Source organism: Malania oleifera, chromosome 8 (assembly GCF_029873635.1).
Source record: "Malania oleifera isolate guangnan ecotype guangnan chromosome 8, ASM2987363v1, whole genome shotgun sequence".
Taxonomy (NCBI): Eukaryota; Viridiplantae; Streptophyta; class Magnoliopsida; order Santalales; family Ximeniaceae; genus Malania; species Malania oleifera.
In genome coordinates this window covers 7,601,283-7,741,387 of record NC_080424.1, presented here as the reverse complement: position 1 = coordinate 7,741,387, position 140,105 = coordinate 7,601,283, and the positions used below count along the sequence as shown (strand labels likewise).

At 35.1% G+C, this 140,105-nt stretch overlaps 3 protein-coding genes across 9 annotated transcripts; 1 reads left to right on the top strand and 2 right to left on the bottom strand.

Moving 5' to 3' along the window:
• The first annotated feature begins 58,594 nt into the window (after window positions 1–58,594).
• Window positions 58,595–60,504, top strand: LOC131161988 (1-aminocyclopropane-1-carboxylate oxidase 5). Its single transcript, XM_058118069.1, has 3 exons — window positions 58,595–58,715; window positions 59,108–59,334; window positions 59,559–60,504. The coding sequence occupies exons 1-3, from the start codon at window positions 58,614–58,616 to the stop codon at window positions 60,178–60,180; spliced, it is 951 nt and encodes a 316-aa protein (XP_057974052.1). The 5' UTR covers window positions 58,595–58,613; the 3' UTR covers window positions 60,181–60,504.
• A 1,478-nt stretch (window positions 60,505–61,982) lies between these two features.
• LOC131161874 (NAD kinase 2, chloroplastic) lies at window positions 61,983–94,406 on the bottom strand. Of its 3 annotated transcripts, XM_058117877.1 has the most exons (8): window positions 93,897–94,406; window positions 88,684–90,648; window positions 85,263–85,384; window positions 85,017–85,158; window positions 84,706–84,930; window positions 84,385–84,459; window positions 64,190–64,291; window positions 61,983–62,453 (listed from the first exon to the last, which is right to left on the bottom strand). In XM_058117877.1, exons 1-8 carry the CDS (start codon window positions 94,089–94,091, stop codon window positions 62,250–62,252), a joined length of 3,030 nt encoding a protein of 1,009 aa, XP_057973860.1. In that variant the 5' UTR covers window positions 94,092–94,406; the 3' UTR covers window positions 61,983–62,249. The 3 variants fall into 3 exon arrangements, 2 of the variants coding, with proteins under 2 accessions (XP_057973860.1, XP_057973861.1); XM_058117878.1 differs by lacking the exon at window positions 64,190–64,291; XR_009138634.1 differs by lacking the exon at window positions 61,983–62,453 and having other exon boundaries at window positions 84,701–84,930; window positions 93,897–94,354.
• A 9,849-nt stretch (window positions 94,407–104,255) lies between these two features.
• On the bottom strand, window positions 104,256–138,419 carry LOC131162454 (uncharacterized). 5 transcript variants are annotated; one of them, XM_058118942.1, is made up of 17 exons: window positions 138,001–138,419; window positions 137,876–137,918; window positions 130,969–131,090; window positions 130,624–130,731; window positions 128,776–128,920; window positions 128,569–128,660; window positions 128,299–128,392; window positions 127,674–128,166; window positions 126,384–126,526; window positions 125,825–126,183; window positions 122,718–122,879; window positions 119,829–120,119; window positions 119,220–119,639; window positions 119,062–119,106; window positions 118,879–118,964; window positions 105,000–105,090; window positions 104,256–104,762 (listed from the first exon to the last, which is right to left on the bottom strand). In XM_058118942.1, the coding sequence occupies exons 1-17, from the start codon at window positions 138,175–138,177 to the stop codon at window positions 104,685–104,687; spliced, it is 2,949 nt and encodes a 982-aa protein (XP_057974925.1). In that variant the 5' UTR covers window positions 138,178–138,419; the 3' UTR covers window positions 104,256–104,684. The 5 variants fall into 5 exon arrangements, with proteins under 5 accessions (XP_057974925.1, XP_057974927.1, XP_057974926.1 ...); XM_058118944.1 differs by having other exon boundaries at window positions 119,829–120,017; window positions 138,001–138,401; XM_058118943.1 differs by having other exon boundaries at window positions 137,891–137,918; window positions 138,001–138,401.
• Between the last annotated feature and the right edge of the window lie 1,686 nt (window positions 138,420–140,105).

The following is a 140,105-nucleotide window of genomic DNA, read 5'->3' as shown; positions in this document are numbered from 1 at the left end:
GTTTAAACATTAATTTATCCAAATATATTTTGTATACTTTTAGCTTATTTTGGTCACATTTACTTTCTTTTAGAAATATTATATTTTTTTAAAAAAATATAAGGATTTTTTTCCATAAAAATCATTTATGCTACTGTTAGTTTATTTTATTTTTTAACTAAATGAAAATTTTTGTTTTATTTTTAAACAATAATTTCTACACATTCTAAATATAATTTTATCTAATTTGAGTTGAATTAGTTTATACTCTCAAAAATATTTAGTCTTGCTTGTAAAAGATAAGGCTTTTTTATTTACAAAATGATTTACACTTTTTCACTTATATATATATAGTACGAAAATTTATTATTTTTTCATCTATTGGACCACTAGAGGCTTATAGTGTATACTATATAGTGAGAGGTAGGTCATCTTTTATCTCACGATCCTTTTAATCCTTCTAGGGCAAATATGAAACTTTCAATATGAAAGTCAAAAATTTTAACCATTAGGATTGAAGACTAATTTTTTTTTTTTTATCATTAATGAATCTCTCTTGTTCGACTACTAACTCTTTTAGAGCATCTTTATTTTGTAGACAAGTTTTTGATGATTGGACCGGTTATGATAATATGTTGAATCGTGTTTGGCTCGTATGCATAAGAGACACAATAATGTTATTCTATACTCTATTTTCTGGTTAAATTATTAGGATTCGAATTTTGGGGGATTTTAACTTTTATTTGAGATAATATTTCAATATTTAATTTGAGAAGGGTAGAGGAATAGATCCATTAACCTAATGAATATGTCGAGCTTGTGAAGGATTTTGGATACCATCATTTTCCCAAGAAAAAAAAAAAACCTCAAAACTTCTTCAATTATGAAATGGTGTAACTAAAGATAGGTTTGAGAATTTTATTTTTACCTTTCATTTTGTTGGTGTGAACGGCAATCACTAACCCTTCGTGCACCATAGATGAATTTTGTTAACACTATTATTATTGTAGCGGGCACCCTGCTTATGTCAAATACCATGAAAGCCACTACTTGAGATAATTTGAGCACAAGTAGTTCAGAATGTGAATCAAGTGACCAAGATGTTGCTTATACTTGCTTCATGGCATGAGATGATGATAAAGAACAATGTTCCTCATCCAAATCAGATAATGAATATGATAGTGATTCATCTAATGAATTCGATAATGAGAGCATGCCATCTTATGAAGAATTTCAAAATGATTTATGTGCATAAGATGTTAATTAATGTGACTAAACGATATATTTCATTGAAGAATAAGAATGAATGTATAATGAAAGAGTTAGAATCCCTTAAAACTGTTGAAAGAAAAAAAGGATTCAAGAATTAAGAAAATAGAAAGTAAGAATGAAGTTATGACAAAAGAGTTAGAATGTAAAAATATTGTTGAAAATGAAAGAGAATTGAAAATCAAGAAAGCAAGAATGAAAAGATGATGAATGAAATAAAAGACCTTCAATCCCTATCCTCTATGGAATATGAGAAAGACATAGATATTTCAGAAAATTATCTCAAAAATTAAAGAAATCACAAAAGAAGGTTGATGACAAGAAAGATATTGAAATAAATGATTTCATAAATAAAATTGAAGATAAAGAAAAGATCATTTACAACTTTAGAAAAGGAAAGAAAAACTTTGATAAAATGATAGGCTCACAAAGGATGACCTTAAATAAAGAAGACATTGGATTTAATGGGATTGAAAATAAAAAGAAAAAGAATCTTTACATGAGTTATTTTTCAAAAGCATCCAAAGATTATGCTAGCATATCTTCTAATGCCTACACTAACATCATATGCTATCAATGTAAGAAAAATGGACATATAAAGTTTGAATGTCCATTTAAAAGAAAGGGTGTGAAGGCTAAACGAATATGTAGAGTAAAAGAAACATCTCTTGTGAAACCTACCGGACCCAAAAAGGTATGGGTACCTAGATAAAAAGCCTTGAAAATCTCAAAGTATTTATTGAAACACATAAAAACACAAATAACATTGTTGGCCAAAATCAAAGGATGAGTCATACAAGCTTAAATAAGAAAGTTTTAAAATCAAAAGAAAATTTGAGCTTACTGCATAAGTTTTTTCTAAGAAAAGATATTTGAGAATAAGAAACAAAATTGTAGTACAAAGCAAATGATAATGATATGCTCCCTACTTATGTGATGTGCTGATATGATATATGCTACATGTGTATGACTTGACTTGTCTTGACTTATATTGATAATTTATAACTCACTATGTTGAAGATTTGAGCAAGAGATTATTGAGCATAAGTATGAATTTTGATATGAGATTAATTTTTGACCATGCATGCTATTGATGAATCACATGGATAAACTTACTGCTCTTTATATTGACATCTATGAGTTATAAAAGATATAATAGTTATATTGGTATCCATGAGCTATGCATGATGTGATAATGACTTTGGTATCTATAAAATACTTTGGTATCCATAAATATTTTAATTGATATCAAAATTTAAAAGCTCACTTGGTATCACAATCTAAAAGTTCAATTTGTTTTTTGAGCATTACAAGTATGATTATATCTATGAGCATGATATGACATTGATGATATTAGCATGATATTGATATTTGATACATGATGTGAATCAATGTTTTGAAACATGAGATGATAAAAGCATAATTGGTAACAAAACTAAATTCATTGAATTCAGGGGAAGTGTTATGACTTATTACTTATATTATGATCGTTTCCCTATTAATCGATTGGTATCATGAATTAACAAAATTTTAAATTGATATTATGAATTAAAATTTAAATGGGTATCATGAAATCAACAATTGGTATCTTGAATAATGTCAAAGGGGAAAAAGCTATTAGTAAAGATGTTACAACTCATATGCATGACTATTAAAATACACTACACATGCTATATTGAAAAATAATAAATTGAGTGTGTACATATGTTTGATATGCATGCTTGATGATATGCTCAAAATGTGATTTTATTTGAACTTAATTATTTTTTTTTCTCTTTTTGATTGATGTCGAAAGTGAAAGAAGTTTTAAGCAAAAATCGAGCATGATATTGTAAAAACTGAGCATGAACATAATATATATCAAAAGGAGGAGAAATACTTGATATTGATTGATAAACTTGAACTTGAATGAAGTGATAAGTATGATTGTAAAAGAGTTTTGAAATTAATATTGATTTTGCGAATATTGTTAAGATGATGCTTATTGAAAAGGGGAGTCTTTTTAAGGCTCACTCCAATTTTTGCTTAATGTTTGTCATTATAAAAAATGAGGAGATTGTTGGCCTTACAAGATTTAACATCTTGTTTTGATATTAACAAACAAATGGAACTTAACATATTTGGTTAAGTGATGTCATTTTAGGATTCAATGATAAATGCAAGGTCAAGTGTTCACAAGGATTCATGAAAGCTTATATTTCAAAGAAGGATGATCAATATGAAGCTTAAAGTATAGATTCAAAAATGGATTCAGAGATAAAGCTTAAATATCATGAGAGCATAAGGATTAAAGAGAACTTGATGAAAGCTCAAAGAAAGATGAAGCAAGTATAAAGACCTCAAGGAATTCAAGAATTGAAAATTTGAAAGAGTTTATAGGAAATTTCATGTAAGTACTTCAAATAATTTCAATATGGATGCATGAAATTCTTAGGTTAATTTTTTGGACCTAGATACCTTTTAACATACTTGGAAAATATTTTTATAAGGTCAAAAATTATTTCAAAAATGTTAGAATCATTTTTAGAACAAAAAGCACCAAAAAGAGGATTTTCCTAATGTTGTTAATTTTTCTACATCCGCATTGAGGTGCATTTTTCTCTATAAAAAACTACTTATTTTAAAATGTATTCAACATGAAAGTTGTGGAATTTTCTCTTAAATTTAATTTGATGCCAATAACGTCAAAATTTGAGTTATGTGGAAAAAGTTATAACAAAAAAATTGAAAGGTGCTCGAAATTGACAACTTGACAGCAGCTTATCCATGTTCTTTTAGAAGCCTATCTTTGCACTTTGAGGCACCTGTCCATGTTCCACCAGGTGACTGATACCCTACTGCTCCTTTAAAATAACTAGACAGGTGATTGACCAAAAGTGACAGTCAACTATCACGCGGCAGATTTTAAATTTTTATAATGGACAAATTTTTTAAATGCGGTTGCTTGGGGCTCAAACTTTGTGAAAACTTGGGGAATACTCCAAGTCACATGGGGATCAAGTTACATACTTTTTCAAGTCTATAAATAAGCCTCAAGATCATTGAATTAATTACCAAGAATCAAATTCAACTATCAAACTCTCTCAACTGCTCTCATCATTGAAAAACTCTCTTGCTCATATCTTGTGCGCGAATTCAACTGAGTATTGCTGACATTCAATCATCAATCTTGTCCTACAAATTCTAAATCTTTTAGTTATTGAAAGAATTAATTGGTGATATACTCCCTAGAGCTTCAAGTAAAATTCCATATTGTTATTTACTTTGAAGTATATTATAGTGCTAAATTGTTGTACTAATTAGCTCTATTTGAGAGCATTCTTTGTACATCTATTTGATTTGTATCTTGTAGATATTGACGGTTCAAGGTTATTTGGATCGTTGGCTAAGTGTGGGGATGTCGCTTAGAGAGGCGGGCTCTAGCCTAATTGAATGAGTGACCGAATGAGAGTATATCGTTTGGAGAGGCGGGCTCTAGCCTAATCAAAGGAGTGTGTAAATGGTGTTGTTAGGCCCGACAAAGGAACTGATTTTAGTGAATCCTTTGGTGGTTTGCCAAAGGCGAGGACGTAGACTGGGTATAAGCTGAACCTCGTAAAAGTTGTTGTCTCACTCTCTCTTTCCCTTACTCTTTTAATTTTTAGCACATATAAAACTGCGTGGATGTTTTAAATATCTAAATCATATACAATACGTAGATTAGATATTAAATAAACTTAAGCTTAATTTGTTTTTGGGATTACGGAAACTGAAAGGGAGTACGTTAGTTGATTAATCTTTTGCGAAAACTGTATAGTAGTACGTTGATTAATTTAACACCCCGAGACTCTTTAACTTAAAGTTTATTTAAGGTCTAAGTATTTGGAAAGAGTGATTGGATGTTATATTGGATATCAAATTGAGAGACAAATTTCATATATATAGGGTTTAATTCAAATTTATATAAACAAGACAGCACACAAGTTGAAAAAAAACTGAGAATCCATTAAATTGCAAAGTATATCTTGATTGAATGTTTTATGATTAAGTGGCTTGGTTAATTTGTTTGATTGAATATTTGTGTGGTTGTGGATTGAATAAAAAGAATTAAGTTGTTGTACATTATCAACAAAAGGTTAAGTTTTCATTATAGGAATTAAAAGAAAATTTTAAAACCTAATTCACCCCCCTCTTGGAACTACACCTTTGTTCTCAATTTTCAATATTCATGCTTAAGTATACAATGTCATGCTCAATTTTTGCTAAAAAATTCTTCCCCTTTTGACAACAATCAAAAAGAGCAAAAAAATATAAATATCAAGCAATGAGCAACCATAAGCAAAAGTGTATATCCAGTGAAGGGACAAAATAGAAACTTTGCATTTGTATATCAAATTTTTCAATAATTTCTAGTAATGAACAAAAATAATGATATTATTACTTAACAAGTATAACTCCCCTTGAATGAAATATATTTCATATTCAATAAATTCATAATATCATTCTTGAAGGACAAACTATGTATCCATGTATAGTATGAGTGTAAATATCAGGTGAAGTTATCATCATTATCAGTTATGCTTTTAAGTTTATTATGCCATGCTCATGCTCAATTTGCTAAATTTTCTCCCCCTCCCCTTTTTTATATCAACAAAAGGATAAATCAAAAGAAAAATTATGCAAAGGTACTAAGGACCAAAAAAAAAAAAATTCGCATTTAGATTGCAATAACAAAGTCCATAATCCAGCATATATTTCAACCATAAAACTGTAATAGAAAACATGGCATACTATAAACACGGTATATTCTGTTCTGAATAAAACTGTAATATACTAATCTGAGTAAGACTGTAACATATTATTCTAGATAAATATCTGTGATATACTGATCTGTATAAAACTATAACATACTAATCTGAGTAAAACTGTAATATACTGCTCTAGATAAATATCTGTAATATACTATCTATATCTGTGTAATCAGTATAGTATGATATACTATAGAAACTATATAAGTTCTTCATCACATAAATATCTACTCAGGCCACACAAGCATTTAGAACTCATATTCTATAAAACTAGGTAATAAGTTGGTATATACATAGGTATAAAATCTCTGATAATATTATAAAAATTCCTGGCATAGCATATTTCCCTTACCTTATCTCTGAAAAATCCCTACTGTACTCTAGCCTTATACCCGCAGGGTTCTCCACTAAACACTCTAAAAATCAAATCCCCCAGAACAAAACATCAGTATTTCTTCGTGTATTGTATTTCTTATAACTGATGGAAAGACAAATACCGAATAAAATGTCTTACCCTGAGATTGGGATGAAATCCAAACCAACTCCACCAATGATCAGCTCCGAAAGACTTGCATAGAACTTCGCCAAGAGCGTCGTGGTGGCTTCAGATCATCGATTCGATGTGAAACGAACCCAAAATCGAAGAGAAAAGGAGGGAGGGACGTAGAGAGAGAGAGAGGAGAGGGTTTCTTGCGCCAATTTTTCATCAAAAATCTAGGTTTTCACTATTTATAGAACCGGATTCATCGACGAGACACATCACCTCATCGACGAGTCCTTTAATAATTTCATCAACAAACTTCCTCCCTCGTCGACAAATTTCAAACTGTCCCAAAAATCCTTTTCGGTAACTTCTCATCGACGAGAGTGGCTTCGTCGATGAGGTCCCTTTATGAGTTCGTCGACGAACTCCTTGTGTTCGTCGATGTGGCCCTGTGGAAAAATCTTTTGGGTCATTATCTTCAAAGTGTAATGTCATCAACGAAGCCTACTGCCTCCTTCTGTTTCTGTTTCCATTTCCCTCTCTCTTTATTATTTAAATACCATTATTTTTTGGGTCGTTATAGTATATATAAGCACATTTACAACTGATTTCCTAATATTCAAATTCAAATTCAAACTTAAATTCAAATTCAAATTCAAGTTTAAAGTCCTTAGAATCATATCTTCTCATCCCTAAACTTCAGCAAGTATTTCGGTTACAGCAGGATCAATTCTCCTGATTTTCAGCAGTGATTTTAGTTGAAATCACTTGATCTTCTACACGCCCCCTCAATCTAAAGAGGTGATCATGAACATTCAAATTGGATTGAACATCTCAAATCTTCTTTGGTGGTAATGGTTTTGTTAGTGCATCTGCTAGCTAATCACTACTAAAGATTAACTGAACTATTAATTGTTTGCAGTGAACTTGATCTCGAACAAAATGAAAGTTGATCTCCATGTGTTTCGTTCTTGCATGAAACACAGGATTGGATGTGAGATAAGTGGCACTAATGTTGTCGCACCAAAGAACAGGTGGTTGTCAAATAGAAATTTCAAGTTTAGTTAGAATTGACTTCATCCACATTTGATCAGCTGTTGTGTTTGCCAGCGCCTTGTATTCAGCCTCAGTGCTGCTACAGGCGACTGTTAGCTACTATTTACAGTTCTAGGAGATCAAGTTAAGGCCCTAATAAATACAATAAGTACCCACAGATCTTCTATCATCCATATCTGCTGCCCAATCCGAGTCTGATAATACATGAAGTTTGAAGTGTCCAACTTTAGAGATTAGCAAGCCTGTTGAAAACAAATGTTTAAGATAGCGAAGTATTTGCCTTATGACTTTCCAGTATGATTCAAGAGGATTATGCATAAACTTGCTGACTTTGTGGATTGCAAAAGCCAAATCAAGTAGTGTAAATGCAAGATATTGCATGCTGCTAACAATACTTCTGTATAGGCTTGCATCAGCACACAGTTTGCCATCTGTAAAAGTGAGATCGCAAGTGGAAGCCATCAGGCTACTGTATGGTTTTTCCTGATCCATGTTGTTCTTTTTTAGCAAATTCACTATATATTTGCGCAGAGTAAAATAAAGACATTCACTGCGTCTAAGTGCTTCTACACTAAGGAAAAAATAAAGAGTGCTCAAGTTTTTGATAGCAGCTACTTCTTTTAAGCAATGAATTACTTGGTTGATGGTAGCCAAACTTGATCTAGTGATTAATATGTCATCCACATATATTAAAACATAAAGAATTGTTGTTTTTGTTTTAAGAACAAATAGTGAAGTATTGGCTTTGCTTTCATGGAAGTGTAATGACTTTAGCTTGTCTGAAAGTTTAGAAAACCAAGCTCGGGGAGCTTGTCACAGACCATATAGTAATTTATATAATTTACAGACATGACTTGAAAATTAAGGATGAATGTAACCTTGTGGTTGAGTCATAAAAACTTCTTCTTGAAGATAACCATGCAAAAATGCATTTTGCACATCAATTTGGTGAATGGGCCAATCATGAGAATCTGCAATTGAAAGAACCAATCTAATTATGGCATGCTTAATAACTGGGCTAAATATTTTGAAAAATCAATTTCTTCTTGTTGATGGAAGCCATTGGCAACTAGTCAAGCTTTATGATGCTCAATAGTTCCATTAGCTTTTCTTTTGATTCTGTAAACCCAATGAAATCCCATAATACTTGTACCTGGTGAGTTTGGAACTAAGGACTAATTACCATTTTGCAGCAATGCATTAAATTCTTTGTTCATTGTTTCTCGCCAAAGAATTGATTTTGATGCTTTAGTATAAGAGCTCGGTTATACAATTGTGATGGATCTTTCGACTAGCAATGCTCGAGGTAGTGGATACCTAACATAGTCATATGATTGCTTGCAAGGTTTGAGAATATTTTGCTTCAATCTTGTTGTCATGGGATGACTGTTTATCACAAGACTTGAAACACTGCTATAAGATGGCAAAATAGAGGGGAGCTCTATGGTTTGAAGCTTATCTATAGTAGCTTGTGGATTGATATCCTCATTTGGACTTGGAGAAAGGGACAAGCAAGGTGCAACTGCTGTTCTAATTGGAATATGGTTAGATTGCAAATCTTTGGAGCTAAGGGGAAGTGAGACATTGATATTGGGAGGAAGGGGAACAGATTGTAGCTGAGAGGGGTTGGGAGTATTTTCTTTGGTGTATAGAAACAGTGTCTCATCCAAAACCACATGTCATGAGACATAAATCTTGGTAGAAGAAAGATCAAGACACTTTTACCCTTGATGACAAAGACTATAGCCAATGAATATGCATGTTTTTTTAGTGGAAATTGGGTTTGTTTGTATTGTAAGATCTTAGGTTAGGCCAACATGCACAGCCAAAAACATGCATATAGGCATGTGGCTATATAGAATTTCATTTAGAGATTTTTGCTTCAAAATAGGTGTTGGTAGTCTATTAATAACAAATGTAGTTGCTTGAAAAACATCTTCCCAATAAAGCAATGGTAAGTTTGAGTGTGCTACAATGCTTAATCCAACTTCGAAAATGTGTCAATATTTACGCTCAATAGAACCATTTTGTTGATGAGTATATGGGCATCATAGTTGATGATTAATTCCAGTTTGTGCAAGATAAGTGTTCAAGCATCGTAATTCTCCACCCCAGTTAGACTGGACGGATTTTATTTTTCATGTCGAAGTGTTTTTCAACGTAGGCTTGAAAATGAAGAAAGATTGATTCAACTTCAAATATGAATTTCATTAGAAATAACCAAACAAACTTTGAATAATCATAAATAAATAAAAAAGTAACATAATATTTGGCACCAGTAGTAGAAGCCACAGATGCTGATCCTTATACATCACTAAAAATTAAATCTAGAGGATATAAAGAAACATTAGTAGAGTACTTAAATGGCAAGTCATGGCTTTTGGCCATCTAACATTTAGGGCACACAAAGTGCTTTTTATTACTTTCTACTGGAAATTTGATGCATGAAAGAACTTTGTTGACAATGGGTGTGGATGCATGTCCAATCGAAGATTCCATTCTCAAAGAGAGACACGTACAATTGAGAGAGTTTGTGGATAGTGTGATTTCGATGTAAATTGATCGAGTCCATCACTGAGATGTCCTTGTTGATGGACCTTCCACGAGTAATCCTTCACAAGAAAGAATTGTCATGAAATTCGAAATAAACATGGTTGTAAACACAAAAGTTTTGTACAAATAACAAATTCGTTTGAATTTCTGGGTCAAGAAGAACTTGATGAAGAACAAAGGTAGAGTTGGCAGTGGAAACTTTAGTGGAACCACTTTTAGAAATTTGTAGACCTTGGCCATTTTTGACTTGAACATAATATGTACTATGATAGTCATCTTTTCTGAGGTTCAGATTGTTGAGATCATTGGTCACATGGTGCGTTGCACTGGTATCTGCATGCCATTTAGTTTACTAATTTACAACAAAAGTAGCGACCATGGCTTGTTTATTTTTTGGTTTTGAGTCATGATGAGAAAACCAAAACGATGACAGCATTTGCATGCCAAGTAGCCTGGTTTATTATAAAATTTACATATTAAGTAGTTCTAATCAGTGTTACAAGACGTATTATTGAAACCACCACGATTTCCACGCCCCCTCCCTTGAGGACCACCTCTTCCTCGATTTGTAGAGTGTTGATATTGTCTTTGTGCAACATTGACAAACGTTGGTAGAACTAGAGATGAAAGCTGATATCGAGAAATACGAGCTTTTGTTGTTAGCAAAAGAGAATAAATTCAAGTTTGAAGTCTCATAATCATATCTCCTCATCCCTAAACTTCAGCAAGTATTTTAGTTACAGTAGGATTAATTCTCCTAATCTTCAGTAGTTATTTCAATTGAAATCGCTTAATCTTCTACACCTTTAATTTATCAAAATAACAAATTCGTCATTCTATTTTTCTCCACTTAGATAAAAAAATATTATGTCAGTTGAAAAGTCATAAACATACAATTTTAAAGACTCAGACTATAACAAATAATTAGAAAAGTCATAAATTTAACAAATAAATAACTCACACTAATCCACACGTATACAAAATATTTTTTTGTATATATATATTCATTCCAATTCTTTATTAATTTTCAAACAAAAGTTTGGAACTGGACAGAACACATCCGGATCATCAATGACTTTGATAACATTTAGTGGTAGCATACTTTTAAATTAAAGACATTATATATAATAATTGGAAGACATTGAGAGTGAAGGACAGAGACCATAAACCGAATCTACATATAGGTACAGCCACCCTAGACCATTTCCTTGTCACCCTAGTGAATGCCTTGTGAGGGACACCACTCCTCAGCTTCATGTGCAGAGAGAGAGAGAGAGAGAGAGAGAGAGAGAGAGAGAGAGGGAGAGAGCTTCAAAGGGAAGAAATTAAAGGGCCGGAATAAATGGAATCTACCTTCTTATACATACATGCATGAATATTTCTCAAGCTCGCCTTCCCAAGACAAGTCCATTAATCTAGATAGCTGAGCGCAGTGTCTTGGGGGAATGAACTGCAGTAGCCCTTAATGTAAGGCTGGCATGGCTTCTGCATGTGTGGTATATGTACCTAATGAGTGTGGGCCTTTATTGGAAAATGAACTAAGGGTACTTGCAGGGATGATTAATGTCGTTAGTTAGGGAAGGTGCCCTCTTTGACAGTTGAAAGGGTGTCGACAATAGGGATATTCCATCATTTAATAATTTTAACATGGGAAGCTACCAAAGCCTTGACCTTGTGGTGGCATGGATATATTTTAGAGTTGAGACTTTGAGTTTCATACTTTTTAGGGTAAGTTTGGGAACAAGGAAAGTGGACAGAAGAGAAGAAAATAGAAATGGGTTTCTCTTTAGGTTTTTTATTTGGTTCACAAAAAATTGGAGAGAGCGAGCAGAGAAGAGTAGACCTAATAAAACATATAAAATTTGTTTATTTGAATTGAATTTAGCCCTATTAAATTGACTCGATTTATATATTAAATGAGTCGGATATGATTTAAATTTTTCTATTCATCAGCAAACAAGTCAATTGGCAGATTTTGGGTTTTATGTTGCTGTAATATGTGGCTCATATATTGAGTGGAATGCATGTATAAATAAAATATGGTGGAAAATAGATAAGTTGGCGTACAAGAAATAGTCGACGGTTTTAGAGAGTTGCATCAACGATTTACTCTCAAGATTAAAATATCAACGGTTTGTCTGAAACTATTGACGATTTTGCTGGATGGTTTCAGGTTCTGAAGAAAACAATTGACTGTTTTATCAACTGTTTCATCTCGGCATTAAATCGTCAACGGTTTGGCTCAATTACATAGCGCTGGTTTTTGAATTTTGAATTGAGAAGTTATTTACGTTGGGTTTCAGTGGTAAAACCTCCGAGAGGGTTATATATACATGTTGTATGTTGTAACTCCTTGTCTTTTGAAAAAAGATAGTGAAAAATCCACTGTCATTTGCTCCTGTGGATGTAGGCATCGCCAAACCACATTGTAGACACCCGATTTTAACTAGACCCCTTCTCAGTGTAGGCCCTCTATTGTTTATTCCTTCATATTGTGAAAAGCCTGTGGGGCCCCTTTGTAACAACTTGGTAGTTTTACTCAAAAAAAAGAAGGGGGTCAATTTTATATTCAGAAAATTTAAAGGTCCCGTTGGCCTAATAAGGCTTACGACTCTTATTTTGATGATAACAAATCAAGGTAATTTGATATGTTTTCAAGTTGAAATGTTTTAGGAATCAAACAGTAGAAAGCTAAAGTTCAAGAAAATGAAATAAACAAGTGGTTCAAAGCTAAGCTCAAAGGATGTTAAAGTTAAAAGATTGACATATTCTATGAAAACTTAAAGTTTGAAAAAATATTATTGTTGACTTTATGAGTCCAATCCTGTTTTAATAATGACAAATCACTTGGTATTTGACTTGTATAATTGAATTTGTGAACAAGATTATGATTTAGAATGCACGAACGGTAATCTTGATGTGGAAGCCACAATGAACCTAAAGTACATATCACTTGACTCAATCTATGGAACTAGAAGAATAAAAGGATGAAGAAGCAAACTTCATGTTCAAGATCTTCAATGGGAATGGGTATTTAGAATTAAATGTATTTACATGTCATATGATATAATTCGAAACTCAAATATATCTTAGACAGACCTTAGGACTTATGCATTCATGAAAAATTCATTTACATTAGTCCAAGTTGAATAAATTTTTCGAGGCAAATTTTAGAGGCCTCGTCGACGAACCCAATGGCCTCGTCAACGAACGTATGAAGGTCACTCGGTGATGAATAGTGTTGTCTCATTGACAAACAAATACCGAGAGCCCAAAAAGTTCAGACAGTGCTCTTGTCAACGAACTCATGGCCTCGTCAACAAACGAGTGTATAACTCATTGAAGAACTTACCCACTTGTCGACGAAAATTGGGACGCTGAAACGCGATCCAGCGTAGACACGAACAAAAATAATTATATTTATTTGATCCAACGGTCAGGATTAAATCTAGGACCGAGAACACTTATAAAAGTAACCTAAAAACCCTAGTTCCTCACTTTTTCCATATTATTGGGAGCCTTGAACGTATACACATCTCTGAAAATCATTGAACACATTGCTAAGTTCTTGCCTGCGATTTCAAAGCATTCATGTCAAATCTAGGCTTGGGTTACGTTGATTCTCAAAAGGCATTCCTGCGAATATTGTGTAATCAACTTGGGTATTGAGGTTTGGTGATCAAACTATTTTGTTGGCTTATTCTCAAAGTTTTTTTTTTTTTTTTCTTCTCACAAACGTATTCTTGAATATTTTATTTGAGTGATTGATCTTAAGTTATTAATTATATATACATTTTGTGAAAGATCATTATTTGAGAAAAGTTTTTATTAAGACTTCAAATCTTTGAAAAACTATCAAGCTTATTATTTATTCAAAGATTTCATCTTAGCATATATATTCAAATATCTGATTTAATATTCTAGAGAAAACTTGTTGACTAAATATTTTGATAAAAACTATAGTTTTGATCTGTACTAAAAATCAATTGTTCGAGTAATTTTTGTGAAGATCATAAATCTGATTTAGATTTCTAAACTATACCGACTATTCAAATAATTTTATCAAAATCGTATAGTTGATTAGATCGTTGGAGCATTTTTGTCCTACATATTTAATATAACAATCATTCATTACTTATTTCAAGAAAGATCATTGAATATCATACTCACATATTGAACTTCAACTTTTATCATATGAGTATTATTAGGTTTTTATCTTGTACTCACTATCTTGGTTAGAAGCAATTTTGAGTTATTGTAGAAATTGTAATCTTCATTTTGTATACACAGTTCGGGTTCTAAACCGAGATTGAGGAGGAAGCTACGCCTCTTGTAAGCAACAGGTTGTAAGGGAAGCTCCATCCCAGTTAAAGGAGCAGATTGTTTAGTGGAATCCTTGAGTGGGTTACTCAAGACAAGGACGTAGGCTAGGGTAGGGCAAACCTCGTAAAATCGAGTTTGCATCTCTCTTACCCTTATCTCTATTTAAATTCCACGTAATCATATTGTGTATGTGTTGATCAATTGGTGTATGTTTGAATAACTACGTAACATTGTATGCTCGATAAAGACACTCAAAATTATTCATTGGAGTGATTAAAAAAAATTTATTGAGGTAGTAATTGGTAGCTTGCAAGTTTGATATTATCATTTTCAAAATTAGAACCTAAAGGAAATATTTTTTAAAATACCCAATTCACCCCCCCCCCCTTGGGTTAACATCGTAATTCACAATTATGAAACTCAAAGTATGTTTAAAGCTCAAAGAAAAGACTCAAAGTAAGGACATGCATGAAGACTCCAAGAGTTGAAGAATATAGAGTCTTAAGGAAGTTTTCATGCAAGTACTTCAAGTAAAACTCAATAAAAAAAAGTATTGAAGCTCTTTTAAGGACAAATTAAAATCTTAAGAAATCATTTTTAAAGATCATGAAATATGATTTCCAAAGTTATGAATAATGAAGGTCTCAAATGAAAAGAGTTTTCAAAATCAAATCTTAAAAAACAAATGTTTTTGAAAGCTCAGGCGCCTGCCCAAAACTCCCAGGCGACTGACCATAATTTTTTTTTTTGGTTTTTTAAGAACTGGTAAACAGAAAGTTGCCAGGCGCATGCCTGTGTTTTGACAGGCGACGCTAGTATTCTGACTTTCAAAAATAACTGAGATAGGCGCCTGACTAGTCGTGCCAAGCGACTCCCACTCGAGGGAATTTTAAAAATTTTCAACAGGAAAATTTTTAAAATTGGTTTCTTGAGCTCCAATCATTTTGTAAACTTGAACAACACTCCAAGTAAACTTGGGGAGCAAGTAATTAAGTTTTAAAACTCTATAAATAACCCCCAAGACAAGTATTTTAATGACCAAGAAATATTTTCAGCAATCTAATACTCCCAAGTGCTCTCAATTCTCAAAAGCTTTCTTGCTCACATCTTGCTGGTATCTCAACTAAGTTCTTGCTTATCATCTCACATGAAATTATGCTTTAAAGTCTGAATCTTTCAATCAAAGAAAGATTAATCCGGTGATAGAATTTCATTGAGCTGCAATTTCTTTATATTGAATTTACATTGAAGTATATTATGCTGATTGTTGTACTAACTTACTCTATCTAAGAGTGTATCTTGTACACAAGTTCATTTGTTTCTTGTTTCTTGTTTCTTGTTTCTTTATGGTTCAAGGTTATTGGATCGTTATAACCAAGCGTGGGGCATCGCTTGAAGAGAGATCTCTACCTGGAAAAGAGGGAACTGTAAAAGGTTTGCTCCGCCCGGAAAGGAGTGTCTAGTAGAATCCTTTGGTGTTATTAGCTAAAGGCGAGGACGTAGGCTGGGGATAAGCCGAACCTCATAAAAATCTCGATGTTCTTCTTTCCCTACTCTTTATTTTCAGTACTTTTATATATTGTATTGTGTTGTATGCTAAGAGCAGGCTATAGAGAACAAGTCAGAGGTATTTGTCAGGTTTAACTTGTGGCTAAGGTGGAAAACCAGACCAGGAGAGAGATCCTCAAGTTAAATATTGGCATTGAATACATTGGTTCAGTTCAAGGAGTTTTGTGAGCATGGCACATTGTATGCAAGGCTTGCAAGGAACTTCTTGGTGAAGTCAATGAGTATGGCGTGTTTCTTTTTTAACCGTTCGCTAAGGGTATCACTAGATGGGAAATTTGTAGGAGAGGTGTGGACAGGTTATGTGGTAGACGAACAAATTGGATGATCGAATGACAAATAAGGTGGTGATCAATAGAGACATGGTTTTTAGTGAGATAGTCATAGTGCAGTATACTCAAGTAAATGAAGAGAAATAGGTGCTAGAAAACTTTAGCATCAATGAACATGTAATGCATGTGGAGTTACAAACTTAGTGTAGAGACGACATGGTTCATATTGTAGGGAGTTTTAACTCGAGAGACCAACAAAAAAATAACGGGTCCAAATGCACTATCTGCCCACCACTCAAGTATAAACTTGGTATTCTGGTATATTATGCATTCGTCACTACCATAAGGTTCCTACTATTTTTCAAGATGTGGTACACAACAAAGGGAAAAATAGATGGATGAGTGCTATGGTGGAGGAGATGGAGTTACTGTATAAGAATTAGATGTGGGAGTTGGTGGAGCTTCTAGCAAGGAAGAGGGTGATAGGATGCAAGAGGGTGATGTTTCCATTATTTTTGGATGGCATATTATTTTCTGGGAAGGCTTTGACTGAGGCTAATCAGTTGGGAACACTGTTGAAAGGTTTTGACATGAAGGTTTTGGGTACAGCCAAGAAGATTCTTGGTTTGGAGATTCACAAGGACAGAACTGTAGGGAGATTAGAATTATCTCAGGTTGGCTTTGTGGACAAAGCTTCAAGGAGATTGGGGTTATCTCAAGGTGGCTTTGTGGATAAAACAGCAGGGGAGATTTTGTTTCTCATCTTAGGGTGGTTCTATGGAGAATTAATGTAATTTTTCTACTGCTCGATACCCAAAGACAGACAGTGATGTACGAAATATGTCAAAGGTCCCCTATGCTAGTGCAATGGGGTGTTTCAATAGGCAACAGAGTGGTTCATCAGTTGTGAGATTTGTTGATACAGACTATATACGCAGGGTACTTTGAGACAGGAAGTCTACAATGGGGTATGTATTAACTGTTATAGGAAGGCCTTATTGGAAGTCCAGGCGCAGTCTTTGGTTCTAACATCTACAACTGAGTCGGGGTTCATGGCAGAAGCCAAAGCTGCCACGGACAAGTTCAATGACTACTTGGACTTGGTTTTGGTCTCCAGTTACTATAAGGGAGACAATCCCAACCTAATGTCCCAAGGTCAAAACGGAGTAGTGGGTTCATGTTTTCAATTTCTCCTAAGAGGCATATATTCGCTAAGATGGAAATTGTTGTGATATGTGACTCATATTGTGAGTGGAAGGTATGCACAAAGAGAAAACATAGTAGAAATCAAAATGATGGTGTCAGTAGGGGAAACCGTCAATGGTGGCCCTAGAACTGTCAATGGTTTGGCCTAGTTTCAAAGAGATTTTTCTCTCTGTCTGAAATCGTCGATGGTATGTCTGCAAACCATCGACCGTTTGGCTCGAGAACCCAAATAGATTTTCAAATTTGAAATAGGGATGTTAAGTTGGGTGGAGTTTGGAGGGAAAGCCTCTAGGAACTTTATATATACGTTGTTTATGATGTATTTGTAATAGAGTTGGTGTCTTTGACACAAGATAGTAAGAAAATACTGTCGATTGCTCCTGTGGATGTAGGCATTACTAAACCACATAATCCTTGATGTCTTTTTTTTATTGCTTTCATATAATTTGCGTGATTGTATTGTTCTGTATTTTCACCGTTGAGTGCTGCAATTGTACGACTGTGTTTATTCCGCTGTGCAATTGATTTTGCACAACAATCTTCCAACTAGCCATTGAAAGCCAACAGTTGGTTTTCTAAGGAGAGACACATCATCATACAAAGCCCAAAAGGAAGATAAATAGCAAGGAAAATAGGAAGAGTTGCATAGTTACATTAGGAGGCTTCACAACTTTTTTGAAACTCTAATTAATCATTTTGATTATTCTACACTTCTATACTATTACTTTTAAAAATTTTCTAATTCTTATGAATATCTTGCAATTTTTAAATAAATTTCCCTATTTTCCCATTATTACGAGTTTATTTTATATTTCTTATGTATTTTTCTTTCATAATTTTTCTCATTTTTAAGGCACTCAAAATTTTTTTAAAAAAATTTTAAAAGATTTGTATGATTTCAAAACATTTTTCCCTTGTAAAAACAATACATATAGGATACCAAGTTTGTTTAGTTTAAAATAGCCAACAAGATTAGACCAAGTCAACCAACCTAAGTGGTAGAGAAGAATAAAAGGATTTCAAATGACCTAGTGTGTAACGCCCCGAAATTATCTGTTTTGATATAATAATAACGTCGTCATGACATCTCTGATACCATACTATCACACCCCCATTTTTTTTTTTTTCATTTTAATCATAAAGCATATATTCATGATATTTCAAATATTACATCTGCCCATTCACTGCCCGCGGAAGCAAAAATAGACCTATCCAAAACTATACATACCAGAGTACTACCTCTCAACCATTACTATATCATTCCCTCAGACAGAACTATAATCCAAAAACTCAAAACATTTATATATATATAGATCCAGACTTGCACTTACCCTATCTGTAATATCTACACCCCGTCACTGAGCTCCTAGGCTTAGTTACTTGGTGATCCTAAAATGTTAAAATATTATCGGGGTGAGACACCTCTCAATAAGACAAAATAAATTAGTGTCAATGTGTGGCAAATGAGTTTAAATATACACATGATTCATCCCTTAATTAACTTAAATGAAATAAAAATTTTAAACTATACTTATACCTATACAATTTCATAGCATATATTTATTTTCAGTTCATAACTCGGCTCAAAAGCCCCATACATGAAATCTACAAGTAACATGATCTGCACACATATTAAACATTTGCTGAGATTGAAGCGTTTCGTACTGCCGTCCCCCAATCAGTCATTCATAGCAAACACTTACCAAGATTGAGGCGTTTCGTACCACCGTCCCCCAATCAGCCATTCATACTAAGCACTCACTGAGTTTGAGGCGTTTCGTACCGCCGTCCCCCTAATCAGCAAGCCCTCGAGATAAAATCTCGAGAATCAGGGCGTTTCGCATCGTCATCCCCCTTTGCCCTTCTCCACCATTACTTTAACAAACATTAGTATGTTTCGGTAAGCGTTTTCATCGTGTAGTTTTATTTGCAAATTTTGGTTGTCCTAAGTGTAATTTGTGTGTTATCATTATTATTAAATACATATTTTATGGTTCATGATTATATATTTCATGTTTTATAATTTGTGTGGGTGGTTATCATTATGAATACCCATCATATGTTTGTATGTTTTATGATTTTATGATTCATGTTATATAATTTATGTGTAAGGTAAGGGTTTCTAAATGTATTCATAAGTGGTAGATGTACAGTTTCCAATCATTCATGTGAACATAACCAACTATCATACTATTACTCTGTATAAATCACTGTGATACTGTAAATCTGAATTAAACCATATCTTTGTCTATATAATACCATAAAAACTGACAAATTTAATTATGCATAATAGTCAATCCCATGCCACATAATTTGAGTGATAATTCATAATTTCATAAAGTACTCGAGAAATTTTTACAAACATATATTCAGTAAATTTGAATAAAAATGCGAGTACGATCAATTTCACCTATTTAATTAAATTCCATTAAATCCCAAAAACCCGATATAATCAAATCTCTGGAGTTTGATTTAATTCTAAAATATTCCCAAAAATATGATTTAATCAAATCCCTGCAGTTTAATTTAACTCGGCCATATTTTTAAAATAAAATATGAATATTGATATAATTAATTTCACGTACTCAATTTAAATTGGGCATATTTTACTTAACATAAATATAATTAAATTCACGTACTCAAAATTTAATCGGGGATATTTTAAAATAAAAACCTGACATTATCTACTCCCCTTATCTTATCCCCGAGAGTGGTGCCTACGATGCCCAAACCTCGAAATCTCCCCTATTAAAACGTTGGTGGCCGAAAATGGAACCCATGGATATTTTCTGTTCTTCAATCGGCACACATTTGCTAAGAAAATTGAGGAGAGAGAGAGAGAGAGAGAGAGAGAGAGAGAGAGGCGAGAAAGGGGGTTCTTTGGATTCAACTTAACTTTCCTGATTCTTCAAGAAAGTTAACCTTATACATACATACATACATACATATATATATAATAATATTATATAAATATATTATTAAATTATATTATATTATTTATTTATTTAATTATTAATTAAATTTTTTTTAAGATCACTACATAGTGACTGACCAAGTCAACACAACCCAATCCAAGTCATTATTAGGCGAACTACCTGATGAAAGGGATTTTTCCCTCCCTTTCCTCTTCTTCTTCTTCCATGTTCATATGCAAAGGGTAGTTTCGCACCCCCAGCCTCCATGGTTGCCATAGTCAAACTAAATTGTTGTAACCCTTATGCTAATCATAATGCTAGCTACCACTAGAGCTTGTGAAGGCTCCGGCCAAGCTCCAAAAGTACTATCCCATTCTTTTAGTCATTATTAGGGGAACCATGTGATAAAAGGTAGTTTTCCCTCCCTATCTACTTTCGTATTCCTATGCAATGGTAGTCACACCACCCTAGCCTCCACGAATGCCATAGTCAAACTCAATAATCATAGCCCTTATGCCAGTTGTGGAACTAGCCACTACTAAAGCTCTGAGCAAGCTCCAAAAGCACTATCCCATTCTTTTGACTCTCTCTCTCTCTCTCTCACATCCAATGCTTTCTCATGGTTTGCTCTTGCTACTTTTCTCTCTCTACTGTCTCTCTCTCTAAATCTCAATGAACCCTTCTCTATCTCTAAACCTCCCATTATGAACGCATCTGCTTGTTTTTGCCTCTCTCTATTTCTTCTCTTGTTTCTCACTTTGATTTTCAACCTCACTCCTATAATCTAATCCCCTTCTCACTTTGACAAAAGGTTTTTTTTTTTTTTGTCTAGTTTTTCAAATTCTATTGTTAAATTGGCATTTATTATTAATTTTTAAATTTCTACCCTTGTTTGGACATATTTTTGAAAAAAGGAGAAATCAACCAAAGATAAGAAAATCCATTACTTTGGCCATTCAAGCAAAATGACAAACCCAACAAAAAAGATGGTCATCAACAATCTTGATTACAAGAATTTGGGTTCAAGAACTCTTAACAAAGAAAGGACAAAAATCTTTAAAGACTGAAGACAAACTAATCTACAAATGGTATTATTTATGCCTAACATTCTCCACATAGCACATTGTCATAAGTAGCGCCATGTATGTTGCTTGACCGCCTTCTTACACACTTTTGCTATTGAATTGTCACTTTAGATGAGTTATTTGCTCCTTTTGTAATCAGCTAAGTCTTCTTTAGTTAGACAAACCCTACTAAATCACTATTTTGTTGGCATCTCTCTCTCTCTCTCTCTCTCTCTCTTTCCTTCTTGCTTGATTTTAACAAAAAAAGGGAGTTGCCACTTCAATAATTTCCCTTTATAAATGCATTTGTATGTGTTTGACCATAGAAAGAAAATAAAGTTTTTTTTCCTATAGATATACATAACAACAAAAAATCCAAGCCTTAAGTCTCACTAGGTGGGATTGGTTATATGAATCCTTTTCTGCTAATTTATGCGATCATGTACCATTTCTTTTAACAAATTCAGGGATATTAAATTCTTACTCGCTATCTCCTCTCAAGTTATTTTAGGTTTATCTCTACCCCTTCTACTGTCTTTCACAGTAACTAACACACTCTTCCTCACTAGTACACTATGTGGCCTACATTGCAAGTGTCCATACTATCTGAGTCGTCCCCCCTTATCTTATATTCTATAGAAGTTATACCTAACTTACCACAAATATGTTCATTTCATAATTTATCTTTCAATGTTATACCACTCATCTATTTAAGTATTCTCATCTCGACAACTTTTATTTTTTGGATATTATGTTTCTTCGTCGCCCTTAACATTCCAATGCATATAGCATAGTTAGTCCTATAGCTGTCCTATAAAACTCTCCTTTTAATTTTAAGGGTATTTTACGATCACAGAGCACACGCACACAAGCACTTCTCCATTTTACCCAATCTACTTTAATTCTATGAATTACATCATCTTCAATTTCTCTTTTAGTGTGCATAATAGATATACATGACTAATTAAAATTCCACACAAAAAATGCATGTTTTATAGGGATTTCAACTTTCCCCTCTAACCACAATTCAAGATAGGTGAGAAGTTTTTTAGTAGCAAAATTTGAATTTCCATCTCAATTAAAACTTTGGTGGCAAATTTACAAAATTATGACGAAAAAGGGTAAATGTGAGTTTGCATCAATTAGTATAATAATAGGCTTGTTTTTTGTTGTGATCTTGCATTCCTTTCAAACACAAAAATCAAAAGTAAAATAACATATACAAGCCTCCATATTCGATAAATTGCAGAACTCCATTTCGATCCCCCTATTTAACTCTTCTCCCCTCTCTTATACTTTCGCTGGTAGCTATCTCCATTGTCATCACTTGGCCATTGAAGGTGTCTCTCCACCATACAAGGTGGTGCTTTACCTATATATATCTATGTGTTGTTGGCTCGAAAAGAAGATTCTCTTCACATGTTTTTCTTTTTCCTTCTTTTTTTTAATGGAATTTCATGTTAAAAGCAATCTCCCTATCGTGCAAGCTAGTTCATGTGCGTATCTATTACACTATCTAGTAACTCCTTAAATTTTTTCAATTTTCATGTCGTGACCTCATTTTATGTTCTTTATAAGTGCTCTTTCTTGGGGGTAAGTTCAAATTTTTTCTTTGATTATGTTAATAATGATAATTTTGTGCCAAAAATAACTTTATTTCTTCTATTACAAAACTTTCTCTTTGTGTGTGTGTGTGTTCAAACCCATTTGTATGGAATTTAGTAACAATTAAAAAAAAAAAAGAAACAAAAGAAGAAAAAAAAATTAATTTCAAGTTTCTATTTAGGTCTAAAATGTAACTCCTTATCTCCTCATTGAACTCAAGCCTAACCTAACTGATTTCAATGGAGAGAGAGAGAGAGAGAGAGAGAGAGAAAAGAATATACAAGCACAAGAGGAGCATAGGGCAATGCCCAAAGAAGAACAAAATTACAAGAGCAAAAAAAAAAAGCCATAACATCTGTCATAAGTATTAAATATATAGGATTTTCAAAGAATGCTAGCTGCTAGCTTTCCAACTATAATACATAATGAAATTCAATCTAATTTTGTTTTTGTTAGGTGGAATAAATGGCCATTGAATTTTATTTCCAAAAGTAATGAGATTATGGAAGTGGGTTGAGTCAGATGCGGTTGGTCTATAGTCATGGTCCCCTTGTGGGCTTCTTTATTAAAACCACCCTTGCCAGTTTGAAGAGTTGACTCTTGACCATTCTACCCATGCGCCCCTTCCATGTTCTCCATTTTCAACAAATTAAATTAAACTCCTTATTATTATTATTATATGACCCGAGAACTCCATACCAACACCAAGTCACATTGGACCTCATGGTACGGCACCAAATTTGAGAAATGTTTAACAGATCCCGCCACCTATATCCCGATAAATTATTGAGTCCGATCTCAAGGGCAGCGAGCTCGAACCCTCATCCATGTGGTAGGCTAGACTCTTACCTTACAATCTGAGCAACCCCAAGGGATTATTATTATTATTATTATTTTCACATATATAGCTCCTTTCTCTCTCTTCTTTTTTTTTTTTATCCTTCTTTGAGCCCACCAAATATTATTAATATTTTAATTTATCTATATCATACATATTCAAAAATGTTATAATTAATATTCAATCCCGATTCATATAAGTAAACGATCCCACTCAATGTTCAGGACTTAAGACTTAATTACTATCGTTGTCATTTTTTATTCAATATTCAATTTGAAATCAAAACAATTCATGTGCACATATATTACTAGAGCTTTATTTTATTTTGTTGCAATTAAACACAATGAAACTCCAAGGATTTTAAAATACTATTGAATAATAACACAAAAGAATAAACCGTAATAGCAAATTGCAGGCTGACGCCTATCATCTCAGTATGTTGTCCTAAAATTGAATTCCCCGTCTCCAATTACGTAAAGGTACTCTATCAACGTCCGTTCTCCAAAGTTCGATAGCCTTTGTAATTGGTAAATAAGCTATACATTAAATTAACAACAAATTAACTGAGTCATATATAGAGATGGTGTGAAATATTACATCCTAATTTAAGATTTGAAATCAATGCGAAGTAATTATATTTTGATATCAAAAATATGTGGACAAGTGCAAAACTCCTCTGGATTACAACAACTGGAATTAACTAGAGCTCCTAAGATATGGTATATTTATTATGGGAAATAATCACATCCACAAAGATAAAATCAGACCGTCTGATCAATGCCACGTGGGAGAAATTGTCTTGAAGTACAACAATCAAGTACAGCAGTGATTTTTATATAAATATATGTATGTAGATATGATTCAGTTGTCATAATTAATGAGTATAAGTTTAAATTGATCCTACTGCATTATCTGTTCTCTTCAGAAATGTATCCCATCATTCGGACATTTAGAATCAGCCAACCCTATGCCCATATGTGCATCCCAACATAGGGATACCCTAGCTAGCTCTAGCTGGTTCTCTCTCTCTCTCTCTCTCTCAAACTGTATTTGTAAATTGTTAAACTCACATCTTAATGTTAAGAGTTAGAGAAAAATAATATAGATGTGTGTCATTTTTAAAATTTTAGGATAATTCAATTGAATTTTTAAAAACTTAAAGAAGGTTTGTATTTATTTTTTTATCAAATCTCGAAAGAGATCAATATTTTTTACCCTAAAATCAAACCCTAAATGTTATTTCAGTGGATTATTCAAGTATTGAAATGACCTCAAATACCGTATTATATCAAAGATATTATTTTGTATGTTTGAACATACGACTTCACCCCTGATCAGGGAGAAAGTTGCGAGGGGTGCTATACAACAAACCATCAAAAATTCACGTGGTAGTTCGATTTCTTGAGTAATCAAACCTTTACTTATAGTCAAATTTCACTGTTATTTAACATACACTTATATTCATACTATAGAAATACACCATATATGTACATTTGTGCTCCATGACCTTAACAATGTTGCCACATCAGCACTGCCATGTCAGCTTGCCACGTTAGCATAGTGGACCAGTTTGACCAGATCAGCGAATCGAGATGTCAAACGAAAAGAGCTCAAAAATCGAAATGTTCAATGATAAAAATTTCGGTTTCTAGAAGATGCAGATAGAAGATTATTTATTTATGAAGGAATTGCATTTACCATTGAAGGGTAAGCCAGCATCTATGAACGAGGACCAGTGGGAGTTGCTTGATCGAAAAGCTCTCGGAGCAATCAGAATGACATTGTCAAAGTCTGTGGCATTCATTATCAAGCATATATCATCCACCAAGTCTCTGATGGATGCGCTCTCTAATATGTACGAGCAGCCTTCAGCCGCAAACAAGGTACATCTCATGAAAAGACTATTTACTATAAGCATGTCTGCAGGTGAAAGTTTTAGCAGGCATTTGAATAATTCAACAAGTTTTCGAATCAACTCACCTCAGTCGGGATAATGTTTGATAATGAGATTCGTGCCCTACTGATTCTCAGTCAGTTGCCCGAAAGTTGGAATGGTGTTGTTACTGCCATTAGTAGCTCCGTAGGAAATTCAAAGCTTGTTTACGATGAGGTCATCAGCATGATTTTGACGGAGGAAATTAGAATGCAGTCAAACCATGGCTCCACTTCGAGTTCAGCCTTGAACATGGAAAGTCGAGGCAGAGGAAACAGACATGGACGATCAAACAACCGCAGCAAATCTAGGCCCAGGCGATCTAAATCCAGAAATCCCAAAGGTTCTCAGGACACAAGTTCCTAAAGTACAAAAGCTATTGAGTGCTGGAACTGTGGAAAAACTGGTCATTACAAGAACCAGTGCAGAAGTCAGAAGAAAGAATATGAGACGAGGGCAAAGACAGAAGCAAATGTTGCTTTAGAAAATGATGATTTGTTGATCTGCTCTTTGGAGAGCAAAAGGGAGTCTTGGGTGTTAGACTCTGGAGCTTCATTCCATGCCACTTGCAGTAGAGATTGACTAAAGGAGTATACATCAGATAATTTCGATCAAGTATATCTGGGCAATGATCAACCTTGCGACATTACCGGTAAGGGGACAGTGAAGATCAAAATGAATGGGTCAGTATGGAAACTAAGAGATGTCAGGTATATTCCAGACCTAAGGAAGAATTTGATCTCAGTCGGTCAATTGGAAGATGAAGGATATAACACATCTTTCATTGGTGATCAATGGAAGATTTCGAAGGGTGCATTGACAATTGCTCAAGGTAAGAAAAGTGGTACTCTTTATGTAACTCCTTATGCATGTATGTTTATTACAGTTGCTAGAGGAAATGATGATAGCAACTTATGGCATCAACGACTCGGACACCTGAGTGAGAAGGGACTCAGGGTAATGCACTCAAAGGGTAAGTTGAGTGATTTACAGTCGGTGAAGATTGACACATGTGAGGATTGTATATTTGGGAAACAAAAGAGAGTCAATTTCCAGACAAACATCAGTACCCCAAAGAAGGAGAGACTTGAGCTAGTCCATTCAGATGTATGGGGACCAACAACCGTTTCGTCTACATGTGGAAAGCATTACTTCGTCACATTTATCGATGATCATTCATGGAAGGTATGGGTTTACTTCCTGAAGTATAAATCTAATGTTTTTTATGCTTTTAAAATTTGGAAAGCGATGGTAGAAAATGAAACTGGTTTGAAAATCAAGAAGCTGAGAACAGATAACGGTGGTGAGTATGTTGACACCGAGTTTAAGAAATTCTGCTATGAGCATGGTATCAGAATGAAAAGAACTATGTTAAGTACGCCTTAACACAACGGCATAGCTAAGCGGATGAAAAAAACGTTGATAGAAAAAGCTAGAAGCATGCGTATGCAATCAGGCTTGCCAAAGATGTTTTGGGCAGAAGTAGTCAACACAGTAGTTTATTTGATTAACAGAAGTCCATCAGTACCATTGGACTATAGTCTACTAGAAGAAGTTTGGAGTAACAAAGAGGTAAGACTTTCACATTTGAAAGTTTTTGCTTGTGTTGCATATGTACATATCAATGATCATGTCAAGAATAAGCTGGATCCAAAATCCCAAAAATGCACTTTCATCAGTTATAGTGGCGATGAATATGGATATCGCATTTGGAATAATGAAAACAAAAAGATGATCAGAAGTAGAGATGTGATTTTTGATGAAAATGTGATGTACAGAGATAGACACACAAAAAAATCTACAGAGTCTGAAATGACCTTTGTAGAGGTGGATGATGTTTTAGAAGGTGTAAGGACACGTCTGCAGAACATCGAGAATCCTCAGCAGAATACCGAGATTCCTTAGGTAGAGGAACATGTGGAGCAGATTGTTGCACCACCACCTCCTACTCCAACACCAGAGCTTAGGAGATCTTCTCGGCAGCACGTACCAAACAGGAGGTATGTGAACCATTTACTTATTACAGATGAAGGAGAACCTGAATGCTATGTTGAAGCATGTCAGGTAGGAGATGCGAGCAAGAGCGAGCTTGCAATGAAAGACGAGATGAAGTCTCTTAACTCCAACAAAACATGGGAACTAGCTAAGTTGCCCAATGGTAAGAAGGCTCTTCACAACAAATGGGTTTACAGGATCAAAGAAGAGCATGATGGATCCAGGAGGTACAAGGCTCGGTTGGTAGTTAAATGCTTCGAGCAGAAGGAAGGAATTAACTACACCGACATCTTTGCACCAATTGTGAAGCTGACAACCATAAGATCTATTCTGAGTATTGTTGCCTCAGAGGGTTTACATCTTGAGCAGTTGGACATGAAGATGCCATTTCTTCACGGTGATCTTGATGAGGAAATTTATATGCAACAGCCAGAAGGTTTCTCAGAAAAAGGTAAAGAGAATCTTGTATGCAAATTGAAAAAGAGTTTGTATGGTCTCAAACAAGCTCCTAGACAGTGGTACAAGAAATTCAACAGTTGTATGCAGAGGAACAATTTTCAGAAATTCAATGCGACCATTGTTACTACTTCAAAAGGTATCGTGCTAGCTATATTATTCTACTATTATATGTTGACGATATGCTAGTCACAGGATCAGATGTAGAAGAGATCAAAAAATTGAAGCAGCAATTGTCAAAGGAATTTGATATGAAAGACTTAGGTCCTGCAAAGCATATTCTTGGGATGCGGATCTCTAAAGATAAGCAATAAGGAACGTTACAGTTATCTCAGTCAGAGTACATCAGTCGTGTTTTACAGAGGTTCAACATGAGCAGCGCCAAGGCTGTAAATACACCATTAGCAGGTCATTTTCGTCTCTAAAAGGATCAGTCTCCCCAGATAGATGAAGAGAAAGACTTCATGGCTAAGGTTCCATACGCTTCAGCCGTTGGAAGTCTAATGTATGCTATGGTTGGTACCAGACCGGATATTGGCCAAGTAGTGGGAGCTGTCAGCAAGTATATGTCAAATCTAGGGACGACACACTGGGATGCAGTGAAGTAGATTTTGAGATATTTACATGACACTATTGATAAGTGCCTATGTTTTAGCAAAAGCAATCTGAAAAATCCGAGGATTTGTAAATGCTGATTTTGCAGGTAAAATTGATCATCGCAGAAGCACCATCGGGTACATATTCACTGTTGGCATAACAGCTGTTAGTTGGATGTCACAGATAAAGAAGATTGTTGTTTTATCCACTACAAAAGCTGAATATGTAGCAGTGACAGAAGCCAGTAAAGAGATGATTTGGCTTCAAGGTTTGTTAACGAAGTTTGGATTAAAGCAGGAGAGGAATGTTTTGTATAATGACAGTCAGAGTACTATACATCTGGAAAAGAACTCAGCATTTCATTCCAAAACTAAGCATATTGGATTACGTTACCACTTCGTCAGATCTCTGATAGAGGACGGCGTGTTGATACTTGAAAAAATCCAAGGTAGCAGAAATCCGGCAGATATGTTAACTAAGGTGGTGACTATAGAGAAGCTGAAGTTGTGTTCAATTTCAGCTAGTCTTCATGCCTAAAGACATATTTTGAATACATCATTTATTCATGATACTAGTTGAAGAGGTGTCTCTGTCTCCAAGTGGGAGATTGTTGTAATTGGAGACAGGAGATATAGCTGGAGCCTGGAGGTGGAGATGCGTGAAGAGTTGGAAACGCGTTACAAGCTGGACATTTATCTACCATTTAATTTAAATATATAAAACTTCTCCTTTTGATTTAATGTATTTAATTGTAAATTGATTCCAAGCCCTATAAATAGAGAGTTGTGGAAGTTGTAATATGTACAAGAGAAGCTCAGAGAGTTGAGAGAAGAAAGAGAGGAGGAAGAGAGTAAGAGGAAGAGAGAGTTGTATTTTTCCGGCGAATGGTGAATTTGTGGTGTGCTCCGTAGAGATATGTTGATCTTGACCGAACCACGTTAAATTTTTTGTTTCATATTTTTCTGATTGCTCATAGGGTCCTAACAAACAATGGAATTACGTATGATCAACGCGTAATGGGATTGGAGTAATTTTTTAGAATATATATAATAATTTAATTATTTATGTACTAATTAAGAATTTTATTTTAATCGTAAATTTGTAAAAAAAGAACGTTAGCTTAGAAAAACTAGCTCATAGTCTTTTTTAATATATACAAGTCACGCAACATGTATACATGTACTGTAATGTAATTAGCACAAAGTTAATAAAGGTTGTCCTGTAATTTTCTGCCACCGTGAGTAATTATTATATAAGTAAACTACGAGGGTAATATTTTTATATATTTACTAAATTATCTATTAAATAAAATGTTAATTTTTAGTTGATATATATATATATATATATATATATATATATATATATAGTTAATTAAATAGAATACAAGGGAGCTAGGGCTTGCTTAACCCTAAAACCAGGCATGCATGCATGCCTGCACAATGACCCAAAAGGGGTTCCGATAATAATATTAAATTAATTAATATCATAAATGATCCCTTGACATACAAAAGCATGGATTGCCTAAAAGTCAAAGGAATTCTAAGAATAAGGAGATGGTCAATGGGGCGGTACCCAGTCAACATGATGAACGGTGGCAGTCGGCAGAGATTTAAATCACAAGTAAATATATTTAACTATATTTATAAATTAAAAGTACATGCAAAAGGAGTACTACACTGCAACGAGCGAAACTAGGGGAATATATATATATATTGCATGTGACTCAGACGGTTTCCTGCTTCTTCCTATGGGCTTCCATTTAATTATTCTGCAATTTAAGTAATTTGTGGCTTTTTTTAAAAAAATGTAAAACAAAAAAGAGAAAAAAGCTTAGCCGCTCAAGTGGTAAAGGCAACTTGAGACTTTGGTAATCTCAAGGCCACGGGTTCGATTCTTTTTTTTAAATTTTTCCTGGTAAATTATTAGGGGTGCGTCAATGGACGGACAGTTTTCATTCTCTGAGTTTAGTATCACACCATAGTATCCAAAGTGGCACGATGGTGGCTGGAGTCATCAGATTATAAAAAAAAAAATACAATAAAAATAAGATGTAACACAAGTAAAAGAATAGTATGGTAATACTCGATCCATCGTCTCTAACTAATTTAGGCATTAGGTTGTCATTCAAACATTGTAAACTAGTTTTGCTTTGAAAGTTCTTACCTCGAGCTTCTTGCAGCTATCCTTTCACTTTCCAAGTGATTCAAGGTAGCTCGGAATTGATGCAATCAACTCGCATGACCAAAATAATTAAGAGGGCAATATTCAAAGACATGCCTAGCTAGGAAGACGGGCTTCTCAACATAAGGGGATCCTCAACTTGAACCTTCAAAAGAAATAGCATATTTAGGAAACATAAGATGAAAAAAGAAAATGAAAATTAAAAGTCTAGTCAGACTAGAAAGTTCAACCAACAATGACAGCTTAATTTTACGTAGGACATGATAGGATGGGCATTGCCTAAAAACTTTATGTGGCCTTAGATCCAAAGTTATAATAGGATTAGACATCCAATGGACCATGTAGAAAATTTTATGTGTGACCAGTATGATGTTACATATATATATATGGATAGATGTTATAATGTCTCATGCCTTCATCATGACTCTCAAAATAAAGGCAGTCATGTATTGCCTTGTTTGTATTCAAGCTAAGTTTTCTACTGGGATCACCTTTTCAATCTCTTCGATACTCATTTCATCAACAATAAAAATAAAAGAAACAATGGTAGATTTTATGGTCATGAGACGAAGGATGCACAAGTTGCATGACTATGCACCAAGATTCAACATTATTGAGTACTTGCAAATTCTTGAATCCTTCTGGGACATAAGACTCAAAATTTGTGGTCTAGATGAGAGAAGAAATTCTACTTTTCCTTGTCAAAAACACCCTCAAAATTTTTGTGACTTGCTCATCAAAGTAAATAAGTACGTCTAAGCCCTGAAAAGATAAAAGACTCAAAAGGAAAGAAAGAGGAAAAAAATTGAGAAGAGGAAAGAAATTGGGACGGTCATTTCTCTGCCTCATGTAAACATTACTAGCCAAGGAAATGGAAGAAGAACCCTAAGCCATGCTACTATAAGTTGATGCCTTCGACACTCCAGTTACGAAATGACAGTTGGATTTGTTGGCCTAAGGGGTTAAAAGGCTAGTGCCACGTAAGATGATATGTAAGAAGGTGCTTCCGATTCCACTAAGTCCATGGACATGAAACTAATTCCTGTTGATATATTGAGAATGAGAACAAAACGTCATTAAAATGTGGTGGTATAAATAGGAAAATATTTCACAAGTTATAAGTCGTTAGGATGACAAACAAAGGTCAAGATGGAAATACAACAAATAATCGAGTACCCATAAATGGGGTTAATTCTATGACGATGGATCGTTAATAATTGATAAAGTATCATTCATGTTGGCCTAACATGACTTTCAAATCTTGTTTTGATGATAATAAATGAAGAATGATTTTACATATGTTGTTAAAGTGATGATGTTTCAGGAATACTTAAAGACAAAGTTCAAAAGAAAGAATAGCAATGAAAGTTCAAGATCACTAAGGACTCAAAAGCCACATTCATATCTAAAGTGATCCAAAGGAAGCTCAAGCGACACCAAAATGAGTAAAGTATGAGTGAAATCTAAAGCTGACTCAAAGCTCAAGTCAAAGGGGATTCAAAGAAAAAATACCATGGAAGACTTCAAGTGTTTTAAGGCTTTAAAACAAATGATGTAAGTACTTCATATTGAAATATCACATGAAAATATGTTTAAGCTTTTTAGGGGTCATTGTGGACTTTTAGACTTTATTCTACAAAACCTCGGATAAAGCTTTTATAAATCAAAGCAAGAGAGCAAAGAGTTTTTGAAAACTGAAACTGAAAAACTAGAAGTTTAACTGCCTAGACAACTGAAGTTTATCCTCAGAAGACTAAAGAATTTCTTCAGAAAACTGAAGATGAAGTTCAGTCTCAAAAGAATTTCCTAATGAAATCTTGAAAACGCAATATAGCCTCAAAAGAGTGAACCATGTCAATCCAATCGACTGACCCTGTTTCTAGTTAATTTTTCAGTGTTTTAAAGAACTTTAGAAGATTGAACCTAATACTTCAGTCTACTGAACATTGTTAATGGCTAAAATTTTTAAATGTTTTAAAATTCAAACATAAGTTTCTTGTGCCCCAAATTTCATAAAAATTTTGGAAATACTCTAAGTAATCTTGGGTGACACGAAAATACCTTTATGAGCCTATAAATACATGTTTTAGTAAATTAAACTATACCAAGAAATTGAAAATCTGTTCAAAAGTTGAAAGCTCTCTTACTCTCTCAAAGATCTATCTTGCTTACTCTTGCAACTTTGAATTGCTAAAGAATTCTGAAGTGCTGAAACATCCCTCTCTGAGTTCTAAACAACTGAATTGCTGATTCTCATCTAGAGAAGAAATTTGGTAAAATCGCTCTTCAGCTTCAATCTATTTCTTTTGATATTTGATATTGAAGTATATAATGCTTCAATTGTACTAATCTACTCTTTTGAGAGTGTTATTGTACACGGGAATTGTTTCTTGTCTCTTGTATTTGTTGAAAATTCAAGGATTGTTTGGATCGTTGGACCAAGCGTGGGGTATCACTTGGAGAGGGGGTTCTACCCTTAAGGAGGGATTTGTAAAGGTTTGATCTGCTTGGAAAGGAGTGCTATAGTGAAATCCTTAGGTGGTATTGGACTAAGGTGAGGACATAGGCTGAGGATTGGTCGAACCTCATAAAAATCTCGGTTTCACTCTTACCTTTATCTTTACTTTCAGCATATATATACATTGTGTTGTGTGTATGCAAAGTGCAAGTTGCTAAAAATTAAAAACCGACATTAAGAAGACTTTTAACTTAAAAAAGTACGTTTGATTAAACTTTTGCGGAAACCCAAAAGGGAGTACGTTGTTTAATCATTTGCAAAAATCTTAGTTGAGAGAGTGCAAACAATTTCATTTACTATAGGGCTTGAAACAAATATATATTCACAGGGCTACAAACAAACTCTACCTTGAGTTCTTGCAAAAGCTGAAAATTGCCAAAGAGCTACATATCATATCTTGATTTGGTATTTTGTGGTTGATTGGTTTAGTTGTTGATTGGTTATTTGATTGATTGATTATTGGTTTTTGGATTGATTAAATAACTTAGGTTTTGTTATGTATTTGATAAATTAACAAGAGGTTGAAGATTCTTAAAAAGAATTAAAAAGAAATTTTAATAACCTAATTCACCCCCTCTTGGAGCTACACCTTGACTTTCAATCAGTATTAGAGTCGTGTTATAACAAATCTTAAAAAGTAGTTATATAAAGATCTACATGTCACATGTAGGAGTAGCTCCCTTTGGAGAGGGTCAATCCTCAACTAGACCACCTATTTTTTGTGGACTTAACTATACTTTTTGAAAACAACTAATGAGGATTTATCTTCAAAACATGGATTGGAAAGCTTGGAAGGTTGTCAAAAATGGTGACTTAATTCCAACCAAACTAGTAGATGGAAAAGAGGTTCCAAAGGAAGAAAAAGATATGACTGAAATCGATCATAAAATGCTGCAAGTCAACTCTAGTTCTATAAACGCCTTATATTGTGCACTTAACATTAATGAATTCAATAGAGTCATGGCTTGTAAAATGACAAAGGAAATTTAGGATAAACTTGAGGTAACCTACGAAGGTACCGTAGATGTTAGAGACAATAGAATTGATATGTTGACTAGTGAATACGAAGCTTTTAGGATGAATCCCGACGAATCAATTACAAACATGTATACTAGGTTTACACATATCATAAACTCATTTAAATGCTTTGGGGAAAACATATTCTACCTATGAGATGATACGTAAAATCCTTAGAGGACTTCCACCTGTATGGGAACCAAAAACTACAACCATAATAGAAAGTAGAAACCTTAAGACTACCTCACTAGATGAACTCATAGGATCCCTTCTTACGTATGAGATGGTCATGAATGAAAGAAGTGGAAAATCTAAAGCTTGGGAATCCATTGCTTTTAAAGCATCAAACGAAAACTCTAGTGATGAAGATGAAGAAGAAATTAATGAAAATGAAATAACCTTCATATCCAAGAAACTTGCAAAAATCCTTAGAAGGAAGAATAAATTTACAAGAAAAATATGGAACTCAAAATCAAATGAAGAAGAAGGAAAGGAAATCAGTAAAAATAAAACAAAGGCAAAACCTCCTACATGCTATAATTGCAAGAAAGTTGGACACATAAAACCGAATTGTCCACAACTTAAGAAAGATTCCAAAAAGAAAAAGAAAAGGGCAATGAAAGCCACTACATGGTATAATATTAGTACAAGTAGTTCAGAAATTGAATCAAGTGACCAAGAGATTGCTTGCTAAATGGCATGGGACGATGATGAAGGACAAAGCTCCTCATCCAAATCATTTAATGATTATAGTAGTGATTCATCTAATGAAACTAATAATGAGAATATGCCATCTTATGAAAAACTACAAAGTGAACTATTCAAAGTTCATAAGATTATAGTTAATATGACTAAAAGATACACAATATTGAAAAATAAGAATGAAACTATAATGAAAGAATCGGAATCTCAAAAACTTGCTGAAAAAGAAAAAAGATTTGAAAATCAAGAAATTAGAAAGCAAGAATGAAAAGATGATGAAGGAATTAGAAGATATAAGATCCCAAACATCCACTAATATTGTGAAAGATCAATATATTTCTGAACTAGAAAATAAAATCAGTAAGATGTCTCAAGACCAAGTAAAACTACAAGAAAAGGATAAAAATATACTAGACTCAGAAATTGGTGATCTTAAAAGAAAAATTGAGGATCAAACTAAAATAATCTACAATTTTACTAAAGGAAAGGAGAACTTTGATAAAATGATTGGCGCACAAAGAATATCCTTAAATAAATAAGGCATAGGATTCAATGGAGTTGAAAATACAACGAAAAAGAATCTTTACATGGGATACTTTACAAAAGCCTCCAAAGATTATGCTAGCACCTCCGCAAATGCTTACACTCACACCGCATGCTTTCTATGTAAGAAGAAAGGACACATTAAGTTTGAATGTCCATTAAAGAGAAAGGGTGTGAAAACTAGACAAGTTTGGAGAATAAAAGAAACATCGCTTGCTAAACCATTTGGAACCAAGAAAGTATAGGTACCTAGATAAAGTGAACTCCAAAGATATTAGAATGTTTTAATAAGGAAACCACTTAATCCAATTTAAAGAACATTAAACTAGTTGAAATGTAGAAAACTAAAAGAAAAGCTTATGAGATATATCAAATAAATACAAAGTGTCATTGTTGGCCAAACATCAATAAGACTTGAAGTGTTGGAAGCTTATCTTCAAAGATCAAGGAAGTCATACACCTTAAAAATACAATCGAAGCCTGATAAATATGATAAAACAAAAGAAGGAAGAGTTCATGTTAAAAGAAAAGAAAATATTTAGAAGGTTAAGGACTTGAAGACGATGTTTTAACTATAGAGGTTCGAGCAAGAAAATTGTTTTAACCCCTCAAATTTTAGCTCCCATTCTGCATATCACCCCAAGAGAATTTGAATGTCCTGCATTTGCTCAATCCTTGATTTTAGAGCAAGACTTCACACCATAAGCCTTTTCGCCTCTGGTTATGGAAAATGAACCCATGTATTTTGGACATCCACCGTTGTACAAACAATTGAATCTCCAAGCCCAAATCCTTCACAAAATCATTTCATATAACATCTTACCCAAGACTGGCTCTTTCGATCATCTTTCCTATACTGAGTGCTTTGTCTTACGGTGTCTACTTAAAGAAAAGAAACTTGACCTATCCAGTCTTATTTTGAAGTGGATGTGGGCAAAGTTAGAAGCATCTAGAGTGACCCTTCCATATGGAGGTGCATTGAACCTCATCTTTGCTCAGCTCGATATCACTACACCTTTTGAGTTGTTCATAAAAAGTACTCGTTATGATCTCTTCAACTCCACAACCCTTAAACAAATGGGTTATGACAAGAGTGATTAGCGTTGGTACTTCAAAGGAGGAAGGCCTCAACGAGCACCAGCAGCAGCTCCTCCTCCTCCTCCAGCTCATGACCAAGGACCTCCTGCAGACACTCCTTCTTGGTTCATGTCCTTTCATAGTGAATTCTCCTCCTTCAGCAAGCATATGAGGTCAAGACTTCATACCCTTCATGAGAAGGTATCCTCCCTCGACCAGTGCCTCACTCGTATTAAGGAATATCAAGCTAGCTCATCCTGAAGTGATGATGAAGGTTCTGACGAAGGGAGTGACGAAGGAGATGAAGAAGAGGAAGGTAATGAAGAAAAGGAAGGTGATAAGGAAGAAGAAGGAGATGAATAAGAGAAAGGTGATGAAGAAGCTGAAGAAGAAGATAATGATGCTAATAGCTGAGTTTTAGACTTTTTATGATGTACTCTTGATGTAAAATGTTGCCTTGCTTTTATTTGCTTAACTTTCCTATGCTTGTAATACATATATGCTCTTTTAATGACTTTTTGCATTATGCCCCTTGATTCTTTTTCAATGATGTCAAAAGGGGAGAGAAGTTTTGAGCAAATATGATATGAAATTTTGAGCAAATATGATATGAATTTTGAGCAAATATGATATGAATTTTGATATGGATTGTGAAACAAATATGACTTTTAAAGCATGAATGATAAAGCACAATATGAGCAAACATGTTAAAACAAATATGAATGTTAAAGAAATATAAATAAAGCAGTTAAAGCACACTACATGATGACATATGCTATAATGAAATATACTTGATTGTGTGTGCTCATATGCTTAATGTACTTGATTGTGTGTGTTCATATGCTTAATGTACTTGATTGTGTTCATATGCTTAATTGTGATTTTTTGAACTTACTCATATTTGATATCATCATTTTTCAAAATTATTAAAAGGCATGCTTATTGTAAGGGGGATCCTTGTCAAAATATCTCTCATCTTTACTCCTTATTTTTCATCATCAAAAAGGGGGAGATTGTTGGCCTAACATGGGTTTCAAATCTCGTTTTGATGATAACAAATGAAGGATGATTTAACATGTGTTGTTAAAGTGATGATGTTTCAATAATACTTAAATACAAAGTTCAAAAGAAAGAATAGCAATGGAAGTTCAAGATCACTAAGGACTCAAAAGCCACATTCATATCAAAAGTGATCCAAACAAAGCTCAAGCGACACCAAAATGAGTAAAGTATATGGAAATCTAAAGCTGACTCAAAGCTCAAGTCAAAGGGGATTCAAAGCAAAAATACCGTGGAAGATTTCAAGCTTAGAGTGTTTTAAGGCTTTAAGACAAATGATGTAAGTATTTCATATTGAAATATCACATAAAAATATGTTGAAGCTGTTTAGGGGTCATCGTGGACTCAGAGACTTTATTTTAAAAAACCCCGAATAAAGCTTTTATAAATCAAAGCAAGAGAGCAAAGAGTTTTTGAAAACTAAAAGTGAAAAACCATAATTTTAACTGCCCAGACGACTAAAGTTTATCTTCATAAAACTGAAGAAGTTCCTCAGAAGACTGAAGATTAAGTTTAGTCTACTGAAAAATTTCCTGACAAAATCCTGAAGAAGCAGTATAGCCTCAGAAGAGTGAACCATGTCAGCCCAGTTAATTGACCCTGTTTCCAGTTAGTTTTTCAGTGTTTTAAATAAATTTAGAAGACTGAACCCGATACTTTAGTCTACTGAACACTATTAACGGCTAAAATTTTTAAATATTTTAAAATTCAAACATAAGTTTCTTGTGCCCCAAATTTCATAAAAACTTGGGAAATACTCCAAGTAATCTTAGGCAATACGAAAATACTTTTATGAGCCTATAAATACATATTTTAGCAAATTAAACTAGACCAAGAAATTGAAAATTTGTTCAAAAGCTGAAAGCTCTCTTACTCTCTCAAAGATCTCTTTTGCTCACTCTTGCAACTCTAAATTGTTGAAGAATTCTAAAGTGCTGAAACATCCTTCTCTGAGTTCTAAACTACTTAATTGCTGATTCTCATTTAGATAAGAAATTTAGTCAAATCACTCTTGAGTTTCAATCTATTTATTTTGATACTTGATATTGAAGTATATAGTGCTTTCAATTGTACTAATCTACTCTTTTGAGAGTGTCACTGTACACAAAATTGTTTCTTGTCTCTTGTAGTTGTTGACGATTCAAGGATTGTTTGGATCGTTGGACCAAGCGTGGGTTATTGCTTGGAGAGGGGGCTCTACCCTTAAAGAATGATTTGTAATGATTTGCTCTGCCCGGAAAGGAGTGCTATAGTGGAATCCTTAGGTGGTATTGGCCTAAGGCGAGGACGTAGGCTGGGGATAAGCCGAACCTCGTAAAAATATTGGTCTCACTCTTACCCTTCTCTTTACTTCAGCATATATATATATATATATATATATTGTGTTGTGTGTATGCAAAGTGCAAGTTGCTGAAAATTAAAAACCAAGATTAAGAAGACTTTTAACTTAAAAAAGTACGTTTGATTAAACTTTTGCAGAAACCCAAAAGGGAGTACATTGTTTCATCATTTGCGAAAATCTTAGTTGAGAGAGTGCAAACAATTTCATTCACTACAGGGCTTGAAACAAACATATATTCACAGGGTTACAAACAAACTCTACCTAGAGTTCTTGCAAAAGCTGAAAATTGCCAAAGAACTACATATTATATCTTGATTTGGTATTCTGTGGTTGATTGGTTTAGTTGTTGATTGGTTATTTGATTGATTGATTATTGGTTTGTGGATTGATTAAATAACTTAGCTTTTGCTGTGTATTTGATAAATTAACAAGAGGTTGAAGATTCTTGAAAAGAATGAAAAGAAAATTTTAATAACTCAATTCACCCCCTCCCCCTCTTGGGGCTACACCTTGACTTTCAATTTAATAAAGGGTCTGAGTGTAATAATAAGGGAAAAAATACATATTATAGATGAGGAATGAATAAGCTTCTTGGATTCTGATAATAAAAGCATGTCCCTGCCATCAATGATATATGCACTAGTGGACATTACAATAATTAGCCATTAGTTGGGGCTATCTACTTGTCATTAGTGGGCCATTAAAGATAGCGGAAACCTTGCATAGAGTTTCAAGATAAAGTCATGACAATACCAAAAATAAGGATGAAGAGCTAAAAAAAACTTCTTAGACTTGGTGGATGATAGTAACTCAGTTGACAAACTATTCCATGACATCCTTTAAAACATGAAGATAACTAAGGACCATTTAAAGTTAGTGATCACCCCACTTATAGGATTCATAGAAGTAGTGTAGCCACAAGGTACCAAACCCTCCCCCCCCCCCCCCCCCTCTTCATAGTGGACACTTAGCCTAAACACAAGATGATCATGGTGGACTTTCAAGTTATGAAAGGAAGCTCAGCTTACAATGTCATCCTTGGCTATGCTTAAACTCAATTAACGTTTTTGACTCAACTTACAACCTTGTCAAAAAACTTCCTACACAAACAAGGTGAGAAAATTGGTGGTTGACTAACCAGTAGCCCTAAAATGCCACATTGCAACCTTAAAAGCCAGAGTTAAGGAATTATTCATCAAAAACCAAGAATATAAGCAGAGAATAGTCAAAGAAAAAAGCCAACCTTGTAGCAACTTGAAAATCTCACTGCTCTAATACCACCTGTAATAAATATTTTCATACGGTGGAATACCTCTAATACACATTACCAGAGTACTAATTATCCCAATATAATAATATCATTTCCAATATCACAATTAACACCCCTAAAAATTCTAAATACATCAAAAACATAATTTAATAAAGATCTATTCTAAATAAAACCTTCTATCCCACCCACGCTTCCACTGCGCTACTATGATTATTGTTATGCTTCTCATGGCATCTAAAAAATATTAGAAAATAATGGGATGAGACACCTCCCAGTAAAACGAAATAGGATATTATCAGTGTGTGACAACATGAGTTTTATTGTAGCAAGAAAACAACCATTAATTTATTAACTTCAATTGAGAAATCATGTAAAACTGTACTCACACCTATATATTTGAAAATACTTGCTTTCTTCTCAAAAACATGCTCTGACTTAATAAGTTTTTTCTGTGTACGTAAACCATCATATATATATGAAATTTAGGATAGCAACCAAGAGGGGGGGTGAATTGGTTTATTTAGATTAAACTTATTATTTTTCTTTTTATTCTTACTTGTTGTAATTCAAGACTCTAAAAGTGAATTAATCAATTTTCAATTTAAACCAAATCACACCACAAACTTAAAACAAAATACAATCCAATCAAATATAAAAGTCAACCAATCATTCAAGAATAATTTTTCCCTTTGATAGAATTCCTGTAGCTGTTTTGCAAAGCTTGTTTTGAATGATTTTTTATTGCTTTATCTCTTAACCAAGATTTCTGCAAATTAACCAACGTACTCCCTTTTTGGGTTTCCGCAAACGGTTAATAAAAACGTACTTTCTTAAATCAAGAGACTTCCTTGCATATAATGTATAAGCCTTGCAACCTGCACTTGATATACACAGTATATAATGCGAAAAGTAAAGAGAGTAAGGAGAAGAAGAACACCGAGATTTACGAGGTTCGGCTTATTCCCAGCCTACATCCTTGCCTTTGGTCAATTCCACCAAAGGATTCCACTAAGTATGCTTTTTACCGAGCAGAGCAAGTCTTTACAAAAAATCCCTCTTTTAGGTAGAGAAACCTCTCCAAGTGAACAATCCTCACTCGGAACAACAATCCAAACAAGCCTTGAACCGTCAATAATACAAAGAGATTGCTATAATGATCTGTGTACAAAAGAGACTCTCGAAACAGAGTAAAGTTGTACAAGTTAGAGCACAATCAATACTTCCATCAAATAAAACAATAAAGAAACTATGAAGCTCAAGTGTTTAGAGATCACCAAGAGTTTGTTTTGAATATTCAAAATCAGAGTATGTATGTATCTTGACTTTGATATTTCAACAGAGTTTCAGAACTTTTCTCCCAGATGGAGTGTGAGCAATAGAAAGCTTTGAGAGATTAAATGCTTTAATTTCAAGAGAGCTAAGTAATTGTTTGGATCATAGAATTCTTGAGTTTAAAAGAGTATTTATAGACATTCTTGGCTTAGTTTCCTTGTTCCTCAAGAGTCTTTGAGTAGTTTCCAAGTTTTTACAACGTTCATATTTTGAAAAACCAATTTTTGAAATTTTTCCATTGGAGTTTTAAAAAACAAAATTCGTGGAGTCAGTCAACTGGACAGGGGACTGGATAGTTCAAAAATCACAGGGTCAGTCGGCTGGAAAGGCGACTGGCACCATTCTGTCTCCCAAAAATTATTTCAAGAAATTGTCAGTCGGCTAGCAAAACACAGTTCGTTTTGAGTCAATCGACTGACTATCAACCGGCTGGGTAATTTTGCCTTGGTTAAGTCAATCGGCTAGACAGACAAAAGACTGGTTTTTTCTTTTTGATTTTTCCATTTCAACTTTACTCTTATGATTTGATTTTTCATAAAATATTTCAAGGATTTAAAAATGAGTTTCTTAAGTTCATATTGGTCCCTTAAAGAGCTTTATATTTTCTAAATTTTCACTTGATACGAAGTACTTACAACAAGCTTTTCTTTAAACATGATGCTTCAAGTCTTCGATAAACCTCTTGACTTCAAGTCCTCTTTTTATCTTTAAGCTTTTAAGTACTGGTGCTTCAAGTCTTTTTCTTTACTGCTTTGAAAGGATTAGTTGAAGCTTTCTCTTGATATTCAAAACTTGTTCTCTTGATATGATGAAAATGCACAACTTTCTCTCTTGATGATGCTTTAATCCATAGCTTTTTTCTCTTGTGTAGAGATATATATTCCCGAAACAAGAATACTCAACGAGCAAGTTATACCAACATCATTTGTTATCATCAAAATAAGATTAAAAAGCCTTATTTGGCCAACAATATATATATATACATACATAAAAGAACCTCCCTGAATGGACAATCATATAACATCATTTATTAACCCCACATGATCAGGTTGCAAGGATAAGTCAAACATATTCGTCTGTAAGTACGATTGGCCTACCCCATGCTAGCCCGTATACCGAGAGGGTACTTTACTCTTCTCAGGTCCAATCGACTATCCAATCACCAACACTCTTAGAATAATGTGGTTGCACTAACATATCATACTAGCTACGGTACCGTGCTCTTAACATAATTGGTCAATTAGGGTTCTTATACGATATAATACCATTTATAAATAAAATAGTAACATGATATCATTTCAAAATTTAGTATAAACTACCATAACATATCTCGGTATCTAACCGCCATAACATATCTCAATATAAACTATCATATCATATCATAATTCCACAATATTCATAACATTTCCTGATATCAGTATAAAATCATACTTTATTGTATATCATCATAAAATATTCTAACATGCTTATTTATGCAATAACATAGTTATTCTAATGTCACACAATTTAAGTGATAAATCATAATATAATTAACTGCCCAAGAAAATATATTTTTGCTGAAAGCAAGGGTATGATCATCTCCATAAATTTTATAAAACTCAAATTACATGTTTTATAAGAAAAGTGAGGTGGTTACCCTACTCGCTTACGTTTTCCCCAAAACATACATTTAATAATTCAAAATCACCATTTCCATATGCCTGAATATTCAAAAAATCTTATATAATATGCGTGTGTTCACATACTTCATTTTAATCGGTTCAATTTTGAAATATAGCTGACATAATCGATTCCCCTTACCTCATTCCTAGAGTGGAACCTACGATGCCCAAACAACAAATCTTTCCCAATTAAAATGCTGAGGATCAAAGCTAGGATCCTAAAACGGTGTTTATCCTTCAATTTGGCTGAGTTTTGGGGAGAAATTAAAGAGAGAGAAAGTTAGAATCCGTAACCCTAGAGAGAGAGAGGGAGAGTAAAATTTTCCTTAAAAAAATGAGTTAAGTCTAATTTATAGGCTACTGCCCCAGATGAAACTGTCGACGGTTTGGTCTTTAACCAAACTATTTTACTGCATATTTACCTTTAACGGCCCTCGGTAAATCGAAATTGTCAACGATTTTCCTGAGCTCCACCAAACCGTTGAAGGTTTGGTCTGCACCAAACCAAATTTCTCCCTTTTTATTTATTATTATTATTATTATTATTATTATTATTATTATTATTATTATTATTATTATTATCCGCATCTCTACATCCTCCCCTCCTTATAAAAATTTTGTCCTCAAAATTTTCTACATATAACTTTGAATAAAATCCTTTGTGAACCCAACAAGTTTGAGTTGAACCCATAAATAATTCTATCAACAACTGGTAACTAACACAAATCAATGGATTACACATCCTATCCTAATACCCCTTTTCTCAGCACCAACACTCAACAACTTTAATTCTCATTTCCAGTTCCCCAAAGATCTAACACCGACATAACCTTTCTCTCTCAACGGATAATATATTTTGAATCCTTCTTTAAAAAGTGGTACCTACAAAATCCAGTAATCAAGTTGCAATATGGTTAGGATCGCTAGTAACCACTCCCCTATCATCCCCTAGTTCCAAAATGAGCTTCCTTCTCCTCCTACCACCAAGAACTCTATGGACAAGTCTTAGAGTTACTATAGTTGTCCCTAAATCAATTCATTCCCGACTCCTGCCTCCAACTCATCTCATGAGCAAGATTCTAATTCTCGAAGTATCACAATTTTAGTTCTTAAAATTATTTTATAATATTTAAAGTGAACATATTCCTATTGAGTACTCACAATAAACGCATACTCAATTTTACGTTTTGGCCAATTAAACAAGGTCCTTCATCTAGAATGTAACTACCAACTTTAAAAGAAAGGAATACTCAAGCAGTACATTAGACTTCACAGTAGGGAATCTTATTAGCAATACCACGATAACCAAGAATCCAATAATTCTTGGCATATTTTTTAAGCCTAAATATCCAATACATTTGTGATCGCTTTTAAAACCACCCAACACAGAACTCCACAAGGAAACCTCAGCGACAATCTTATCCTACAATAAAAACAAAGGTGGGTACCAATCTTCAAAAACTCTTGTATTATCCAAGAATACAATAGGAAACTCATCATCATAGGCGGCAATAAAACTTAATTTATTATTGTCCTATACCAAGATATTATATTCCTGTGTGCACACACCTATAGATCCAAACCTAAGTTAATTAAAATTTAATTCACAACATAATATGGATGTTTTCATTTATTCTATGCACATGCATCTTTGACTCTACTACTCACTGAAATACATCACCAAAATCTCATTACACCTACTACATGAGTCCAAACCTCAAACAACCATAAGCACTATACATCCACTTTTCTTGACCCTGTTGTAGGTGGAACCTTATACAATAGGCCAAACCCAACTTAAGTGACCTCCAAAACTTAAACAAAAGTTGTCAAATATTTCCCCAGTACAATTGGTTGATCTACAAAATGACTCTTAACCAAGACCTTATTATCAACTTCCAATTCAACTTCTGAAACAAAAGGAAATGGTGAACCTCCATAATAACTGCTTCATTTCAAAACTATGAATTTAAAGAAATATGAGAAAATTTACCAAGACTAATTTATCCTAGACTTCCTTTATATATGTTGCATCACCTCCATAAAAATTTTGGAAACCTCAAGTACAAAAACATAACTGTAAGATAAGGCAATATTCCTACATACAGTGATACAAGATCAATATCCAACAAATTTGATTCTCAATTACCATCCCTCTAAACTAATGTATGTGGACCTTCATAGACATATACTTAGAAGATAAGGAAACTAAATTAAGAAACCCAATTAAACAAAAATATCAATTTCCTAAATAACCTAAAATCTTACTTCCTAAGCAATAGTATCCTAGAATTTTGAAGATTTGCCCCCAATGAAATAATCACCATAAACAAATAACCAAATATACCATTAACATTAGGAAGTTAATAATAATCTCTTGATAACAAATTGCATTATTTTTCCACTATCAGAAACAATTCAACCTCAAACTTTAAAACGCAAAAGATGAATAACAAAGACCACAACTATTTTTCTTCTTCAACTAACTCAACATGTTGTGGGTTGAACCCCAAATGCAGTGGTGCAACAATTTCAGTAGCAACTACCTCAACCACCTTTTCTCACTGATTGTCCTCTTTTTGAATGAACCTAAAAGGAAGGCTTCCCTTCTAACTAGCAATGCTTCAATTATCATTGCCTCTCTTTTCTCCCTGGGAACTAAGCCCAAATGGTAGGTTTCAAATCTTTCTCCCTTCATTGACTCTTTATTTTCGCTTCCCAATGAGAAATTCTTTGATTCATTTGAGCGACAGCTTGTGGGGTAGGAGTAATAGGGGTAAAGCAAACCGGAACTGGCCAACCAACCCTACCATCCTTTCTTTATTAGTTAGTGCCAGCTCTCCCGAAAAAGGAATCTCTTTCTTACTGCTATTCCTAGTTCCACTATGCCCTACTAGCCAAAACTAGAATGAGTTTATTCGAACAGCATATATAGTAAATAGTAGTGGAAGAGCGTTTTGTTTAGAGTCGTTTAAAATGAAAGGAGCTCATTGAAGGAAATGGCTTAAATCAAGCCAGAAGAATAAGAGACAAGCATACCAAAGGTCCAACCTTGGGTTCAACCTGAGGTGCGGATGGAAATTCAACACCCAATACAGAAGAGTCGCCACTAGACACCTTTCAGGACAATGAGGAGACGAGGACGAGCTAGAGGTGCTGTCCCTCGGTCATCCTGAGATAATCGTTTAAGAGAGTTGAATCTAAAGCATTATCTATTTTTTTTGCGTAGTAACATTACCATGAATAATATGTTTACTAGCGCATTAGAAAGGGTGCCTATAGTTTCATAGTGGAGGGCCTTTGAAAGCGGCTAAAAGAACTCCTTTTAAGGGTCATTTTAGTTATATCCGGTCATCTATCAGTGGAGACAAGTGTTGCAGCTTACCTGTTTGCAAAGTCGTCATTGAGATTGAAGCGTTCATCGAGCATTTTGTTCACTGCGCTTTTTCCAGTCGATAATAGTCGAAGGCAAAAAATACTTTTATGGAATAAGGGCTAGAAGGAAGAGAAGAAGGATTAGTAGTTGCCTAGCCGAGGTGTGACGCCCCAATTTTTGTACCAATTTTTTTTATCATCAATAAAAATTAAATCATACACATCACATTTATCCATGTCAACACCTCTGATACCACTCACATGACCCGACCCACATTGGGCACCAGGTAAACAAGTATTTCATTTATATTAACCTAACAGAAAAAGTCATAAAATACAAACTATCCAGAATACAATACCTAGAGTATCATTATACATAAACATATACATTTCTATCATACCCAAAACAACACAACCCTAGGGGAACTATACCTCCCTAGTCCAACACTCAACCTGTATATCAGTGTATCCGCTCCACACTATCTCAAAACCCTATCACCTAGTTTGTCTCTGTTCCCTGAAAATTTTAGATAATTTGAGTGAGACACATCTTAGTAAAATAGAATAAATTATTTACAGTGTGTGGCAATATGAGTTCATTTATAACAAAATACTCATTAAAATGATTTCCATCTGAGAAAGTAAACAAGTTCATTTTCATACTCAAATAGATATACATCACAAGCTTTTAATTTCGTTTCCAAAATCATTCATACACAACTCATGTTTACCAGTGAAGTTCTTAAGAATGGGGAAGCTTACCCGCCCATACAAGTAGCTTCCCACTGCCCCAATATCGTTCGCAACCTTACCTGATTACTCGGGTTCAGCTGTAGCTGATAATTATCAGGGCACTCACCTTACTCAGTAAGCTCTCAGGCGGAGAGTTTTACTTCGCGTCATTCATTTATATTATTAACTCACACTATTTCTTCCATCATTTTATTTCATTGCATTTCCATTTTCATCTAGCTCACGAGTCTGTAACTCATGGTTGCCCTAAGGATATTCACTACGCCATGCTTCCCCCCATTGTTAGGGTTGTGCTACCCGAAGGTTGGATCTAACCACAGTTAGCCAACTCGATTAAATCAAAATATCATATCATATATCTCGTATCTATAGTATGACTAGCTGACCTATGGCCATGATCTAGACTCAGGGGGCACAACAATTCTACTATACAACTCAATCGACTATCACGCCACACGCTCCATAGTCCGTGTGGTTGCACTAACACCACTAGCAACAATACCGTGCTCAATATCACAACACATCATTAGGGTTTCCATAACCATCCATCAGGGTTATCATTACCACATACCTACAATCATTATGAGATATTGATATTTCATCAATCATATTTCAATGATCTCATTGCAGCTTTCGCACTTTACAATGTTCACATTTCCCCAGTATTCACAATCAGTATTCTTATTTCAATCATCACATTTCAATTTCCATATTACATTTCATATTTCCCTTATTCACATTCCTGTATGCATATTTCAGAATTCACGTTTTCATTTTCATGTTTCAATATTTTCATATCAATATACACAATTAATCTCATATCAGTATATCTGAATTCATCTCAATAAAAATGTTCTCATCATTTTCTGTGCACATTTCATCACCTCATAATAGTATATATCATATTTCACGTATTTCAACATTTCTCAAAATACCCATCTCAGTATTTCATACATTCTCATTTTCATAGAATTTATTTATATTCACAAATAAATACAACATTTCATCATTTTCCACTAACATATCAATAATTCTCATTTCATTATTTTCTTAGAAATTACCCATCATTATATTTTACATTTTTCAATATACGTCATATGTCGCACAGTTTTCATCTAATATTCATAATATATTAATTTCACAGGGAAAAATATCATAGCTTTATTTTCCACATATTCATTCAATCAATAATATCAAAATACTTCTATAATTTATTCCCCTTACCTGACTTACTAAGAGTCTCGTTAAAACCCAGATCCTACGCCCCCGGCGCCCGAAACTCAAATCCTGCAATTCACGTTTTCCCCAGATTAATTAACTCATTTCCAAAAATAATACCCATATAACCCTCCCTAGGTTTTATATACACCAAATTAACATTTAAACTAATATTTAACACTCTTGCCTGGTTTCCTGAATTATGCCTGTAGGGTCCCGAAATTACACCCGCAACGCTTACCCGAATCCTAAATTCAATAACCCAATTTCAATTTCAGAATGCCTAATATTTTAACATTCCAAATCTACATTAATTAAATAATAATTAATCCTTTAATAACCCCTTTATCTTAATTTTGGGGTTATGCCTACGATGATCCAACGAGAAATCCGCTCCATTAGACTTATAGAGGATCATCCCTAGATTCTCGTGGTGGTGTCTGATCGTCAATTAGGCTTAAGATTTACGAAAAATTGAGGTAAGAGTGAGAACTTAGCTTACCCTAGGAAATATGCCTACGTTGCTCTTACGATAAATCCGCTCTAGTAAAAATGTCGATGGCGGAGAATGAAATCTAACAGTATTTTCTGATTTTCGATCAGGCGAAAATTAGCCAAAAAATTGAGGAGAGTGGATGAGAGAAACGAAGGAGCGACGGACAGGGGGGGGGCGCGCTACCTCTACCGTCTAAAAGAAGAATTCAGGATGCTTCAGCATCCTGATCATTCTTTTAATATATATAAAATATAAAATAATAATTATAATAATAATAATAATTATTATTATATTTAATTATTATTAATAATAATAATTTATTTAATTAATAAAATTTAAAAATAAAATTTAAATTTAAATTTAATTATTATTTTTTTTTTCTTTTTTTTAAATTTAATTTAATTTAATTAATTAATTTTAATTTTTTTTTTTTAAATCATCCCACTAATCTTGTATAACCATTTTTGGTGTTATCACACGAGGAACTTGAGGCCAACATTTAGAGTGTGGTCCCGAAGTTCAAGACGCCGCCTAAAACTAGTGTCGATCATAGAGAAGCATTGATTTTTCAATGAAACAAACCCCATCTCTTGTTCCCTCCTGCCTCAACAACAGAGCTAGAAGCAAATACAGATCTAGATGCGAGATGATCCCGAACCAATTTCATAACCACCATCCATCACCAATCACATTCCACATCCCACTTCAAACCTTTCAATTCCTCGGGTAGCCTCCTCTATAAAGGCATTCCAGCTTCAAAGGCAGGTGAGCCGGGTCAGGAAGGTGTTTGACTACTGGGATGGTATCGGATCCTACTCGAAGCACTCCACCATGAATAAGAGTCTTTAGAAAAAAAAAAAAAAAAATTTGTTCCCTGCTTAGAAATTAAGTTCCTAAATAGGAAAATGTAGCTCTAAGATCACATCTTTGGAATAAAATCCAGTTAGGAAAGGAAATCCAATTAGAAATAAGCTGCCCATGAGCATCATGGCATAAATTAAAGGGAACGAGGAGGCAAGCCCCCCCATCTTCCGCATATTTTGCTCATCCGGCATGGCATGAATCACCGAACCTACACTCAGGAATAGTAATGCTTAGAAAAACGCATGATTCAAATAAAGACAAAGGATATGCCAGTGACCTAGCACGACAAAGCACTCTCCGATGGCATGGAATGTCTAATTTTTCGGTCAGAATCTTGACAATAATGTTTCTGTAAGATTCACTGGTCAAAATATAGGAAAACTCCATTCAATTCTCGATGGGAATGGAGTTTTGTGAATTCTCCCCAGAACTTGAAGATCATATCGAGATCTTCAAACATATTTGAGGATTCAATGTGACTATTGTCACTTTGGCCAACACATGAGATGAGACTTTACTACTATGGAGAGTATAAAACGATACCCATTCAGAACCACTGAATTTTCCACATTGCCCCCCACTGCTCACCAAATCTTGAACAACCGGATATGACCTCCTTCCAACCTTAGGATGACCGTTTGCAAATTAAGCCACAAATACACACCTCTTCTCCAAACCCACAATCACCAGCAACCCTTGCAAGAACCTTTGCTATTCATTTGTAAACCCAACTCTATAGGCTTACCATTCTAATTTTCTTTTGTCCCCATCGAAATCTTTATCTCGCTAACTTTTTGTCATGAGTACTTTGCTTCAATTTTCAAAAGCGAAGGCAAACATTCCCAAATCCATCTAACCACCAAATAAGGGAATCTAACTCCATTAGCTGCAAATTTGGGTTTTCTCCTCCAAGCAAACAAAACACCCTATCCAAACTTTTCCACTTGCAAATTGAAGGGTTTTCTTTCAATTGGACGCTATTTTGTGGAAGTTTCGCTTCCATACTATATATGTGTGCTCCTTTATTTGAATTCTAATTCCATACATTAAAGAACTTAGATGGTTTCCAACCAAATTTTTCCTTAGCTTATCAACTTAATATACTAGATTATCTTATTAAATAGATGCAAGAATTGTAACTTCCAAATCTGAGATGACTGGCCCGACTGATCATGGGAGGAGTCTTATGACACCTTATGCATCGTAGTCTCTTTTACATGTTGATATTCCCCTGGGTGTTGCATGCATTTCTATGGACTAGTAATATGATTTCTTATTGCAAGATCTTCTCACACTATCCTGAATTAATTATTTTCATATCCTTTTGTGTGTGGCCCCATTTAATTTAAATTAATCCCATTATTTTTTTGTCTCATTTTCATTAACCAATTAAAAAGATCCTCACTCTTTGAAATTCTATGTTCATTGGATGCTTGACTCATAGGCTGTAAAAGTATCTTCTATTCCTCCTTTGCTCGAACGAAATCCACATTTATTTCTGTGACATTTTTATTGCAGACTGGAATTAAATTTTGACCCTTATACTTTCCTTAGGAAGTTATCCAAAGTCCCATAGCTGACTTATGGAAATATGGAAAAATTGAATATTTTCTTTAAGCACAAGAAACACAAGAGATAATAACATACACCAAAGAACTATAATTTTTCATAAAACCTTAGGATAACAAGTATCCCTAAGAACTTCACCATTAAAGAACCCTTGGAATTTCTAAGCACCTAAATCCGAGGGTCACCACTAACATTCTTTCAGTTGCTCTCAGTTCCACGCACACTATATCATAAGGAAACCATAGAGAACTAGGAGTATACTCTAATGTGCAAAGGTGTGCACATTCCAAAAAAAAATGCACAAAACTCTATTTCAAATATTCCAGTATTGCAAATGGTAGCTCATTCCTTGCAGTGACTATTTACACAAGACAAGATCATAGTGCAGCATTCTAGAAGAAAAACATCAATGGTTTACCATGAATTTTCTGGAACCGTTGACTATTTCAGAAAAATTATAGAAAACCCTCAATGAATTTCTACTTTCGGCTACGAGACAAAACTCCAAAATTTCAATTTACTTGTTGTATTTTACTCCAATATGCATCCTATACCCGATCACTCTTACAACACCTAGCCTACCCATTCCTATCCTCATCCTACTTCATACCTATACTCTAATAATAATCTTCCCTAGAGTCTACAGAACCTATTCCTAGGCTCTGATACCAAATGTAACGACCCGAAAATTTCACTCCTCTAATAGCTCCTGTAATAAATATTTTCATACAATGGAAGACCTCCAATACACATTACCAGAGTACTAATTATCCCAATATAACAATATCATTTCCAATATCACAATTAACACCCTTGAAATTCTAAATACATCAAAAACATAATTTAATAAAGATCTATTCTAAATAAAACCTTCTATCCCACCCACACTTCCCCTGCGCTACTTTAATTACTGTTATGCTCCTCATGGCATCTAAAAAATATTAGATAATGATGGGGTAAGACACCTCTCAGTAAGACAGAATAAGTTATTATCAATGTATGGAAACATGAGTTTTAATGCAGCAAGAAAACATCCATTAATTTATTAACTTCAATTGAGAAATCATGTAAAATTGTACTCACACCTATATATTTGAAAATACTTACTTTCTTATCAAAAACATGCTCTGGCTTAAGAAGTTTTTTGTGTACGTAAATCATCATATATATATATATATATAACCTCCCTAAATGGACAATCATATAACATCATGTATTAACCCCACATGATCAAATTGCGCAGTCCGAAGACTGGACTTAGTCATGGCTAGCCCTTTACCAAGATAAGTCAAACATATTCGTCTGTAAGTATGATTGGCCTACCCCATGCTGGCCCGTATACCGGGAGGGTACTCTACTCTTCTCAGGTCCAATTGAATATCTGATCACCAACATTCTTAGAATAGTGTGGTTGCACTAACATATCATACTAGCTACGGTACCATGCTCTTAACATAATTGGTCAATCAGGGTTCTTATAACATATAATACCATTTATAAATAAAATAGTAACATGATATCATTTCACAATTTCGTATAAAACTGCCATAACATATCTCGGTATAAAATCGTCATAACATATCTCAATATAAATTATCATATCATATCATAATTCCACAATATTCATAACATTTCCTGATATCAGTATAAAATCATACTTTGTTGTATATCACCATAAAATATTCTAACATGCTTATTTATGCAATAACATATTTATTCTCATGTCACACAATTTGAGTGATAAATCATAATATAATTAACTGCCCAAAAAAATATATTTTTGCTGAAAGCAAGGGTATGATCATCTCCATAAATTTTATATAACTCAAATTACAAGTTTTATAAGAAAAGTGAGATGGTTATCCTACTCACTTAAGTTTTCCCCAAAACATACATTTAATAATTCAAAATCACCATTTCCATATGCCTACATATTCAGAAAATCTTATATAATATTCCTGTATTCACATACTTCATTTTAATCGGTTCAAATTTGAAATATAGTTGACATAATATATTCCTCTTACCTCATTCCTAGAGTGGAACCTACGATGCCCAAACAACAAATCCGTCCCAATTAAAACACTGAGGATCGAAGTTAGGACCCCAAAATGGTGTTTATCCTTCAAATTGGTTGAGTTTTGGGGAGAAATTGAAGAGAGAAAAAGTGAGAATCCACAACCCTAGAGAGAGAGAGAGTAAATTTTTTCTATAAAAAATGAGTTAAGTCCAATTTATAGGCCGCTACCCTAGACGAAACCATCGATGGTTTGGTCTTTAGCCAAACCATTTTACCGCATATTTACCTTTAATGGCCCTCGGCAAATCGAAATCGTCAATAGTTTTTCTGAGCTCCACCAAACCATCGACGGTTTGGTCTGCACCAAACCAAATCCCCCCCCCCCCCCCCGATTTTTATTTTTTATTTTTTATTTTTTGCGTCTCTACCAACCTAGTAGAGGAATTTAAAGCAGTAAAGCAATGACCAAGAGTGGTGCATATCAACTTCAACATATAGAAAACTAAAGGCTTGAGTGATTTGATTCTTAGAGTCAACCTTAATGTCGTCATTGCATGGTCACAAGACATACATGTCTTTGATCCAATAGTCATAATCCATAAACTAAACATGCATGCAAGTTTCTAACCATTTAAAGAAAAAGTAAGAAGCATATATAAAATAGAAAACAAGTGATAAGCGAACAGATAGATCGAGAAGCTAAACAAGGTTGAATTCTTCACTCACATATCTACATGATCTCTCAAATGTGGCGATCTTAAAGAAAATTAATGTTAAGTGGAAAATCTACATGGACTTATCTAAATAAGGCCTATCCTAAAGATAGCCACCCCCTTCTCAAAATTGATAAACTAGTTAATGACACTTTGGGTCACAAGCTACGTTCATGGATGTATGGAAAAAATATTTGTTACTAATAAAGGAACTTATCACTTTGAAGTTATGTTGTTCAATTTTAAAAGCACTAGAATGACAACAATTGATCAAATACATATTCAAGATGAAGATCGAAGAAACATAGAAGTCTATGTCAAAAACATGTTATTAAAACCAAATAAGAAGTTAGGCTTATAACTAACCTAAAAGAAGCCTTCCAATCCCATAAGAAGTATAAGATGAAAATCAACCCATAAAAATGTCAATTCGAATTTTCCTTTACTAGGAAATGTTTTGGGCTTTATGATTATTAAGAAACAGGGAATTGAGGCCAAGCTAGCCAAGATATGGGTGTTATAGGAAATGATCCCACCCTTAGAATTATTCAAGAAGTTAGAGGTCGAATAAAAGAACTATATCTTAAGTCATTTTATGTCCAAGCCACATAGAGGTACTCGCAACATTTCGAACTTTAAGTTGACATAGGAATGTCAAGCAACTTTTGATAAATTGAAGTGGTGCCTCAATTCTCCCCTATTTACAAAGCCAAAGGGAAGGGACAAGTTCTAATTACGTATGTCACTATAGCTAATCGAGTTGTGAGTTTAGTACAAGAAGAGGGGAAATTTCAAGAGATCATTTATCATGTCATCAAACATCACAACCTAAATAATAATAAAAAATTTTCCCAATCTTAAAAGATTGACTATTCCATAATAATTGTAGCTTGGAAACTACACGCATATTTCAAAGGTGTGCCACCATTATTCTAATCAACTAGCCAATCAACAACATCCTAGAAAAACCAAATGCATTAGGGGTTATGCAAGTTCGCCCTTTTATCCCCCTACTTGTTTGTCATGAGGAAGGAAGTACTAACAAGGCTATTGAAGCATGTTCTTGTACAGGGTAAACTATCCTAATATTCCACAATGTAGCAAATTAACTTCGATGCACATGCGTTGCTAATGTTATTTTAATTTTTGGTCAATATGACATTAACTCAACTATCTAAATCAAGCATAGATTGTCCATCTTGTACAAGATAACAACGCTTATATTCTATACTTCAAAGTTAGAGATGTTTTGTACTAGCACTCCTGAATCTAATGTAGAGCTTATTACCTATACCCTAGCCATACCTAATGGATAGCCCCCGAGATACTTCCAAGTGGTTACAACTAATCAAATCCATTTTACAAGGAATCCAAGGATACTAGCTCACAAGAATCCAAGGCACCTAGCTCGCAACACTATCTCTTCCATAATATGATTTGAATGTTGAATCAAAATTAATCAAAGTCTTTGTGTGGAGGGGAAATAATCGGGATACTAGTACATAGTTGTAAGGTTAAATGGAAAAATGTTCGCGCACCGTAGAAGGAAGAGGGTTTGGTTTGAAATCCCACTCTGATTAGAGTGAAATAGTAGCCATTAAACTTCTCTAGTCCCCTATAACTCCAAAACATTTCTCTAAATTATCTAGGTTCACACCAATAAGTTAAAAAAAGTAGCATTTGGCCAGTGAAAACTTCCCCGGGCATCCTCGTAGCTCTCTCCTAAAGCACTATGGAATTCACTTCCTAGAAAAACTTGAATTTCCAATCAATGCAAAAGTTCTTAAAATAATTAAAGAGAGTGGCAATCCTAGCATAGGAGACAATCGACAATTTTCACCTCTGTCAACAATTTTCTTAATTTGCATATGCCTAAAAATTCAAATGAAGATACAATCTAATGGGACCTTACTTCTTCTATAAAGGTTTCATTCCATTTGGCATGGAACTCCATTAAAAAAAAATATGGTCTTTGGCTAATTGGCAAAACATCATCTAGCTCAAACATATTATCCCAAAGCTCTCCTTCATTGCCCAATCAAGGACACACTTACAAAGAATGCAAAAGCACTATGGAATTCACTTCCTAGCAAAACTTGAATTTCCCATCAATGCAAAAGTTCTTGAAACAATTAACGGGAATGGCAGGTCCTAGCATAGGAGACAATTGACAATTTTCACCTCTGTCAACAATTTTCTTAATTTGCATATACCTAAAAATTCAAATGAAGATACAATCTAATGGGGACCTTACTTCTTCTATAAAGGTTTCATTCGATTTGGCATGGAACTCCATTAAAAAAATAAGATCTTTGGCTAATTGGCAAAACATCATCTAACTTAAACATATTCCTTCATTGCCCAATCAAGGACACACTTATCACACTTGAAAAGTTAGTGTCTTAGGGAAAAGCGACTAAATGATCTTGCAAACTTCGTGGATCCATGCTTGAATCCCAATACGACATTCTCTTCAGTGTTGCTCCATCACCTCACAAATCTCTAAGGATGGAACTTAATTTAAGCCTGAAAATCCCAAGTTTACCTTTTAGACTAAGATGCAATCCTATCTTACTTGATTGGCTTAGGAAACCCTCCAATAAAATCGTAAAATGGTTTTATATTAGCAATATATCACATTTCGAAGCCTAGGAGCTCAAAGCTCTATGGCAGAACTAAAACCAATATAAGGAACACTACAAAGTGTGTTACAATGGATGTAAAAAGTAGAAGCACGAGAATTAGATTTTTTAAGGAGTTTATCTAACCACCTTGTAAAATTTTTCTCTAATTGTATCTTGGCACTCATAAAGCTTCTTACTTAGCACCCTAAAAAAAAAAGGAAATTACTTATTAGAGATTTTTTATTTATCCCTTAAGCTTTTTAATCTAATCATTCTGCTTATATAAATTAGTAGAATTACTGGCCTAGAGCTCTATTTGTTGGATGGAAAATAGGAATATATTTTTCCAAGAAAGTCTTTTTTAATTTTTTTTCCACATTTAATTTAGAGAGATCGTTTGCACCAATATTTCCTTGAAAAACAAAATGTAAGATTAAATAAAACATATATTTTTGCTAAATATAGTTTTATTTTTATATATAGGGCACCAAATGAAAATTCAAAAAAAAAATACTTCTTAAAATGTTCCTCCGACTAAGTGCACAATATTTAGTCAAGTTTTGAATTCTTTTATCATAAAGTAAGTTCGTGCTTTGAATTGAACAACACTTTATTCTCCTTGCAGTCATTTTTTATAGAATAATTTGCACTTTTTTACCTCCAAGGTTGACATTTATGTAACTTTGCAATTTACTTATTACACATCCTCTAAAAGGTTGGAAGATATTTCCCAATTAATTTGACCAAACCTTAAGGATTTTATTTGCATTTGATTATATGTTCTTTTTTAAATGTGTAGCTCCATGATGACCAAAAGAATGAAGAATGGGAGCTCAATTATAATTCAAAGGTTGAAAGCCATAGATAGAAAAATCAGAGCAGCCCATGACCCAAAACAAACCCCAGATGGCATCAATCAAATGGACAAATGGAATAACTAAGAAAAAAATAATATTATATATGTGTAGAGAGAGAGAGAGAGAGAGAGAGAGAAGATGAGGTGAGGGAAGGCATAACCTGAAGTAGGCTGGCTTGTGTTTGTGGCTTTGCTAGCAATACTGCCAAAGGCATTGACCTTGTTTGTATCTTTAATTAATTAAATATCACCGTCCATGCATAACTTACCTAACGGCTACTTCTTAACAGAAGGTGGCAAACCAAAAGCCTTATAATTTAATTTACGTTTATACAATAAAAGGGTTGACATGGCGGGAGCACACTTTTGCTATAAATAGGCCACTGCTGCACCCCTTCCTCCTCACCATACTTGGCAATAAACCTATTCATTCAGAAACACAAACACCCACCTCTCTCTCTCTCTCTCTCTCTCTCTCTCTCTCATACACATACAGTACTTTTATTTGGTTGTTTAAGTATATCCATGGCGATTCCGGTGATTGATTTCTCCAAGCTCACCGGTGAGGAGAGGGCAAAGACGATGGCCCAAATCGCTAATGGATGTGAAGAATGGGGATTCTTTCAGGTACTTAATTCAATCTCTTTTAGATATGTGTTATAAACTTGATATAATATAGAACCATGTATTCATGGAATAAATGAAAATTAATAATGAATTTCGTTGGTCATGAGTTCAAGTTCAAGAAAATAGCCTGCATAAAAAATAGGAGTAAGGTTGCATATATAGCGTGACGACCCTCCCCTACCCTTGCAAAGTTAGGAATCTAGTTGCCCGGGACACCCTTAGTGTGTGTGTGTGTGTGTGTGTGTGTGTGTGTGTGTGTGTGTGAGAGAGAGAGAGAGAGAGAGAGAGAGAGAGAGAGAGAGCATTTATATATGTTAGCATGCATGGTGGAGCTAGAAAAAATTAATTGTTGGATGTGTTTGGAATAAATATATGTGATGTGCATGGTGCAGCTGGTGAACCATGGAATCCCAGAGGAGCTTCTGGAAAGGGTGAAGAAGGTATGCTCGGAGTGCTATAAGCTGGAAAGAGAAGAAAATTTCAAGAACTCAAAACCTGTGAAGCTGTTAAACGAGCTGGTGGAAAACAAGAGCAGTGCCAAGTTGGAGGATATTGATTGGGAGGATGTTTTCATTCTCCTTGACGACAACGAGTGGCCATCCCGAACACCTGGGTTCAAGTAAGCATTCATCAGTAATATTACCTAGCCACCTTCTACATAAATTGGATCTTCATATTGAAACTGTAGCTATTGAAATACTAATGATTTCACATTTCCAAGAAAGCTAATTTCAACCCCCAATAGGGCCAATATGATCACCTCTTTTCGATCCTATATATGCATCTCTACTGACTTCTTGTAGATTTGTATCTAAAAAAGTATAAATTGATGATGGATGACAGGGAAACAATGGCGGAATACCGGTCCGAATTGAAGAAATTGGCTGAGAAGGTTATGGAAGTGATGGATGAAAATCTGGGTTTGCCAGAGGGGTACATCAAGAAGGCACTAAACGGGGGTGGGGAAGAGGATGAGGATGCCTTCTATGGCACCAAGGTCAGCCATTACCCACCCTCGCCTCATCCCGATATGGTGAACGGTCTCCGGGCTCATACTGATGCAGGCGGGGTTGTCCTTCTCTTCCAAGATGACAAGGTGAAAGGCCTTCAAATCCTCAAAGACGGGAAATGGATCGACGTGCAGCCATTGCCAAACGCCATCGTGATCAACACAGGAGATCAGATAGAGGTGCTAAGCAATGGCAGGTACAAGAGTGTTTGGCACCGGGTTTTGGCTACCCCAGATGGGAACAGGAGATCTGTTGCTTCATTCTATAATCCTTCCCTCAAGGCCACCATAGCTCCTGCCCCCCAACTCCTGGAAAAGACAAAACAGGAAGCACAGGATTATCAAATAGCTGCCAGCACTTACCCGAAGTTTGTGTTTGGTGACTACATGTCTGTCTATGCTGAGCAGAAGTTCCTCCCAAAAGAGCCAAGGTTCCAAGCTGTGAGAGCCATGTAATTAATTAATGAACAGCAAGGATGATGATCATGGAAAATTGATCTCGCATCAGATATTGATGGGGAAGATCAAAAGTTTAACTTTTTCTTTTGTTTGTTCTTTTGAATTTTGTCCAAACGCAACTGGCTTCTCCTTTTCTTAGTTGTCAACACTGATGATAGGGAAGGATAGAAAGCTCGAGTGTGTGTTATAGGATATGGTTGGTGTGTGTCATGCTTCTATATATTTCTTGTATTGATCATGTTGCTTTGTTTAATTAAATGTACTAGCACAGGTATGCTTTGTACATTACTATCATATACATATAATTCTTCTTTGACTTCAGTACTCTTTAAGTTGTTTTCTCAGGGAAACTAGCTAATATGAATATCTGCAGTTACAGTTCAAGATAAATTATTATTTATGTTGTTATAGTTTTGAAGTAGCCCAGTTAGAAATGCTACAGATTTCTTGATTTCGGCAGTTAAAATAATGATCAGTTATGGATCAATGAAATAATTAGAGGTATGCATGACACATGGACACTCTGGAAGCCTTTTTTCCCATTGACTTCAAGGAGGGAGAAATATCTTATAAAATGTTCATGATAAAGAATAGTTCAATCCTTTTTTTTATTACTACAACAACGATAACATGCCTCAAGTCTATTAGGTAGAGTCGGGCACTTTTTTCGCCTATTCACCTACCTGCAAGCAACAAAAAACAAGGTGAGCAGAGTCTTGAATATGATAAATCCTCCTATGCTGAAGTTAAATAGCCAAAAGGGGTACTGCCTAAACAGGCTGAGACTTCAATCAGCCTGTTTGCCCCAATCTGCAAGCAACAAAAACAAAGGGAACCCCAGTCATCTATCTGCCCGGTTGCCTACCAGATGCAGATTCTGGGTCAGAATTCCACCTGTTGACCTACATGCAAGCAACAAAAACAAACGCCTCAGCCTATTTGGACTCCGGTACACCTCAGTTTTTGCTGCTTGCATGTTTTGGTCAGAATCTGCATCCTAAATGTCATCCACATTACCTTTTCACCTTTTCTAACTTGAGCATCAAAGAGTATATTCAAGGTCTCGGTTCTTATTGCTCGCATAGAGGCAAGTCTCAGCCTGTTAGGGATCCTAAACATAATCCACATTACACTGCTTTTGGAATCCTAAGCATCATCCACGTTACCCTACTTTGGGCTTCTTTTACTTGGAATCACAGAATTTATTCAATGTCATGCTTGCGTGTAGGCAAAAGGATAAAAGCTCAGCTAAAAACTGCATCAACATGCATGTCAATATGCCATAGCAAAAGCCAGATTTTATTGCTGATGACAAAAGCAGCAGCACAGTTCATAAAAAAAAGAGAAAGCAGCACATAAACAGAATAAACAGACTTACAGTAAACGTGCAAAGCCAATACACTTCTATCTATTACCTAAAAAGAACACTCAATAAATCGCACCCACTATACTTGAGTCACAACATTACTCAATAATCAATATGCATGTTTCATTAAAAAAAAAAAAAACAATCATTATAATGAATGTCATAACTTCTGCCCTCTTCATGATGCTATATTGCAGATGCATAACAATATGTAATGCAAGTTTGTGCTCCTCTTGAGGCTGTTGTATGGAAGAAGTGTGTGTATATAACATGTCTCCAATTTGTTACTACCTATGGTGAATTAGCTGTAGGCATCAATGGCTTCGGATAGATTAGCAGTAGACATCAAGCAGGCTCCTTATATTTCTGAATGACAATTCAACAACACAAAAGAACAATAACTCAGGCATCATTCATATCATAAACCCACAAAAGCCATACAACATTAACATTTTATTACCACAAAATAAACAAGTGTACAGCGACATCTTTAAAATGTAGTGAAAAAAAAAAATAGACCTTCAAAGACAAAATTTATAAGAAAAAAAGGGAAAAAATGGGCCAACCCAATTTTCATACGGGGAGCCAACGTTGCAAATTTATAGTATATACTCTAAGACAATTTTCTGTAGTGTGAACTGTACAATAATTTACAGGGACACTCAAACAGTGATGGAGTACAGGTTTTCCCCTAGGGTCTTCAGAGGGCTTTTTGATCCAGCCTCTCATTCCAGTTCAGGCAGCGAACCAAGCTGTGGAACCAATCACATGTTTGGTCAGATTTATTGACTGTGGGAAGTGGGTGCTGGCTCATAGATATTCGGACCAAATCTCCTCTTGAAAGTTGCTGCCTTCGCTTCCCATCAAAAGAGACCCATGCATTGCTTCTTGAGTCATCTGGGATCTGAAAAAACACACTGATGTTTAGAAACTCCAAACTAGAAGAATACTATGGGCAAGATACAAAAGAAAAAACAAGAAACCACAGAAATAGATCAGGACATGAAGTGGGTGAAACATCTTATCTACTGACCGAGAAACATAATGACAATCATATTGCAGTGGATGCACTGCAGAAAACCTATTGCCTGATATGGCACGGAAAAAAAAATTGAGACTAACTCATTAAAATATATGAAAGAAGAATGAAATTTTATCACAGATAAAACTTCTGGAAATGGTTGGAAAACCTTTATCTGTGCCAATCAAAATTTAAAAACCCATTGCAAAAACATATAATTGCTTCAGTGATCTGGCACTGATGCAACCATAGCGTTCAAACTCAGGTTCAATAGAATTAGGACTTCATACACAAAATTTGAACTCAACAAGAATAAATAGTAAACCAGCAATTAGACAGACTAGGACCCAACAGGAATATAAATCAATCCTCTTAAATATGCAGAAATATTTGTAACCTATCAAACGAAAATTCAGTTTCTTAACCACAAGAATGAATTGTTCGAAGCAGCCCAAAATTAAAGAGAACTAGCAAGAATAGTTGCAAACCACCCACCAAGGGAACCAGACCAGAAAATATTGAAATAAATGTGAAGGGGCTGAAACTAGGAGGAAGAATCTCACCAGTTGCATGGTAATATGCTGTAATGATTAAGGATGCAATAATAATCTAGGAAGCAAGACTAATTCACAAGAAGCAGCAAGGAAAGAGAGTGGAAAGGCCAGGAAAGAAAAGCAAATAAAGGTTTTGAGGGAGAAGCAAAGAAGGCCAGGCAAGCAGACAAGGGTTAGTAGGCTGAGAGAACAAAAGAAAATGATAGGAGGAGATGACTAACAGACAGAGAGTCAAAGATGGAAGAAGAGGAGGAGCAGGTAGCAGCAGTAAATCACTAGATATTGTTCCCTCCCCACTCCCCACCCCCCAAATCCCTAGTGCTCAAGCACACGAAAAACTGTCAACTTTTGTTGTAGGATGACAGAACATGTATAAGAATGGAAATCCAACAGATATCCTAGCTAAGGCATTTGCACAACTAAAGAGTTAGGCGTGGGCAATAACACCACCTCAGTTAACCATTAACATAACTCTGCATGCAAAAAGTCCATCAAGCACTCATAGGACCAAGGCAAAGGACACCCAAATTAGATGAACAAGAAGCAGTCTGAAGTAACTTGTTTCTAGACATAATCTTGCAGGATGGTGTCCTAGTAAGCCCAGCCTAGCCAGGCACAATAATTCCTCCTTGGTCTATCATGTTAAATATCTATTAATACAAATTAAATGTTCAATTTCGAATCACTACCACATGGACTCCAACATAATTTTAGTTAACAATGTAGGACAACAAACCAACACCACCAATCTAAAGATAATTGCACAAAAAAAATTCCTGCACCAAACTTTGCAGCTATAACTAGATAAAGGACAAGTCTTTGTAGACCTCTAAGAAATTATATATCCAAAAAATTAAGAACAACTAAAGACTTCCCACTAGCATCCTCAAGATCTGAGAAGCAAGTCCAATAGAACATTGACCTCTACAGTATGCCATGCAGTGAAATCAGATCACAGGACACAAGAATCCAATAACTTTAGCCATAATTCCAAAGTAGATTAATCAACAGAAATTTTCAAGTTCTGTCCAGATATCACTTATACATCCGACTAACTAACTTCACCTTTAATTCAAGCCGTGCAGAATCAGGAAGTATAACTGGTCTAAATGAGAGAGAGTGTGGGCATATTGGTGTAAAAAGCATGCAAGGAACATTAGGATGCACCTGCAATCCAGATTATATGTTAAATACTAATATAATTAACAAACTTCATAGTATCAGGCAAAATGACAGTGTAAAGAAACAAGCATTCAGGCTTTGCTTCAGGCATCATCTTTACTAACTAAATTAGACTACAAATACATATTAGTACGCAGTAATGAATCTATTGAGCAAAGGTACTTCTTGCTAAGGAAATTAGCAACACAGATATCTGTCAATGATACAAATAATGAATATAGTAGCAGCATCACTGATATTTATTTCTTGGGACACACTCAGAATTTTATCAATGTACTGTTTGTCTCATGACTCGTCCTTCCAGGTGCTTTCCAACTCCCTTATAATTACATATCGTTAATGAAATTTACGGGTCCATCCTACACAATGATAAATGCATCACTCCTCATATGTAAATATATTAACCAGTCCAAGTGCGTTGTAACCTCTAGGGTAAATTCTTCCCTCCTTTTAGCCCCAGCTTTTAGTTGAGGACATTGATCTGAAAAAATTTTATTGTAAAAACTTTTTTTGAGTAGAGTGAGAAACTACCATTGTTTAATGTCTGTTCAAATGAAATCTAAATACAAAGCCAAAACTAATAATGGTAGGATCATGCCCAGCAAGATTTTCATATTTACAGCAGGTGCTGGCATAATATAGGCTTTTATTTGTCAAATTTAATTTTGTAATTTCAGTTTTAGGGGTTTGAAATTGTCTCCATATTCTCTTTCATTAGTTGGATTTACAGGGAAAAGCCTATCAAAGGGCTCTATCACGTTACTTCATGGTTTTGAATTGCGGTAGTGGGTAGTGTAACGCAATGGTAATGGGTGTAACGGGAAACAGGAGTAGTGGATGTTACATAATAGGAAGCGGGTGTAATGGCTATGAATTTTTTTCAAGCACACACAGCCTTGTGCATGATAGTATACTTGCATGTTTTACGTTTTTAACCCTTCTTAGAAAGAGTTTTAGTGTATTTTGGATCCTTTAATTCAACTAGATGGTCTTGGTAAGGGCAAGAAGTTTACATTTGTATCAAACCAACATTGACGAAAAAATTACGTGTGCGCACATATTTATACTTCTCATTATTCTCACATGTGATAAATTATTATCTGTGCTAAATTAATTAATAAAAAAAAAAAAACATTATACACTCCATTAATCTATTAGACACATAAGACATGAATAATAAAAATATAAAATAACTAGTAAAGAAAGGTCGAAGTTGAAAAACATAGAACATAAATATCGAATTATTAATATTATCAAAATAAAATATTTTCCTAACAAATTAGTATTTTTCAAATTGTTAATTAATGCATCTCTTGTGAGTATTTAAAGAAATAGTAAATTTTGCATCATTATCATCCTTATTATAATTTTTCCCTCTCTTGCCACATAGTATATTGAGAATGATTTATGAAAGGGGGAGAAAAAAAATGAGAACAAAAAGTAAAAAATAAAATAATTTTTTTAGCATAATAGTCCTATAGACGTAACAGTCATAGCGGCCTTTACATTACAGTCGTGATCTGTAACAGCCGTGACTGTTGGTTTATGATTAATCCAATGAATTTAGTTTTAAAAAGAAAAATAATAAAGAGCGTTATAAATATTTTGTATTGTGCCTATTAATAACAATGACTTGAAGTTAGCAATGATCATGCTAATTATCTATGCATTTTTATTTGTAAAATCATTATCACAACTGATAAAGCTCATTGATAACATCCAATTTTTATTTGCTCTGCCATAAGGCAGGGGCTTATTGCTAGTTAAATAATATAGAAATGGTCAAAATTTTGAGACTAAAATTGAAATTAAATCTTACAATAGTGGAGTTTTAACAATTTAACAGTTTTGAGAACTACCTCCATTGTTAAGAGTTATAACAAAGGAATATCTAGTATACATAATGAAAGCAAAAGCTTGGCCAAATGTCAAGCTGAACTTCCACCATGTGTACTTGTTCTCATGCAAAGCATCCTGCATAGATGATTTTTCTCTAAGCATCCAGTGTCATTTTTCAGTTGATCATATTGAATTAATCCATTTGCTTGAATCAGTGCATTCGTATTGAACTGTGCATTAGTGTTGAACAAATCATACTGATTTTTTATCCAGGTTTCTTGCTCTCGATTAATATGAACAGCTTGGTGTGCAATATTGCATTAGTTAGATTGGTTTAATACTAGAATCAATAATGATATTGAAGCTCTGAATGATTATTATTAAATAATAATATTGGAGCTCCAATAGAAAATGCTAAATTGTCATTATTTCAGATCTTGGCCACTATATTTAAAAACATATTTGAATATTTAATTTGTTCGTCATTTAATGTTCTTTTTACATTATTTTGTTCACTATTTCCATTTTCAGCCATTATTTTGTTAGTGGTCAAAAAAAGTAAAAACATTTTCCAATTCTTTCAAAGATTCTAGGCTATTTTTTTTATAATGGAGGGACCAAGCATTATTCAAGAGCCACCTCTGAGACAATTAGCTCACACCAGCCCCAATATAAATATAGGTTTGATCCCATAAGAAATAGAGCCCAGGGCGTTCGAGTTGACAGCTTGCCCCAAATCTCACCCTTATGGTGTTCAAAGATTCTAAAATATATTTTGTTAAATAATATATTTCCATCATTTGAAAATAGATCATTCTATTTCTAATCATATTTTAAGATAACTTTCAGCACGTCAAGTCAATCTTGCCATTATTAAAACTATGGATAGATTTAACTTTCTTTCGTAAAAGATACCTACTAGAACTGTTAGAGGTTATTTATGTCTTTTAGTATTATTATTGAATTTGTTAGTATGTTAATTAGTGGGTGTTAGTAAGGATATTATTGTCATTAGAATGTATTTGATTTGTATTATAAATAGAGGGAGAGACCTATCTTCAAATTAGGTCATTCATTTAATCAAAATCTCAACATGGTATCAAAGCATGATCCAACCTAAACCTTATCACACTCAGCCGTCACCGGGAAACACCTTCTAATCATTGCCCTTCTCACCTTCCCATCATTGCCCTTCTCAGATCCACCTCCACCCTTTGTTATTTCACAAAACCAATGATATAGCCAAAAACAAAACCCCCTAAAGCCTACCCACAACAAACCCCATAGCCAGAAAAGTGCCCCACGCGCTGCCACACGCGGGCTAACTTCCAGGAGTGCCGACCCCATGCGCCAGCATGTGAGAGAGTTTCCTGCCACCTTTTCTGATTTTTTCCTCTGCCATGTTCTAAATCCTTCTCTAGACCATATTATCAAGTTGTTGGGCATGTTTTTTGCTCAAAGATCCAACATTTTTCAACCATGCACTCGTGGTAATCCATTAGTTGTTATTCGGTGTTCGTAAAGGCTTCTTTCTGAGTTTCTTGGAGCAGTGGCAGTATTCGTAAGTTAAGTTGTGAGGCTGCGGCAGTGTCATATCAGTTGGAAAGCTGTTCACTTGGTCCATGGTTGTGTCGGTGCTTCACATCTTTTGCAATTGTCCTGATTAGTTTTGGTTGTTCTTCTTGTTTGACATTGATGTGGCTGTTAGTTTGTGGGTGTTGGCATGGAGTATGAATCTCAAAAACATGTTTCATTCATCACTGCCACAGATGACAACTCAAAAGTTGGATGGAAAGAATTATGTTAAATGGTCTAACGCTGTTCAGGTTTATTAAGCAGAATTAGGAAAATCTGACCATTTGCTATAATATGATCCTTCTGGTGATAAGAGAAAAAATGTGGATTCTAGAAGATGCCTTGATTATTTCCGTCTTGCAGAATTCGATCGAGCCACAGATTGCACAGATGTGCAAGCATCTAGATATGTGCAAGGAGATTTGGGATTATGCCAAGCTTCTATACTCTAATAACATAACGCATATGTATGATTTATCCTAGGAGTACTTTCAGTTACAACAAGAAGATAGGAGCATTATAGATTATTTTGGAGAGATGAACCCTATGTTTGGAGGCCATGGATTTGGATTTGGATTTGGATTGGATTCGTACTATATGTAATATAAAATTATAATGAAATTTGTCCAAATCCACTAAAATCCAAATCCAAAGTCCAAAATTCATGCTTCCAAACGCAACGGAAATTTATTCATGAGAAGCTTAATGTCGTGCAACCTATAACCACCTATGTTCATGAGATGCAAAAGCAGACGGGAGCAAATGAAAGTTCTTCAGATTCTAGCAGGCTTGAGATTCGAGTTTGAGGCAGTCCGGTCCCATATACTTTAGTAGTGCAGAGTTGCCATCATCTGCCAATTTTTTTATCGTCTCTTTCGTGTTTCCTTTATCACACATATTCCTACTCTTTCTAGAAGTCGAGAATGACAGAAATAGTATTTCTTATTATTTTAAAATAAGGTACAATCTGAATGTCTTATAGACTACAAGGATAATCTAAAAGGAAAGAATAATAAAGGTAAAAAATAACAAAAGGAAAGAATAACAATTGCTAACAAATCTCCTAGAATATCTCCTAAGAATATTTACATAATTACAGAAATTTCTCCTATAATCAAGGAGAGTTGACTGGATAAATTTGAAAGCTTTCCAACACTACCCCTCAATCTGGTTTGAAGATGTCTTCCATGGCCAGCTTGCTGATCAAATTTTCAAATTGCTTCTTTGGTAGTCCCTTTGTGAGTATATCTGCTACTTGTTTAATAGTAGAGATATAGAGTAAACAAATCAGTCCACTGTCCAGCTTCTTCTTTATAAAATTCTTGTCGACCTCAACATGTTTTGCTCTATCATGAAGCACTGGATTGTGAGCAATGGCTACAGCAGAACTGCAATCGCAATACAGTCTCATTAGTGGATTAGTGACTTTCAATTCTTCCAATAATTTTTTAATCTACAACACTTCTCAAATTCCATGAGCAACTGCTCTAAATTATGCCTCTGCACTACTCCTAGCTACCACATTTTGTTTTTTGCTTCGCCATGTAACCAAATTTCCACCAACAAAGGCACAATAACCAGAAGCTGATCTTCTATCAGTTATACTCCCAGCCCAATCTGCATCAGTATATACCTCAACTTGAAGATGTCTGTGGCCTTCAGACAATAGACCTTTTTCCTAGAGTTCTCTTTAAATATCTCAGGATTCTATAAAATGCATCAAAGTGGTCAGGCCCTGGTGAGTGGATGAATTGGCTTACCATACTGACAGCAAAGGCGATGTCAAGACGTGTATGTAATAGATAAAGTAGCCTTCCAACCAATCTTTGGTACTGGTCTCTATTGGTTACTTCTTCAGGCTTGGCAGGTTGTAGTTTAAGATTAGGCTCTATAAGTGTCTCAGTTGCTTTACACCCTCGTAAACCTAGTTCTCCAAGCAAGTCAAGGACATTTTTTCTTCGTGAAACAAAAATACCTTTTCTTGACCTTGCAAATTCCATACCGAGAAAATACTTCAAGTCACCCAAGTCTTTAATCTCAAATTCATTAGCAAGCATCTATTTCAATTTCTCAAGTTCCTTGCTGTCATTACCTGTCAAAATAATATCGTCAACATAGACAATTAGAATAGCAACCTTCCCTTCACTTGAGTGCTTATAGAACATGGTGTGATCAGCTTGACCTTGGCTATAACCATGACCCTTTACAGCCTTCCCAAAGCATTCAAACCAAGCTCTCAGAAATTCCTTGAGCCCATGCAATTATTTTTTCAATTTACACACCTTATCTCAGCCAAGATTACCTTCAAAACCTGGTGGTAATTCCAAAAACATTTCATCCTCTAGATCTCCATTTAAAAAAGCATTATTTACATCCAACTGGTGTAAGGGCCAGTTAGAATGTACAACTAAGGAGAGTAACACTCAGATTGAGTTTATCTCAGCCACTGGGGCAAAAGTTTCTTGATAGTCGATTCTGTATGTTTGTGTAAACCCTTTTACAACGAGTCACACCTCATATCTCTCTATATTACCATCAACCTTGCATTTAACTATAAACACCCACTTGCAACCTATAGTTTTCTTTTCCTTTGGTTAATCAACAATTTCCCAAGTACTGTTGTTCTGTAGTGCATTCATCTCTTCAAGAACTGCTTCCAATCCAGATGATCCATAGCTTCCTGAATGGTCCTTGGAACAAATAGGTGAGAAATATTGGATGTAAAGGCCTTATGATTATAAGAGAGGCTATGGTATGATAAATATTTGGCAACGGGGTGTGTGGTACAGGTTCTTACTCCTTTCCTAATGGCTATAGGTACATCGAGGGCAGTAGATTGATCAACTGGAAGTGTAGTAAAAGGATTACCTGGGATTTCCAAATGACCAGTTTTTGGAGGTGATGATTGATTATGCTCTGAAATTGTGGGATAATCCTTAGTATTAGAACGATACCTACCTCTAGTATAAACACGAAGCTCAGAAGAGAAATTATTTTGTAGCAATTCTCCCTCTGTTTGTGATTCCCTTATGCTTTGTACAGGCAGATTGGGATTTCCATTTTTTTCACTATTTAAAATTTGAGTTCCTTGAATGTTTTGTAGAGGGATGTCAATGTCAAGGAAAACACTAGGCATTGGTATAGAAATTTGCCAAAACTGATCTTCACTACTCTCTTTCTCCCCCTGAAGATAAGTTTGGTCAAAGTAAGACTGATTTTCAACAAAAACGACATCCATATTGATGTGATTTTTTTTTGTTTTTGGATTCAAACATTTGTACCCTCTCTTATTGGAAGCATATCCAAGAAACACACATTTTTCAGCCCTAGGATCAAGTTTAGATCTAAGATGAGCTGGAATATGAACAAAAACAGTGCATCCAAATACTTTTAGAGGCAGATCAAAAATTATCCTATTATCAAGAAAGGATTTTTTTAGGCATGCCAAAGGAGTGATATACTACAGCACATGAGTAGGCATTCTATTAATAAGGTAACAAGCAGTTAGAATAGCATCCCCCCACAAATATTTTGGAATATGCATAGAAAACATTATAGCACGTGCAACCTCAAGTAAATGACGATTTTTTCTTTCATCAATGCCATTTTGTTGTAGGGTGTCACGACATGTGGATTGATGTTGAATCCCTCTTTCTTTCAAAAATTTCCCGAACTTGGTTGAAATATTCTTTACCATTATCCGTACAAAGTATGCTTATTTTTGTGTGAAATTGTTTTTTGATCATACTATAAGAATTCTTGAATAATATTTTAACTTCAGATTTTCCATTCATTAAATATACCCAACAAATCTGAGTATGATCATATATAACACTCACAAACCATCTTTTCCGGATAAGGTAGTAACCTTAGAGGGACCCTAAACATCACTATGAATCAAATAAAAAGGTTTTGATGCACAGTAGCCTTTTGAATTATAAGGAACTTGATGACTTTTTGATAAATGACAAATGTCACAATGAAGAGGAGTACAATCCAAATTTTTAAGAAGACTAGGCAACAAATATTTTAAATAAGAAAAACTAGGATGCCCTAATCTAAGATGCCAGAGCATTATTTGATCACGCACAGGGATTGAACTAGTACTACCACTCAAGCCCTGAGCTTGTTTATTGCTGAATAGGGTATCATCAAAATAATAAAGGCTATCGATCATCCTAGCACTGCCAATCCTCGCCCCCGAGTTATGGTCCTAAAATTCATAGTGAGAATCAAAGAATATGATATGGCAATTAGAATCACGGGATAATCTACTAATAGACAAAAGATTGCAAGTAAGTTTAGGAACATGAAGGATAGATTTTAATTCTATTTCCCGGAAATTCTAATTGAAACTGCTCTTGCAATGGATGAAAGACTCCCATCTGCAATCCTAACCTTTTTATTACCCGAACAAGAATAATAAGATTGAAACAATTGAGATATACTGGCCATATAGTCAAATGCACCTAAATCAATAATCCATGGTGCAAAGGCTAAAGAACTAGAATAGGCACTCAGCATATTACCTGTTTGGGCCAAGGAACCAATAGAAGTACCAAATATTGGATTGGATTTCAGCAGTTGAAGAAGTTGATCCATCTACTCTGAACTTAGAACATTGGTCTGGGCTTCATTTGCTCTAAGAATCACTTGGTTGTTTCCAGGTCTGGGTTTGCTGCTCTTCCAATTTGTTGGTTTTCCATGTAATTTCCAGCAGGTTTCTCGGGTATGGCGTGGCTTATTACAATAGTCACACCATACTCGAGAATTTTGATTGGGATATGACCTTTGTACATAGGCATTAGCAGCAGCCAAAACAGTAGGATTAGCAGCAACCAAAGCTGAGTTCTCCACTGTTCCATCAGCCCATTTTTACTTTTAGCATAACATTCCGGCGACAATCTTCACATCTCACTTCAGAAAATATCTCTTTGATGGGAGGCAGAGGGTCTACCAAGAATCCTCCCCCTGACCTCATCAAACTCATCATTGAGTCCAGGCAAAAATTTAAAAATTCTTGCATTTTCCACTATCTTCTTGTTGTAGTTGCAATCACCAAGGCTCTTCCATTCATAATCATTGAATAGTTCCAAGTCCTACCACAGTCCCTTAAGGACATTAAAATACTTAGTCACATTGTCTTTCCCTTATTGGGTCTTGCTGATTTTTTGTTGCAATTCATATATCTGAGAATAATTTCCAAGGTCAAAATAAATCTGACTAACATTATCCTAAAGTTCTTTTGCAGTAGGATAGCACATATAATTAGCACTAATATCTTCATCCATTGCATTCACAAGCCAAGCCATAATCATGGAATTTTCAGCATCCCATATAGCATATGATGGGTCTGCTCTGTCAGGGGTCTTGGTTTCACCAATAAGGTACCCAATCTTACCTCTCCCACGGATATACATTCGAACTGACTAAGACCATCTCAAGAAGTTGGCTTCAATGAAACGGATATTTGTGATTTGGACTGAATGGGGTTCAGTATGAGCTACTTTGGTTTCAGTTTTGGTGTTGGCCACAGGTTCAAATCTGGCCAATTGGAAGTTTCGGAAATTTCATACATAAGGGAGGCTGAATAGGGTTAAGGCAAAAAGGCTTAAAAGTGGAAAAGAAAACCAAGCTTTGGTACCATCTAGACGTGGAGAAGGATTGAAATAGTATTTCTTATTATTTTAAAATAAGGTACAATCTAAATGTCTTATAGACTACAAGGATAATCTAGAAGGAAAGAATAATAAAGGAAAGAATAACAAAAGGAAAAAATGACAATTGCTAACAAATCTCCCAGAATATCTCCTAAGAATATTTACATAATTACAGAAATTTCTCCTATAATCAAGGAGAGATGACTATATAAATTTGGAAATTTTCCAAAATTCTTACATCTAGCTCTAAGAGAACAGCCCTTGCCACACAGGGTGACCCTAGTTCTGTATCAAACAACCACATAAATTATCGAGGTGGTTCGGGTGATCGTGGTGATAGAGATGGATGAGGTAGAGGCACTCCTCAAAAATGCACCCATTGTGGACAAGGTAATCATAATACTGAGTAGTGTTAGGGTCTCCACAGTAGACCTTCACGTGTTGCCAATACAGCCACCACCGACTCTACACCTTTGGGGCCGAGTGGGGGAAAACATATTGTATTCATGTCAAAGGAAGAGTATTCCAAGTTCCTACAATATCAACCATCACAACAAGCTTCTCTTCCCATTGCATCTCTTGCCCAAACAAGTAATCCCATAGTATGCCTATCATCCAGTACTTCTTGTCCAAGTCATTGGGTTATAGACTCTTCTGCCACTTATCATATCACAAGTATACCTAATTTATTCTCTACTCTTCAATATCATGCAAAATTTTACCTTAAATTACTCTTGCTAATGGATCCACCATTGTCGTCAAGGGAATTGGAACTATAAATCCCATTTATTCAATTTCTCCTTCTTCGGTTTTGTATATTCCCAAGTTTCCTTTCAATCCTATGTCTGTTAACAAGATTACTAAATCCATGAATTGTTCAGTAACATTCTTCCCTGATTCTATAGTTATTCAGGATTTGAAGACGATGGCCGAGGGCGTGACGCTGGCTTCCTCGTGAAGTTGGTGAACTTTATCACTTTGAGTCACTATCTCCTTCTACTGCCAACACAATTGCTGTCACACCTCTCCAAATTCATTGTTGCCTTGGTCATCCTTCACTAGAATAGTTGAAACGTCTTGTTCTCGATTTGAGTTTTGCGTGTAGTCTTGATTGTGAGTCTTGTCAGTTGGGAAAGCACCATCGTGTCCCTTTGCTTCCCGAGTTAATAAACTGGCTGCAAGCCCTTTCATGCTAGTCCATTCTAATGTTTGAGGTCCTAGTAGAGTTGTCTCCAAGTTGGGTTTCTGGTACTTTGTAATTGTTAGAGGTTATATATATCTTTTAGTATTATTATTATTGAGTATGTTAGTAAGTTAATTAGTGAGAGTTAGTAAGGGTACTATTGTCATTAGAATGTATTTAATTTGTATTATAAATAGAAGGAGAGACCTATCTTCAAGTTTGATCATTCATTTTAATCAAATCTTAACATGGTATTAGAGCATGGTCCTATCTAAACCCTATTTCAATCAGCTGTCACAGGAAAACACCATTCCCGTCGCTATTCTTTCGAGATCCACCTCCATCCCATACTAAATCACAAAACCAACCATAAACCCATAATAAGACCCCATGACGACCACCCCACAAAATCCCATCACCAAAGGGCATTCCATGTGCCCCCACGTGCTAGCGCAAGTGAAGTTCCGACCACTTTTTTCTTCTTTTTTTTTCTTCTACCATGCTCTAATTCCTTCTTTAGAACTATATGATCACGCTGTTAGGAAATTTTTTGGCTCAAAACTTCAACCTTTTTCAACCATGCACTCACAGTATTTTGTTAATTTCTGCTCAAGATTTGTGAAGGCTTCCTTGTGAGTTTCTTGTAGTCATGGCAGCGTTGGTATGTTCAGTTGTGAGGCTGTGGCCATGCTATATCTATCAGTGAGTTGTTCACCTCGTCCATGATTGAATCGGTTCTTCACATGGTATGTGATTGTTCCGATTATTGATTGTCCTTGTTTTTGGTGTGGTTGCTGATTCATGAGTGCTGTGGCAACGCTATATCCGCCGGTGAGTTGTTCACCTTGTCCGTCATTGTGTATGTGCTTCACATAGTTTGTGATTTACCCGATTAGTTTTGATTGTTCTACTTGTTTTTGGTGTGATTTCTGATTTGTGAGTGTTGGGATGCAATCTATGAATCCCATAAATTTATTTCCTACATCGCTGCTGCAAATAACAACACAAAATATGGATGGAAAGAGCTATGTTCAATGGTCTAAAGCTGTTCGGATTTATTTAGCAGGATTAGGGAAATCAGACCACTTTCTCCAATCAGATTCTTCTAATGAGAAGAGAAAAGACGTGTGGGTTCAAGAAGATGCTTTGATTGTTTCCCTTTTATGGAATTCGATGGAGCCACAAATTGTATGGACGTGTATGGCATCTGATGCGTGCAAGGAGATTTGGGAACTATGTCAAACTTCCATACTCCAATAACATTACACAAATGCATGATTTATCCAAGGAGTACTTTCAGTTACAACAAGGAGATAGGAGCATTACGGATTATTTTGGAGAGATGAAGCAATGGTTTTAAATAAAGGCCGCAACCGTTACGTAACGCCGTTACGTAACGGTTTTTTGGGTTGCCGATACCATTACACACAGCGAAATTGATGTGAAGAAAAATCACGGCCATAGCGGCCATTACGAACCGCGACCATTACGTAAAGGCCGCTACGGCCATTACGTAACAGCTACAAGACTGTTACACCAAAAAAATTATTTTATTTTTTTCTTTTTCTTCTCACTTTTTCCCTCTCTTTCATAAATCATTCTCAACATACCATGTGGCGAGAGGGGGAAAAGATTATAATGAGGATGACAATGATACAAAATTTACTATTTCTTTAAATACTCACAATAGATGCATTAGTTAACAATTTGAAAATACTAGTTAGGAAAATATTTTATTTTGATAATATTAGAAATGTGATATTTATGTTCTATATTTTTCAACTTCAACCATCTTTTTTTTCTAACTATTTTATATTTGTATTATTTGTATCTCTTATTTGTCTAATAGATTAATGGAGTGTATGATGTATTTTGTCCTATTAATTAATTTAGCACACATAAGAATTTATCACAGATAAAAACAATGAGAAGTATAAATGCATACACACACGTAATTTTTCTATCAATGGTGGTTTAAAACAAATGTAAACTTGTTGCACTTACCAAAGAACTTAGTTACTTGAACTAAATGATCCAAAATACGCTAAAACTCTTTCTAAGAAGGGCTAAAAGCTCAAAACATGCAAGTATGCTAATATGAACAAGGTTGTGCGTGCTTCAAAAAAATTCACGGCCGTTACACTTGCTTCCCGTTACGTAACATCCGCTACTCCCGCTTCCTGTTACACTAGTTACCGTTACGTTACGCTACCTGCAACCGCGATTTAAAACAATGGATGAAGAGAATTCATGAGGAGTCTAATGTCATGCAACCTACAACTGCTAACATTCATGAGATGCAAAAGCAGAGGGAGCAAATGACAATTCTTTATGTTCTAGCAGGCTTGAGATATGAGTTTGAGGCAATTCGGTCACAGATACTCAATAGTGCCGAGCTGCCATCATTTTCTGATGTTTATTCTCGTGTCCTTCGTGCTTCCCCTTCGTGCTTCCCTTAGCACGCATTCTCCTGCTTTTGCATCTGACTCTAAGAGGACAGCCTTTGCTACACAAAGTGATTCTAGTTCTCTACCAAACAATTGCAAAAGTTATCACGTGGTTCAAGTAGTCATAGTGGTAGAGATGGACGAGGCAGAGGTACTCCTCGCAAGTGCACTCATTGTGAATGGAATAATCATACTATTGAGCAATGTTGGGATCTTCATAGCAGACCTTCAAGTGTTGCCCATGCAGCCACCACTAATTTCACACCTTTGGGGGCAGCCAATGCAGCCACCACCGACTCCTCACGTTTGGGGTCGAGTGGGGGGCAACGTACTATCTCTATGTCAGAGGAAGAGTATTTCAAGTTCCATCAGTATTAAGCATCAAAACAAGCTTCTCTTCCCAATGCATTTCTTGCCCAAACAGGTAATCACACAGTAAGCCTATCATCCAGTATTTCTCGTCCTAGTCCTTAAGTCATAGACTCCGCTGCCACTAATCATATCACAAGTATACCTAACTTTTTCTCCACTCTTCAATATCCTGCAAATTTACCTCGTGTTACTTTTGCTGATGGATCCACTACTATAGTCAAGGGAATTAGGACTGTAAATCCCACTTCTTCTATTTCTCTTCCTTTGGTTTTATATATTCCCAAATTTCCTTTCAATCTTAAGTCCGTTAGCAAAATTACTAAATCCATTAATTGTTCAATGACATTCTTCCCTGATTCTATGGTTATTTAGGATTTGAAGACAAGGAAGACGATTGGTGGAGGGCATAAAGCTGGTGGACTCTATCACTTTGAGTCGTTATCTCCTTCTACCGCCTACACTACCGCTGCCACACCTTTTCAAATTCATTTTCGCCTAGGTCATCCTTCATTGGAAAAGTTAAAACGTCTTGTTCCTAGTTTGAGTTCTGTTTCTAGTCTCGGCTGTGAGTCTTGTCAGTTTGGAAAGCATCATCGTGTTTCTTTCGCTTCCTAGGTCAATAAACAAGCTGCAAGCCCTTTTATGTTAGTTCATTCAAATGTCTAAGGTCCTAGTAAGGTCATGTCCAAATTGGGTTTTCGGTACTTTGTAACCTTTGTGGATGATTATTCAAGAATGACATGGTTATATTTAATAAAATATCATTTTGAGATATTTCATGTATTTTAAAGCTGGTGGAGTCGGACTCTATCACTTTGAGTCGTTATCTCCTTCTACCGCCTACGCTACTGCTGCCACACATTTCCAAATTCATTTTCGCCTGGGTCATCCTTCATTGGAAAAGTTAAAATGTCTTGTTTCTAGTTTGAGTTTGTTTCTAGTCTCGATTGTGAGTCTTGTCAATTGGGAAAGCATCATCGTGTTTCTTTTGCTTCCTAGGTCAATAAACGGGGTGCAGGCACTTTTATGTTAGTTTATTCAGATGTCTAAGGTCCTAGTAGGGTCGTGTCCAAATTTGGTTTTCAGTACTTTGTAACCTTTGTGGATGATTATTCAAGAATGACTTGGTTATATTTAATAAAATATCATTTTGAGATATTTCATGTATTTTATGCCTTTTTTCCGAAAATAAAAACTCAATTTGGTTTGCCAGATCGAACACTTCGAAGTCATAATGCTAAAGATTTTTCCATGCACAATTCACTACTTATGTTACTCACCTTGGCATTGTTCATCAGTTATCCTGTGCACACACTCCTCAAAAAAATGGGGTTGCAAAGCAAAAAAATAGACATCTTCTCGAAATTATTCGCACTTTACTTTATCAAATGCATGTACCTAAAGTATTCTGGAGTGATGTTATACTTACTGCTTGTTATTTGATCAATAGAATGTCATTCTCTGTTCTTAGTGGTAAAATTCCCTACTCCATTCTCTTTCCTAATTCACCTTTATTTTCTCTTCTCCCCGTATATTTGGGTGTGTGTCCTTTGTTTATCAACTAACTCCTGAGGTGGATAAATTGGGATCCTCGTGGTATAAAATGTGTCTTTCTAGAATACTCATATACTCAAAAGGGATATCGTTGTTGTAGTCCCGTGCTGCATCGCTTCTTTGTTTTTGTCGATGTTACCTTTCTTTAAGTCTACACCTTAATACACCAGTCACTGAGTGCTTCTGAGCTCAATGAGTCTCTTCCTTTGCCTACTTTTCCAAATTCTACGTTGCTATCCTTGCCCAACCAACCATCTAAGTCTCCATGTAGTTCAAGTCCTCCTCGCCTTGATCATCCTAATTTGCAAGTGTATTCACAATGGCAGCTCCAAGGAAGAGAATCCCCTCTAGCTTCTACTACCACGCCTTTGGTTTCCTCGTTCGATGATCATACTTCCCATGATATTGATCCTCCTATTGCTTTTCAAAAAGGTAGACGCACATGTACTCAACACCCCATTTCCAACTATGTTTCTTATGACTCCTTATCCCCCTCCTATTATTGTTTTTTGTCACAGCTCTATCATCTACTACCCTTCCTAAATCTATTTCGGAAGTCTTAGCCCATTTAGGGTAGAGGGATGCTATGATTGAAGAGATGAATGCTTCACATAACAATGGTACGGGACTTGATACCTCTTCCTCCTAACAAGTCTATGGTTTTTTGTCGCTGCATTTACACTGTGAAAGTCAACCCTAATGGTTGTGTGGCTCATCTAAAGGCCCGTCTTGTTGCTAAGGGATACACTCAGGTGTATGTTCTGGATTATTCTAATACTTTTTCTCCGGTTTCCAAACTACATCAATATGCCTATTCATCTCCTTGGCACTGGCTTTTGCATCAGCTAGATGTGAAAAATGTCTTCTTGTATGGTAACCTTGAGGAGGAGGTTTATATGGAGCAACCACCTAGGTTTGTTGCTCATGGGGAATCAAGCTTAGTGTATCAGCTCAAGAAGGCTTTATATGGTTTAAAACAGTCTCCCAAAGCATGGTTTGGTTGTTTTAGTGTTGTAGTACTTGAGTTTGGCCTTCGACGGTGTGCTATGGATCATTTTGTGTTTTATCGTCATACTTTATCCGGTAGGATCCTTCTTGTTGTTTATGTGGATAATATTGTTGTTACAGGTGATGATGATAAAGGCATTTAAAGTCTCAAACTTTTTCTACAAATTAAGTTTCAAACCAAATATTTGGGACCGTTGAAATACTTATTGGGTATAGAAGTATCTAGATCTCGTATCAAAACTATTGTGTTACAGAGGAAGTATGCTCTTGATCTGTTGGATGAAACTGGCTTGTTGGGATCTAAACTGGTTGATACACCCATGGAACAGCAAGTTAATGTCAGATATGGGTGATTTGTTACCTAATCTTGAACAATACCAGAGATTTGTTGTAAAGTTGAATCATCTCACAATTACTCGATCGGATATATCTTTTGCAACAAGTGTTATGAGTCAATTTCTAGATTCTCTGAGGACAAGTCATTGGGACGCAGTAATTCGAATCTTGAGATATCTCAAAGGTGCAACTAGAAGAGATCTTTTATGTCGTGATCAGGGTCACACTTATATCCATGGATATACAGATACAAATTGGGTTGGATCGCCTTCCGATCAGAGATCCACCACCAGGTACTGTATCTTGGTTGGTGGTAATTTGGTTTCTTGAAAAAGTAAGAAACAAACTGTGGTGGCAAGGTCAAGTGTTGAATCAGAATATAGAGCTATGGCTCACACTACCTGTGAACTTGTCTCGTTGAAGAACATGTTGAGAGAATTGGGTTTTTCGCGTTCTCAGCCTATGAAGTTGATGTGTGATAATCAAACTACTCTTCATATTGCCTCCAAGTCAGTCTTTCATGAGCAAACAAAGCACATTGAAATTGATTGCCACTTTGTTCAGGAGAAACTTGTGCAGAAACTCATTACAACCACTTATGTGAAGTCAGACAAACAGCTTGCTGATTTGTTTACCAAAGCGTTCGGGGGTGCTCGTGTCAATTCATTTGTAACAAGCTAGGAGCTTATGACATTTATGCTCCAGCTTGAGCTGGAGTGTTATATATGTCTTTTAGTATTATTATTATTAAGTGTGATAGTATGTTAATTAGTGAGAGTTAGTAAGGTATTACTGTCATTAGAATGTATTTAATTTGTATTTTAAATAGAGGGAGAAACCTATCTTGAAGTTAGGTCATTCATTTTAATCAAATCTTAACACTAACCTTTGTGGATGATTATTCAAGAATGACTAGACTATATTTAATAAAAGACCATTCTGAGTTATTTCATATATTTTGTACCTTTTATTTCAAAATAAAGACTCAATTTGGTTTGCCAACTCAAATACTTCGAAGTGATAATGCTAAAGAGTATTCAGTTCACAATTCACTACTTATATGATATTGTCCATCAATCATCCTATGCCCACACTCCTCAACAAGATGAGGTTGTAGAGAGGAAATATAGACATATCCTTGAAATCACTCGCACCTTACTTTATCAAATGCATGTACCTACAGTGTTTTGAAGTGATGTTGTACTTACAACTTGCTATCTAATCAACAGCATGCCATCCTCTATTTTTAGTGGAAAAATTCCCTTCTCCATTCTCTTTCCTAATTCACCTATATTCTCTCTCCCTACTTATATATTTGGGTGTGTGTCCTTTGTGCATCAACTAACTCGTGATGTGGGTAATTTGGATCCTCATGCTATAAGATTTCTCTTTATGGGCTACTCATATACTCAAAAGGGATGTTGTTGTTATAATCCTGCATTGTATCGCTTCTTTGTTTTTCCAGATGTTACCTTCTTTAAGTTTACACCTTACTACATCCAGTCCCTGAGTGCTTCTGAGCTCAATAAGTAGCTTCCTCTACCTAATCTTCCAGATTCTAGTTTGTTGTCCTTGCCCTGTCAATCATATGAGTCTCCATGCAGTTTGAGTCCTTCTCATCGTCTAAATTGTCCTAATTTGCAGGTGTATTCACAAGAGTGGCTCCTAGGAAGAGAGTCCTCTCTAGCTTCTACTACCACACCTTAAGTTCCCTCATCTAATAGTCATATTTCCCATGATGTTGATCCTCCCATTGCTGTTCGGAAAGGTAAACACAAATGTACCCAACACCCCATTTCCAACTATGTTTGATAAGACTTCTTATCACCCTCCCATTATTGTTTTATCATTGCTCTATCATCCATTGCCCTTTCTAAATATGTTTCAAAAGCCCTAGCCCTCTAGGAGGAAGCAATATATATATGGTTGAAGAGATGATGCTTTAGAGGACAATGGCACCTGGGACTTGTATCTCTTCCTCCTGAAAAGTCTATGGTTGGTTGTCTTTGGGCATACACTATGAAAGTCAATTCTGATGGTTTTGTGGCTCGTCTGAAGGCCTGTTTGGTTGCTAAGGGGTATACTCAAGAGTATGGTTTGATTATCCTGACACTTGTTCTCCGGTTGCCAAACTTACATCAATACAACTGTTCATGTCCTTGGCTACCACTTGTCACTAGCCTTTGCATCAATTAGATGTAAAGAATGCCTTCTTACATGGTATTCTTGAGGAGGAGGTCTATATGGAACAGCCATCTAGGATTGTTGCTCATGGGAGTCAGGCTTAGTGTGTCTACTTAAGAAGGCACTATATGGTTTAAAACAGTCACCCAGAGTATGGTTTGGTCGTTTCGATGTTGTAGTACTTAAGTTTGGTCTTCGACGGTGTGTACTGGATCATTCTGTGTTTTATTGTCATACTTCATCGGGTAGGATCCTTCATGTTGTGTATGTGGGTGATATTATTATTAAAGGTGATGATGATAAAAGGTATTCAGAATCTCAAACTTCATCTGTAGACTAAGTTTCAAACCAAAGAGTTAGAACCATTGAAATACTTCCTAGGCATAGAAATATCTAGATCTCGTATGAGAACTATGCTAGATCTCGTATGAGAACTATGTATGTTCTTAATCTGTTAGATGAAAATAGATTATTGGAACCAAACAGGTTGATACACCTATGGATCCTAACAGTAATGTGTTAGACACGAGTGATTTGTTGCCTAATCTTGGAAGATACCAGAGATTTGTTGGAAATTTTAATCATCTCACATTAACTTAGCAGGACATATCTTTCGCAGCACGTGTTGTGAATCAATTTCTGAATCCTTCGAGGACAAGTCATTTGGACGCAGTAATTCACATTTTGAGATATCTCAAAGGCGCACCTGGGAGAGGTCTTTTATATTGTGATTAGGGTCACATTTATATTCATGGATATACAGATGAAGATTGGGTTGGGTCACCTTTCGACCGAAAATCCACAACTAGGTATTGTATCTTGGTTGGTGGTAATTTGGTTTCTTGGAAGAGTAAGAAACAAACTGCGGTGGCTAGGTTAAGTGTCAGTTATGGCTTAGACTACTTACGAACTTGTCTGGTTGAAGAACGTGTTGGAAGAATTGGGTTTTTCACATTCTTTGCTTATGAGGTTGATGTGTGATAATCAAGCTACTCTTAATATTGCCTCCAACTTTGTCCTTCATGAGCGGACGAAACACATTGAAGTTGACCGTCATTTTGTTCGAGAGAAACCTGTACAGAAGCTCATTACTACCACTTATGTGAAGTCTAATATGCAGCTTGCTGATTTGTTTACCAAAGCTTTGGGCGGTGCTCATGTTAAATTTATTTGTAACAAGCTAGTAGCATATGATATTTATGCTCCAACTTGAGGAGTGTTAGAGGTTATTTATGTCTTTTAGTATTATTATTAAGTTTGTTAGCATGTTAATTAGTGACAGTTAGGGTATTATTGTCATCAGAATGTATTTGATTTGTATTATAAATATAGGGAGAGACCTATCTTCAAGTTCGGTTATTCATCTAATCAAAATCTCAACAAGAACTTCAAATATGTCCTTGGCGCATGGTGTTTAAAAGATTTCACTAGCTTGTTAGAAGATTTCAAGAGGTCAAGTTCAGCCATGTCTATCATAAAGCTACTAGAGCCACAAATGCTCTGGCAGGATGTCATCGCTCTATGGAAAATTAGGTGAAATTGGGCTCACAAGCTAGTTATTGGCAAAGATGAGAGAGCTCCTGGTTTCCTTAGGATCTCCTTGGTGGCCCCCTATTTCATAGGTTCTAAAAGTAAATCCACTGCTCACCCCAAAATAAAAAAAACCAAAAAAAATTAAAAAAATTAAAAAAATTAAAAACAAAGCAAAAACAAAAAACAAAAAACAAAATTCAAAAAACAAAAAAAACAACAACAACAAAGCAAAAGGAGAAAGATTAGAGAAAAAATAAAAGGAAATTTAGTGACTATATTCTCCTATCCAATCGACTAAAAGAATCATGCTCCCAAAATTAATAGAACCATAGGCAACAAGCTTGAATTTCGAGAACCATAAATCTGAAAGTAAAAAGGCAATATTACCATTGAACCACCTGCGGCTGTAGAGTAAGCCGTACTTCCCGTAGGTGTGGCTACAATAACTCCATCGCCTTGCACCTACAGTATAAAATTGATCACATAAAGGAATGGTAATATCACAAAGTGCATGAAGATCTTCTGTGTTTTCTGGATTCTAGGAATATGACAAGCAGGAATAATGTTGGTTTCAGTTGCAGATAAAATGTACATTAAAATACAATGCAAGTTGTAAGAAACACATATCTTTGTCATATTTGGGAATACATGACAAAATATTTCATGAAAACAAAAAAATGTTCAAAGAAATGAGTTCACTGACCTCACCTTGGTTATAAGGCGGTCATGTTCATAACATTCAATTTTGGAGAGGTAAGGGTTAGAACCACGATCAATAACCACCTCATTTAAAACATCAAATACTTTCCCAGGCATTGCTTTTCCATTTCGAAAAATTTCACACCTAAGACGCATTCTTAGAGTAATATAAACACCATCCAGTGTGTTGTTTCCATGAATGACTTGTCTTAGGTCCTGCCTGTAGTCTTCAAACTATGTCAAAAGAGAAATAATGAGTGAAAAGAATGACCATACGTTGGTGGGTTTAACTGCTATAAGACAAAAGTTAAGATGCTTACAGCATGTGAAGTGAGAAATCCAAGAGATCCAAGATTAAATGATACAACTGGGGGAACAGCACCTCTAAATAAATTTGAGGCATGGAGTATGACTCCATCTCCTCCCAAGCATGCAACAAAATCTACCCTCTCATGAAGATCACTACATTAAGGTCATCCAGAAAGGTAAGAGAAATTCCCAATGAAGTATGGAGATCCTTAGAAGAATATTCGTGCTTTTGCAATTTAGATCAATGGTTCCAGTACCTGGTATCTTGACTATAAAAGGTCTGAACAAACCCAAACCCTGGAATTCTGGCAAATATGTCATGCACATCAGGTTCAACAAGAACATTCATTTTCTCTTGGTAATACAAGAAAGAAGCCACCTGCACCTCACAGAAAGAAAATGTGAGTACAGAACAATTGAAAAATGACAGCACTAGTACAGAATACAGTTCAGTACACCAGCTGGGACAAAAATTTTAGTTGAATATCATCAGAATTACATAAATTCTCAACAAGGCAGCTTCCAATGAAAAGAAGAAAGTCTGATTAAGAACATGTGATGACTAAAGTTGAATCTAGTTTCCACATTCAAATACAAAATAATAAACCAAGTAGAAATGAACAACCATATTAGAGTGGTTTCATCACTCATTATTAATATGACACAGAAAATTGGAGGTACAAAAGTTGCAGTACTGAGCCATCATCAACAATTTTTGTCACCAGTGATCCCTCTACAGGCCACTCAATGCTTGAGGTGCTCAAAAAATGGTCATTCATTTCATTATAACCTCAAAAATATTTGTATGTATGCTGTCTTGACATCACTTCTAACTCCACCAGTGATGCACTCAATGTCCTAAATTTTTTCACCTGCAGCCAATCGCCCAAGTAAAGGAGGAGGGTTACGTTAGGTAGCTGACAGCTAGCGTAAAACTTGTCAAATTTGTATGCTATGAATTGCCCTTAAATTATCGAAAAAAATTGCTCTCAATCGTGTAAATTGGCAGAAAAGGATTCTTATAGCTTACTCCACCTAGGTCCCCAAGGCTTGGTTTGTTGTTGTTGCTGTTGTTGTTGTTGTTGTTGTTGTTGTCATTGTTGTCGTATCTCTACATTACTTATAGGGGTAGGCAAGAAAAACCAAAAAAACCAAACCAAACCAAACCATAAACGAAAAATTGGCAACCATTTTTTCAGTTTGATTTTGGCTCAGAATTTTCAATTTTTTAGGTTAACAATTCAGTTTCAGTTTTGACCATAACCGCAATTAACCAAATCAAACCAATATAATATAACTATATACTTATATAATCATTCATTATATAATATTTTAATCATTTAACAACATACAAATGTAAACCTTCAACCCACAAATTCGCAACGGCAGCCATCCATTATTCCACTCCCTCACGCCTTTCATGCCACTATTGTACTATTGCCCTTCCCCAAACCCTAGCCACCCACACTGCTCTATTGTCGCCGTCAGCCATGAAGGCTCTTAGCACAACAGCACTCAGCCCATGGTACTCTTTTTCTCTCTCAGCCTGGTACTCTGTCACTCTCAACCATGGCAGAAATGCAAAGTTGCAAGCTCAGTTTTGTGGTCTTTCAGTCAGAGTTCGAGATCCAGACATGTCCATATGCTCTTTTCCTTCCTCTGCTAGGCTGACTTTTGTTCTTCTAAAGCCTCTCTCTCTCTCTCTCTACTATTTGTTATTTTTGTTTTCATTTGATCTTTGATACTCTGTTTTGAGAAGGGCTCTTCGATCTTTTGTTGTGAACTTGGTCTTTTTTTTCTTTTGTTTTATCAGTAAAGGGTAAATTATATTGATCAAAGGGATATGTACAGAAAAATCTGAAACATACACCGAGAAGGGAGGCCCAAACTCCCAATCTAGAACAAGCAGCATCAAAACTAGGAAAACACTAGAAACGAGTACAATCAAACCTGGGCATACCCAGTACACAAGGCTTGCAGACAAGTAGCAACAAAACTAGGAAAACCTAGAGACAAGTACAATCAAAACTGGGCATAACCAGAACACAAAAGGGAACGCAAGATCAATTGAGCTCAAGGAGGCCAAGACCCCTTGTTCCAAATCTTCCTTTTCACAGGCTGGATGCATGCCTGGAGCTTCCACTGTGCCATGCCCTTGAGGACATCACTTGAACCCACTGTAACAGAAAACGTAACAGCTTCTGAAATTACCAAAAGCTCGTTAGATCTGAACAGTGTCAATTGCCAGATGGATATGAATCACACCCTGAAAAATCGAATTTGGAAATTGCAAACTAACTCTCGCAACCCCACTTCCAAAACCTGAATAGAAGAACTGTTGACCAACGCTCCAAAACACAAATGACACTGCATTTGACTTTGTACCGCATGTTGTTAAGAATAGTCTCAACTCGTGATGGAGATAATTGAAAACAATTCTTCCACCATACTTCAATCACACTCCTACTGTGCGACACGAAGGCAATTCTAATTTAAAAATCAAACTGGTTAGAGGAACTTTTGAAACAAAGAAAAAACCAACACAACAGTAGACAAACATGTTCACGCGGGCCACTGACAGAATCATCAACCCCAATGACTGGCTGGAGTTAATGCACGCTGACAGCCGAAAGCATGAAACAACAGGCAGAAAATCTTCATGGCAATGTGGGCAGAAATCTCCCCATGGCCAATCGGAATCCAAAAATCAAGAGAGAGGTTCAGCCATGGACGAGCGTCCCTCCTAGAGAGGGAAGAGAGCTTCTCTCTCTAACTAGTTGTGATCTTGGTATTTTTGTGTTGAGGGAAAGTTAAGATTATTTTGAGATTCCCCAATCTCAAAAAAAAGTTCTGAAATTTTATTATTAACCCAGATAGAAGTCCAATTCTTGTGATGTAAAGGCCGGTTTTTGTGCTCTAAAAGCCACTTTATGATATTATATAGGTCACAACAGGTATCTATTACACTGTTAGGGCACCGCCCATGCTTTGTATTTTGTATTTAAGGACAACATCAGAGTGCTTTTTGCCAATCATTTCCAGCCACCAAACTGTTCTCAAATGGATGATTTTCAGGGCGCTGAGAGAAACTATAATTTTAGTGTTTTTAAAATTTTAACTGGATCCAACAGTTCAGTTTGGTTAACCATTGGATATTGGTCTAAAAACCGGTTAACCAAATTCTGGTTAACAACTTGAAATGGTTTGATTTCAGATCACACTTTCTTGCAAACCAAAATTTTGGTTCAGTTAATGGTTAGGAGGGGCCCTAATTACTTTTCTTCACATCAAATGACAACTTAGACCAAAATAAAGATGAGGAATTTTGTCAGAGGAAGAGATTTTTTTTTAAAACGAACTAACTACCAAGAAATTTTTCCAAAAATTCAAACTTGTATCTGCATCGAATAAAAATATGATATGAATGGATTGCACCAGCAGATTGGACAATCATCCAATCAAAGTTTTAATATCATAATAATACTGGTAATTAATTATCAAATCATAATTGATTGTGTAAATTGGCAAAAAATGATTCATGTAACTGACCCTACCTAGTGGGAACTAAGGTTTGGTTTCTTCTTCTTTTGTTGTTGTTGCTAATCATCATACCATAATCATACAGCAAGAAAACCAAGCATTTCTGTTTAAAGGTGGACCAAAAAAATAGACAAGTACCTCTTTTGCTTCTTCCATTAGTTCTGGACCCAGCTTCTTCAGCAACAATACAGTTTTCGGAGTAGATTTCCACATAAGCATCTGCTGTTGGGTACTAGGATGAGTGAAAGCCAAGGAGGATTCAGTTACCCTCTCCCTGGTACAAGAGAATCCATCCGTGCGAACTAAAAACATTTCCGCTTTCCTTCTTGACTGCACCCTAACAACACCAGTTGCAGAAGCACACATATTTCCTTCAATCAGCTCAAGATTGTCTTCAGTAGAAACTGCAGAGGCTCCACCACTGCTCCTCTGATCCTCCCTGGAAGTTTTAGATGTGGGAGCTGTACTTGGGTTATTATTTACACCGGTGGAAACATTAGTTTTGGCCTTGGAATACCTTTCCCCCGCACCAAATCCATTCACAGTAAGTCCAAAGGAAGCAGGTCTATCACCATTTAGAAATGTCCCACTGCTAGTTGATGATATGTGAGGCTTTAGAGAAGGATTTTTGCCACTAAGTGACCAATTTGAACTCCCTGCATCCAAAAACCTTGACTTTGGACTATTACTAACAATTTCACGTCTATGCAATGTCCCAATATATGTCTCTCTTGAAAGTGGTAGTGTCTCCAATCTTTTCCACAAATAATCAAAATAAGAAAGGGGTGAGACTTTTTTATGTTTGAAGAACATAGACATCTCTTTTTTAGAAAAAACATTGCAAGGAGGAAGCTGAGACATGAGAGGATTGATTTCCCTCCATAAGTTTTTTAGAGATCCTACTTCATTTTCATCAACTATTTGTCCTGATGTTTTAGTTTCACAAGAAACAAGGCAATTGAAAGCCTCATAACTGCTCCGATCTTTGTTCTTGGAAGCTAAGGAGACTTGCTCATGAGATCCACCATTAGAACTATGAATTGCATTCAAACTCTCTTGCAGTGATTCATTTTCATCTTCAAGGGCTGCAGATTCAGCTGCATTCAAAGATATATTAAACTTTCCCATTTCATTTGTATCTTGAGATAGAATTCCATTGGAAGGGACTGGTTGATTAGGGAGCTGCAATGCACGGCGATTCATGTATTGCCTCCATCTGGAGACTATTGCAGAAGCCCTCCACACTCCTTCCTTACTATGGACATAAATGGGCTTTTTGCTAGAATTCAACACCAGAGACGCAAACTCCTCAACCTGCTCCATTGAAGGCACAGTCTGAACTTCAACTGGAAATTTGACCAATTCAATCTTCCCAGACAAAATAGCATCGTCTAGTGCCACTTCATAAAAAGTATCCTTGACAGTCTCTGCTCTAAGATCTACAATAGTTTTATATCCTTTCTCCAATAACCATATCAGACCTTCTTCTGTCACCTGGCCACCTACCCAGAAAGCCACCTCAGAATCTTCAGATGGCAAGTATCCTTTAGAAGAGGACAAATAAACAGGATTCCAGTTGGCGAACAGCATATGGCAGGGATAATCATCTCCACGAGGAAAGCCAGAATCATAGCAGACATTTTTCAACCTCTGCAATTTTATCCATACATCTCGGCTTCGATCATCATCAGGGGTCAAATAGTTTTCAAGAGCAACGTGCAAACTCTCACAACACCTTTTCATCTCACTTCTGAAGACAGCAAGTGGCGGAAGCTTATCCTCAATTGCACTTACATCCGCAACACGAAAAGAATTCATAATGGAGGATCTCCCAGAAAGTACATCCTCCCTTCCTTTGCTCAAGAGAGACACCATGCAACCAAGCACAGACACTATTTTGTCTTCCAACAAAGGTTTTTCCTCTGAAGAAAAATCATATGAGACATTACATTCTCCAGTTAATGGGTTGCATAATGTATCCATTAATGCAATATGAAGCCGTTCAGATGCTCTAAAGATTCTACAATAAGCCTCAATTTCTGCAATGTCGCCAGGAACCGGACCAATCCAAGGCAATTGTGACAAATCATGAGGCTGAGTTGTCTTCAAGTACAAGTAAAATAGTGTCAATCTATAGCATAACAACTTGTTTGTTCTAGAGTCATCAACAATTCATCTTATAATCAACACACAATAAAAATAGAGTAAAATTAATAACAAAACGGAAGGAAAATAAGTACAGGAAGGCACTACTTGGATATAACAGCAAGTACCAAAGTCATTAAGGCAGATCTGCAAGATAGCAAACATCTATAAAGCAAATACACAGAAATGGGGCAGGGGTATCACTACTATCACATAACAAGGTCATCGGACCCACAAAGCCTATTGCAGGAGACAACATGGCAAGTATGCATCCATAAATAAATATCCAATGTTATATATTATATCCAAATACAATGTATACATGAATTACTAAATTTTTTAGCATTTAAAATAACACCAAGTGCATTTCTAAAAATTCATATATAAATGAAACCATCCCAATTCGAAGTTTGGAAATGCTTGGGTGATAACGGAATTATATGGTTAACTAATTTATTTAATACAATTGTAAAAACTAAGAAAATGCCAGATGAATGGAGGAAAAGCACTTTAATACCTATATACAAAAATAAAGGAGATATTTAAAATTGTAATAACTATCGTGGAATTAAACTTATGAGTCATACGATGAAACTATGGGAAAGGGTAGTTGAACAAAGATTAAGGTTAGAAACGAAGATCTCAGAAAATCAATTTGGTTTTATGCTTGGGAGATCTACCACAAAAGCTATTTATCTTTTAAGAAGATTAATGGAAAAGTTTAGAGAAAAGAAGAGGAACTTGCTTATGATATTTATTGACCTTGAAAAAGCATATGATAGGATACCTAGGGAAGTTCTAGGGTGGATTTTAGAAAAAAAAGGGTGTATGTTGTAGGTATACCGATGTCATTAAGGATATGTACTATGGAGTAATGACTATTGTAAAGACTATAGATGGAGAAACTAGAGAATTTCCAATTACCATAGGTGTACATTAAGGATCTGCTTTGAATCCTTATCTTTTTGCTTTAGTGATAGACCAGTTGACTAAGAGTATTCAAAAGAAGGTTCCATGGTGTATGTTGTTTGCAGATGATATTATATTAATTGACGAAACTAGGGACGGAGTAGAGGCTGAGTTAGAATTATGGAGAGAAGCTTTGGAATCTAGAAGCTTTAGGATAAGTAGAAATAAAACAGAATATATAAAATGTAATTTTAGTAATGATAGGAGGAATATTGGAGACAAAGTTAAACTTGATGATGAAAAAATAAATAGCACTTGTAGATTTCGATACCTTGGATCTATTATGCAAACTGAAGGAGAAATTGAAGATGATGTAATGCATAGAGTTAAAGCAGGTTGGGTAAAATGGAGAAGTGCTTCAAGTGTGCTATGTGATCGTAGAATACCCTTAAAATTGTAAGGGAAGTTTTATAGGATAGCTATATGACCAGCTATGCTATATGGATCAGAATGTGGAGCAACAAAAAAACATAATATCCAAAAAGTAAAAGTTGCCAAGATGAGAATGCTTAGATGGATGAGTGGTATAACATTGAAAGATAAATTAAGGAATGAACATATTCGTGGTAAGTTAGGTGTAGCTCCTATAGAAGATAAGATAAGGGAGGGACGACTCAGATGGTGTGGACACTTACAGCATAGGTCTTCTAGTGCACCTATGAGGAAGAGTGACTTAATTACTGTGGGGGGCAATAGAAGGAGTAGGGATAGACCTAAAATAACTTGGGAGGAGATAGTGAGTAAGGATTTAATATCCTTGAATCTATCAAAAGAAATGGTCCATGATCGCATAAATTGGAGGAAAATGATACATATAGCCGAACTCACTTAGTGGGACTAAGGCTTGGTTTTGTTGTTGTTGTTGTTGTAAATGAAACCATCAAAATTCTCAATATTTACTTCTTCCATTATAAATGTGACCAACTATTTCAATCTTAAACAAATATCTATTGTTGTGGATCAGAATGTTGTGCAACTAAGAAACAACATATCCAAAAATAAAAATAAATGAAATGAGAATGTTAAGGTGGATGAGTGGTATAACTCTAAAAGATAAATTACAGAGTGAGCATAGTCATAGTAAGTCAGTGCAGCACCTGTAGAAAATAAAATAAGGGCAATCAAGATGGTTTAGGCACTTATAACATTATCCAAATAAGACACCAGTAGGAAGGGATTAGTGGTACTAGGATCTAGAATGGTAGACCTAGAATAACTTGACTGAAATTGTGAGTAAGGATTTAACAGCCCTCCATTTGCCAGACAATATTATCCTAGATCATATGAAATGGGTAAAGAGGATCCATGGAGCCAACCCCACCTAGTGGGACCAAGTCTTGGTTGTTATTGTCGCTGCTGGTTAAGTCTTCAAGTAAACTAAAAGAATTGTTACATTATATTGTCACTATTTGTCTAAAATGTACAAGTGATGGATAAATGACAACATATTATGAGAAAACTGAGTTAACGGTGTTGGAGAAGTGTCTAGATGAAAATTTATATTTTAAAACTTTGGACAAGCTTGTGGAGTGTTGCATATACGCTCTGATCACATAACTACTTTTCCAGAACCAAACCACTATGAACAAATAAGGCAGACCCAAGACTGAAAAAAATTGATAAATAAAATAAGCCTCTCAGAAAGAGCATATCAAGTCTATGGCTATTGCATATTTTGTACATGTGACATCAAATGGAGCACTAGCAACGACAATATTTCAACTTAAATTGAATCTGTGGTAATCATCCAAATGACAGAGATCAGAAACTATTTTAAACAATTATGAACTATAGCGCGCTCAAGATTTTCAAAATTCATATTTTGAGAGAGAGAGAGAGAGAGAGAGAGAGAGAGCAAATCGACTAACTGTGTTGCCAATGTGAGCATAGGGAATCTGCTTCTGCATGACCTTTCTAAAAAATCTCTTAAATCCACCACCCTACTGATATTATCCATCATAATTGAATTGATACTCGGATAAATAACATATTTATTAAAAAAAAAAAAATGCATTCATCCCGCCTTTGCTCATTCCAAATTCATCAAGGTACCCACCTTGATCAAGCCAATTTCTCTTCTTCCAAACCTACGCACAACTCACATCTTGATACCACAATTTCAAACTCTAAACTTCTCTGAGTCAAATGATCGATCACCATTGCTCAAACAACACTGATTAGATGAAATGCAAATAGATACCCAAAAGAGGAACATAGGGAAGCAGCAAAAACTTCACCTGAGAGTCCAAACCGATGTTCGAGGAAAAGTGTTTCAAAAACTCTGCACTAACTACGAACTTAAGCTGCCTCCTGACCCGGCCCTTTCTCGGCGACCCAAACCTGAGTCCAAAGATGCCGGTCTCTCTGATAAATGGAGGCAGCTTCTGCGAACAAAAAGGGGAAATCCCGGCGGCCGGCGGAGACTGATTCATGTCGCCCTGCCACCATGGAACTTGAGAATGCTTCTGATCGTCGTTGGGTTATCTTAGTGCTTGGTGCTTCGTTTTCTGATTATAATGGATGGAATTGGCGGCGTTTGGATAACGGGAAAATGTTGTGGATAATATTGGTGGACAGCCGCAGCAATGGTGGCCATGGATTTTGGATTTTGGGTTGCCGGGTTTTGATTGATTTGAGCTTTGGTGTTTGCAATTACTGTGCAGTGATGTGACTGGAACAGTTTGATCGTCACAGACGCAAAACAAGTACGCTGCTCATCGCTTGTGAAAGGGGAAATGTAGTCACGCGCACTTGCCGGCGTGTGGGCTACGCATATGAAGATTCTACTTTGATGGTCTGTACACCAAGTCAGCTAATTCAAAAAGTTTGAAACTTCCTAGATTTGAAATTTCATGTAAATTCTAAATATTGTGTAATTTGACTTAGTTCATACCCTCTCAAATACCATGTTCAAGTATCTTTAATTGTACTATATAAGTTTTAGGAAAGATTTTATATGAATGATTTTGAATCTGGCTAAAATTTTTTACAAGATATAATTGGATTGAATTTGGTTAGAGTGAATTAGATTAATTAAAGATTATTATTTTCTCTAACATTTAGATTGCAATACTTATTAGATAGGCTGTCGTTTTTAAGAGATAGTAATTGCATAGTCAAATCAAAATATTATGAGAGGGGACGGAAATGACGAAGGAGTCGTAGGAGAATGATATCTCAAAGTTGAGGTTGTGGAGGAAGATGGCAGTGAGAGGCTAATTATGATCGGTGATAATTGACAACAGAAACGTTCTGCTACGGTTGTCTATTTGTTTGATCCCAAAGTAAGGTCATGTTAATCACTTGGGTCTACAATGTTTTTCTAATAATCTTACCTAGAAAACCTAATTTTGATGTTTTTTAAGAGAGAGAAACGGATTAAAATGATACAATCAATCTTTTTTATTTGTACAACCGATAATCATAATCAATGATTGTAGAGTTGGGACTTGGGGGTCTATAGAGGACAAGTGGTCAGCTCCTTTCATTGGAGAAGACAATGGAAAAAAAAAAAAAAAAAAACTTTGTCAGGGTTAGCCAATGGGGGTGGGGAACCGACAAATTCACTTAACATATATATAGACTAACCAACACCCCCCCCCCCTTTTAAAAAAAGGCCCATAGCCTAGCCTACCTATTGAATCAAATGAATAGTTATGCATTAATATTGTGTTTGTTTTGTGAAATTAGAGTTGAAATGGAATCAAAATTTGAACTTTGATTTTTGTTGCAATGTTTGATTTTATATAAATGAGTGTGAAATCACATTTTTAGCTTGGAATGCAAATTCTCTCCTTTAACAAAATGGAATTTCTGCTCAGAAATTAAACACTTATACAAAATATAATGTGGGGAAAATACTCTCCTTATAAAATCATGGCACCATAACAACACTTAACCTCTATAGCTATTTAAGTCAACAATTAAGAGTAAAAAAAGTAAGCATCACTTGCATGATCTAAAGATAGTTTTTAAATTTAATGTTGTACACCTCTCCCCCCCGCCCCCCCGCGGCGGCGGGGGGGCGGCACCCCCTTTCTTTTCTTATTAAGAAACCAGCCAATGCATAGTGATCCATTTCTTTAAAAGCCTCCATAACTTAAAGGTATAGAACTCTTTTTAAAATTCACCAAACTTTTTTTATTTCATGAAAATGAGACTAATTTAAATATAAAAAATTCCCTCATTGACCACTTGAAACCTTCCAAAATTTGGTTCCTTTTAAGATTAAAAGGGTAGCAATTGTTCGCCAACTAATTGTTGGTTTAAGGAAAAATTTTCTTAGACTATCGAGGCTTCAATCCTCAATGCACAACCCCAACGTTGTCAACTTCAACCCCTAGTCCATAGGCCTCAATCCACAACTCTTATGCCATCTAGGCTTCAATCCTCAGCTTGTAACACTTTGACGTTGTTAGGACATAGTTAATTAACCCATAGCTCAAAGGTCATCAAGACTTAACCCCATAGCTCTCAAGTAGCTGACTATAGCCCTCAACTAAAAGCCCTCAGGTCATCATGGTTTCGTGCATGAAGACTTCAACATAGAGCCTCTAAGTCATGAAGACTTCATTTCTTAACTAGAAAAAGATGAATGACATAAGCTTAAAAGTGAAGAGAAGTGCTAATCTCACCTAAGCTAAGCCCAATAAGGTAGTAAGGAAATGACCAAAACCCATTATATCAATGGCCAAAAAGCCCAATTAGTAATGGCATGGAAAATTACAATGACAACAAGGTTGGCAAGGATGAAAAGCATTGAACCTGATTAAGCGTTAAGATCTAGCAAAGTCCTAAGCTCACCTAAGCCTAGTAGGTTATTAAAGAATTACATAAAAATCAAACATGATGCCCAATGCCTAATTGGGTCTAAAGATATGAAAATTCCAAGTGGAAATTAGCTCATGGAGGATGAAATGCACCAAGCTCAATGGGGCCTAATGGCATGAAAAGTCCTAGTCTTCTTAGGTCTAATAGGGCAATAAAGAAATTATCTAAAACCTACTAAATGGAAGGCACATGTAATAACCCAAGAAATTTATCAGGGTCTCATCGACAAACACAAGGGACTCGTCGACGAGAATACATGAGAGTTTCATCGACAAGAACACGTCTCGTCGAAGAGACAATACCGAGGAAGGGTTTCAGTAGTTTGAAATTCGTCGATGAGAGGTTCAATTTCGTCGACAAACTTTATTCAAGGGCTCGTCGACGAGATGACATGTCTTGTCGATGAACCCAGGCCTATAAGTACTCTTAAAACCAAATTTTTCACAGGAATTTTGGCGCATGCAAGCTTTCTCTCTCTCTCTCTCCCTCTCTCTCTCTCTCTCTCTCTCTAAGCGTCCCTCTTCCCTTCTCTTTTCGATCTCAGCTCCGTTTCTCGCCGAATCGACGATTTGAGACCACCACGACGCTCCTGGGAAAGTTCTCTGCAAATTTACTGGAGTGGATCATTGGTGGAAGTGGTTTGAAATTCATCCCAATCTCAGGGTAAGACACTTTATTTTGCATTTGTCTTTCCCACAGTTATGAAAAGTGTAGAATACGAAAAGATTCTGATATTTTGTTCTGGGGGATGTTGTTTTCAAGGTGTTGGGCGGGAACCCTGCAGGTGTAGGGCCAGGATATAGTAGGGGCTTTTCAAAAATTAGGTAAAGGAAATATGCTATGCTAGGGAGTTTTAGAATATATAATGAGAAGATTTTGTATGTATACTTATAAGCATGTTGATCAGTTTATTTTTCCAGAATATCATGAGTATTATTATTTTAGAGAAATTACAGTTATGAAGCATGAGATTTCAATTACATAGTTGTGTGGCTTGAGTCTATTATAGTTTAATATGTTGATTATGAAGTTTTACAGATATCCAATTATACAAGTTTATTAGCAGAAAGTAAGATTTATAGCATGTTTCAGTATACATGATTTATAAACCATAACACGTAGACAAATATTTCAGATAGATATTATAAATATTACAAATATTTCAGATAGATAATACAGATATTACAAATACTTCAGATCAGATATTACTGCTTAGATTTATAGTGTTATGGTTGTTTTGAAATCATGTTAAAATAGTAAGATAAGTATATATATATGGTAATACACAATATCAGATCCCTATGGATATTACAGACAGAAATATACAGCAGAGCACGGCACCGTTGCTATTACAGACATGTGCAACTACATAACTTAAATAGTATGTGGATCCGTCTAACCGTACTAGGAGAGATTGCAGTCTCCTTAGCATGTTGGGTTGAGGTGGCCAATTAGACGAGATAGATTTGGAAATTGTCTGAAGAGATTGCAGTGGGCTAGATTGACAAATTGATAGATTGGGAGATGTTAGATACAAATTGACTTGTCTGGTAGGCCAACTAGAGTAAGTCCAGCCTACGGGCCGCACAACTGTGTCATGAGGGGTTATATCATGACTTACAGATCCCAGGGTATAGCAAAAGTTCCTATGTACAGATATATCATACAGAAGCAGTTATATTATCATATTAGCAGTATGTATAGATAGTAAACTCAGATACACAGTTGTATTTTAAAATACGTTACATGTGTTTTGTACAGTATATCAGTTTATTCATTTTACAGTATCAGTATTATCTCAGTATATTATATGTGCAACTTAGCCTTCACACACTAGTAATAGCTCATTTCCTCTTACTGAGCGTTGTCTCATCCCAATGATTTACTATTTTTTAGGAAATCTAGTTAGGCAAGCAGATTAGGCTCGCGAGTAGAGATTTGCTTACACTGCCCATACTTGAAGGGTAGGTGTTTTACGATACCAGTGGCTTGGGGTAGATTTCAGATTTTGATGTTGTCACAGGGTATTTTGTGTTGTAAATATACTTCAGAATATTATAACTTTCTGGTATTGTATATGTCAGTTTACAGTTTCTTGTATACTGCTGCTTATGTGTGTATGACATATAGAGTTTCCTCGGTACTCTTTTGAGTCTGAGATGTTTTTTAGTAGTATCTCAGACAGATGGTATTTATGTTTATATATATATATATATATATATATATATATATAAATAAAATATTATATAAGCAACTGGTCGTTACAGTACAAGTCCTAACTAATTAAGCCTAAAGGCATGAAAAATCTAAATAACAATTAACTCAAAAAGGATGAAGCCTAAATCATTGGGCAAGTAAAATAGTTCTTCTATACGTACGCATATGCACATGCACATACACACATATCCATAAACTAGGTCCAAAATATAGAATGGGAAAATGGATAACATTCTTAAGATTTGGATAGTTTTTAAAATTTTCAAACATTCCTCATAGCAAAAAACTACCCACTACATGATTTAAGATGATCTCTTTGTATTTAAAGGACTCCTTGGTGATAAGGTAAGGAACTCATATTTAAAATTTTCTAGAACTCTTTATATTTCATGTAAATTAGAGCTAACCTCGATATTAGTGTCATCTTTTTGCACCTATCCTAAGAAGTCACATTAGGGTGGTCACCATAGGGCGAGAAGGTGAGGAAAAATAAATAAGATCAAAGAACCGATTTCGGCCATCAAATTGAAGGAGGCTCTACCAAAGAGGAAGCGGCTAGGCAAGCATTTGGATCCAATCAGGTTGCCTATAGGAGGCACACATTGAGGTCAGCCTAGGAGAGAAAACATGGGTGACCTCAGTCACCAAGCCAAGGTGTAGGAATAGAATGGAATTAGGTTGAAAAAAATTATTTATCACTTAATTTCATCATACTTCACAATCAAATTTTCATTCTATTCCTTCTTACTTTATCCTATTATGCAAGCCAAATATGAAGACAATCAAATTTTAACTCAGAATGGGCATAAGTAATTTTGGTTTTAATCATATAACTAGAAAGATAGTCAGCGCTTCCCAACGGGATAATATAAAAGAAAAAGAAATACATATGAAATAAGTTAAAAATCAATCTAAATATTAAGACCAATTTTAATGATACAAAATTGCAATAATATATAATCATAGTATGGATCTTGAATGTAAATACAATCTTACTATTAGTAAAACTGTAAAGGAAAAACATATCTGTAATAGATAATTTTGTTAAACATCACCTTTAAAACACATAGTACAAAAATATCTAAATATAATTTTTTGTATGTTTTTAGTGAGATTAATTATCAATTAAATTATCACAAAAATAGATTAACCTAACTTCCTCGGTCAGCAGAAAACTTGGAAAATACAAAATTGCAATGATATATCATTTTAACATGGAACTAAACATTACATTGAAACACATAGACTAATTAAAAGTAATTCTATACTCTTAGTAGATGCAAATAAAAACAAATAATAAAGAAAGTATAAATTAATAATTTGAATTAATTTTATAGTATAAAAGTATTGAGAAAGAAAGTGATGGAAAGTTGTTGAGTTTGGATTATTTTTCAAAAAAAATTGTTTAGCAAATTCATTGATGTTGGAACTTTTAAATTTCATCTATAAAAAGAGAAAATATTTTTGAAATTGAATTTTTTTTTAAATTAATAGAATCAGAGAGAGAGAGAGAGAGAGAGAGAGAGAGAGAGAGAGAGAGAGAGAGAGGGGAATTTAGTGGAGCTTGTGTGGGATAAAAAAAAGGAAAAATTTTAAAAAATAAATTAAAAACTATTTAAATTTAGTGGGGCTCACACGGGGCCCTTGCTTAGAGAGAAAGGAGGGGAAAGGAAATTAAAAAAAGGTTTTAAAATTGTGGGGCTTGCATGGGATCCGCATCTGCGAGAAAAACTATTTTTTTTTAAAAACAAAAGTGGCTCGAATGGGCCCCCTTTACTGTAAAAAAAACACAAGCAAAAAAAAAGAAAGAAAAAAAGAAAGAAAAACCAGTGTCATGTGTCGGCGTTGTGTCTAGAAAAAAAATGATTTATTTAAAAATAATGAGGCCTGCATGGGGCCCTCTGCAAACCACGTGTCGATACTCGATTGAATCTTTGGTTTCAAAAAGCAAGAAAAGAGAAAAAAGAGAGGGGAAAAGGAAAAGACAAAAGAAAAGAAAAACAAAACAAAACAAAATCAACTGAAAAAAACTTGGTGGTGACACGTTTCCATCAAGATTTAAATTTAATGTATTACTTGATGATCTCTCAAACACATTACGAGAACACAATGTTAATGCAATTGATTGACAATGACAATACAAATAAATGTAAAGTTGAAAATGATAATACAGATAAAGATAAAGATAAGGACACAATTACTTCAACGGTACATTCAATGGTCCATTGCTTTTGTGGTCCATTCTTGCCTTGTATTCCTCCTTTTCTTCTGCTAGGTAGATCGTCATTATCTTCAGATTTGCGATTGTCTCATTACTCTCTATTTGTTCCATATAATAAAGTATCAGTCTATTCATTAGGTAGCCAATGAAAAATGGGGAAACAAAATTGAGTATGGGAGCTTTTGACTCTCCTATCATCCTAAAAGTGAACTGGATTGAAGAAATCTTGTGACAATTTGTTCGAGTCAATCTGATTTATATGGCATGTACTTTTTTTTGTATCAATCCAATTATGTACTGGTAGGTGCGGATCCGCAAGGGGATTTGCATGCTCCATTTTAGAAGGTGTAAGGACTTGATTCTATTAAACAAGGTGAGACCATGAGAATTAGAGATAGAGAATCTTAGAAGAGTAGAGATCATAGAAAGAGGGATATGGAGGAAGGAAGTGAACAGATTTGTATTAGAAGAGATAAGGAGGGAGGGAGTGAACTAATTTCTTACTTTACTAAGTACGTACTGTAGTGGACTACTTTTTTAAACTGTCACAATGGATTTTAGTCTCTTTCCATAATTTCTCTTCAATTTACAAAACAAAAAGGGGATTCATTTTTGCACTTTGTTTTTGTCTCCACTTCTTTTCTCTTCCATCCATCTTAGGTGAGCCAAATAAGAGAAATGAAGACCATTTATCTATTCATTTATTTGCCCTTTTTGTTGGGAATAAAGAACAAATTCCCGAAACCTGTGAAAAACAAAATAGAGGAAAAATAACGCCAAAGAAAAAATCAATCACACGCACAAGACAATATTTACGTGGTTCGGCAATTTTGCTTACGTCCACGGAGTTGCAGGGATTTCAATATTATCAGGAAGAAAACACAGAAAGTGCGGCGATACAATGTTCTCCCTCTCGCTCTCTCACAGGTACAACAACGCCAACCCTAATCACCCGAAAGTAATCCTTTTTATATTTGCCTCTAGGGTTCCGTTCCGAATGGGCTCCAAAATTTTTTCCCGGAGGCACCCCCACGAGTACGGCTTGTGCCGAAAAAAATTCATACAAAGTGAAGAACTGAAAAAATGGGATGTGAAGATTGCAGACTAAGGGAGATTGCACATGGGGTCGTATGCTTCGCACCCAAGATTCAATTGTCAAGCTGACCATTCAAATCCAAACCTCGCACGCAGTAATCACAATCCACAAGCAGCCATTGCATTTTTGTGGCCCACAGGTTTCCAACTGAAGCATCACACCAAACTAAGAAGAACAAGAAGTGTTCATGCTTAAAAGATATCTATCATTTAAAGAAGATTGTATACAACAAGAAGTCAACAACAACAAATCAAAATTTTAAAATCTCATTAGGTGCACTTAGTTACATGAATCTTTATTCGCAATTTACATAAACAAGTATGTTTCATTTGATGGAATTATTAAAACCCACTTGTAATAACTAGCTCACTTCAAGTTATTTGGTTTATGTTGCATATGCCCAAATTATTTGAGTGCTTACCTTATATTTTTTACAAGAGTTACTTGTAACTTAGCGCAAATATGTTTATTTCTTAATATATCTTTTAAATTCATCCACCTTAACATTCTTATTTCAATAACTTTTTCTTCAGATATTTTGTTTCTTAGTTACCAAACATTCTTATTCATATAGCATAACTAGTCATGCCACCATCTTATAAAACTTTTATTTGAATTTTGAAGGGTGCTTTACAATCGCAACACACTCTAAACACTTACCCATTTTACTCAACAATTACATCTTTTTAATTTCTCCTTCAACTTGTGTAATTGATTCACCGTATCAAAATATAATAGTATTATTAATTTCTTGGCTCATTAAGTTTAATCTTTTCTTTAATATTCCTTCTATTATGACTAAAATTGCATTTCACATATTTTATTTTATTTCTATTTATCTAAAAACCTTTAAATTCTAAAGTTTCTCTCCATAATTTTAACTTAATTTTACTTCACCCTTAGTTTCACTAATTAACACAAAATCATCTGCAAACAGCATATACCATATAACTTCATTTTGAATACTCCTAATAAGTCGGTCTATCACTAGTACAGAAAGACAAGCGCTCAAAGACGAAACTCGATATATGCTTATTATGATAAGAAATTCCTTAAAACTTTCCATATGTATTCCTAACACTAGCAAACATTTCTCCATCATACATAACTTTAATGACAAAGTATACCTACTACATATGTCACCTTCATTTTTATTTTTGTTTTCTAAAACCTACCATAAAACTATAAAGCTTTCCTAGTATGCTATCATATATGCTTTGTCTAAGTCAATATAAATCATATGCAAGTTCATATTCTTTTTCCTGAAATTCTTCATTAATTTTCTTAAAAGATATATAACTTCAATAGTAGATCTGCAAGGCATAAAAATAAATTGATTTTTTCTGAAACCCTCATTTACAATCTTAATTTTTGTTCAATTACCCTTTCTTATAACTTTATAACTTATAAATTTAATTCCATAATAGTGATTATGACATATATTCTTTATTTTTGTATACAGGCATTTGACATCTTTTCAAGTTTTTATGATTGACTTAGACTATTTCAAACTTCAATTAGGTTGTATAGATATTTAAATTTCGTCATAATATACACCCTAATTGCCGACTTGAATGCCAAAAATGTGATTCAATTTTTGGATTGATTTGGGAATTTGATTTTTTGATTTTGTAACTAAATATTGATTGTGTAATTTACAGTAATATATTTTAATTATAATTTTTATTATAAACCATCAACCATTGGTTGTAATTATTCTTGGGTTGACGAGTACAATAGTGATGGTGATTGAATTGAACTCCAATAATCAGTCGCCATGTTTGGGCGAATTTTCTAAAACGGAGTTTTTTAAAATTCACTATCATTGGGACAAGCAATTTTGTTACGCTTGGCCTTTGGTAAAAGTGGAGGAGCCTCATTTTGGTTGAACACCGTTGCAACATCATTCCTTCCCTTTCTAGTCATTGCTTTACATGCATAAAAAGTTTTGGATTCAAATTCAAGTTTTGCAAATCAAATCCAAACTTAGAAACCATATATATTGCAGCATTATAGAAATCATATTTGCCAAATGCAATGAAAGTGTTAAATTCAACAAAACATTTGGAATGAAATCTCTTTTGAACATTACATTTGACCTTTAAATTTAAACTTTTATCGATTTAGAATAATTTCTCCTCATATTTTACAATAAAAAGCATAAAAATGATAATAATCTCATAATTTTGTGCGCCTCCCAAACAGCAAAAGTAAAATAGTTTTGCCTATTCATAGCCAAAAACACTGATGATTATATTGTTTCCCCTGTTTTTTTTTTCTACGCACCTTGGCATCTAAAAATGCTTCTGCTAATGCAAAATAAGAAACTCTTACCTTGCATTAGCTTAAGGCAATTGAAGAAAGTTTCCCGTCATGGGAAACAGTTTTGTTCTCTACAATATTTTTTTTTAGATAATTACAAAAATACCATCTTATTTTTTACTTTCCCAACATTTATATAGTACAAATGTTGAGAAACTAAAAACTGAAAATGAGAAACGAAAACTATTTTTCACAATTGAACAAAGAAATGGATTCACCTAGGGGATTACAAAAGGAAGGTGCAGCCTCAAGAACCAGGGGATATGCAACATTCAGCAGCATCTTGCCAACTATGATACATTGCAAACCAGCTTTCATTGTACAGGTAGCCCTGGTGACTCAAGTCAAGCTACTCCGGGCTCGAACTCGGTCAATTATCATTTGCCTGCCCGACAAATCTTCTTCGTAACCAACAACCTGCATATAGCACTATCAGTGTGGAGAGCTTGATCATATGATCAAATGGAATAAGGCCGAAGAAGAGCTCTGATTTGTCAATACCAGATTGGTTCAATATAGAGTAGTGCAGCTTTAACATGACAAAAAGTTCATGGTGGTACACCTGTGGGCTCGAACCCACCCAGCGACAATTGATGACTTGCAACATTAATAGAAAATCAACAAACAATAATTGTAGGTAGGCAATAGTTGAACCTGAGACTCCGTTTGTGTTTCACTGAAACTATCATAAACAGCAGCATTTACATCCCCAGAAGGCTTGCAAAGATCAACCTTTTTCTCAGTCCTGAAGAGAGCAAAAGCTCAAAAATCAGAATTGAAAGAAAGTGAGACACACATACTTTAGTTTGAATTGTAAATCCCCGCCTCTTCTAATGAGATTTTTAGCTAATGTAAGCTTGCAAATTTGTTTGAATATGTGATATTACAGAAAGCAGCCTGATAACCTAAAATTTTAAAGGAATGCCTTGCTTTTGGACATAATAGCCTGTACAGTTGAGCAATAGATCAGACCTCTAAAAACCTGTTGAGGCTTGAGGAACTGACCTCAAGTCAAGAACATGATTAAACTGTAATAAAGCAAATGTCCAACTTTCAGAATAGTTACCATCAGCTAGTTTTTTAGCAACAGATCTTGCAATTAAATTTAAAATTTCTCAACTCTGTTGATAGTCAAACAAGAAACAGGATAACCGTCAAACCAAGCGTATAATGACCAACCAAAATGGGCTCATAAGTGAAAGGTTGCAGCCAATGATGATGACAAGGGCAGGCTGGGCAGCAAAGTCAAATATCCAACTCCCAAAACACAAATAGAGCATGAAGCTCATCTTTCCAACCACTCAGCAAAGAAATAAGCAATTCTAGTTAGTAGTAACACAGAAACTAGGATGCCAGCGCAAACAAAAGCAATTTAGCTTCAAGAATGATGTTCTCTATTATTGAAACAATTTAAATCCTGTCAACTTTAACACAGAAGCACCAATACTCACATGGGACACAGACACAACATGATACTGACATGACAATACAAAAATTTTCGGAAAACAAGGATACAACACAGTGAAGATACGTCAATTAATTAATTCTGTAAATACAAATTTAGGCAAATTTAGTGTTGGTTTTTTTACTTTTAGGTGTACAATACTGCAGTAAAGTAAATGTAAAATGATCATTGGCATTATTAATGTACACTCTACAAATCAATTGCATATCCATTCATTACCTGGATTCAGATTTTACAATTTAGCATTACACATCTATAAAAGTACCATAAGGTTCATAACATAATCATACAAATATCATAAATAATGAAAACTCGCCTATTAACAAAAATATGAAGCAACTAGCTATAAGGAGCACGAAAAAAATTAGTCCAAGAGCAATCAAAAAAAGAATACAAACACACACACACACACACAGAAAACGTGCCGGCTGTCTATGAAGCGCCAAGGACATGTCCAAAAATTTTTGGGCTCTGTCAGGAAGTGTTTGAGCCATGTCAGAAAATTAAATTAATTCATTTAATTTTTGCTATGTGACAGACAACTTTTGGGCTGTGTCAGATCGAACTAGTACTCAAACACTCGCACTTGAGGATTCTTGAAGGATCAGTGCCACCACAGAAGCAGGAATAGCAAGAGATGGTAAGAGAAAGCAATAATCATAAACTCAATTTAAAGTGGAGCTGCAAGAAATAATTCAATGTGTCAATATATTATACACAACCTTGGAAAAATGTACTTTTTACTAAATAAACTATTACGTTTTAACACCCAAAAAAATTAATATTACAAATCACATATTTTTCAAAAGGTTTATTTCCTGATGCCCTAGAAAACAAACACCTCCCCCCCCCAAAAAAGGGTGGAAAAAAAGGTATAGTTGGGAGGGGGTGGCTCTAATATGGCATCACCATTCCCCAACAAAAAATAGAGGTCAAAATTTTTTCTTCTTGTTTATTGTGCAGGGGGTGGGGGGGAACAAGGACTGAAGCAATACCACTCTTTCTATTTTATTTCAAGAACAAAATTTATCCACTCATTGAAGACTCAAAACAAGTAGTCAAGGGCAGGACTAAGGAATTGACTACACTGGTGTGAACTTACAGTTTCTTTTATATTCTATAATAGTTCGCATCAAGCTCCCAGTAGGTTAAGGTCAAATACCGCCCCTACCCTCAGGTTCAAGAGATTACACTAATGAATAACCATCTACCATGGTCAAATTTTTCCAGGGCCCTCTTCTTGCCCAGGTCCACTTGTCTTGTCCTCATTCACTTTATAACCATGTGCATGGTATTGTAGGATTGTTGTTTTGGCTCATAATGTTTATATGTAAAATTTTGGGAAAGCAAAGTAAAAAAGTTTCCTCATATTAGAGCAAAAAATGCATAGAAAGCTCTTCTTGGAGAGGGTGAAGTTGAGCATTCATCAATCCTATATAACTCACTAACATCGTATTCGTGTTTAGCCAACAATGTCTCCCCTACTAAACACATCTTAACCATGAATGTATAACGATATGAACCATGCTACTCTGGTTTCCAGCTTGTGACTCACTTTTCTTCATGCTTGCTTACAATTATGCTTGAGAATTTGTCCATGCAATGAATCCGGAATTTCAAGCTCGTCAGCCACAACTGGTGTGCACAGCTCTTACTCTAGTTGCAAGGTTCAGCCTGTGAAACTTGATGGTACATCGTTCCACAATTTAGTCGCTTTCTAATTGCTTACTTGTTCAAATTATGAGCAGACAACCATGCCTCAAAAATATCAGCGCACTAGTAAGTTAAAAAAAGCGGCTGGATAAACTCAAGAAGCAAGTCATCAATGAGAAGTAATTATTATGCAGAAAAAAAAAAAAAATGAAGACAAGCATCAATAGCTTCTTCTATTCTTATTTTTCTGAATGCTTGTCTCTTGGATTTTGATCCATTTGTTTCTTTAATTTTCTCCCAATTTTTGCTATCATTCCTTTCAAACGTCTTCTTGCTTTTCTACAATTTCTGAGATTTTCTAACTTTTGAAGAATTTTCCTGATTTTTTCAAGGACTTTACTTTTTTATCTAGGGCTTTCCCTATTTTGGTTTGTGTTATATTTTTAGAATTTTAATAATTTTTTTTTATTTTATAACCTGATAGTCTAGACATTAATAACATTAGTAGATTAATAATATTGTGTGATTGTAGAATATTCTTAAAATTAAAAGAAAAGTTTTATATAAGACCAATTATGCAATATGAGTCAATATGTTAGGCAACTAAAAGACAACATATCCAAAAAGTAAAATTTGCAAAAATGAAACTGCTAAGGTAGATGAGTGGTACAATGTTTTCATTGTGGAAAACAATTTTCATTTTCCATTTTTAGTTTTCTAAAGAATTGCAAAAAAGTTTGCTAATTTTTCAGCTTTACAACATTTGTATTAAAAAATGAAAAATCAATAAAAAAAGTTTTGGCACTATTTTCTTGTGAAAATAGTTCTATTTTCCATTTCTAATTTTTCAATAAATTACAAAATTGTAACCTTGTTTTCCAACTTTCTAAATTTATATAGCAAAGCTAGATATCATCTTTTTCGTGTTTTCTATATTTTTCATTTCTTACCTTACATTTGGCATAACAGAATTCAGATGAATACGTAGGGATTTTTAAAAAGAAAAGATATATATATATATATATATAGTGTAAAATCCACAAAAATCCAAAACGTTACCCTGTATAATTTTTGGAAAATTGAAAAACAGGTTCTCTTTTTTGTAATTATTTTGAAACCTAAAAATAAAAAATGAATAATTGTTCTGCACAACTAAACAAACCTTTTTATTTCTTACCTTTTTCATACAAATCTTGGAAAACTAAAAAATAAGCTGAATTTTTATAATCCTTGGAAAACAGTAATGAAAAATGAAAAATGTATTCCACAACTAAATGGACCTAAAAGATAAATTAAGGATTGAACATATTTTTTGTTTTTTGGCTGAGGCGTACACTCTGTTGGCTGAGGCGTACGCATTCGTGGAGTTTCTCCTTTGCACATACGCTTTGGTGCATTTTCCTCCCAAAATGCCCTCCCAGAAAACGCCTTTCGAAACACTTGACATATATATTATGAGGTTTACCTAAAATCTTAAATTCTTAATTGCCAATATTTGAGTAATAAATTTAATTGTCTTAAAATAAATATATTGGACAAATAATTAATATTCTTTTTACTTTATAACTCTTATTTTATTAATAGATGAGATATTTAATATTTTTAATTTTTAATTGCTTAAAGATTTTAAATCAACACTACTTATTATTTTTAATCAAATATTATATTTTATTTTTAAGTAATAAATATTTAAAATTAGAAGGACCATTTAGTACTTACTAATTAAGTTATTATATTATATCTTATTTTCATTTTTTATAAGGACCGTAACTTTGTATTTTCTATGTGTTTGTGTAGAGATCATCAAATCAAGTCTATCAAATTGCCACGTGAGAAAGGAAATGAAAACTTACCTAGTGAGGACATTAGATGACATTACGGTACTCTGTGGACGGAAACAGACATATTATTGTGTAAGTTGTGTGGGAAGATAATTAAATGAGGCATTACACGCTTGAAACAACACTTGGCATATGAAACAGGTTACGTGGTTGGATGCTCGAATGTAACCACACAAGTAAGAGAACAAATGATAAAACATCTACAACAATATGCTTAGAAGAAAAGAGATAAACAAAAAAAGTAAGAAGAAGTGGAAGCTCAAATTGGAGGATATTTTGAGAATTTGAGCAATGAAGAAGACATGGAAGAAGAATGAATGAGATTTGCTCGAAAAGAAATCATACGATCATAGCAACAATGGGAAGAGAGATAGAGATTTCGAGCAAGAACAACATAAGGGGGTAATATTTTTGAAGAGGGAGGTGGCTTTGGCAGTGGTGGTGCCAATGGTTTCAGTAGAGTTCGATCTTATAGTGTTTGAGAAGCTGGGGGTAGTGGACGACAATGAATCAATCTCGATGCCCCCGAAACTAGACTAAGGGCAATGGATCCTATTTTAGAAAGAAGCAGGAGTGCAAAACAACCAAAAATAAACACTAAGGTATTGAAAGATTTAAGAAGTAAATTAGGAAAAGCAGTTGGAAAATTCCTAATTTATAATCGGATTCCAACAAATGTAGCTAACTCTCCATTTGTGCAGTCTATACTTGATGTTATTGCAAAGGTTAGAAAAGAGGTGAAAGGTCCATCACCCTATGAGATATCTGAAATTTATTTGGAGCAAGAGTATCGGGAAATGAAAGATTATATATCTTCTCTAGCTGGCATTTGGAACAAAAGAGGTGTAACCATTATGTGTGATGGTTGGTTAGGACCAACTAGAAAACACATAATAAACTTTTTAGTTTACTGCAATAGAGGCACCGTATTTCATAAGTCAACTGATGCCTCTGATCTGCCAAGTCTAACAGCTGAATATTATTTTAGGTTATTTTCTAATTTTGACTGTATATGCCAAATAGTATTATGGATTTGTATATTTTTAATTAAGTAATAGTAATTATTAAATCTATAATTTCATTTCAAATTAATGGACGAGGTGGTTGAAGAAATTGGAGAGGAAAATGTTGTCCAAGTAGTGACTGATAATGAAACTACAATGAAGGTAGGAGAGAAATTATTAATGCAGAAGAGACACAATCTCTACTGGACAGCATCTGCAGTTCATTGCATAGACCTTATTCTTGAAAATATTAGTAAGAAAAGTAATGTGAAGAAAGTATTAGAAGATGCAAGAACAATAACCTTTTTTTATTTATAACTACACATAGACAGTAAATTCCATGAAAAAATTCACAAATAATAAAGAGTTGCTTCGCCCTGCCATCACTTAATTTGCCACCAACTTTATTACCTTAGAGACTATTATTAGGCATAAACAAGCATTGAGGGAAATGTTTCATTTGATACTTGTAAAAACTCAAGGTTTGGAATGACAAAATTAGGCCCAGCATATGATGCAAAGAAGATTATCTTACGGAAAGAGTTTTGGCAAAAGGCTTTCAATATAATTAAAGTACAGGATCCCTTAGTGAAAGTTCTTAAATTGGTTGATGGTGATGAAAAACCAAACATGGGCTTCATATACGAAACAACTAATAAGGCAAAGTTGGTCATTCAAAAAGATTGTCGGTTCTACAAAGACTATTGAAAAATTATTGACAACCGGTGGAGTTTTCAATTGCACCAAGATTCGCACGCTACTGGTAAGAGTAAATAAAATACAATTTCTTATTATTTCTTATTATTTTAACTTTTAAATTATGCATAGTCGCATTAAAACACTAATATTGATTAATATGTTTGTAAATTTAATTTTAGGATATTTTTTGAACCCTTAATTTCTTTACGGTGCCCCATCCTCTCCTGAAGTTGCTAGAAAAGTCATGAATGGGGATTAAAAAGTGATAACCAAGATGGTACCTGATATAGATACTCAAATTCGGGCTATTAATTAAGTATTGGTTCTATTGAATTGAATAATGAATTATTTCATTATTCTATAATACTTTCTAGAATATCTATTAATATATCTAATTAATTAATTATACTTCACAATCATCCTTGTTTAGTTGTTGCTGTATCGGGATAGGCAAGAGACATTTGGAACCCCGTTGGCTCAAAGGGCATTGAACCAAACAAATCTTGGTAAATATAGCTAAATAATGGATGAATGGATCTATTGTCATTTTTATGTTCAAATTTGACTTATGAAAAATACGTTATATTGACATAAAACTCTCTATATTATTCATGCAACTGAATAGTCGATTTATTATGGCATGTGTGCTCCTGAACTCCAAAGAATAGCGATCAGAATTCTTAACCATACCACATTAGCTTCGAACTGTGAGCGCAATTGGATCACCTTTAGCCTCATCCATACGAAAACAAGAAATAGACTAAAGTACATGAGACTACAAAAACTTGTTTTCGTGCATTACAACATGAGATTAAAGTTAAGACATACAACAAGAAGAAGCCAACAGGAAATTGAAGATAGTTTCAACAATATCAGTTTGGACTATATGTTCGAAGAAGATAATCCTTTGGGCCCATGGTTAGAGGAGAGAGAGGCGCCATTACTCAATGGTCAGGACAACTCAAACTGGTTGGATGAAGAGGTTGGTGGTATTACAGAAGGAGGTGTTCAACCACCAATAAACATGCATGATTCAAGTTTAATCCCTGAACGCACATAAAGTGATGACAATCTTGGTTTGAGCCCACCAAGTGATGACGATGGTGGTAGTGGTGCTGGGGTTGGGGCTATTGGTGGTGGAGGTGGCAGTGGTGTAGAATATGATTCTGGGTATAATACAGGGACATCATTTGTAGGGGATACATATCCTCCTAGTCTTTATAAACTACATAATATACCTGAAAATTATGACTTGGGTATTCCTCCAGAGTACCAATTTTCACAACCCAAGAGGAGCGCTACTGGTGGTGGCCCTAATGGGAGTCATGGTGCACAAACTAGAAGAATTCACCGACACCAAGATCGTGATTCTACTGAAGATTCATATGGTGTGGTTCGTAGTTTTGGCGACTTTGGTTTAGATGATTCATCATTACAATCATATGGATCTCATCCAGCATATCCACCTCCACCACCTCAACACTATGATCCATATTATGCATCTCATCTTTATCCTAGTGGGTCAGGATCTAGTGATTCTTCTTCTACACACTACCCAAAGCCAACCCCAACCTTTGGGATATGGTCAAGGAGGAGATTATGCACCTCCTATATCAATTGGATCTTCACCACTAGTAGATTTTCAAGAGCAACAACGAAATAACATATACATGGGTATATTCAACTATGTATTTCCACAAGGGTGGGAAGATAATTCCCGATCCCAATCTCAAGATAGAGATGCAAATTATGAAAACCCTCCACGTCATTCTTTTCCGTGGTGACATGCGCTATTTCATAAATTTTTAATATTGTATTCATGTATTCAACTATTGGTACCAATCATTTTTCAAATTCATGTATGTGTATATCGATTACTTACTCATTTTTAGTAATTTTACGTATTTAATTAATTGATTCTTCATTTTAATTACATTTCTACATTTTTTTTACCCATTAAAGTAATGCAACTATAAAAAAAAAAAATGTCTTTTTTTTTTAAACAACGCACTAAAATAAATATAAAAATCATACTGTCTATTAAAAAGCATTTGTAGGTTGAATAAAAGTAGTCAAAATTCATTAAAAATCATGTACTAATGGATTTCATGCTTATTTTTCAATTTTGGCATTGGTTGTGCATGCATGAAAAAAATTCATGATTGTTACACCTGCTTCCCATTACGTAACACCAGCATCTCCCGCATCCTGCGAAAGCCGCGACAATTATGTGACATTACGGCGACCGCAATTTAAAACCATGATTTCAATTCTCTGACAATTAGATTTGATGATGAGGTTCGAAGATGGTCATTCACACAGGAGAAGGGATTAGGATTTGTGGACAAGATGGCAACAATGGCATCCTACGGATTTTGGTTCTGTTTTATTTTTCCAGTTTTCATTGCTTGCGATTGAGGTTCACACACTGATTCATGGCTTGATCAAGGTTAAACGGGAAGAAAAGAGGGAAAGGAAAGAAGAATAAACATAAATGATGATGTGATGGTTGTGAGCAGCTAGCCACCACTTCTAAAGATAAGCCCATTGTCTCCGACCTTCCCTCTAATGCGGAACCAATGTTCAACACAATAATTTTAGTTCAACTCTCAACAAATGATACATATGAATAGGGCTGCAAATGAGTGGAACCAAGCTAAGCTTCAACATGTTCAGAATCCGTGCTGCACAATAATAGCTTAATTCATTCGCTGTCATATATAAGGCACGTTCTAAGAAATATCTACCATCTGAAAGTAGGAAAAAACCATCTTTGCCTAAAGCATTGCGTTGAGAAAGATCAGGTGCATAGAACTTTTCAACAAGATAGTGCTTTTTCAACCATCTCAAAAACGGAAGTGATGCCAAACATACATGTCATGGTTCCTTACTTGGACAGGGTACAAATATCTAAATTTGATACTTTTAGATAATCTCTCCCATTATTCAGCAAGAGTATTAATTCAAATTTTAGAAGGGAGTACTAAAAAAGCTCTTGAATTATATGCATATTTCCACTTTTCAGCACAAGTACCCAGAAATTTACACACTCCCTATTTCCTTAAGTCACTTGTTATTCAATTTTTCCCTTCAATTATGTGGGCATCAAACAGTTCTCCCAATTCTTGCATTTGGTTTAAGTAAAAGATCGGTATGCTAAGAATTGATATAGTAAAACTTACACCTGTCTGGGAATTTGATTTCCAAATACAGCCATGAATTAATCTGAAGAGTGAAGAGAGAAAAACAATTTAGAAGAAAATTTTCCATGAGAAATAAGAAAATATCAGAACTGATGAAACAAGATCACTCAATTTCCGACCCCAATGCTTCAATTGGGCACTGCAACTGATGAAACCGCAATTTTTGCAGACGGATCTGTCCATCCTCGTCAACTAGCTCAGTGATCTCAAAAGAACAAGTAGAAGAAGCTTTGCAAGAGCACAAACCACTGACGATTCACAAAACCGACAAACTGTGAGTTTGGAATGCAAAGAGAGCAAGATCTACTGGTTCGATGCTGATTCTATGGAAGTTGAGGGCCTGGTTCGGTGAAGGGGGCAGGGCTGCAAGTGGAGAGGCCAGAGGCAGCACCATGAGTGAGAGGTGACAAGCAGCCAGAGAGTTGGGAGGGAATTAGGGTTTCCACTTATGCCTTAAGAATAAGAATTTCTAATTTGTCCACCTTCCCCCGGCCCCCAAAAAAAAAAATAAATAAATAAAATCTGCTGGGAAACCAGGCCAGCCAATTGGCCTTGTGCCTAGGGCTGAACAAGCCCACTGGTAACCTAGCCTTTTAGGCTAAAGAAGCCCGCTACAGTCTACTGAACCTTATTTGAGCCTCTTAACAAGCCTATGAAAGAACCTAATTCAAGCATAGTAAATGAGCCCAACCAAGCTACTTACAAGCCAAAACGTGCTAAGCCCGTCCGTGTTAAGGTTCAGCTCATTTATTAAACAAACCTCAAAATTGGATTTAGTATTGCTCATTTATATAATGAACAAGCCCAAACGAGCTCTTACAGAGCCAAGCTCCCAAGCCACTCATGAGCAGCTTGGTTCATTTGCAGCCTGCAAATAGGAGGCCTTTTATAGGCTCAAAATGGTCTGGGAATAAGAAAAGTAACTTCAGAATCTGAATATATATACACACACACACACTTCTGAAAAAGTAATACCCCAAGTATCCTTCCAATATTTGCCCTTTTTTCTTAACAACTTTGAAAAAAAAAGGCACCAACTTGATTGACTAGGTTAAAGTTGAAGGATAGCACTTCAATTTGTAATCTATAGCAAAGTCCTCTAATGCATAGAATAAAATGTAGTTCATCGTAGAACATCAAGCAACCAATTTGTCAAACCCAGGCATGTACGCATCAACATATCTATCATGTTGAGCCAATACAGACAACTAGAAGTACATATCTCACACAATTGATGGCAATGAATTTCTCTTGCATCTTGGAGTACGCAACTCTACGCCACCAAGTACATGTGAGGCCCTTTGCAACAATGGTTGCTATGCCAACCCTACATCACCTGAAACATGGAATCTTTGGGTTCAAGGAATTGGAACTCTACAATAGAACGGAACACATTGTAGTCAAAGGTGCAAGGTGCATTGAGGCGCAAAGGGCACTTAAAGCTTAGGCGCGAGGCATAGGCATGCACTCCATGAAGGTGAGACACAAATTTATATTGTCTGAAATTCCCTATATAATGGATTTTTTTATTGTAAATACATTAGAACTAACATTTGAAATTTTAATATATCAAAATATTCAATACTGGAACATAAATGAATACTATAGTATAAATTTCCAATAATATGCAATGTTCATGCCATAAATTCCTTAAAATAGAAGCAAAAATAAGCAGCGTGAAACCAAAAAAAAAAGGGCAGCAGCAGCAGAGCAGCTCTGACTGACAAAATTCCAAAAAAGAGGATACAGTGTAAAAAACTCCAGGTAACACAACCATAAATGTCAAGAAAAAATAATGCTTCCAAAGAGAGAAAAAAGGCACATTAGCCAAATAAAGGGTTGAGGGTGGGGGAAAAAATCCAAAAGGAAGCTCAGAGCAGCTCTGACTGATAGCAGCAAAGCAGTCCACATCCAAAAGGAGGAGGAAAAGAAGAATAGAAAAATGACAGAAAGTAGTATAACAGAAATCTCAGGAAAAAAAAAGAACCAGAAATTGTCCCAAAAAAAAAAAAGCAAAAGACAACAAAAAAAGGGGAAAGGGAGAGGGGGGAGGGAGGGAGGGAGTTGGCAGAGCAACGAAAAGAGGAGGTAACATAAAAACAGTGTATGAGTTAAACATGCATGAGGCATGCTGCACAGCACCTTGAGCCACAGTGCACCTCCCCAAGCCAATGGTCCTCCAGAACAGATTCTCTCCCCATGGCCAAGTTGTATCGACATTAGGAAAGAAAGGAATGATAAATATGAGACACAAATTTCCAAGGACTCAACTCTCAAGTAAGTGATATTAACTCCCATTTTTCCATCCCACCATTTTGTTGAAGTCCAAACTTACCACAAATTAACTAGGTTCTGAAGGAAAGCAACAAAAACAGTTCTCCACCAAGGAGATGTTCTTAGACACCAAATTGCCTAGACCCAACCTCTCTCACTTTTCGACCTACTCACAGTCATGCAACCTACAAGATTGTCTCTATCCCAATCACCTACTCCCAACCACAAAAGATCTCTCATCAACTTCTCTAATCTCTGCATCACTCTCACTGGAATTCTACAGAAGGATAGATAACGGAGAACAGAAATGCATGGGTAAGAGTAACACAACCCCTAAAGTGGAGACTGCTACTTTCCACCCCATCAACCTCCAAGCAGCTCTCTCAAAAACTGGGGCCCAAAATAAATCAGCAATAGGATAATCTCATAGAGGGACACCTAAATAGGTAATAGGCCAACTCAGAATGGCACAACTTACTAACCCAGCAAAATTACCCGAATCAATACCTATTCCCACAATATCACTTCAGAAAATTAATTCTTAACCTCAACACTTTTTTCAAACACCTGCAAAATAGTTAGCACATTGCAGAAGCTGCCCGTATCCTCCAAAAGAAAGAGAATAATATCATCAATATGGACAAATTTTCAGTCCCACCTTAATTCCTTCACCAAACCTGTGTCAACTCCTCTATCAATCATCCTACTCAAGGCATCTCCCATAATAGTAAAAAGAAAAGGGGAAAGAGGATATCCCTGTCTATGACCCTTGGAAGCTTGAAACCAGGACTTAGGCTCACCATTCACAATGAGAAAACTATTACTGATCCACGAATCCATTTCCCCATCTCACCTCAAAAACCTTTTTGTCCACAACTCTATCCAAGAACCCACCTAACCCAATCATAGGGTTTTTCAAATTCATGGTCTTCAGAGGCGCGAGGTGCACTGAGCTGCAAAAGGTACCTAGAGCCTAGGCATGAAGCACAAGGTGAAGGCGCGAGTCTAAGGGTCTTAGCAATTGTCTGTAATACCCTAAATAATGGTTCTTGATTGTAAACACACTAGCACTACTATTTAAATTTTAAAATATAAAAATATTCAATACAAGAACATAAAAATGAATACTAGAACACAAATTTTCAATAATAGACGATGCTCATGCCATAAGTTCCACAAAATAAAAGCAGCAATAAGCATCTGGAAAACCCAAAAACAAAAAAAAACAAAAAACAAAAAAAAAAAATAAACAAAACAAAACAAAACAGCAAAACAGCAGCAGTAGAGCTATAACGAGATGCCAGAAATTCCATAAAACAGAACAAAAATGCAAATAAAAAGAAATGCTTTCAGGAGAAAAAAAAAAGCTTTAGTTTTCAAATAAAACAGCAAAAAAGGAAAAGAAAAAGGGAAAAAAATACAATATATCAAAGAAGGGGCTCAGAGTAGCAGACCAGTTAAGAAGAAGAAAGAAGAAGACCGAGCAGCAGCAGAACAGAAATTTCAGGAAAAAGGAGCAGAAATTCTGACCAAAAAAATGACAGCAAAGTTCAAAAATGGGGTTTGTAGCTCTGACTGAGAGCAGCACAGCAGGTCAAAAAGAAGAAGAAGAAAAGAAAGAAGGCTGAGAGCAGCTGAGCAGGTAACTCAGGAAAAAGTGGCAGAAATTCCATAAAAACAGAAAAAAAATAAAGAAAAATAAAAAATGGCTTGAGATCAAGAGAGAAACAAAAACAAAAACAAAGTACAACATAAACATGCGTGAGGCATGCCTCACTGCACATTGCACCTCGGTGCCCCTCACTCCGCCTCTTAAAGGTCGCCTCACCTCAATTCCATGAGGCACAAACCTCATCACCTCAGTGCGCCTCACACCTAGGCATGCCTTTGACTACTCTGTTCAAAGTCCAATTTCAAAACAAAAACCCCTTTTTTTCTTCTAACTGCATCTCCAACCACCTCACACACTATCAATGTTGCATCTAGAATCTTCCTATCACCAACAAACGCACTCTGCTTGTGGGAAATGGTATCCACTACCACTGGAGCCAACCTGTTAACAGGCCTAAAATCCTTGACTCTTATAGCACAATCTCTTTTAGGCATGAGCATGAGCATGATCAAAGTAGAGTTATTATTCTTACCTACCAACCCACATCTACCTCTGAAAACAGGTTCCTATAAAAAGCAGTAATCATGCTGCCATAAAATCCACTACTTCAGTCTGATTAATCTCATACATTATCCACTGTCAATGCTATAAGGCCAGATTACTATCGTATAATGGGTGTCAACAACTATGACGGCACAAATGCTGACCAAATGAAACAAATTTAACAAGAAAATAATAATAATAAGCAACGTATTAAATAAATAACAAGAAAAAGGGATCACCTGTTTTGCCAATGATTAGATGACACAAAGGCAGGATGAGGTTCAACATGATCTTGACCAAGGATTGAACAATCAGATGATGAAAGCTGTTTTATCATTAAGAAATTGAAACCAAATAATAAAAAATAGTGGCTTTAGGTACAAAAAGTTAAACCATAAAATATAAGGAGAATATAAGGATACACTTTTATCGCACCGAGTCCTTTCTGGTAACTTCAAATCTTGAATCTTAAGTGGAAATCATACAAAAATATTAATAATAATAATAATAATAATAATAATAAGTCAACAGATTAACCTGCACATCAGTACGGCAGATAAAGAATCACGATTTTTTTTACCTTACTTGTCTGCTCTAACAAATCCTCTATTGCAGAAGCAACATCAGGAACAACTGGAGAAACTTTTGTTGTATCTTCCAATATGCTGTTTCTTGTGGAATTCATCCTGCATAAAGAATCACAGTGATTTTCCCCAGATTGGAGTAGATCCTTCTGACAGTCATTTTCCAAAAGCCTCGCTCTTTTACTGTAGGAACTAGGCCTTCTCGCCTCTTCCTTAAAGCTATTACTTCTACTATCAATCACTTGTGGTTCTGTGCTCCTTGGGTTTTGAGATTGACTCAGAAGCTGGGATGGATCATCGCTAGATAAGATTCGAGCAGCTTGTGTAGGATACTGGCTCACAGTACATAATCCTGCCTCTTGGTCTTGACCAGTAGCTTCTTTAGGGCAAAATGGACTAAGAGGAACAATTTTGTTCTACAACATAGACCATATGCCAGTATAGTATGGAGTTTTATCAGTCCCAAGAAGAGGGTGAAATAAGCAAAACACAGACACATGCAGAGTGAAGGCATGTCCACTTCACAAACATTTTTATACACATCACATGTATGTGTATGCATGCTAACACCCACAGAGAGAGAGAGAGAGAGAGAGTAGAAATACCTGCTTGACACACTCATATATCCACTCAGTTGTAACAGATTTTATACCCCATTTACAAGCAGCCTCATACTTTGGCCCACTGGTGAACTTGCATAATAAATGAGTGACCTTTCTAGTTAATTTCTCCACAAATTTAGCTCCAAGAACAAAGCATAAATTTCTCAACAAGAGTCTCTCTTTCTCCTCATACTGGGAAACACAGAACCGTAAGCTTTCAAACCCACGCAATGGAATTTGACAGGGAAGTGGTGAATAGAGAATGTGACTACCAACATCCAACAAGCATCCATCCTTCAATAGCAGTATTATGATTCCATTAGAATTTGTCAATGGAAAAGTACAAGAAAAAATCCACACAAACAATACGATTATTTAACCTAGCATGTGATGTTGAAGAAAACCAATTAAAGGGGGCAAGGAAGTGGACAGGAAGAGTATTACATCACAAAGCAAGAAGACAGAAGATTATGCAAAATTAATAAAGTAAATGATAAAGGAAAATCAAGGTGATGGAATGAAACATACTGCAAACAAGGAATGATGACAATATTAATGTGAAATGGACAAAGATATTCAAACTTCTTCCACAAATTCTATATATAAGTTCACCAGTACTCTAAGAGATGGCAAGAAAATTATACTTTCAATCAATGCAAAAAGTATAAAATGGAAAAGAAGTTATATTTTCCAGGGTACAAATGTTTGTCAATAATGTGATTTCTTCCAAAAAGAAGCAACAAACTTGTTCCACAGAAAATAATATGCAATTCACAACCCAGAGATGGTTCATGAAAAATCTTCCAATACTAATCACTGTTCTAAAGTCCCAATTCATCTTCTGCAAAACACAAATATAATCAAAAAACTTGTTCCATAGAAAATAATATGCAATTCACAACCTAGAGATGGTTCATGAAAAATCTCCCAATAATAATCACTGTTCTAAAGCCCCAACTCATCTGCAAAACACAAATATAATCTTGGGAGAATTCACACAAATGTTTCAAGTCTAGATTTAGGCAATTGCATACAGGACCCATAAATATTTCACAGCACCACAAAATCATTGCAAGAAGGAAATTTCAGACTTTAATCAGGTGGTGATAAGAAATTGCAGTGCAAATCGACAGACAACATTTCTAGCATGAAAAATGAAAAAAACAAGGACAACATTGACATAATGAATAAATATCCACACATTGCTTATATTAGCACACATGGTAACTAGCAGTTAGGACCCTAAACTAAAAATTCAAAAATACACTCTCCCTCTTAATTTCCATTTTAAATCATTAACCACAGAAAGAATAGCGCAGCAAAAAGCCAAAGCAAATGAGACAAATGGTGAGTCAATTTCAATTCAAGCCAAACTTCATCATGAAGAGTCACTAATATCTAAAATTCAATATCATGGTTTTAAATCGCGGTAGCGGGTAGCATAACATAACGGTAACGGGTGTAACGGGAAGCGCAAGTAGCGGATGTTACATAACGGTAAGCGGGTGCAACAGCTGTGAATTTTTTTGAAGCACGCACAACCTTGTGCATATTAGCGTACTTGCATGTTTTAAGCTTTTAGCCCTTCTTGGAAAGAGTTTGTGTATTTTGGATCCTTTAGTTCGAGTAACTAAGTTATTTGGTAAGGGCAACAAGTTTACATTTGTTTTAAACCACCATTGATAGAAAAATTACGTGTGTGTGCGTATTTATACTTCTTATTGTTCTTATCTGTGATAAATTCTTATGTGTGCTAAATTAATTAATAAAACAAAATACATTAAACACTCCACTAATCTATTAGACACACAAGACATATGAATAATACAAATATAAAATAGCTAGAAAAAAAGAAGGTTGAAGTCGAAAAATATAAAACATAAATATCACATTACTAATATTATCAAAATAAAATATTTTCCTAACAAGTTAGTATTTTCAAATTGTAAATTAATGCATCTCTTGTGAGTATTAAAAGAAATAGTAAATTTTGCATCATTGTCATCCTCATTATAATCTTTTCCCCCTCTTGCCACATGGTATATTGAGAATGATTTATGAGAGGGAAAATGTGAGAAGGAAAAGTAAAAAATAAAATAATTTTTTTGGTGTAACAATCCTGTAGCGGTTACGTAACAGCCGTAGCGGCCTTTACGTAACAGCCGTGATTTTTCTTCCCACTGATTTCACAGTGTGTAACAGTATCGGTAACCCAAAAAACCGTTACGTAACGGTGTTATGTAACGGTCGCGGCCGTTATTTAAAACCATTTCAATATTGAAGGAACCTTTTACATAATGTCATTGCCCCCATCTTTCACTCTTAACTGTCAAGTAAAAGAACTGATTAGGCTTCACAGCAGTCACACAACCACGACAAGCCCATCCGCAAATTTCCTAATATTCTTAAAAGAAGGTTTTTTTCCTCCATATAAATATACTTCACAAGAGCTTCAACATCCTAAAATATTATGCAATTACCAAAACCCATCATCTGATACATTACAGTATCAGGAAGATGCCATCCTCATTTACAGTGCAATGCACGAATTAGTGTGAAAAATAAATATGAGAGACAACAAACAGAGATATCACAGTTTTAATCAGCACTGCCAATAAATATCAGTCAATGTGTATTTGGAAAAAGAGTATGGTAGAGCATATTAGCGATCCCCTGGTCACTACTGTTCTGTAAAAACAAAATAATTAAAAAAAAAAAAGAATCTAGTCGAAGACACATGCCAATAGAAAAATTATACTTACGCTCGATCATAATACAATTCCTCAAACTGTGCTTTAAAAAAAATGAAAAAAAAAAGGCAGTACATAAATGTATATTATAAAGAATAAATATAAAAGCCAATAATCAAGCATTTGCACAACAGAAATATACCTCCAAACAAGATCGAATCCAGTGACTGGACACATTAGTGGAAACATCAGCAAACTTGGGTGTCGCACCATGGCATTCCACAGTAAAGTGCACATTCTGCACAACCAGATCATTCACCAGCAGCCCTCCACCTTGATTTACCCATTGAACAATTTCAGCTCTCTGGTGAGGAAAGAAACCCAAGAAATAATGATTAAATACATTAGAAACCAGACCAAAAAGAAGATTAGATTTATAAATGAAGTAATGTGTAGTTCATGCAATGAGAGAAAATATTTGAGAGAAACTAAGGGGAAAAGGAGAACATCAATCAAGAAATAAATGTTGCAAGCCAGAATAGTACTCAGTGATCAGTTGATGGCTTCAACACTCAAAGCATGAGATAAACATACATTGAAACTTGAAGATGTTTTCCAATGTGCAGTTGTAACAACTTATATACAGACCATGCTTGGAAATTTAAGAACCAATGATAAATAATGAGATTTTAATTCAAAGCATGGATAAAACCAAACACTACAAAGCATGGATACAGGATTCGGATGTGTAGATAGATATAAAAGAAATTCTTAAAATTTAGAGAGATACAATGCAGTGGAGATGGGTTCAAAATATGTAAATTTACATATATAATTTACTATATTCTAAAAAATTATTAAAATATTAAAATGTTTAACAGTAATACAAATTTAAGTAGAAGCACAAATTTTTAAAGGATGCTAGATTTCTTCATCATACCTTGTGATAATTTCTTATATAATCTAAAAATTTGTAATTTAAAATAATTTACACATGAAAAGAAAGCATGCAAATATTTGTGGTTGCCCAACTTCATGGTAAAAAACATTAATTCGTGCTGGGTTTCTGAGCATGGATTTGGAATTCTGTAAATTGAACAATACCAAATGTAATGCAGAATTGCAATGAGCAAGGCTTCAAATCCTTCCAAATGCAACATTAATGTATTGTTTGAATATAAAAAAAAAAAATATCGGCATTAAAGCATAGGATAAATCTTCCCAATGATAAAAATTGTATAGGATACATTGAGGACACGTCAAGATACATTACTAAAGTATTATCTTCGCTTGTTTTTTGAAGTATCTGACATGTATCCAAGGAGTATCTAATGGAAGCGGGGCACCTGATATGCATATGATCGCCCTATAATTATCAGCAATTCATAGCCCAACCAAGAAAGTCGCATACTCAAGTTACAAAAACACCTCTCCAGATGTGGAGATAAGGTTGTGTACATTGTATGCCCTCCTAGATCCCTAATATAATGTGCATATTGTGTAGTTTGTGTTCCATTTTCTCATAATGATGACAAGATGACATCTTTAAGCCTTTTTCAGTTTCACTATTCAATTTGGCGCTACAAGCAATTAATTCTTATTAAAGTTCAACTTGCATGTGTTGTATTGTTGCTTCTTCATGTCATGATCTACTCCTTAACTGTTCTTTTATTCAAATACTGAGAATTTAAGCAAGACCGTCAATTAGTAGTTACAACAACAACAACAAAACCAAACCTTAGTTCCACTAAGTGGGGTCGGCTATATGAATCATTTTCCGCCAATTTATGCGATCATGGACCATTTCTTTTGATAGATTCAAGGATATTAAATTCTTACTCACTATCTCCTCCCAAGTTATTTTAGGTTTACCCCTACCCCTTCTACTGCCCCCCACAATAACTAAGTCACTCTTCCTCACAGGTGCATTATGTAGCCTACGTTGCAAGTGTCCATACCATCTGAGTCATCCCTCCCTTATCTTATCTTCTATAGGAGGTACACCTAACTTACCACGAATATGTTCATTCCTTAATTTATCTTTCAATGTTATATCACTCATCCATCTAAGCATTCTCATCTCGGCAACTTTTACTTTTTGGATTTTATGTTTCTTCGTCGCCCAACATTCTGATCCATATAGCATAGCTGGTCTTATAGCTGTCCTATAAAACTTCCATTTCAATTTTAAGGGTATTATACGATCACATAGCACACTTGAAGCACTTCTCCATTTTACCCAACCTGCTTTAATTTTATGCATTACATCATCTTCAATTTCTCCTTTATCTTGCATAATAGATCCAAGGTATCGAAATCTACAAGTGCTATTTATTTCTTTATCATCAAGTTTAACTTTGTCTCCAATATTCCTCCTCTCATTACTAAAATTACATTTCATATATTTTGTTTTATTTCTACTTATCCTAAAGCCTCTAGATTCCAAAGCTTCTCTCTATAATTCTAACTCAGCCTCTATTCCGTTCCTAGTTTCGTCAATTATTACAATATCATCTGCAAACAACATACACCATGGAACCTCCTTTTGAATACTCCTAGTCAATTGGTCCATCACCAAAGCAAAAAGATAAGGACTCAAAGCAGGTCCTTGATGTACACCTATGGTAATTGGAAATTCTCTAGCAGTTTTATGCATATAATTGAATTTTTTAAATACATTATAGTAGTAGCATTGACCTTTGACCAATGACCAGAATGTAGTGAACTTCAATATCAGGTTACCATTTTGGTTGATTATTGAGTTATAATTAGATGCATAATGTGTGCTTCACTTGTAAAATATACAATGCTTGTGTATCCTCAAATACTCAAAAAATTGTCCTTCCTTTATTTATCAAATACCTAATTTATATACGCTCAAACTGCATTGATAACAAACTCTAACTTTATGCAGTTGTCTTCAAGCCAATAACTAAAAGGAATATGATCTACAAAGCTTCATAAATTCAGTATCAGGTGCATCAGACATGCTAGCATACAACATGTTCCCAAACAAAACAGCTACTTGAATCTTTTTCCTGGTTCAATATTTGTCCAAAATTTTCAAAAAATTATCATTTTTTACCCAAACTCGTGCATTTAAGGTCCCAAGCAGCTATTTGAATGAGGGCCTGGATGAGTGCACCTCAACAGACATATAAATCCTCACAAATGTATCTCTAACTAATTATTCATGCAGATCCTGCTAGTGCTGAACTTGTTGAAATAATGCAAAACCTTGTCAAATGCCAAGATATCTCAGCAAGTATAATAACTTATTTATAGGAACCAGCGAAAGAAACTGCTTACCCTATCGTCAGGAAATGAAGCTGAAAAGCGGAACAATTTTCCCTTAAATACACTTAATGACTTCCTATCATTAACATTTTGAATGCTAGAGTCAGGTTGTCCCACATGCTGACCCTTAAATTTGTCACTTGCAGTAGATTGGCCTTGCTGGACATATCTAGCTGAATTATTCAGACGGCTGTCCCTCTTTGTGTTTATTTCCAACTTTCTTCCGCTGTTTTTCTCCATTGAGATCCCTGAACCAGACATAGAACTTCCCAGGGACTGATCAGTGGGCAAGCACGATTGAACTGTGGAGCTTTTCCCTTCTTTCAAGACAGCTGTACCTATACTAGCTCCTTTGCCGAAGCAAACAGGATCTACCCAATTGAAATGTGCAGTAAGATTAAAGGATAAACAAGCAGAGATAAAAGATTCAAATAATTACTGACAATAACCATGAACCTAACTTCACAGAATTAATTAATTAATTATATGTGCAACATGACTACTCGAGCATGAAGGCAAGTTAAAATAAATATAAAAATAAAAAAGAAATGACGATTATCACAATAGCAACCTTTTGGAAGAAGTAAGTCATAAGCAATGTGCCTCCGAAGTACAGGAATTTCTTTCTTTTCACGCTCACAATCATCAAGCCAGATGGTTCGAACCACATGAATGACACCCATAGCTGCAAGGCCTCTCAGCTCCTTTTTCTCACTGGATACAATTGAGGCATGTCAGAGACAAGTGCAATCATTTTTAGCCTCTGGTAAGAAGAGCTAAGTTGACACTTATCTCAGGATAATACATATCCTTGGAATAAAAAAACAAAATCTACATTATTTCAGGAATGAATGTATTAGAAGACCACATACTAAGATACACTTTTATCAATCATTCAATTGATCAATTAAATGGCTCTCAATAATTCACAATCTAACTCAAATACCTAAGGAAACCTTCTGCTTGGTCAAGTAGATACCATTCAAAAAATCAAATAATATGAAGTCATAAACCCCAGGCAAATTTCAATTAAAGTAACCCCTGTTTGGTTCACAGAATGGCATTCAAGCAGGAAAAGAATCAACCTGGAAATGTAATCAAAGAAAGAACAGAATGGCGGCTAGAATGCCCTTACTGCATTTGGTAGTCATGGCTGTTGTAGGAATCGCAATTTTGATTCCTTTGAATTGTTTGGCATTCTTCAATGGTGGCAGTAATGGAATGAAAAATAAATCATTTTTCAAAAATGCCCCAAATGAAGAATTATTTAATTTTTAATATTTCAAGTATATGACTTCAATTCAACATAACTTTTTTCTCAAATTTCTCTACATTTTTTTGCATCATAATTATTTTTTATATTTTAATAATAATAAATTATATTTTTGTTTCAATTTGTTGTTATCTTTCAAAAGTTATAATGATAACAACATTTTACTTTTATTGTTAATTTTCTTATTGTTGTCATTCTTGTTGTATTTGTTGTTATTGTTTTATTGTTTTTATAATAATATAATTGTAATTATTATTGTTGTTGCTGCTGTTATTTTTGTCACTAATATTTTTATTGTTTTTATAATAATTATTTTTATAAGTATTGTAATCACTAGTGTTGTTGCTGCTGCTGCTGTTTTTGTAGCTGTTGTTGTTGTTGTTGTTGTTACTATTATTATATAAGCCCACGATTTAGATGTACAAGAAACCCCATCAAGTCTATCCGACAAAAGTATTATTGTGTCATACTCTTTTATGTCAACATTTCTAACAGTCAAGAGCATAACTGAGAGAACAGATTTTCAGAACAAATATCATATGGAAAAGCTAAGAACCACATTTTATGTTTCTGCCATGCAGGACTTACAGCTCTGAAGGATTTCCAACAACTATGTGTGTCAATTTTTCACTCAATGACATAAACCGGGAGCCACCGCCTCTACGCACCATATTAACTAGCTTACGCATTTCAGCTGCTTCAAATCCAACAAGCGAAATTCTGCAATCTGACAAGTACAAATCACTGTCTTCAGATTGAGAGTCATCAGCAACACACCCACCAATATTCATTTCATTTTTCGGATGGAAGGTAGGCACTTCACACTCATCCTTTTTAATAAATGTAGGAGCATCTGAATATGTAGAAACATTCTGTGAGAGAGTAGTTTCTAAATCTGGATCCACAAACCCTGTGGACCGGACAGCATGCCAATTTGATTCTGTGGCCATTGAGGATGCTGCTGATTGTGAATTTCCAAGAACCTTGTATTGGCTTTGCTTTGCTGTCAAAGAACCCCTTACAGAGTTGATTGAAGATGTAAGACCACCCTGAACAGGATAGGAGTCCTCATTAAGACAAGCTATTCATAAAAAAAAAAAAAAACACAAATTAATGTCAGATGTAATAATTCAGAATTCCTCACAATGCAAGAGAAAAAAGTTGCCAGGTCATGAATTCAAACAGAACAACATATTAATGCACAAAGCATTACCTCTTCTAGAAATTGATTGGTCAAACCATTTCCGAGTAACAATATGAATGTGGCCCCACCTTTGAGCAACCTTATATTTGTCACCTTCCGGAGCGTATGAATAGTCAAGGGAAAAAATGTTATTCTGTACTTCAATAATATTTGGCAATCATGAAGTTCAAAATGAATCAAGCAACATGATCTTATAACAAAGACAAGTGGGATTGAAAACAAAATGAGCACATGCAATTCAAATCAACACTTTTCTTTTGGAATCCATGTGAAGGATATATCAGAAATTAAATGTGTGCACTTCCGGGTTAGTTCTGCAGAATATCTCCCACCATTTTGTATGATAATCTTTTCCATCTCCTTTCGCTCATCTAAAAGAAACCAAGAATATTACCCTTAGACAGGAAAGAAATTATTTTTGGCATCACCATCAGACAGCATATATCTCTCTCTTCAGTTGATATTTATTAAGTAAACTTTGTTGACCTGCTGGAATTCTTGTCACACAAATTGTCAATCCAGAAAAAGGAAGAACCCTGTATGACTCTTGAGGTACAACACGATGCTCATTCCAGCATTGATTTAACCAACTGATACTGACAATTGGTTTTTTTAGAATGTTTAAAGCCCACTGCAAAAGAATAAAAAATAGAAAACAGTTACATCATCATGCATCTCAAGCAAAGAAAGAAAACAGAAAAGACTGAGAGTCTGCATAGTAACTAACTAGCAAAATGGGGATGCCATTAAAAAAAAATTACAAGGAAAACTGCCCTCAAAGAAAGAGGGAAAATGTGCAGAGTGAGAATGCCATTTAAGAGAGAGGATTGTTAGAGGCAGTTTTGAAGTTTTTTTTGTTTCAATATTGAATTACCACATAAAGGATTTTTGTGGTATTTTTTTACCAAAACATGAACATTGAAAACTACTCACAAGTTCCCTTCATTTGTAGTGTTGTTATAAACAAACACTAAACAATGTCATTTGCTTTAGACAAAAAAGGAAGTGTCGAAAGATAAAAACACAAGCTTGCCTTCTCTTGCCAGCCCCAGGTCCAACCAAGTATTAATGTAGGAAGTTTAAACTCCATTGTAGCTGTGGGCAAACAAGGTTTCATCAATGAGCCAATTTGTGGATTTTGGCCTCATCACAAGCTCACCACCTTGCCAAACCTCAAGTCAGATTAATAGTTCCAATTTTAAACCAATCTCCACAAGGATATTGAAAGTGAAACTTAGTATCATATCTCACAATCGAGAAAAACAAACATACTGATGACCACGAGAACAACTAGTTCATCCAAATTAGTAGCTAAACACAGCAGTGACTATGAGTAATTGAGTACGTAAAACTAGCTTGTCCGAATCAAATGAGATAGAACAAAAATAATTAAACTCCAACAGTAAATACACAGAGGCACACGAATAGGTGCACAAACAGCTGTGATCGTGAATACAACTAGTCTGTCCAAGTTAAATGAAACAAGAACAACGATTAAAATCATTAAATAACTTTTAAAAGTTTGGGAGATCATTGCTGTCATAATACAATAATAGGAACATTAACTAAAAATGTTCACATCAAGGAACATGAGTACTTTCTAAATTATCTATAGTTGTATAATAAATAATATTTAACCGATTTATGAATGCCAATTATGTTAGTTGAATATGTTTAATATCATTATTATATTACATTTAGTGCATCTTATGCACAATACACCCATCCTCGATGTACTTTATTCATAGTATTTTAGTTTTGACTCTTGCATTATTATGTCCATTAATATTTTCTGTTAAATCTTAATATACATTGTCAGCCCACAACCTAATAACTTAAACTTTTAGGGGAAAGTGATTGCTTAACATGGTATCAAACCTGGGTACCAGGAGGTCGTGGGTTCTAGACTTCTTGGTCCTGGGTTACAAATTATCTTATTCCTTGAAATGGGTGTTATTTATCATTTGTTTATCTCTCCACATGCAATCGGGCTGCACGTGCGGGGGAGCGTTAAAGCTTGATAAACATTGTTAGCCCATAACCTAATGGCTTAAACTCTTAGATAAAATGTTGCTGAACAGTTTCTAAAGTTTAACAAAAGAGTTCCATGCTTTACTCTTCATTTCAATCATTTTTTAAAATCAAAATTGAAATTGACATGGGCATCAAAATTTCTGTGCTATTAAAGCCTTGAATTTTTTTCAAAGTCAAAATTAACTTGCTCACAAGCGCAGAGAGAGAGAGAGAGGGTATCTAAACAGAGTTACGTTATCCACAAATTAGGATATGGAATAGGTCGATAACAAACATTATCACAACAATGAAACCATATACCTTGTACTTTGCAGCCAAAACATTCTTCACAATAACAAAGCTAACATCCAAAGATGCCTTAGCATGCAATATGCCTCCCATTGCAGTAACCAGCTTTTCAATCTTGACCTACTATACACATTGGCATAAGATTCATCATCAATGGCATAAAATTATGAAGGCAGACAGATGGACATTCGGGCAGGGGACAGAAAGCAAGAGAGGTAGATATTCAATGAGAAAAACAGGAAGTGAAAAAGAAGATCTATTTTTGAGTAAAAATGATCATGCCATTACCAAAAGACTTATAGCACAAACAATAGAGCAATCAGCGTTGTCTCAGAAACAAGAATCACAGCACAATACCTTTTCATCCATCTCAAAACCAGATGCAAGCACTTTGACCCCGTCCATTGCAAGACAACAGGTGAACCCTTGTTTAGGCAAAGCTCTACGTTCCTTTGCACAGGAAAGCACGCATTGAGGACCTACCAACAATACACATGCACATTAAAACCAACTAAATTTCCACAAAAGAGTAGCTTGCTAAAAGGTCAACTGTGCACAATATCACCAATAAAGCACATAGTGAGCCATTTCGTATGGTTCATGGTTTTTGCCTATTACCAACATTTATTCCAAAAGTTCAGCATAATAAATTGGACTGCTATAACAGGCAATTCGCACATGCTGAAAGTAACTTTTTTTATCGTATAATGACATGTACAACATACCAATTTTAAATTTCAAATTTACTTAGAATTTGGGCTGCTCAAAATAATTTGGGAACAGCCAACCATTACAAAAATTCCTCTCAAAAATAAATAAAGGTAAAAAATAATGGAATCTTTTGCAGAATAGGCATTGCTTTTGTTAATAGTTATTTAGTCATTTATCATTATTATTATGTGTTAAAGCTCTATCCGTAATAAGTGTGAGTTAGTAAGGGAATCATGGTCATTGGTATTGCACATGACGTATATCATAAATAGAGAGAGAGACGTATCCTGAAGTCAGGTCTTTCATTACCAAATTATTCAACATTGTATCAGAGCATGATTCTGAAATCTAAACCCTAATTGTTACCACCACCATCAAAACGGAATCCTAAAACACAAAATCTGCTGCATGTCTACCATCATAGAAGAATTTCCAGCAACACTATAGCCCTAGAAAACATTTAGCAGCTTCCAGAAGTCAGACCGATTGCTGGAAATTTCCTGCACAACACTGCTAGTTCAGGAACACAAACTCTACTATAGATTTTGCAAAAACACCACCATAATCACCCATAGACACTGCTAATCTTCCCCCCACTGGAATCCCATCTCCAGGAAGTGTCCCATGCGCACTCACGCACCACTTGAAGGCTGCCAGAGCCAACCCCACGCGCCAGCGCATGAAGCTACTTTCAGGAATGTTTTTGACCTGAAATCATCCAGCAATGATCAAATCCCTCTATTAACATGTTGATGGAGTTTTTCGTGATGTTCTTTTTGTCCAAAGATCTCATCTTTTTTAATTGCTTATGTGCGGCACCCGAGGAATGGTTGTTTGATACTTCATGAAGCTGCTTATCAATGGTTATTGAGTTTATTGGGTCCAAAACTGTGGGATTTGCTGTTTTTTTTTATTCAATGTTATAATTCCTTCCATATACCAAAATATCAAGCTGTTGGGCATGTGTTTTGCTCAGATCCAATCTTTGTTTTGACCATGCACTCATGGTAATTCATTAGTTGTTGTTCGGTGTTAGTAAAATTCATTGGCGACTCTCTTAGAGCAGTGCTAGTGTTCATAAGCTTTTTTTTTTTTTTTGGTGTGTGTAGACCCATCGTGGTTCGCCCCTTCCCTGCCCTGCATATGCACGAGATTTGTGCACTGGGCTGCTCTTTGTTTTTTTCAGGCTGTGGCAGTGTTATATAAGTTTGTTGGTGATTTGTCCATGGCAGTTTTGGTGGTTCACCTCTCCAATTGTTCCACTGCTGCATATTGGTTTCTTGGGGCAGCATCTAGGTTTCTTGGTGCTGTGGCAGCCATGTACTGATTTATTTGTGACTTGTTGCTGGTGGATCACCTTGTTTGTGGTTGTTCCGATTGTTCCAGCAATTAATCTTGTCATCATTGGTCTGAGTTTGTGAGTGTAGGGAATAGGGATGGAGTTTGCAAATCCCCAAAGTATGGTTCCCTTGTTAGTCACTTGTTTGAGTGAATTACATTCAAGGTTTCTACAGTATCAAACATCTCAATAAGCATCTTATTACAATGCATATTTTGCCCAGAAAGGTAATCATATAGTCTATATGTCATCTACTATCTTTCCCACTAGTCCTTGGATTATCAATTCTGCTACCACTGACCATACAACAGGCAAAACCAACTTCTCTTTTGACCACCAGTATCCTAAAAATCTATCTTAAGTTACCCTTACTGATGGATCCACTATTGCTATTAAAGGGATAGGATGAATAAATCCTACTCCTTCCATCTCTCTTTTTTCTGCTTTATACATTCCTAAATCCCCTTTCAATCTAATGTTAATTAGTAAGCTTATAAAGTCACTAAATTGTTTTGTCACTTTCTTTCCTACTATATGGTTATTCAAGATCTGAAAACAAGGAAGACAATTAGCACAGGACGTAAGGCTCTTGTACTTTGCTACTTTGAGTCGCCTTCTCCTCACATTGCTTGCTCAATCGCAGCTACACCACCTCAAATCCATTGTCGCCTTGGCCATCCATCCTTGGACAAGTTGAAACAGCTAGTTCCTACATTGAGTTATGCGTCTAATTTTGAGTGTGAGTCTTGTCCATTGGAAAAACTTCATCATGTTCCCTTTGCTTCCAGGGTCGACAAATGGGTGGTTAGCCCTTTCATGCTAGTCCATTCCAAAATTTGGGGTCCTAGTCTTGTCACATCAAAGATGGAGTTTCGATACTTTGTTATTGATGAAAGACCATTCCGAGTTGTTTAATATCTTTTGTGCCTTCTATTCTCAAATAAAGACTCAATTTGATATGTCAGTCAAGATACTTCGTAGTGATAATGCTAAGGAGTACTTCAATACCCAACTCATCTAGTATGATCCATTAGTACTCTTGTGCCCACATTCTACAACAAAATGGAGTTGCAAAGTATAAAAATAGACATATTCTTGAAGTCACTGGTACCCTATCGTATCAAATGAATATCCCCAAAGTTTTTTGGACTGATGTTGTGCTCACAACTTGCTCCCTCATCAATAAAATGTCATCCTCTGTCATTGGTGGTAAAATCCCATATTCAGTTATCTTCCCTAAGGCTCCTTTGTTCTCCCTTCCTCCTCGTATATTCAGTTGTGTGTCCTTTGTCCATTAGTTAACTCCAGGAATGGATAAGTTGTATCCTCATGCTATCAAATATATTTTTCTAGGCTATTCCTACACTCAAAAAGGGATGTTGATGTTATAGTCCTACTTTACATTAATTCTTTGCCTTTGTTGATGTCACTTTTTTTAGTCTACACCATACTATGATTCCTTGAATTCTGTTGACCTTGATGAGTCCCTTGCCTTCCAGACCCAAACCTATTATTCGTGCCTAATCCTCCTACATCTTCATCCAGTTTGAGTCCTTCTCATCGCTTGGATCATCCCAATTTACAAGTATACACACGGAGACTCAAGGGCGAAGAGCCTCCTCTAGCTTCTGCTACTACGCCTCTAGTTACCCCTTTAAATGATCTTATTTCCCATGATGTTGATCTTCCTATAGCTGTTCAGAAAGGTAAACGCACTTGTACCCAACTTCAAATCTCTAATTTTGCTCGTTTTGATTTCTTGTCACCCTCATATTATTGTCTTGTTAGTACTTTGTCCTTTGTTTCTCTTCCAAAATCTATTTTGAAAGCCCTATCCCATTATGGGAGGAGGGCTGCAATGGTTGAATAAATACATGCACTACATGATAACGATACTTGGGATTTGAGACCTATTCCTCCTAATAAGTCTGTGGTTGGTTGTCAATAGGTGTACAATGTGAAAGTCAATCCTGATGGTTATGTGGCTCGTTTAAAAGCCCGCCTTGTTGCTAAGGGATATACTCAAGTGTACGGTTTGGATTATTCAAACACATTCTCTCAGTCACTAAACTTGCCTTGGTACATTTGTTCATCTCTTTTTAGCCACCACTTGTCATTGGCCTTTACATCATCTAGATGTGAAGAATGCTTTCCCACATGGTGATTTTTATGAGCAGCAGCCACCTATGCTTGTTGCTCGGGGAGAGTTAGGCTCAGTATGTTGGCTTAAGAAATCATTATATGGATTAAAAAATCTCCAACAGCATGGTTTGGCCATTTTGTTGTTGTAGTACTTGAGTTCGGCCTCTGACGGTGTGCAGTAGATCACTTTGTACTTTATCATCATACCCCATCTAACAGGATTTTTCTTACTATTTACGTAGATGACAATATGATCATTGATTCACTGGTGGTGATGATCAAGACGTTCAAGACCTAAAGTTTTTTCCTACAAAGTAAGTTTTAGATCAAGGACTTGGAATGATTGAAGTACTTCTTGAGTATAGAAGTATCGAGATCTAGTACACGATTTGTCTTATCATAAAGTAAGTATGTTCTTGATCGTTAAGATGAGACAATAATGTTAGGATCCAAACCTATTGATCATGGTTCTGAACACCAGACCAATAGTCGACCCAAAAAGACCACTAGGTCGATCGGACCGGTTGGACTGGTGGTCGAACTGATGATCAAACCGATGACGTCTACATGATGTCATAATATATTTATATATATAAATTCATAATTATAAATAAAAAAAAAACTAGAAGATATCTAAGAATTATATCATATAATTTCATAATATATTTAGCTTTAAGGTATATTAATTATTATTTTGTTTTATTTTTATTTTTTTAAATTTTGAATTACCAAATTACCCTTCAAATAAATGAGCTTTAACATTTAACATTATTTTTTAAATATAATTTTAAAATTAAAATAAATGAACTAAGTTGACCTGGAAACAAACCTGAGTCACACTAGTTCTAACCAATTAGCCGGTTCGCATCATTTTCGATTTTCAGCTAACACTCGAACCAAACATGTGGCCGATTTTGGTCGAACCGAGTTGAACTGACCGGTCCGGTCTGATTTTCAAAACTATGTTGTTGATACACCCATGGATCCCAAAAGTAAGTTAGTGTCAGATATGGGTGATTTGTTGCCTAACTCCGGTCAATCCCAGAGACTTGTTAGAAAGTTGAATTATCTCATAGTCACTCAACTAGATACGTCCTTCACAACAAGAGTTGTGAGTTAGTTTCTCGAATCCCCAATAGCAAGTTACTAGGATGCAGTAATTCACATTTTGAGATATCTTGAAGGTGCACCGAGGAGAAGTCTCTTATATCAGGATTAGGATCACACTCATATTCAAGGATATATAGATGCAAATTGGGCTAGGTCACCTTCTGACCATAGATCCACAACTGGATATTGTACCTTTGTCAATGGTAATTTGGTGTTTCGAAAAAAATAAGAAACAAACTATGGTGGCCAAGACAAGTGTTAAGTCAGAGTATAGGGCTATGGCGCACACTACATGTGAACTTGTTTGGTTGAAGAACTAGGTTTTCCACATTCTCAACCTGTGGAGTTGATGTGTGGTAATCGAGCTACTATTCATACTGCCTCCAACCCAATCTTCCATGAGTGAATAAAGCACATTGAATTTGATTACCGCTTTATTCATAAGAAACTAGTACAAAAGCTCATTACAACCACTGATGTGAAATACAAGTTTCAGCTTGCTGATTTATTCACTAAAGCATTGGGAGGTGCTTGTATGAAATTCACTTGTAACAAGCTACGAACGCATGATATATATGCTCCAGCTTGATGGGGAGTGTCAATGAATGGTTATTTAGTCATTTAGCATCATTATTATGTGTAGATTTTTATTAGTAATAAGTTTGAGTTAATAAGAGTTCTATGGTCATTGGTGTTGTACTTGACATACATTATAAACAAAGGGAGAGACCTACCATTGAAGTCAGGTTTTCCATTTTACCCAATTATTCAACAGCTTTGAACATTAAAAGCCTTTGTTCCTCAACTCTCTAGGCCCAATTTCAGAAATCTTCATTCTAAAGAAAATGCCTATAAACCTATGTCACCAAGAACTACATAAACAATCTATTATTACACCTCCAACAGCCGACAGAGCTGGTACCAAAGCAGTGTTGATTTACCATGGTGGTGAACAAGCAATTTCAAGGTTTTTAACGGAACAGATACCGATCAAGGAGATTTTCTGTTAACACCATCCAGCCTAATTTTGACTCTGAAGACCATGGCTATAAGCCTATGTCACCAAGAACTACATAAACAATCTATTATTACACCTCCAACAACCGACAAAGCTGGTACCAAAGCAGTGTTGATTTACCATGGTGGTGAACAAGTGATTTCAAGGTTTTTAACAGAACTAATACCGATCAAGGAGATTTTCTGTTAACACCATCCAGCCTAATTTTGACAGCAAACTAATAGCTAAAAAAAAAAAAAATAGTAAGTACAAGTCCTTATTGCACCAACTGAAAGTACATGGACCAAAATAGGTCTTGCTTTAAAACGGAAGCAGTAACTTATGATTTCACTCCAATGAAGAACATCAATGTAGACGCAGCAAGACATGCATAAGAAAAAAGTATTAAACTGGGGAGGAATATGAAACAAGAAACTGACAAATTAAAAATCAAATGATCTAAGGTTGTGTTTGGCTCCATAGAGTAAACATCTGAAAAGCCTTAAATGGATAAGGGACAAAATAAATTCATATCAAATTCATGCAGACCCTAAGAACGGCATATTACAAAAAAAAAAGAGAGAGAGCGATGCTTCCGAGTACCACCTAATCTCCTGCCAAATGCCCCATCTTTGGTATCATCTACAACAGGCCTCATGACACTACACTACACTATATACTTGCATCATTTTCCTGCTAATAGCTGCAGTTGTCCCAGAGCACTGCTACCATTTGCGCCAGGCAGAGCTAGCAGTGACACACTCACACCTATCACTACTAGGAGGGGCTTTATTGGAATATTAGGTGGGGCATTCAGCATTTTCGCACCCAAAAAAAAAACATTTCCAAGTCCACATTTAATATCAAAGGGGGAGAAAATGAAGACTTGATTATCGAATTAGACCCAAACAAATTCAATAAATAAAATAAAATAAAAGCAGCAAGGAAAAAAAACGGAAAAATACCAATCAAATTACAACCCTTAGCTCGAAGATCCTCGAATTTCACCTGCAAACCAAGGAATGTACATGAGAAACGAGAAATATAACTAAAAACTTAGTTGAAACCAAATTCGAGGGCGTTGTATCACATGATCGGGAGAAGAGATGATGTGGTAATCGTCTGGGGCGTTGCGAGAAGGATCGCAGCAGAAGAAGATCTCGGCCCCGTTCTGCTTGAGAGCATCGTGAAGAGAGTCGAAGAGCTCGGGAGGGACTAGGTTCCGCGACATGAACACGCTCGCGCCCTTGAACGACTTCGTCGCCATGAATCCTTGATCTCCCGCCGGGGGAGAGAGGGAACAGACAAGAGGAGGAATGGGCGGAGTTAGGTTTACGGTGTGAGATTTGAATAAGGAAATGGGGGAGGCCGGGAGGCTCAAGAAAATGAAAAATTAAAGGCGGGAAAGTGAGTCTTGGACCGCAGTAAAATTCTCAGTTTTTTTCTCTTTTGGGGACGTTGTTTGGCAAGAAAGAAAATATAGTCGTCGGAATGTACTTTAATCTTCTCCCGCACTCTTTCGGAGGATATCTTTGTTCTTATTTTTAGGGATTGTTTGTCTTTGGACCACGAAAAACGAAAAACGAAAAATGTAGTGTCCTAAAAAATATATTAAATTATGAAAATGTTAAAAGGCCCTTTTAATTTTTTAAAAAAAATAAATAATTATTATAGCTTGTCAATTTGCAAAATCAAATCATTAAATTTTAAAAATGGAACCACATTTTTGCTTTTTATTTGGGAAATCATATTTCACCTTAAATATGAGTGGAATCTTGATTTCCCTCAAGATGGACTAAAATGGATCTTCATTCCATAAAATGAAACATTTCATAGTAAAATAATACTAATAATACTAATTATTATTACTATTATAATAAAAAAATAATAATTACAATAATATTTATTATCATAAAAATAATAATACCAACAAGAACAATATTAGTGATAGGAAAGGTCAAAATAATTATTATTATAATAATTTTAAGGATGATAGTTATCATAAAATAATAAAAATTTTAATAACAACTAATAATAATTACAATATAAACAATGTTTATTATTGAAAATTAGCAATAACAAAAAGAATGATATTAACAATAGTAAAAATAATAATCATTGTTCAAGGATAGTAATTATTATAAAAAAAATAACAATAGTAAAAAATGATAATTACTCTAATAATAATTACTATTATGAAAATAATAAAAATAATAATAAAAACAATGACAATGACAATAATAACAACTGCTAATAATATTTATTATCATTGAAATAAGAATAACAAAAAAACTGATAATGTAAGGACTCGACTCGAGAAATGTGGATTAAACAAATAAGAAAATGGGAAGGAATTTAAAAAAGTGAAAACAGTAGGGCTCGTCGGCGAGGCTCTTTCTCTCGTCGACGAAGTCTCTTCTGTGGCTCGTCGGCGAGGTTCAAGGGATCGTCAACAAATGGATGCCGAGAGATTTCAGAGATTTTGGAATCTTAGACTCGTCGACAATGTCAACTTCGTCATTGATGAACGCCCTTCTTCTACCCGTCAACAAGCGCTCCACTTCGTCGACGAGTCTAGCCGGGTCAACAAAATTATAAATATCTATTTCATTGCTTCATGGTTAAGAAACACACAAGCTCTCTCTCTCTAGAACCGACGAACTCTCTCTCTCTCTTCGATCCTTCGTTGTTCGTCATCCGAATCCACGATCCGACGTTACTACGTGGATCAGGGGGAAAACCTCTACGATTATAGCGAATCGGATCTTCATTTTGAGGATTTACAAGTTTTATTCTAAAATCGAGATAAGGGTCTAAGTTCGTTTTTGGTTCGGTAGATATGTAGTACATAGGATTGTGTTGAAATACTGTTATGTGGTTTATAGGTTCTGGGAACTCGATTCATTGTTTTGGGAGCCGTACAATTTGTGTTTCAGGTTCGGGGAAATAGGTAAGGGGATTTGTTTACATCAGCCATTTTAAAAAACTAAACCGCTAAAAAGTTAGCTTATGTTTATGTGCATGTATTGACTGCTTATTTGCATAGTTTCATCAGGTAAAAATGTCGATTTTACAATAGTACGATTTTGGTAAAAATAAGGGTTTTGGCGTATGATCTTTAAACTTTTCAAAACTTCGTTATTTGCATTAAACTTAATGCAGGAGATGCTTGAACCCTTTGCTTTCCATTTAAAT

Excerpts from the sequence above, each read along its gene's own strand:
- LOC131161988 (XM_058118069.1), top strand. The coding sequence starts at position 58,614 with ATGGCGATTCCGGTGATTGATTTCTCCAAGCTCACCGGTGAGGAGAGG. Across the intron at positions 58,716-59,107 it reads AAGAATGGGGATTCTTTCAG|CTGGTGAACCATGGAATCCC; the intron begins GTACTTAATTCA and ends TGCATGGTGCAG. Across the intron at positions 59,335-59,558 it reads TCCCGAACACCTGGGTTCAA|GGAAACAATGGCGGAATACC; the intron begins GTAAGCATTCAT and ends GATGGATGACAG.
- LOC131161874 (XM_058117877.1), bottom strand. The coding sequence starts at position 94,091 with ATGAATCAGTCTCCGCCGGCCGCCGGGATTTCCCCTTTTTGTTCGCAG. Across the intron at positions 90,649-93,896 it reads ACATCGGTTTGGACTCTCAG|ACAACTCAGCCTCATGATTT; the intron begins GTGAAGTTTTTG and ends TTGTACTTGAAG. Across the intron at positions 84,931-85,016 it reads GATTTCTCACTTCACATGCT|TTTGAAGACTACAGGCAGGA; the intron begins GTAAGCATCTTA and ends CTTTTGACATAG.
- LOC131162454 (XM_058118942.1), bottom strand. The coding sequence starts at position 138,177 with ATGGCGACGAAGTCGTTCAAGGGCGCGAGCGTGTTCATGTCGCGGAAC. Across the intron at positions 137,919-138,000 it reads TCATCTCTTCTCCCGATCAT|GTGAAATTCGAGGATCTTCG; the intron begins GTGATACAACGC and ends CTTGGTTTGCAG. Across the intron at positions 118,965-119,061 it reads GGACTCGGTGCGATAAAAGT|CTTTCATCATCTGATTGTTC; the intron begins GTATCCTTATAT and ends ATGATAAAACAG.